This window comes from Rattus norvegicus, chromosome 8, assembly GCF_036323735.1.
Source record: "Rattus norvegicus strain BN/NHsdMcwi chromosome 8, GRCr8, whole genome shotgun sequence".
Classification (NCBI taxonomy): Eukaryota; Metazoa; Chordata; class Mammalia; order Rodentia; family Muridae; genus Rattus; species Rattus norvegicus.
The window spans coordinates 36930938-37075116 of NC_086026.1; the positions used below are offsets into that span (position 1 = coordinate 36930938).

Consider the following 144179-nt stretch of genomic DNA (forward strand, 5'->3'; position numbering starts at 1 on the left):
GCCTCTGTACTGACACCTGGCTCTAGAGCTGGTAAAGGTAAGCCAGCCCTCTGCAGATGAGCCAGATACTGGAGGGGAGGAGTGCTTGGGGATGAATATCAAGGCATAGTCCACAACTGAGTAGCCTTTCCTAAGGACAGCACAGCACTTTCTCACACCAGAACAACATGACAGTAATGGTTTAGGTTCACCTAGAATCCAGGGCTCTTGATTGCTCTGCTCTGATTAGCAGTCCTATCTATGCTTTGCCCAGCGCTTCTTTATCAAATGTCTCCTCACCTTCAGGGTATGTATTTGCTGTGTATAACATCTGTATACTTTATGAATATTTCACTTTGTAGGTAGCTTCCCCCAGGCTTCAAGCAAAATGCCATGTGCCCTGCGGGTCTTCATTTAGATAATAATTAACTAAAAGGGAGAGAATGAGGGACCTGCTGTGAGCCTCAGAGTCCTGCACACACACACACACACACACACACACACATACACACACATGCCCTCCTCTCTCTCTCTCTCTCTCTCTCTCTCTCTCTCTCTCTCTCCCTCTCCCTCCCCCTCCTCCTCTCCCTCTCCTTCTCTCTCTGCTACATATGAAGGAATAGAGGAAAGGAAAGAGGGAGGAAGGGAAGAGAGGGAGAGGGGGAGGGGAGGGGAGGGGGAGGGAGAGGGAGAGAGAGAGGGAGAGGGAGAGTACCAGTCTCTCCAACTGGGGGTGTCAGAGGGATTGGATGTCCATACAACACTGTGAAGCTTACAGCTTCTATTGGGAAACCTACAAGGAGAGGTGATTTCAAGGACCCATGTAAAGGGCTGTGGCAGAGATATTTCCTGAGACTTTAATAACATCAAGAAGGGGTTGTTATAGACCTTTGGGGATCAGGTAAAGTTTAAGCATGGAGGGAAAATATTGTTTGTTTGTTTGTTTGTTTTTCCAGACAAGGAAAAGTCTCTATTCCGTGTTACCATGTAGTAGCAGGGCCTGAAGGGCTGCACATCTGGGTGGGGTAGAAACACCCTCCTGGAGGTGAGGATCCTGGCGAACAGGAGAAGAGTGTTAAAAGGGGTGTGGCCAGATGTCCTAAAGTCTTTGAGGCTTTGACCCTGGTGAGGGCCATGAGCACATGGAGCAGAAGTGTCTGAATCTGAAAACCATAGGGACTTTCACCACCATGCATTGGATAAGAATGGCAGGATTATATAAAATAACAGCCATGGGAGTAAATAAAACATGGTGGGTAGGAAGGTAGACAGAAGTGAAATTGACCAAATGCAGTGGTACAACTGGCTGTACGGGAGAGTGAGATCACCAGATTTTGGCCTGAGCAAAACATATAATAACAGAGAGAGCAAGTTTGGAGCTAAGCACCTGGGTTCCATATTGCACACAGTAGGATTGCCACAGTATAATCCGGTAGAGAGCTACAGAACACAGTTGCATATATGGGTTTAATCTTGAATATACTAGTCCAAAACTAAAACATTAGAACTTACTTCCTTCCTTCCTTCCTTCCTTCCTTCCTTCCTTCCTTCCTTCCAGGTATTGTACCCACATCCCTCCTTGTGCCTTTTGCTGTTGGAGTGACAGGTAGGATGCTGGGAATTAGATTCAGAAGTTATCTGGATTTTAAACCTGGCAGAAGGAGTCCAGAGAGTGTAGAAGAAATTAAAACCTATTCAGAAGAGTTTCTACGGAAAACTCTCCCTTAGCCCTTCAACACGAGGAAGTGGAGAACAAAGAATGCCAAACAGGAGCTTTTCCATAAATCATAATTAGTAGCACACATGGGCTCAGTGTGGGCAGGCAATTAGACAGCTAATTGTATAAAGGCAAAATATCACCCCAAAATGAGAGGTTCCCAGCAACGTCAAAGATGCCTTGAAATAATGAAGGCAACCAATGGGATAAAAACAGACTTCTAATAAATAGGTGTGTGTGTGTGTGTGTGTGTGTGTGTGTGTGTGTGTGTAGGTGTGTGTGTGTGTAGGTGTGTGTGTGTATGTTTGTGTATAGGTATGGGTGTGGGTGTGTATGTATGTGTGTATATGTGTGTGTGTGTAGGTGTGTGTGTGTAGGTGTGTGTGTAGGTGTGTGTGTAGGTATGTGTGTGTAGGTATGTGTGTGTAGGTATGTGTGTAGGTGTGTGTGTATGTTTGTGTATAGGTGTGTGTGTGTAGGTGTGTGTGTAATGTGTGTATGTTTGTGTATAGGTGTGTGTAGGTGTGTGTGTGTGCGTGTGTGTGTGTATGTGTGTATGTAGGTGTGTGTGTATATGTGTGTGTAGGTGTGTGTGTATGTGAGTGTGTGTAGGGGTGTGTGGGAGTGTGTGTGTGTGTGGCACATTTGCAATAGCGGCTGGGCTCTGCCTAACTAGAGGGGAAATGGAGTCTCCTAACAAAGTACCACTCTTTTCATATGCTACCCTCCAGCCCAGAGACCCACAAAGCCCCCGGGGGCTGGATATATGCATTGCACGGGTTCCACCTAGTGGTAGACACTGGGAATACACATAGCGTCTTAGCCTGAAGATCCTGGGGTTCCTAACTCAGTGGTATAAAAACTGAGTACGTCATCATGACAGTTCTATGAAAGAACCATAGAGGTGATTCTTGCTTCTTCGTGTCCTGAAATACTTGTAATTATGAATAACTTTTATTGGAGTTATAAAAATAATTGTGGCATAGGTGATAATTGCTGGGTTGTTTGTTTCATCATCATTCTTTTGCTTTCTTCCTCCTCCTCCTCTCCTCCTCCTTCTCCTCTCCTCCTCCTTCTCCTCTCCTCCTCCTTCTCCTCTCCTCCTCCTTCTCCTCTCCTCCTCCTCCTTCTCCTCCTCCTCCTCTCCTCCTCCTCTCCTCTTCTTCCTCCTCCTCTCCTCCTCCTTCTCCTCTCCTCTCCTCCTCCTCCTTCTCCTCTCCTCCTCTGCTCCTCCTCTCCTCTTCCTCCTCCTCCTCTCTTCCTCTTCCTCCTCCTCCTCCTTCTCCTTCTCCTTCTCCTTCTTCTTCTTCTTCTGTTTAATTAAGTTTGTCTGCAGACCCCTGCCCTGTTTAGGGTTAGCAATTTAGTTTTGATTTCCCTCTCCCTGTTATTCCTTTGTTGTCACAAACATAAGAAACAAAAACTGAGGAAACAAAGGGTTCTTGATTCTATCAGACAGCTCACCTCATATAAGCATTAACCTACATGGACAAAACAATCACTGATGGGAAAACCTTAGAAAGGACAAGCAGAAGGAAGAGAAGCCTGAGATTATTCCAGAAGCTCTCCATCAACCCCCGCCTCAAGGAGATGTTTCATTGTTTTCTCCTTCTGCAGTTTATTTAAACACACCATACCACACACACGTGCACGCACACACACACGCAGACACACACACAGACACACACACACACACACACACCAGTGGCCAAAGACACAAAAAGAGAAAAGACTAGACAGAGGTTAAAGGGTTAATGTGGTCAGTGCTTGGGTAGAAGGAAGAAAGTGAGGGTGAACCGTTTATTGTTTGTGGACAATTCTCCAACATTCTGGGTCTTGGGAAGATGGCAGCTGCTGTGCCATCAGCTCCTCAGCATATCCCTGAGGATCTGCAAAAACCTCACTGTGGGAGAGGATCACAGTCTTCCATGCATTGTGATGCTGCCATGCTAATGTGCAAAACAAGTTGTTCGTTGGCCCTGCCCAAGGTGACTCAAGGATAAAGAAGGGAGTGTGTATAAGCGGACCCTCTCTTGTGGCATGCTCTGTGAAATCAGAAGAATAATGCAGAAAGGAAAGGCAGAGCAGGGCGCATCTCTTTGCCTGGCAGGCAGATTGCCTGCCAAGTCTCCCCATCCTGTCTGCCTGACACAGACCACATCCCTCAAGAATAGAATTCCGCTCAAAATTCAAATGCTCTACCCCCTTTGCAGGCATATGCAGGAAGCGGGGTGTTGGCGACACTTCTAATGGAAAGTGGTAGCCTGGTACAAAGAGACAGCGGGCTGTTTCACCCTAGGAAAAGCTCTATGTGAAATCAGAAATCAAACTGCAAGAGAAGCAAGGAGAGCGCCAGCAAAAACTTTCCCTGGGCATAAAAACGAGTCGAACTGAACAAAATCATAAATGCAAACCATCCACATCACCTTTGCCACAGGGGACGAGGCCCCAGAATAGAATTTAATGCCAAATTAAATGTTCCATCTACCTCTCCCAGCAACATAGCTGTAAAACTGGAAAACAAATCAAGGCCACTGCTACTGTTGCTGAAGGATATTGGCTGATGGAGCATAAATAAGTATATAGTAACCAGTTAATCTGGGTATGGGAGGCTTGGGCCCAGGAGGTTCAGAGAGAATAAGCAGGTAGCCATTGCAAGGGGCAGATTTTAGAGTCAAGGGTATCGACCACAATTCTTTTCCTTCTGGCAACTCACTTTCTAAGAAGAGGCTTAGAAATCCCAAGACTTTAATCAGTATGACTGGAAGACCATAGATTCTAAATGGAGCATCTACATTATAGGACGGGGAGGCTACTGAAATTCATCTTCCGGGAGATGAGTCACTCTTCACTAGTCACTCTTCCTTCCATGACATCTGCTTTGTTGTTGCCTTGCAAAGGAATCTCTTCTGTGTGTGTGTGTGTGTGTGTGTGTGTGTGTGTGTGTGTGCGCGCGCGCACGCGCGCGCACGTGCTAAACATATATAAACATATATATAAAGCATATATAAACATTATATATAAATATATAAACATGTATATATGTTAGTATACATATATACACATATACATCTATACATATATATACTATAAAATATATTTTTAAAGCTAAAACAAAATTTGCCTCTAGTGAAAATGCATCCATTTACCTCATTTTCAAATTCCATTTCTGAAAACCTCGTCCTCGCGAGGGAATTGTGAAGAATCAGATAGCACTTCTTGCTGTAGGAAGATTGCTATAATTGGGAATTGTGTTCCACATCAAGGGCTTGGCATCTGATAAATCACAGACGTCACTAACAACATGATGTAAGAGCAGACACTTAACTATAAACTTCTATAATCATTTAAAATAGTAAAATTGTGCTCCAGCTCACATAAAATGGGCATAAGTGTATTGTACATGTTGATTATACAAGAGACCCCAACGTGCCATAAAATGTAGATAGACTGCATAAAACAGTCTAACATTAGCGGACTATAAATTCAACCTAAAGCCAGCATAGTTGCTGGAACAGATTTAATTAAACATTAAGTGAACAATGATATGCTTCCAATGCTCTTTGTCTCTTTGTAGACGGTCTTGAGGCTGATTTGGCCACTTAGGTTGTCTCATGAACAAGAAAAGACAGCTTCAGCTGCTGTCTTCTTTCTCCTTCTGATGAATCTCATAACAAAACATGGGGGTGGATTGTGTTCGTCCAAAAGTGGGGGCCATCTCAAAGTAAGACAAGAGAGGTCAAGCCCCATGCAGTAGCCTGTGTATTTGATGATAATGTGGTGACATTTTCCCCCAAACAAACATCACTTAAGTGAAAGCTTATCTAATCTAACTCTTTCACCTCTTCTTGTCCCTTCTCATGGTTCAAAAGTTGGACTCTGTGTTGGACCAAATGTAGGACAGCCAATAAGAGAATGGTAAGCTCTAATTAAATCGCTCCACATGACACTGTTGACAGCCATTAGAGACCTTCACACCTTATCAGAAAGCAGAAAACAATTACAAGTCATTAGAATGAACTTTTAAAAGAATTGTAAAACACTCTCAAATATAAGGCAGTAATAGAAATGTTTCTTGACTGCTCGCAGCTTTTGTGGAAAACAATATAAATAATTCCTCGTCTTTTCACAAATGTTACAGTTTAAACTGTTGTGTAATTGGATTATCATAGCTGTCCCATTACAGAAATGTCAGGCACTGTGATTTCTTGTTTTATGATTGAACAAACAAAATATTAGTGGTTTTAAGGTACTTCTCTGGGTTAAAAAAAAAACCTACAGTGAAGTATTAAGAGCTGAGAAATTGTTAGGAAAGTGGTGTGCACTATAGTTCCTGAATGAGCCCATGAATCATAAATAATAATGATGATGATGAAAGGCCAACTAGAGGCAGCACTTCAAATAAGAGGCCTTTTGTATACACAATTCATTTTAAGTCACTCATAGTCTGTGGCTATCCATTCTCTGCAGGACCATTCCTGAGCAGAGTCTAGCACACCAGCCAAGACACTCACACTCTCTCTCTCTCTCTCTCTCTCTCTCTCTCTCTCTCTCTCTCTCTGTATGTGTCTGTGTGTCTATGAGTGTGTCTGTGTGCCTGTGAGTGTGTCCATGTGTCTGTGTGTCTGTGTGTGTGAGTGTGTGTCTGTGTGTCTGTGTGTGTGTGTCTGTGTGTGAGTGTGTGTCTGTGTGTCTGTGTGTGTGTCTGTGTGTGAGTGTTTGTGTGTGTCTGTAAGAGTGTGCGTGTGTGTGTCTGTGTGTGTCTGTGTGTGTGAGTGTGTGTGACTGTCTGTGTCTGTGAGTGTGTGTCTGTGTGTGTGAGTGTGTGTGAGTGTCTGTGTGTGTGAGTGTGTGTGAGTGTCTGTGTATGTGTGTGTGAGTGTGTGTGTGTGTGTGTGTGTGTGTGTGTGTGTGTGTGTGTCTATGAGTGTATGTGCTTGAGATAGTCTCACTGTGTAAGCTAGGTTGGTCTAAACCTCTTGATCCTCTTGCCTTAGCCTTCAAATGCTGAAGTCATGAGTACATACCTCCTACCCAGGTAATCCCCAACCAAAAACTAATCTACCTAGTTCGTTTGAAAACTCTTCCCTCATTTATTCTAATTTGTTTTCTAGGCTATCAAAGGCTATACCAAATCTTACCAGGAGATAGTACAAATATTTGAAGGTAGCTTTCACGTTTCTTGTTCATATGGCATTATCTTTAGACCTTTGTCCTCCTAGTGACCAAGCTATGCCACTTTTCAAATCAAATACCCAAAGTTTAAGAATATCCTGAAAAGTATATAATAGTCTAAAATTTCTATTAGCACAGCTTTCTGTACTCTGGACTAAAGTTATTAATATAACTTAGATAACAGTAATTTTTGGCAGGCATATCATGGTGCTGGCTCTCGTTAGGTTTTCATCAAAATAAAATATCTCCTTTTTTACTAGAATGTGCAATTGAGCCAGTTCCCTCCTATCATAATCATATTAGGTTGTGACATTTGCAAATTTGAAAGGCATATCTTTATGTGTTCAGTGGTTCTCAACAGGACTGCTAATGAAATTTTGGACAGGAAAATTCTTTGTTGTATAGGACTCTCCCACATACTGCAAGATGCAATTAAACATTAGTGACAACATATTATTATCATTGTGACCATCAAAATAGCCCCATATTCTTTCATAAACCTCCTAGGAAAGAGATTCCATGGCAATTGGAAGTCTTGATCAAATTTTCCATCAACCTGTTGCAGCAGAAAGAACACGGCTATGTGTCATATTGGCACAAAGTTCCTTTAATGTAGACATGGGCTAATAATGGTGGCCCCTAAAAGACTACGATTTCATCCAGGTACTCTACCATGTACACAAATATGATTGATAGAACTACAATCTCTTGCTAATAAAGGCAAGATGAGGTACTCTACCATGTACACAAATATGATTGATAGAACTACAATCTCTTGCTAATAAAGGCAAGATGAAATTGTTCCAAAGACACATATGAAAGGAACAGCAGAGACAAACATGACAATAGTTAATTAGATTATATCCTTATTGGGAGCTTATCGTGCAAGGTGGTTCCAATGAATTGTGCTACCCACTACTCAAGACCGTGTAGTGTCCTCTCCTTGGACATGGGTTGACTCTATGGTTGCTTGAATCAATCAGTGCCAGGTAAGTGATCCTTACGAGACAAGGCCAGAAGCCTTGAAGTTTCCACCTCACTTTTGTTGAAACACTCTCTCTTGGAACCTATAATGACCCTAGAAAAAGGAATGTTTCCCTTGGGCCACTGTTCTGGTGAGTGCCCACATAGTCATTCCCAGCTGAGCCTGTTCTTTGAGTTATAGTTAACGAGGTGCCAGTCACAAGTGAAGCCATCTTTAACATGACAGACAAGCCAGGCCACTAGCTGAATTCCACTCAGTGACTCAACCGAGAGCCAGACAGAGCAGACAGGGGACGTTACATTCGCCTCTTCATATTCCTGACCCCCAAAAGAATGACATACAATAAAACTCAGCAGGAGAGCTTTCATTCTTTTACCTTTAAGATTCATATTCTACAGTGAACTATACATGTATTAATCACATGCATTTATTAAATTTCTATCATGATTAGAAATATTGAAATTTGGAATAAAGTGATGGCAAAGTATTCAGACTCTCTTAAGAAGAGCCAACAGAATGTGGGTAGCTCATGAGCCAATAATTACAGTAAAATACAAAGGAGAACAGATGTGGATTTTGAACACCATGTAAGCACAGAGAAAGATCCAGGGGAAAATGATATGAGGTAGGGCCACATACGGCAGAAGAATGCTACCTAGGCAAAACTAAAAAAGAGTAGAGCATTTGGAGGAGGAGGAAATCGTATGTTGTCAAAGTCTCTGAAAGATGCTGTAGACTTGTTGGGCCAGGACTTCCACCACTCAAGAACCTCTCAGTAATCTACTCAAATTCTGAATCTAGCAATGGGTTGAGCCATTCATTAGGTCAGAGACTCCATGATCTACCTGGCTCTGGAAACACCTATACAGACACACCCAGATTAGCAAGCCTGCTTCCTTAATCTCCTAGGCAATTCTTAATTTAATCAAGATGACAAGCAAAATTAGCCACTGCCAAAGGAACCACCATTACTGTAGGGAGAAATTGAAAAGCCCAGTCATGTGAATAACCCTAGGAGCAGATTACCCTGCACTCAGACACTGTACCCCATGCCAGCAGCTTGTATAGAATTTCATGAGTTGTCTTCAACCAGAATCATCCATTCAGGCCACTCCCACATTCCGGAAGCTCAGAAAGCATGTTTGTGTTTAAGCTGCTAAGTGTTCCAGTTTTTTCCACATTCCAGTTTTTGTGTTATGCGGCAGTAGATAGCTAATAGACCATGCTGAGAAGTTTGACCGTTATCCTGAAATTGATGGAAAGCCATTAAAGGATTTAAGTGGGTAGCCGGCAATTTGCACGTTGGAAAAGGTCATTAGATTAACAGTGGGAGAGTAAAGAGAAAAAGAGAAAGGGATACTATAATAATCCAGTCCTGAGCAGATGAAGAGGTGTACTAATACAATGGGGAAAAACAGGAAAAGGAAACTTGAGCTCTAATAATGAGCCGGATTTCTGATTTAGACCGTTGGGGAAATGCAACAAACTCATCGAGAACTAGAGTACAAGAAAGGGCCAAGATTTGGGGTTTTCAGCAGGGGAGGTATATATTTAGAGACCAAGACACCCAAGAGGAGATGAGGAGACAAAGCTATGTGAGCCAGGGGCTAGCATGGCCAGACCATAGTAGTCACTGGCAGGTCAGTGGTGACTGGAGTCCTGGATGACAGCAAGTATCTGTAGGAGACTGTAGAGAGTAGAATCAGAAGGAAACCCAGACCAGTTGTTCCTTATTTTCTGTAATGTGGGAGACCTCAGTCTCTTCCTGTAGACAGGGGTTATGCCAATTGTGCTGGGATATGAGCAGTATACATTTTCCCTCATATACAAGAAGAAAGAAAGAAAGAAAGAAAGAAAGAAAGAAAGAAAGAAAGAAAGAAAGAAAGAAAGAAAGAAAGAAGAGCAAGGAAAACCTTGAGGAGTACAAGATCTGTTCCAACACCCTAAGGGGATGTTTGAACCTAGGGATAGCAGCATACCCCCCCCCCAAGTATACTCTTTTCTGTTTGCTCCCACCATGTATCTTAGAATCCTCACATACAGGTGCTTCATTTTGTTTGTTTTGTTTTGTTTTTTTACTCAAAGAAATCATTTTATGACTATGAGAAAAATACCAAGCTCCTCAGGAGACTCATGCAAAAAGATCATGTTTACAGCACATGGGCAACTTGCTCAGGGTTGAGGATATGGATCAGTGGCAATTAGCAAAAAGAAGAAGAGGGGAGGGGAGGGGAGAAGAGAAGAGGAAAAGGAAGAGGAAGAAGGGGAAGCAGAAGAATTGAAAGAGGAAGAAAGGGAAGGGGGAAGGAGAAGGAGAAGGAGGAAGAGGAAGAACAAGAAAAGAAGAAAGGGAAGGAGAGGGGAGAGGAGGGAAGAATTATGGGATTTCCCTTTCCTGAAGGAAATACACCCAAGTGGAGTAGATGATAGGAAATAATAAAATTCAAGGCTGAAATCAACCAAGTAGAAACAAAAAGAACTTTACAAAGAATCAAAAGACCAGGAGCTGCTTCTTTGAGAAAATCAACAAGATAGATAAACCTTTAACCAGACTAACCAGAGGGCACAGACAGAATATCCAAATTAACAAAATCAGAAATGAAAATGGAGACATCACGACAGAAACTGAGGAAATTAAAAAAAATCATCAAATGCTATTACAAAAGTCTATACTCAACAAAACTGGAAAATCTGGATGAAATGGACAATTTTTTAGACAGATAACAGATACCAAAGTTAAATCAGGATCAGATAAGACATTTAACAGTCCCATAATTCCTAAAGAAATAGAAGCAGTTATTAAAAGTCACCCAACCAAAAAAGTACAGGACAAGATGGGTTTAGTGTAAAATTCTATCAGACCTTCATAGAAGACTTAATACCAATACTGTGCAAACTATTCCACAAAATAGAAACAGAAAGAACATTACCCAATTCGTTCTTTGAAGCCACAGTTATGTTTCTACGTAAACCACACAAAGACCCAACAAAGAAAGCTTCAGACCAATTTCTTCTATGAATATCGATGCAAAAATACTCAATAAAATTCTCACAAACCAAATCCAAGAACACATCAAGATGATCATCCATCATGATCATGATCAAGTAGGCTTCATCCCAGGGATTCAGGGATGGTTCAGTACACAGAAATTCATCAACATAATCCACTATATAAACAAACTCAAAGGGAAAAAACACTTAAATTCTGAAAAAGCATTTGACAAAATTCGACAGCCCTTCATGTTAAAAGTCTTTTAAAAAATCATGAATTTAAGGCCCATACCTAAACATAGTAAAAGCAATATACAGCAAACCCGTAGCCAACATCAAACTAAAGGGAGAGAAACTTGAAGCAATCCCACTAAAATCAGGGACTAGACAAGACTGCCCACTCTCTCTAGACCTATTCAATATAGTACTCGAAGTCCTAGCCAGAGCAATCACACAACAAAAGGAGGTCAAAGGGATACAAATTGGAAGGAAGAAGTCAAAATGTCACTGTTTGCAGATAATATGACAATATACTTAAGTGACAAAAATTTCATCAGAGAACTCCTAAACCTGATAAACAACTTCAGCAAAGTAGCTGGATATGAAATTAACTGAAACAAATCAGTAACCTTCCTCTACTCAAAGGATAAAGAGGCTGAGAAAGAAATTAGGGAAATGACACCCTTCACAATAGTCTCACATAATTTAAAATACCTCGGTGTGACTCAAACAAAGCAAGTGAAAGATCTGTATGACAAGAACTTCAAGTTTCTGAAGAAAGAAATTGAAGATCTCAGAAGATGGAAAGATCTCCCATGCTCATGGACTGGCAGAATTAATATTGTCAAAATTGCCAAAAGCAATTTACAGATTCAATGCAATCCTCATCAATGTTGCAACTCAATTCTTCATAGAGTTAGAAAGAGTAATTTGCGAATTCATCTGGAATAACAAAAAACCCAGGATAGCGAAAACTATCCTCAACAGCAAAAGAACTTCTGGGTGAATCACCATCCCTGACCTCAAGCTGTGTATTACAGAGCAATAGTGATAGAAACTGGATTACAGAGACTGGCAGGTAGATCAATGGAATAGAATTGAAGACCCAGATACTAACCCGAACACCTGTGGTCACTTGATCTTTGACAAAGCAGCTAAAACCATCCACTGGAAAAAGATAGCATTTTCAACAAATGGTGCTGGTTCAACTGGAGATCAGCATGTAGAAGAATGCAAATGGATCCATTCTTATTGTCCTGTACAAAGCTCAAGTCCAAGTGGATCAAGGACCTCCACATAAAACCAGATACACTCAAATTATTAGAAGAAAAAGTAGGGAAGCTCCTCAAACACATGGAGACTGGAGAAAATTTCCTGAACAGAACACCAATGGCCAAGAATTGTCAAATGGGACTTCATAAAATTGCAAAGCTTCTGTAAGGTAAAGGGCATTCTGATTAGGACAAAACAACAACCAACAGATTGGGAAAAGATCTTTACCAATCCTACATCTGATAGAGGACTAAATCCAATATATACAAAGAACTCAAGAAGTTAGACTCCAGAGAATCAAATAACCCTATTAAAAGTGGGGAACAAAACTAAACAAAGAATTCCCAACTGAGAAATATCATGGCTGAGAAGCACCTAAAGGAATGATCATCAGTTAAATGCAAATCAAAACAACACTGAGATTTCACCTCACACCAGTCAGAATGGCTAAGATAAAAAAAAAAAAAACAAAAAACCCTCAGGCGACAACAGATGCAGGTGAGAATGTGGAGAAAGAGGAACACTCCTCCATTGTTGGTGGGATTGCAGACTGGTACAACCACTCTGGAAATCAATCTCGTTGTTCCTCAGAAAACAGGATATAGTGCTATCTGAGGACACAACTATACCATTCCTGGGCATATACCCAAAAGATGCTCCAACATATAACAAGAACACATGCTCCACTATGTTCATAGCAACCTTATTTAGTAATATCCAGAAGCTGGAAAAAACCCAGATGTCCCTCAACAGAGAAATGGATACTGAAAATGTGGTACATCTACACAATGGAGTACAACTCAGCTATTAAAAATAATAACTTCAAGAAATTCGTAGGCAAATGGATGGAACTAGAAAATAACATCCTGAGTGAGGTAACCCAGTCACCAAAAAACACACACTCACTGATAAGTGGATATTAGCTCAAAAGCTCAGATTACCCAAGATACAGTCCACAGACCACATGAAGCTTAAGAAGAAAGATGAACAAAGTATGGATGATTCAGTCCTTCTTAGAAGGGAGAGCAAAAATATTCATAGGAAATACGGAGACAAAGTTTCAAGCAGAGACTGAAGGAACGGCTATTCAGAGCCTGCCCCACCTGGGGATCCAGCCCATATACATACAGCCACCAAACCCAGACAATGTTGCTGAGGCCAAAAGGTGCAAGCTGAAAGAAGCCTGATATAGTTTTCTCCTGAGAGGCTCTGCCAGATCATGACAAATACAGAGGGGTATGCTCGCAGCCAACCATTGAACTGAGAACAGGGTCCCCATTGGAGGAGTTAGAGAAAGGATTAAAGGAGCTAAATTGGTTTGCAACCCCATAAGAACAAAAATACCAACCAACTAGAGCTCCCATGGACTAAACCACCATCCAAGGACTATACATGGACTGACCCATGGCTCCAGCTGCGTATGTATCAGAAGATGGCCTTGTTGGGTACCAATGGGAGGAGAAGCCCTTGGTGCTGCCAAGACTCGATCCCCCAGTGTATGGGAATGTCAGGGCAGGGAGGCGTGAAGGGTGGATGTTTGGGGAAGGGGAACACCCTTATAGAAGAAGGGGCAGGGGGTGGGAGAGGGGGCTTATGGACAGGAAACGGAGAAAGGGATACCATTTGAAATGTAAATAAAAAATATCCAATAAAAAAAGAACCACATCACTACTTTTATGTTTTCATTCTGTTATTAAGTAAACAATATCTGAACACAAGCACTGCTACCATGACAATTGTTGAGGAAGGTGGCTTCTGAGTGACTAGCTGAGAGGCATCAGCACACTGGATGTCCAGACATGGGTTTGGATTCATGTTCCAGGCAGAGCAAAGGAGCAAACTAAGTCCATGAGTAAGGATGGATTACAGAATTTTATGATCATTTTAATTTTGATCAAATAAAAAGAAAAAACCAGATTCGGATTGTCTTTTCAGAAAGTTAAGGCTATTGTTAGAATTTCAAAGCTGGGGATCCATCGTCAAGTACCCAAGGAAATAAAGAACAATGTTACCTTTGGGTTTGGATTCAAAAAAATGTTGCCAGGGAGAGTCTGGTCACAAGCAACTTCCAAAGACTGAAGTGCCTAAAGGCAACAAAAAAACAGAGGAAAGAAGATGAAAGGGAAAGATGGTAGACATGTTTATTGTAAGGGTTCCCAAACAAACAGACACCATGGTATACAGTACTGTAGAGAGAAGCAATCATACTGGCGAATTAGCTCACCCAGTTGTAGAGGATGCGGACCCAAGATCTGTAGGCTGGGCCAGGGTTTGAAGACCTTGGAAGGAACTCAGATTTCATTACAAATCCAAAGACCACCAGCAGAATTCCCAACTCTATTTTAACTCTGCGACCTTGCCCCCTCACTTTTCCCTCTCTCTCCTCTCTCCTCTCTCCTCTCTCCTCTCTCTCCTCTCTACTTCCCCTCTTTCCTCTCCCCTCCCCCTCTCCCTCCCCTCTACCCCCTCTCCCTCTCCCTCTCTCTCTCCTCTCCTCTTCTCTCTCCTCCCCTTCCCCCTCCCTCTTTCTCTGTGTGTATGTGTGTGTCTGTGTGTCTGTGAGTGCGAACTGTGTACTGGTGCATTTGTCAGGGTACATGAGTGGAGATCAGAGAACAGTACTAAGTATTGTTCCTATCTACTTCTGAAACAGTGGTAATTATTGTTCACTGCTAAATGCTAAAGGCCAGCTACTCCAAAAGCTTTCAAGGATTCTCTCACCTGCACCTCTTGTCTCACTGTAGAAGTGCTGAGATTATAGAAACACACTACTTTACATAGTTTAAATGTGCGTTCCAGGGACCCAAACTCAAGTCTTTGTGCTTTCATAAGTCCTTAACTCCTGTGTTATCTCCTGAACCCAGAAGTTACCTGCTTAGTTCTCACAGACTTTCACCTAACTGCGTAAGACTCACTCACAAAACAAAGAGAAATCCAGCTTATTTAAAGACTATCAGCATAAATGTTAATTTCATCCAAAATAACCCTCACAGAAACATCCAGAATGATACCTGATCATATCTGGATATCACAGTAATGAACATGATTACTGAAACTAACCTCTAGAATATTTAGACTTGTCTAATTTCTAAAGGGCCTGTGTTGAATTTACCATTCAATTCTTCTTTGGACCTGTAGAGTGCCCTACACATAGTAGGTATTCAACTAAATGGTTCCTGATGAGATGTGTAGTGTCCAACCAGTCCAATGCCAGCAAATTTGACAAGGAAGACAACAAAATCACAGAAGGGATCCTTTTCCCCTGCTGTGTTTGTCAAGAAGGTCAATAAACAGTGCACACTAACAATTATGTGCTTTTCCGGATGCATTCCTTGCCCTGGGGTTTTCACAGCAGCAGACGGTAAGTTCCAAGCAGTGTCTGTCATCAGTGTCCCTTCCCCCACCTGTAATGACCCATCCTTGGGGGAGTGCTGCCCCAAGTCATATGATTGCTGTCAAAAGTGAGAATAAAATGTCCTGGGAAGAGATGAATTTGTCTGTGTCCAAGAAGATATTCATCATTTTTTTATGTGTGTTTGTTTTGCCTTCCCTTCGGGGGAAAGTGAGGGGAAACTCAATGAGTTTTTCTCACTTACAGGAGATGTGAAATTCAAAATGGGGTAACTGTAGGAGCCACCGAGGCCCTTATGAACAAGTGAAGAAAACACAGTATCTCAATGAGGGCAGGAGCACAGCATGCACTGCAGAAAGACTCCAGGGCCAGGAGGGGTTTCCTCCTCTTTGGCTGGCTTTCATCCAATGTGATTTGTGCCACAGTGGGCCGAATTCAAATAAGGGATTTGGAACTACATAGCTTCTGGTTCTTCCTAAATGCAGGCCGGTTGGGGTTTTGGACAAGGGTGTTGTTGGTTCGTTGGGTTTTTGTGCTTTATTGTTATTATTACAGTTATTATCAGCATTATTATTTACTATTCATTCCATACCCCACCCGGTTAAAAGCTTCTTAATCTGGGGTTCACAACCCAAAAGCAACACAAAAAGTGAATTTAGGGATCTGTGATATCAGGCATCACTACCTTCTAGCTGAAATTGAGCACTTCTCAATAATTTGAGTAGATACAATGATAACAAAGATGTATCTATGCGAGTATCTAAAACTTTCTTTTATGTCCACCTGTCCTTCATTGTGGGTTTTGCCAAAATTGGCTAATTCACATAGGTTAGCATAACCATGTTTCCTAAAATGCATTTGCCAGTAATAAATACTGAACTTTGATCTTTCTACAGATCTGATCCCAAGAGTTCGGAGGCAGATTATACAAGGAATAAATAAATTTTCTCCCCAAATCTTCAAGGATAGAAAAGGATTATCCTTCATCTAGATACCAAATTACAGAAACCCCACTAGATATGAGGGCAAACACCTGTATTCCCAGTACACAGGAGGCTGAGACAGAAGGATCACAAATTCTATGCCAGCCTGAGTCATATACTAAGACCATCTTTTAAAACCAAAGAAAGGGAGGATGAGAGAGGTGGAGGGAAGGAGGGAGAGAGGAAGAGAAGAAAGAAGGGATTGTAGAAACCAGTTATTACATGCAGGTTTTTCTTGCATAGCTGTGGGAAACCTTGTCCCTTCCTCAAGCAAAAGCACTAACGTTATGTGCAAATCCATCTTCATCCATTCTTCCTCAACTTTCCTTCCATTACCTCACATTTCTCAGGTACTTCTCAGTGCTGTGGCAACTGTCACCCGCATCCTTTCTACCAAAGTGCAGACATAAATACCTCCATTTACAACTCCCCAAGCACAGCTAACGTGGAGCTATAATATTTTAATACATAGCAGAATGGCAGTACTGTGGGAGGGAATTTCAACTGTACTCTTCCAGAATTCACTGTCCTGGAAGCTCTGGGTGGCCATTGCTCTTCTCACAGTTTTTGATGTGTGAACTGAGGTCACTATCCACTTAGGACAAGAGAACCCACAATGCGTTTGCCTTCCCTTAGATAAAAATTACTCATTCTAACTATCAGGTTCCAACAAAGGAGTCAATTAAAACCTACTTCCTTCATGGCACTCTCCACAAGCACTTTCCAGAAGACATCCTTAAGTATTGAGTGAGATAGCCAACAGCCAGATCTGAGTTCACATAAATTCTCTCATTTTAAAACTTTTAAGAGTACTGTCTGTTTCTAAGCTACGTAAAAAGACAGCCCCGTCCAGTACAAAGGGTGCTCCACAGGACAAATGGGAGCCTGTGCTATAGAATATTGAACCTGTTTATGATTCAGTAAATGGCGCGTTTGAGCAATTTTAATATCTGTTTTTTCTACCTCGCAAAATACGGAGCATTCAAACGGCATTTGGGAGCAGTTGATTCCTGTCAAGAGAGCCTGAAGAAAGAACTGTGAAGTCTAGGAGTCTCGGGGGAGAGGAGAGAAGGCTCCTTGGAAGAGGTGTCATTCGAGTTAAAATGAGGGATGGGTTTACGTTCTCTGTGGAGGCTGCAGAGCTGCCAGTCTGTTCATCCTGTAGGTGATGAAGAACAGTGAGTACAAGAGTCGGGATGCTCCGCTAGGCCCATCTCACCTCCATTAGTTTTATGAACCTTGAAATGGCTTTTGAAGTTAACAATCACCCCAGAGGATACAAAGCTAGACCCTTTTTTAAAAAAAGACATTAAAGTTTTGTAAGTTTCCAGTTAATCCATCAAATACATTTCAGTCTTAGGTAGCAGTGTGTAAACTCTATCAAGGGCATCTGAAGTTCCCTTGGAAACAACTATAGCCAGACAAACAGATAACACTTAATAGAGATAAAGAGAGTCCAAGGAAAGCTAAGGACTCACCTTCCAGGCAAGGTGTGTTCGTTAAAGGACAAAGTTTTTTTGGTTTTGTCTTGTGTTGTGCTGTGATGTTTCTTCTGAGATCCTATTGGTGATGGGGAAGGAAAGCAGCGAAGAAAAATAGAATAAAGTCTGATAATCCCCAGTGCATTTGCAACTCTCCCCATCCCTGTGCATTTGTCAGCCCCCCATCCCCTTCTGTCCAGTTACAACGTCCCCATCCTAGCCCTGTGCATCTGTGACCTGTGAAAGTGACCCTGTCCATCTCACACATGCAAACTCTCTCAAACACTCAGAAAAGAAGTTTAAACACACACTTCCTCACCTAGCATAATTAAAGAGGCAAAACAAGGACAATCGGAGAGCCAACTGGCTGATTATTTCCTGAATGACAGAGAATGGTACCCAGGGTGCCTACCAAACAAATAGTAAAGAACAAAGTATTGGAAAGTTCTTGTCAATGTCCTGTGTATTTTAGGAGATTTTTTTAAAAATTAGTGATGGCTAATGAATTATTAAGACAACTCCCTTGCTAATTAAAAGAATAAATTGGACTTGCTGAACCTTTTAGCTCCTCTAAAACCCTCTGTTTGCAATGTTTTGTGCTTGGGAAAGTTTTCAACCTCAACTATGCCAAAGGTTTGAGGGAAAGTGTCAGCAAAGATTGATTGCACTGTCTGGGCATCAAGGTGAGATTTCCAAGAATGTCTGCAAACGTGGTATACAATATGCTTTGAATGAATGGTATGTTTTAGGTCTGTGCCTGTTTGTTCACCGTTGTATTACCAAACTTCTGGGAAAGTCTGAAGGAACCAGTTCTGGTATTCTGTCTATCTATCTAGATACCTGTCTATGTCCACTCACCTATCTATCAAGAAACAAATGTGTTTACACATACACATGGTGTCAGGAAGGAGGGATAAGTGAATGAATATATTCTGTTTAGTCTGACTAGGGGTTCTGCCTTTCTATAATCCCAAGAGTGAGTCAACCTAAGTCAATAGCAGGTAGTAATGGAAGTGATCAGTATTAATCTGGCAGACAAGGTCAGGAGAATTTGTTCTGTGCTACAAGGACATATTGACATGCAGCCTGGTCAGCACATTCCTGCTCCGACATTCCTACTGAGAAGACATCTAAAACCTGCCCTTGATTGTGCCCATTTTGGAACAAGGAGCAGCAGCTGGTGAGATGGTCAATGCTTTGTAAGGAGGGCTCAGCATGCTCTACTGGAAGCCATCAGGAAAGCTGTCTCTGTGATCCTGGTGCGTTTGTCTCAGGCTCCTGGTGATCTGGGACAACACATTATCTGATGTTGTCCAGGGCCATACCACTTAGAAAGTTTTGCTTATGTCAACATTATGCACGGCACACATCTTTTTTTTTTTCCTTTTGCTGGGGGCAGCTGAAAGTAAGTGACACTAATTTCTATTCTGCAGTTATCCAAATATTGCAGTCACAACACAATCCATAAACATAATGACTACTCATCAATAAAACAGAGGAATGTCTGAGAAACCATAATTGTCACCCCCAAAATTTAAAAAATAAAAAGAAACAACAAAAAAATGCTGGCAAATGGTAGGTCCCTTATCTTAATTACAGGCTTATTTGCATTTAAATGAAGGTTATTCTATAATTACTACCGAATGTTTTGTGTTGAAGTTGAAAAACCACTCTGCAGGCTGTCAGCCCATTTCCTTTTCATTTTCTCTTGTCATTCTTCTTCTCTGTAATCGTCTGACACAGGCAGGCATGGAGGGGTGCTGGCTCTTAATTCCTTTTCCAAAAACATCACCACCTCGGGGCACCTTGTGAATGGTAGGGCACCAAGCCGCAGGACTGCAAGGCGGTGCCAAGAGGATTAAAGAGACTTCCACACTTGGTAAACAACCCACTAACTGCCAGCTTGAGAGGCATCATCTCAGGCTAGCTCTGAATTAGCTGGAATGAGAAGGATCTGTACACCCTCCTCTATGGGCCCTATACCCCACACCATGTACCGCTCATCCACAATTACAGGTTCTCCTTGCTTGCAAGAGCCATGTTCTCTAAAGTGACCACTCCTAGCAGGAAGTAGAAAGCAGGGTCCGTGCAAGGTTTCTGCACACTGTTTGATGTGCACTTGTGTTTAAACACACTTCATTTAACACAATTTGATTCCTTAACATTTGAGGCATGCCCAGTAACACAGTGCCATTTACCTGCATGAAGCTCCTCTAACAGATTCAAAGCTAGTCCCTGCCTCCTTGCGCATAGGAGAGTATTTAGCTCTGTGCTTTCTTAAACAGCAACACCCCCTCCAAGACAAAACATGGGAACACGAAACCCACAAAACTAAATTCACGCTTCTTATGGAGGAGAAAAAGAACAAGAAGGCAGCAGCGTTCCACCCTCCCTACCGAAGCTAGAGTTAGAGTCATTGGGTACCTACATTTTTTCTTATGCAGCTCTGCCCACATCTATACATCATCGAAAAGGTACTGTCCACCTGAACCAATTTGGGAGACTCGAATAAATATTAATGAGGAGGTGGGTTTTCAAATTCAAATCTGTAAGTAATGCAGATGAACTGTTCTTACCCAGAATGCTTTGTGTCATTTGCAAGCTATGTAGATGCTATGAGAATAGACACATGGGCTGACCATCACTGTCTACTATGCTCAGATAGAGAAGCAAAGCGCAGGGTTCACTGGTAAAACATAAAAAACAAAGGCCAGTCACACACCGCAATAGGGATATGAGGAGTACAAAGGATGTTGAAATTAAAAAAAAAAAGTACTGTGGAATAGAAATAGCTTAGTTTTCAGGAGGCCATTTTTTTCTTAAGCCAGGAGAAGCTCTACAAATGGCTGGGAGAGATCCAGATGGAGGGAAGACATCACAGAAAGAATATAGAGAAGACTCTGCCCTCGGAAGAGGAGCTACACATGTCTCACCAGAGCGGCCAAAGCCTCTGTCAAGGAAGAGGAGGAGAAGGTGTGAAGGGGGGACAAGAGCTTGGTCTGTGAAAGGTTTAGAGAGCTAAGGAAGACCAAACACTACTTAGGTGTCGGGATTTATATCTTGAGGGCAGAGTTGTCTTCTGGTGCCCAAGGAAAGGCCACACGCTTTACTCACAATCAATACCTATTCATTCATTCACTATGGTACCTGCAAAACATGATGGGTGTTCATCCTGCTTGTTCACACCTGAATTTTCTTGCACATACCAGAGAGCCCCACGAGGTAATAACCTAAATGAAACTATTCACTTTCTTCACCCACTGAGAAATTCAGAAGGGGAAGTAGGGTAGCTGCTAGCCCAGTGTCTTAGTCAAGGCTTCTATTTCTGTGCAAAACATCATGACCAAGAAGCAAGTTGGGGAGGAAAAGGCTTATTCGGCTTACACTTCCACATTGCTGTTCATCACCAAAGGAAGTCAGGACTGGAACTCAAACAGGTCAGGAAACAGGAGCTGATGCAGAGGCCATGGAGGGATGTTACTTACTGGCTTGTGTCCCCTGCCTTGCTCAGTTTGCTTTCTTATAAAACCAGGACCATCAGCCTAGGATGGCACCACCCACAATGGGCTGGGTCCTCCCCCCTTGATCACTAGTTGAGAAAATGCCTTACAGCTGGATCTCATAGAGGCATTTCCTCAACTGAGTCTCCTTTCTCTGTGATAATTCCAGCTTGTGTCAAGTTGACACACAAAACCAGCCAGTGCACCCAGATTGACTGGCCCTGAGATGTCAGAGCAAAGCTCTTTGGACTTGGTTGGTCTTTGGATCCTAGTTGAAATTCTGCTTCTCTAGCTCCAGTCACCATACTGCAGTTCCAGGGTCAAGGCAGCACAAAAATACATGTGTCTACTGAATCCGGCCCCTAAATGTTTTACTTTAAAAGTCTTTAAAAACTTCATCCAATAGCTATTACTAATAATAGTGTTACCTATTACCTGGCTTCCTGTGGTTGCAAAGAAGACCAAGAGGTATATTTGTTTGCTTATTTGTTTATTTATTTGTTTATTTATTTGCCAGCCTCAAATCTATCTCTCCCTCTCCCCTCTCCCCTCCCCTCCCCCCTCTCCTTTCCCTTCTCCATTTCTCTCAGTAATCATTTTACTTATTCACATTTAAAATGTTATTCCCCTTCCCAATCTCCCTTCCATGAAGCCCAACCTCATCTCTCTCCCCCTTGCCTCTAAGGGGTGCTCCTCCACTCACCCACCCACCCACCCACTCACCTACTCACATCTCATCCCTCTAGCATTGCCCTTCTCTGCATCAAGCCTCCATAGGACCAAGGAGCCATGGATCAATCCATGTATACTCTTGGTTGACTGTTTAGTCCCTGGGAGCTCTGAAGGATCTGGGGGTTAATTGATACTGTTGTTCTTCCTATGGGGTTGCAATCCCTTTCAGCTCTTTCAGCCTTCCCTAACTATTCCATTGGGGTTCCTGGGAATCAGTCCAATGGTTAGCTGTATCTGCATCTATCTTAGTCAGATGCTGGCAGAGCCTCTCAGGGGATAGCCATACCAAGCTTTAGATGGGTAGATGGTCCCATCCCTCCACTGGGGGTCATGTCTATCTACTGGAGGTGGTCTCTTCAGGTTCTATCTCCCTGATGTAGGGTATTTTGGCTAATGCCACCCCATTGGGTCCTGGAAGCCTCGCACATCCCTGATGTCTGGGACTTTCTAGTGGTTTCCCAAGTTCCCCCTCCCAGCCACTTATTTCTATTCATCAGGAGGTATATTTTTATAGGTAGATGCTTGTGAGGAAGAGTAGGGAATGGAGCTGTCTACTGGAAAGGGTGCTTCAACAGGTTGGGGTGAGGACACGGTCCAGCCAGTACCTTGAAAATGAAATAAGGGTAGAGAGTAACTGTCTCATGGAGACTCACATAATAATGGCATCAGGTTTGGGAGATAAAGAAGGAAATTCTTCCAAGTGTATACATAAGTAGGGGTGGGGGGTGTATAGGTGATGAAACTAGGAAGGAGACTACATGGAGGCAATAGAAGGCAGCATGTGACATTGGTGCGAAAGGTTTGTAAGGGACCCAAGGGGAAGAAGAAGCAGGAAAATTAACAGCAAAGAAGCATTTGATGATGTCATAATGAAGCCTAGAGCTTTGCGTGCTCTCTGGAACTTTTAGAATTGTAAGGTGGAATATTAACATTCTGGTTTTAAAAACCGAACAAATATCACAACAGAATCTATCTTCACCCCTCCCTCTTCCATTAGGTAGGTATTCCTTAGGGATAAAAGACCCTTATGAGTCAGTAACAAATGCCTATGACTTCAAAAAAAAATCAAGCGCTTGCTTTTAGCCTATACATGTCACAGAGCCACTTTGAAATGAATGCCCTCTCCTCCTGAAGATGCAGGAGAGTTGGGAGCCAGTCAGCTGAGCTGAGGATGGGTCTTCTGAAGGAGTGACACAAAGCTATGACCTACAGGATCAATGCGATTCAATTAAATAGCAGGGTGAGGGAGATCAAGAAGAGTCCACTCCCAACATCCTTTGCAAATGTCAACACATGAAAATTAAATCAGGGCAAATGCCGTGCTTAAGTGATAAGGGGAGCAAAGAGACCATCTTGGTTGTCTTTGTTAATTTATCAGAAACTCAAACCTATTGGAAAGCTCAGTGATACCCTTGTTGCTTAGAGCCCTCTCTGGACACATGCCAATGCCGGTGCTCTGAGTTTGCTTGAGGCCCTCTCAGCTCTGCACTTTTGTATCCTTTGCTTTGGGCAGGTAGCAAAGCAGCCTACTGTGCGGCTTGGCTTGGCTGTCTTGAATTTGCATAGAGCAGGTGGCTCTCACCCTGTGTAGGACAGAGAAGCTGCTACCCTTTGCTAACCTCTGCCAATTTTGCTTCTCCCGTGCTCCAGCCTGCTGTGCTTTGTGACTGCCCAGGCACAGGTAATCACCTGGTGCAGCAGATGTCCCCAATGGACATAGTACAGATGTCCCCAGGCATCTCTCCGTATGGGCATCTTCTACATACCCTGATAAGGAGGGCTTTCCAAATACAGATCCATCATGCCCTTCCCTACTGAGGAACCCAGGAAGCTGCCATATAGAATATGGTCCAAACTCTTTAGCATGACATGACGAACCTCCACAATCTATCTTCTCCTCAGTTCACCAGATCTCCCTGTCTCTCAAGCTGCTTGCTGCTTGCCATTTTCTACATGCAACACGTCCTTTTCCAGCTCCTGTGGGTTTGGACAACCTATATTCTCTACATGGCATCCTAACACCCAGATCTTAGGCGGAGTCCTCTGATAGAGCTCACAGTACACAGGGGAAAGGCTTGCCTTTGAAAGTCTTCTGTTGTTAGAGCTAATGTGATTATCAGCGTCATGGGTCTTAGCATCACTTAAAGGCAAAGCTTGTGAGGGAGCTTCTAGACTGAATTGATTGAGATGGGAAGACCCACCCAAAATGTGTGCAGCACCATTCCATAAGCTGGTTCCTGAACAAATATGAAAAGAGAAAGCTAGGAAGGCTTGGCAGCTCTCTGCTTTCTGACTACAGATGCAATGTGGCCAGCTGCCACCATGATTTTCCAAATGATGGACCATACCTGAAACCATGATCTAGAATAACCCTTCCTCCCTTTAGTTGCTTATGTCAGACATAACTTACACATCTATTATAATACAAGTATGTTGGTGCATACATATATGTGTGTATATATATATATACATATATATATACATATATACATCCAACTTCTATACTGGACTGCAAACGTCATAAATCCAGGAGCCAGTTATAACCTCATGTGAACACTCTATCCCTGGGCATAACCTGGCACATTTCAGCTGTCCAATTTGGCTGTTAATAACTGGTGGATAATGAACCTATATGAATTTGTGGCTCATTGTAACCTCTGTCTTTCTTGGAGCAGCCAACTCAGACTCTTTCTTTCCAAAATTCATGGAAACACTACCAGGTGGCTTCCACTTGGGAATACAGATGATACCTGGTTCACTTTGATCATGTGATTCTATCTCAATAGTCCCCTCCTACCATGAATCACCCCCCAATTGAGTTCCCTGTCATTATTCCTTACTAATTTTCTCTGCTTTCCCTTTCCTTTTGTTTAAATTCCCAGGGTATGAGCACCGGCCGAAGAATTAATGGACCCTAAGTAAATGTGCAGACTCCCCAATGCCAACTTCATCTACCACCTTTGTTTTGGTTTTTATTGAAACAGGATCTCACTTTGAATATTCTTGCCTCCATTTCCAGAGTGCTGGGATTCCTGTGCTACACTGGGCCATCGTACCCTAGTTACATGTGCTCGTGAGCCCAGAGGCTGTGAATTATTGCATAGATTAGACATAAGCATCCTTCGTAGCCTCTCCTACCCTCCCCCAGCCTCGGCTAAGAATAGTTCTATGCTGGCCCCAGCTGAAAGCCTGAAGTCTGCTGCCTGCCGTCCCACCCCACTGTCTAAGAAGAGGGCGGCTCTCATCAGCAGCTGAGGCTGTGTTCTTCTGACACTGTCACTCCTCTTTCCCGTCAGTCTTTCTTCCCCTTTCCACACAGGGGCTTCATCTGCTCCTCCTTTGAAAGAGGGCTCTTGCAGCACGTTCTCTCTACCCGACAGGTGTGGGGAATGACCTGGACCCTCCACTGGGGGCCGTTTGCTTTGATGCTGTGGCTTTATAGAGCATCATTTGTATTCAGCCCTTCCCTCCTGCTCTTGCCCAGTGTGTTTTGATGAGCTTCTCTCTGCACTCATATTGTCTCAGTCGTTAACCACCCATTTGCAAGTCTGTAATTTACTTTTGATCATTCATTTTATGAGGCACACAGGGTAAAAAGCCTGTCCTGTACCTCTCTTCCTTCTTTCCCACTTTCTCAGTCTGGTTCCCAGCTAAAGACTCTCCTGCTCACGAACCCCATGACTTTATTAGGTCACAGAGCTCTGAGCCACCTTGACCTTTAGGAGAAGTCTTCTTCGTGATTCTCCCTTCAGAGCTGGTTCATTAGCTCTTCCCGGCCTGCTCTTTGGGGATCAGCTTCTCTGGGAAACAGAGTAGTTGGCGCAGACAGTTCTTTGTGGGTTTATGTATATGATAGTCCCGACAGCAAGAGAAATGTGTAGCAGAGTGGATAGGATTGTTATGCCAAGAGCTAAGCCCCCAGAGAATCTACAGTAATGCCTGAGGCCCAGCAACCCCAGGCCAGCTCACATTCCACAGCCATCTTTTGTATGGCCAGAAACAGCCTCAGCCCAGGATAAGAAGGCAGCTGCCAGCCCTGCAAAGCAGGAGCTCTGAAGACATGGCTGCATGCACTTCCTTTTGGTGGACATCAGCAGTGGATAAAGGTCTTCTTACAGCCCAGGAAGGCCCATTTGAGCTCATCATCTGGGGCTTTGTTCCCAGGCATTAATTCTATGCCTTGTTCTCATTGCAAGCTTTAGCTAAAGGAGAAACGTGCCCTCATACCTACTCTCCATTGCAAACGCCTTCATGGAAACATTTCTGATTGACATAATCACGGGAAGTCTATGGAGCTTGCATTCAGTAATGGGTGTGCCAATCTCAGCCACCCCAGACAGCCATCTTTGGATGTCCAGGCACTACTCTGCCTGTAGGCTTCATTCCTTTCATAGCTCTTATAGCCTCCTAAGCAGAATAATTTCTGTGATCATACACTGCACGCTTTCCTCTGGAAATTCTAAAGTGGGAGCTTTTGAAAGGAGACTGTAAGCATGTGTACACAGGGAAGCAGCCATAAAATTGCTTCAGCTGCCTCTGGTCATCATTTGCCAAGGTCCTACCCCAGGGACTTTTCTCAATTATGGAAAGGTACAGAGTAACTCCCTCTCCCAAGATGGTACTTGCATAAACATAAATGACCTAAATTTAATGTGAGTTTTCATGCAAAAGGTGACCTAAGTGTTGGTTTGATTGCATATGCCATGATACAGCCGGAGGTCAATGTTTCCTTTCAGAACATGTTCTGAATTCACATAAGGATTTTCAACAAGATACCATCTGCTGCTGAGATGCAGCAGTGCTGTTTGTGGTTGATTGGTTGGTTGGTTGTTTAGTTGTTTGGTTGTTTGGTTATTGATTCTTTGGTTCTTTGGTTGGTCAGTTGGTTTCTTGCTTCATTGGTTTTATAGATCCAAAGGTTTGCTCCAATTGTCTTGGATGTGTGCAGATCATTTCTGGACCAATATATCTTTCCATCAATTAAAATTTAAAACCCATTGAGAAGAACACAAAGATAGTTAGGTAAAAGCCTTTCTCCTCAGAGGGATTGGTCATCTAGGCTTCTAAGATGCAGTTTTGAGCAGCTACCAGGTCCAGAATCTTAATTCCCCAACAATTCAAGGCAGGGCCCTTTCAATTTGAGAAAATTAGCAACGAGATATCTCATTGCAACAGGAACACTGAAAACACATCGCCAGGCCCCTGAGGAGAGGTGGGGCTTGCCTCAAAAGATGGTGTCCAGAGTCTTCAAGTAGATCTGGTGCTTCGTCTCCACCCCTTTCTGTGTGGAACCAGACATCCTTCTCATAAAAGAAAAAAAGATATTAGAAGAAATTAGTAAATCTGACATATCTTCATTACTAATTAGTATCCTTGACGGAAAAATAACTTAGAAGAGAAACTTAATGAGCAAATTTCCACACGTGACTACAGCATTGTTAGTTTAGTTGCTGTGAGTCATGGCCTCATGGAAGTGCCAGTCAGTGTGCCTTAAACTTACAATAGCCAAATTGAGAAGGTTCCCTGAGTTTGTCTATAGCTGTCCTATGAGGTCTGGACCTACTGCCCTACTTCTCAAGGCTCTGGCACTATTGCACTGTAGGGCCCTGTTCTCCACAGGCATGCATTCTCTGTTGTGAGCTTGGCTGCCAACCATAAGCCCAGGATTTACTGTTCCCTCAAGTGTCTGAGTGTGCTATTCCCTAATATAAACTCATAACCCATTTTTCCAGACCCACTGTGATCCCTGCTCCCCAACCTGCTGACACCAGCCACATCACATTCTAAAGTCTGACAGTGGTTATAGTCAGTGTCTCCTGGACTCTGCTTTTTCTCAACACATGGTCACTAAGCAACTCTAACTTATATAAAAAGCTTCCCGAGTCCAGAAAGGTATTGGAGACACGCAATGGTAATTTAAAACTAATAACTGATTTCTTCTTCCCCACGCATGATGCCACTGCCAGGTATGTTTTCAGGAACTCAATATATTCTCATTAATGAGATCACTATTCAGTCTCTGAAAAGGTCCTGCATCTAGCATGCTCATAGACTTAACTGTTTAGGATGCACGGAATGCTGCCACATGGAAACACGCTAAATAACAATGCAACACATTCTAAGTGATATTGTTTGACAGCTGGGCCTGGGTGAGAAGTGAAGTCTGTAAACACCAGATGGAAGGCCCAAGCTTCTTGCTGAGGGAACTGCAGAGTGGACATAAGAGAACAGCATACTGTATGTAGCCGCTGAAGTAGATAGTGAAGGCTTGGTAAGAAGCATACAGGAAATTAGCCATGAGGAGCTGCTCTCCTTCCTGCACTGACATCTGGGTATTTGTGAAACACAAGCAATGCTAGACTCCCTCATGTCTAGGCTGCCTGGGAAGGAAGAAAAGAAGAAGGCAAGGCCACGACCCCTTGATGATCCCCTCTGAGCCATGAAGACTCCAAAGCTTGATCCAATGGAAGAAAGGCTACAAAAAAGAAATTGTTGCAGTAAAAATAAAAAATGGCAGAACCAGTTCCAGAGAGTACCCTTGTGGTTGCTCTCTCACTAGTTCGTGCTCCAGCGGACCGTTGGAACTAGTGCTAATTTATCTCAGTGGGTCCACGCTACCCCCAAGTATTCTCTGACCCAGCCAGGTCACCGCCACGACAGTTTCATACAAAGACCACCTATCTCATGGCTCCCTTACTGTGGACTCTGCTTACATTCCCAGCATCTACCCCTGGTCCCAGCTGTGGCTACCCTCTCATAGGTCTCTGCCACTGCTCTGTTTACATTCCCAACATCTGCCCCCTAATAGTTATGGTATAAACTCCCAACAATCCGTTAAAATCAAGACTCAACAAGCTGTAAACCAACAATCAGATTTATATGTTAAATTCTCAATCCATAATACATCCACATAATAAACTTATAGCCAATTGATAAGGATATAAACCCACTTAGATAAGATAAATTTGTCTATAGAAATTCATCCCAACTACCTTGGCAATTCAAGACCACCTGGATCTGGGTCATCCTTCTCTGTCTCCACCTTTATTCTCGTTCCTTCTCCTTCTCTTCTGCCTTACAAATCTTTGTTCCCACCTTAATTTTTACTGTCCAATCATGGCCTTGACCTAACTTGTGCCAGCCCCCACCTGCATATAGACATCATTCTACAAGAAACAAAAGGATGTAGGAGAGACATGGTTGGTTTTTTTCCTGGAGAACTTGAGGAAATCTCATGGAATATTAAATATTGGAATTGGGTTGTAGAGCTCCCTTCCCTCTAGGGTCTTTGGCAAAGGGAGCAGAATCTACAAACAGGGTTTCAGACGGCCGTGAGTACAAGCAGTAACAATGACACACCAAGACCAACTTCAGGGAGTCAGATCAACTTTACTTGGCATGACTCGAGAGTTATATAGTTTTGGATTAAGGGGGTAGGAATAACCAGGGTGGGCAAAGGACATTGACTGAAAGCTAAGGTACTGAGATGCCTCATTAACATGGGTAGGCGTTCCAGGAATCTCAGGTGTCAGCTGAGCAGGTTCTCATGAGGAGAAAGGAAGCTGGACCTGCTATCTTAACCAAGGTTACGTGACTTTCCTCAGGTATAGGATGTGGGGTCTGGGATCCCACCAGTTGAGAAGAGGAAGCCTCATTGATGCCATTTTGCACTGAGGTCCGGGCTTTCCAGTAACATCAGACTTCATATTTAGCAGCAGGGAAACACTGGATCTTGAAGGACAAATATATACTCTCCAGATAGGAAACCAGAATAGGACATCTCAAGTAGACAACAACATATGTGGTAGCTATCTACAGACAGTGAGCTAGAATGCAAGCGGAGACACTAGACTGAAGCCAGTAGTGAGCCAAGGAAGCTGAAGGAAAGCTCAGCTGGAAGTGAGGGCAAAGGAGTAAGAGAAAAAGTACAGGATTTCAAAGAGCCAAAGAGAAGGGGGAAGGGGACAAAATGTTTTCAGGTGGCTGCAGGACCCTGACTGAGCCTCCAGCCTCCATGGAACCTCCTGGCATGTCAGGCTGGGCTCTGTCACACTAGGTGTGTGCCAGTACATAGCTAGCACCACAAAAAACCTCAAGCCCCAACTCTCCTGGGAAGTATAGATTTATGGTCCAAACATTTGGTAAGTCCCTGCTGTATACGAAGCATGCACTACTGCTGGGCTTTCAAAGCCAAGAAGACAGCATAGGTTTCAGTATTATTCAGGCTTAACTCCAGCCCAGACATGAAAAATAAAACCATTTTGTGGGACTTAATGGTAGATCAAGGAAATGATAGTGGTTTAGAGGTAACAATAAAGGAAAGAGTCTCGAGATCTCATGTATTTTTAATTATTATGTTGCTTATTTATTGATATAAGACACTTGAGGCTTAAGAGATGACAGCAAAGAGCACACACTGATCTTGCAGAGGACCCATGTTCCCAGCATCAGCATCGAGTTGCTCACAATAACAGAATCTTAAATAGTAAAATGAAGCACAGTTTATGAAAGCCTTTGGATAAAGAATATGTGTCTCAAGTCTGTATTAGTCCATCTTTTCTACAGTCACAGAACTTGTATATATATACAAGTTCTTATTACTTCCTTATATACATATGTATATATATACAAGTTCATATTACTTCCGTATATACATATGTATATATATACAAGTTCATATTACTTCCTTATATACATATGTATATATATATACAAGTTCATATTACTTCCGTATATACATATGTGTATATATATACAAGTTCATATTACTTCCGTATATACATATGTGTATATATATATATATATACAAGTTCATATTACTTCCGTATATATACGGAAGTAATATGAAAACATATGAAGGGAATTCATTGGGGTGGCTTGTGGTCCAGCTAATCCAACAATGTCTAGCTGTGAATGAAAAGTAAAAGAATATAGTAGTTATTCAATTCCAAAGGCTGGGTCTCTCAGCTAGTCTTCTGTATGCAGGGGAAATAGGTTCCGGTGTCAGTGAAGGAATGGATGTGCTAGCAAGCAGGCAAAGAACTAGAGCTTTCTTTCTTTCGTGTCCTTACATAGGCTTTCAGAAGAAAGTTTGGGACAGATAAAGATCAGGATCAAAGGTGTGTCTTCCTCCCTCAAAGGTCTCAACTAGCAGTAGACTCACACACTTCAAACCAAGCAGAAAATTTCCACAGTTGTGCCCTCCATTTTTGGAATGTAGTTCATTCCATGTATAATTAAGTTGACAACCAAGAATAGTCATCACAAAGCCCAACAGAAAAGTAGCTTAAAGAAAAATATATGTATATATTTCCAAATTCTTATTTACTTATTCAAGTGCGTATGCATATATCTGAAGAAAATTATTAAGTGTTAAAAGTACAGGGTGAAAGTGAATTATTCGGTGACCTTTACCCCAGCTTCCTCTACTCGTGCAGTGACCCAGCAGAGTGGAAGATTGCGTGTCTGTGCATTCAACCAACTATGTGTGGGAAAACATCTTTGAAAATCATGCTGTCTGTGTGCAGTTTTCCTAGTCACCATTCCCAAAACTAAATGGTGTAAGTGTTTGCATGGCATTTATGTGGTTCTGAGCATTATAAGTCGTCTAGAGGAGGTCTACAGCATACAGGAGACATGTCCATGGGTAACGTACAAATGCTACCCTATTTTTTCTAAAGAATTTGAACATGTCCAGATGATTGTACCCATAGTGGTCACAAGTCCCTAATGGGTATCAAGGGACAACTGAACACTTACCTATCAGTGTTGCTTCTCATCCTTGTAGCACAGAGTTTCTTGCTTCAAAGGTAAGATAAAGAAAGAACGGGTTGGGGGAGGGGCTGTGATCTATGACCTGTTTCCTCCCTTGAGCTGATGTCTTCTCTCCTTGATAAGGACTTGATAGTCTCACTTTTACTCTTCACCTAAAGGTCCCAGCAATAAATGCGGTGGCTACCTGATCTTCAGCCTTTCAATCCTACAGAACCTGGGTCACGACAGGCTAACTGTATACTTCAAGATGGACTGGGTTCTTCCCAGACCAGGAGTCCACCTTGTTTCTTTAAGCCAGAAACTCTCAGGGGTCCTTTACAGTCAGGATGCTTGAAGACTTCAAGATAACTAGGGTTATCTGTGTTACACTTGTTAATATCTACCATATAAAAGCTGAAAATACTTGGTTTAAAAAAACTATACAAATATTTTAATTCCTTTTATGAAAACAATAATAAAGTGGCACATGCTAGCACAAATAACATATTTTTGATGCAAAACAACTACATGTTCCAACACAATTTGGTGAGACAAGCAACATCAGTCTGCACTTCTGTAAATCTCTTTAATGCTTGGCTTAATGGAAGACAGCTGGGTTCCCATTGCTGCCTCCCCACTTAATCTGTTGTGGTTTTGTTTTGGTTGAAGTATATGAAGAAAGTATCGCCTTTAATTATGCAGGTATATAATTAAAAAGAGAGAGAGGGGGGTGTTTTCTGTTCAGATAATTGTGGATATTCTTCTTTGATATTTTAAAACTTGACAAGTGGCCATTTAACTTAGTTACGAAGTAGATTCTTAAACTAAGTCAATATACTTTCCATATATGATTTTGCTCCCTTCTAATGATTGATTGTGCTCCTGAATGGATCATTTATTCCTGAGTGACTTTTAATAGCACATCTTGGTCATTCTGAAACTACTGGTTGGTTGAATTATTCAGAGCTTCCCCCTCTGACTGATCTCACTGTATCATACACATGCACGCACACACGGAGGTCCTTGTGGGTCTTGAGAGATGGTTTTTACTGGTTAAGAGCACATGTTCTTGCATAGACTGTGAGCCTTGTTCTAATATCCATGGGAGGTGGCTCACATCCACTGGCAGATTTGTGTCTCTGGCCCCCAGTGGCACTCAAACACAAGTGCACACATCCACACACAGATACATTATGGGCATAATTTAAGGAAAGGTACCGTGTTAACATCACCGAGTTTCATCAGAAAAGATCTTTACATATTTAAAAAGAGTCAAGCTGACACAGTGGTTTTAGAATTCCACCTCCCATTTGAAAGCTCAAATTGTCTCATTGGCAACAATGATTCACCCGCCCTATTCACTCTGAGAAAATGTCTGCCAAATCTCCAAGTCTGAATAACCATCATTTGTCTGTTGTCCTTTCCAGGAACGATGATGTTGTGTGAAAACAGTGAGTCCTTTGGTTTCCAATTAAAATAGTCACCCAAGTGTTTTGCCTCAAGCCAACCAGACAACCATCATGCCTCAGGACACAAAGAAGCATTTTCTGTGCCCACCTCAATTGGACATGCAACATATTAAAATATTTTGGTATTTACTCAAGACATGAAAGCTAATGAAACTCATGCCTTCTATTGCTTTATTTGAGACATTTTTAAGAGGAGCTGGCTTTTTTTTCCTCTGCTGTGAACACAGTGAATGCATCAATACATGGACGCCATTGTTACCACTGATTTGATCTGTGCTAAGGGACTGGCTTTCTACCTACAACTGCTTTTGCACATTATTGGTTTTGTCCTGAAATAAATAGGCAGATCTGGCTTGTGACCAAGCTGTTGAGAAATTCCTTTGAAGGTCTCACTTTACTATATATATATATGTGTATATGTGTGTGTGTGTGTGTGTGTGTGTGTGTGTGTGTGTGTGTGTGTGTGTATTTCCTTTTTGGTTTTAGTCATTGTCCCTGAAGCCTGGAACTTCAATGGGCATCTTGCAACCATCAGAGAAAAAAAACAGGACAGTCACAGAAGCAGATCATGGAACTGGAAAGTAATGTTGAACCAGAAAATTAATCATCCAGAGTCACATGCTATCTCTGAGTTATTTACTCTATCCAACAATAAAGTGTCTTCCAGACATGTTTAGCTGGATTTCATTTGCTGTGAAATAATGAAGTTCTTGGCCTTGTAGTGTCTATAATCAACCTTGGGTTAAATATTAGCATATGAGTTTTTATGTATATCCAATCTTACAAAGTCATAAACTCATTGAGGGAAGAAATACTTAAGGAGAATTACTTTATGTGTGATAAACACAGAGACAGGAGAGGTCATAATGAGTAACCAGCTTGACTCCCACAAACTTCCCTGTAACTTGGTACTTTCTCTTGCTCTATGGGTTTGCTGAGAGAGTACAGATACATTTTTTCCATTCAACTCAGCACAGACTCTTCTCCTTATGGGGCCCATCATTCAGATTGTTTTTGGCAAACTTCCTCCACTTAATTAGTTTCATAAAATATTACTTTCAGTTGGACCTAGCCCCTGCATTCCCAGCCCTGATGCTAAAATAACAAAGAAGTAAGTTCATTAAAGAAAAAACTCTACAACAATAACAAGACAACCATGAAACATAGACAATGGATAATAGAGAAATGGATTCAATTAATATAAGTATGTCTTGGAAGACTCATACCTGCAAACACATTTGAACATTTGGTTTTCTTTTTTGACTAAACTTTTCTAAAGGTAGAAAGTGTGTGTGTGTGTGTGTGTGTGTGTGTGTGTGTGTGTGTGTGTGTGTGTGTATGTCTATGTATCTGTATGTCTGTGTGTATACCATATATTAGACTGGCTTACAGTCTGGGTAATCCAACAATGGTTCTTTCATACTAGAGAGACCAAGAATACTGTAGCTGCTTAGTTCAAAAGGCTGGATGTCTCGGCAGTTCCAATCTGGCATTCTAGAGAATTCTAGAGAATTCTTGGGTTGCTGCTGTCCTACAGTCTATATTGAAACCCACAAGAAGCTGGTTCTAATAACAATGAAGGAAAGCATCCACAGCAGGATAGAGAAACGTGGCATCAAGAATGAAGACAAGCAGGCAAAAAGCAAAGTATTCTTCTTCCAGGCCCTTTTATCTATCTTACTATCGTAGGGTGCCACTTGCATTTGAAGAAAATCGTTGAACTTCAAATAATCTCATCAAACCATACCTCATAAAGTCTAGTGCTCAACTAAAACCTCAGCCCCACTGACTAGCATTCATAATGCTGGATGGTAGTCTACATAACACCAGAGGAGAAAGGTAATCATCATTCTCACCCAGCCTACAACAGTGGCCTGGCCTGGCCAATAGATTAATGCAATAGTGGTACAAATATTTGGGAATAACCAACCACTTTTTGCTTGAAGATAAGTCCTGCTCCATGACATGGAACCCATTCATGATGTTATTCGTGAGACCAAGAATCTGAGACTAAGCAGGCCACAGGTCCTACAGAGCCTTCAACACTTACTCTGTTAAATAAACATAATAATAACATGACATATTGTTCTACTTATAGGTTAGTATATTACTCAAGCCTCAAAAGAAAGGCTTCTTTCTGCAGTAGATGGTAATTAGCACAGACACACACAACTGGAAAGCATGCGGAGAGTGACAAACCTTGGCCCTCTTAGCCTTAATTTGTGATGCCTTCTTCAAACCCCTCTCTCCAAGACTCAGGGATTTGTGTAGAAGAGAAAGTGGAAAGATTACATGATCCAGAGGTGATGGATGACTTCAACAATATCTTATGATACAACAGGACTGATACACATATGAACATGTGACAGCACACACAAGACCTGCATAAATTCAAGCCAGAAAACCTCCAGCATGGAGAAGAGGAAATGAGCACAAAATCACACCCTCTGACCAAGAAGCTGTTTGAGACCGGTAACTTCTTGAAGATGAAAAACCAGTTTTCATCTGATAGTGATATTGGGTTGCTTTTGTTATTGTTGCTTGATTGTCTATGTGTGCATTTTTGGTCATTTGTTTTACTACGTTTTAGGGAGGCATTTAGAGAGAAAGAACATAAAGTTGGGTGAGTAGGGGCAGGGAGGATATGGGGGGTGGTAAGAGGAGGGAAGAGAATATAATCAAATGTTTTTATGAAAGTTTTTAAAAAAGGAAGACAAAAACAAACAAGAAGTGTGGGGAGGGGGCTTTGCTTTACAGGATTTGGAATGATGCTCAACAGTTAGAGCCACTAGTTTCTGTTCCTGAGGACTTGGGACTGATTCCCATTGCTCACAACCACAAACAACCACAGTCTAAGGGGACCTGCTACCCTCTTCTGGCCTCCGAGATCACTGCTGTACATGGTACACACGCAGAGACAGACAAAACACCTACCTACACCCATGAATAAAGTGTAAACGAAGTCTCTTACAAGAGTAACCACTGGTTTACATTTTTTGTTAATTCATGACCCAGTTAAGTTGACAACCAAATTAGCTATGCCAGTGAGTGTCTAAATAGGACCTCCAGATTTTCCTGGCCGTCTCATTGCATACTAGGACTGCTGGGATATGGCCAAGAACTTTGTTTCAACCAATTGTCCAAAATGTAAAATCTGCCTTTTAAAGATATATAGCTTGAGCAACTAAGCCAGGGATTAGCCATTTATAGAATAAGAACAGCAATACCTATTCTATACTGTAGGAACAAAAATTTAATGAATTAATAAATATAGTACACTTCTTCAGAAAATGCCTGGCACCTCTTAAGAGCTCAACAAGAATTAGCTATAATTACTATTTTTATCATCATTAGCCTCATTGTTACTGTGCTTGAACATGCTGATTCTGCACTGTTCTCTAAAGGGCTTGCACTCTCGCATTCCCACCTTCTGGCAGGAATCAGGGCTATTGGCAGTCGCCACTTTCTCCTGGTCTACCCTTGATACACATGTCAATGTAGGGAGCTTATAAAATCTGGGGATGTAGCCTTTTTCTGGTAACCACTATCATATTTCTTTTGTATTGCAGTTCTTTCAGTTAACATCTCTCTCTCTCTCTTCCTCTCTCTCTCTCTCTCTCTCTCTCTCTCTGTACATATATATGTATATGTAATATATATGATATATGCATGTTCATGTATGCACTCAAGTCTGGAGGTGGAATTCCTACCTATATGTGCATGTTTACATCAAGGCCAGTGGCCAGCCAGTCCTAGGGACCCTCTTGCTCCTGCCTCTTCAGCCCAGAGATGACAGGCCTTTTGCATAGATGCTCAGGATCTGAACTCAGATCACCATATTTTCAGGGCAAACATATTACCAACTGAGCCATATCCTGCATCTCATCTTTATAACCCTACATTCCCACCCCATCCCAAATGCATCCTTCATACTGTAGCTTCACTCCATTTACGTTCCAAGAGCATTTAGAGGAAGAACAAATTTATCCTTGTCATTCTTATTGACTTTGCGGTCAGAGTTGGAATCTCAAGCAATTGATTTTTGTTTGCATATAGCTTTGATATACCACAGTTCAGTAATTTTCCAAAAGGACAAAGGGCCTCTGGCAGATGGTGGCCTTCCCCTGTATGATTGACACCAACTCAACTCTTATGTTTGAGAAATTAACAAATCCCACAAGAGCCCTTTGAAAAAGGAGAATAATATATTTCCCCCTCTCTTGGCAGGAGTTCTGTTTGATCCTTCCTTGTCTCTAAAGTCCATAAGACAGACTAAAGGGAAGGGAAGGGGAAGAAAATGTTGGTTCATAAACAACTGCTGTCTAAACCATAACTGGAAATTACAACTCCTTTCTCTCTCAGGGCACCCGCCTCCAAAGGCCCATCCTCTCCTTCCTGATACCTCTGAGGAATGGTCCAAGTTTTACTTTCCTGGACACCGCACTTCTCTCTTTGCATCTCTAGCTCCTACATTTTGCTTTGATTACATATTCTTCTTAATTGACCTGTTTCCTTGATGCATTCATTTTCCAAACTCATCTTTGCTTAAACATAGAAATCATTATTCTTACCCTTCGGATTTGCTCATCCTTGACCCCGCCCACTCTACAAGTTAATAACATCAAGGATTCTACGAGTAGTATAACCAGTATAATCAACCATGCAAACCCAAATTCATCAAAAAGAGAGGGGAGAGATTTTATTAGTAATAATCGACCCAGAATTTTGACTGTAAATTGGGACTGCCCTGGGCAAACCAAAAACACATTGTCAGCCTCTTCTGTGGATTCTGCAATCAGCACCATGTATCTGAACTGACGGTATATAGCTTTCTTGGTTCCATGAGAACTTCAAACTAGTGTTTTGGAAGCTCAGTAAATATGCGGTCTAGGACTCAAAGGACGCTTAAATCTGCATGGTGGTCTAGAGGCCCGTTTTCCAACTCTCTGCTGCCCCCATGTGGTACATGACATTTTCAAGAGCGGACTCCTGCCCATTCTCCATGAGCAAGGCACAATTATTGACTTGTCTGGACTAGAGGATGAGGGAAGGAAAGGAGCTGAGAGCAGTGATCTTGGAAGGCCAAGGTCGATCCCCATTATTAACAAACCTAGCACAGCTCCCGCATGTATTCCTTCCCAAGAGACACAGATGTTCTGTTTTTGCTCCCATTCCCAGCATAAGAATGGAGCAGAGATCAAGCCTATACCAGACACAGAGCTTCACAGACGCATGGCCGACTGGTGGCATCAGCAAACAGGTGATTTCGGGTCAGCGTTTTGAGACCCAAAAAGACTTGTAAGCGTCTCAGGAAAGGTTATGTATGGGAAGGCAGGTGGCTGGGGATGGGAGAGGGTAGGCGTGGACTGGGTGAGATGGAATAGGAAAAAACTGAATAAGAAAAGGGCAAGGCTGAGCAGAATCAGAGCTTAGGCAGAGTACCCCATGATCTGCCAGGCAGAGGATCAGCATATAAGTGGGACAAGACAAAAGGCCACAGAACAAGCACAGATAAGTGTGATTGTACAAGGGATGTGGTAGTTGTCTGTGTCTTTCACTATCACAAGCATTCCTGGGAATTAAAGGACTGGTATTCTCCAGGGGCAAAAGACTGTATGATGAGAAAACACAGTGAACCCAAGCATGCTCTAACCATCTAGGATAGATGTCCATATACTGACATGGTTAAAATACCTTGAAACTAGAGGAACAGCTCCTGCCTAATCGGACTCATTCTTTGGCACTAGTAGCCTAACGCAGCTGGTATGCAAAGAAGGAGAGATCAAAAGAACCCATTCCATCTCTTGCACACTTCCTTTTTTCCTCTAGCAAGCATCAGTTATCTTGCCTACCTTAAGAGCTCCCACCCAGAGGGCAGTATGTATGGACTCTGGGAATCATGGTATTCAGACCTTCTAGAAAATGGCTGACTTGTGAATGGCTGATAATAAACCTGCCAGATTCTGCATATGGCCTAGATCCCTCTCCTGTTCCTCCTTTCAAAGAGCCTTCTTTTGCTTCAAGTACTATCCGGGCTGTCTCTACGGATTAGTGTTTATATGCAGCGAGTGCTACAGTTAGTTAATACTGTCAAGATCGTTGAGCCTCCCTAATGAAAGAGATACACAACATCAACTGTCATTTTAAACAAACATGCAATCAGGATAGCAGTGCTGGAAATATGAGCAGCCTAATTTCATGGAGGTAATGCAAGAGCCGGGCTGCTTCCCGGCGCTGCCACTTGGCAAGCTCCATTTCACAGGATTTCAGGGGAAACGGTGGATTTTTCACAAGAACCGCAAAAATTGTCGGTTCTGTGAAAAAGAAATTGCTTTAGCAGCTGGAATCCAGGAGGACAAATAGGTGCACTGATTATATCTTCATTGTTCACCAGAGCCACGGTGCTCAGCAAGTTGTAATTATGCCGTGAAGAGCTCAGTTCTGATAGTCAAGTCTTTCCCCATGTGCATATAAACAGTATTATTCTATTTGTTATCAAAGGCTTGCAGACAAGCCTGCAGCATGCATATATATATATATATATATATATATATATATATATTCAATATATGCGAGCCTATGGAGTCAGCTGTGGTCTGTTTGGGCCAAGGTAAAGCTATGAATACATACGTGTTCTCTTCAGTCCAGCTTTAACCCAACGTGCTCAGCCTGTTCCACCAACACAGAAAGAATAACAGAAGAGAAATAGGGTAGAAAATAAAAATATGTATATATCCATTAAATTATGCAAAATAGTAGAAAAGCTACAGACAACACAGAGTGGAGACACTACCCACTGAGGTTTGATTAATATTAATTAGTCACCTTTGAACAGCTTCCCAATATGCCACGCAGCAATGGTACCTTCCAGCTGATTCCATTTACCAGTGATACTGGCACAGTTTTTAAATCCCGGCCCATACACGAATCTCTGGCAGTTGCCAAGGTCTTTGTTTCATTGGCATTGTTCATTAACTTCAAGTTTCTCTTTTCCTAGAGTCTGACTCCTTCAGGCATCATCTAGGAAGAAAATCTGGATGTTTCTTTCCCCCTCTGTTTGTAGGTATACAGAACTCCTTTGAGTGCGAATGTTATAAGACTTGACTGAGAGATGCTACTCATCTAGGCTAGGGAATAAGACTTGGGTTGATATTAAACCTAGTGAAATGATAATTTTGCAGAGTTAAGTCTCCAGGGGACTCCTAAAGCAGGATCAGAAATCTTGCAAAGACATTCCCTCCATGAAGGTGGCCTTGGGTGGAACATAAGTCAAGTGTTGTTTCCTGATGTCATGTTTTCACTGTCCTTCTCAATGAAAGACATGACTCCTACCTGAAGGAAATAGGAACCAAGATGGAGCAAGTTATAGATTAGAAGCTTGTAGCCATGCCATTACGTCATATAAATAGCTATCTCTAACGCATCAACAAATTTAAGTGTCATACTTTTCAAATCCTACTATAAAAGAGAATGCCTTCTAGGTAAACAGCATGGCCAGCAAGGGAGAGTCTGTGGTAGAACCCATCACTGGTGCTCCACAAGCAAGAACAACATGCCAACGTGAAGGCGTGGCCAGAAGAGGTGAGAAGAAGTGTGGATGAAAAGGGCTTTTCATTTTCTTTTAAAGATGTTAATCCTTAAGTATTTAGGGATTGTTCAAGAAAGGATTTGGGGACAATTAAGTGTTGCTTATCAATGAAAATGAAATATTGAGAAGAAATAAATGAATTTGAGCTGGTTAGTACACGGAATTCTAACTGCCCATTTACTCCCCCCAAAAATAAGACTGAGTTTAAGAAAAAAATAAAGGAGAAAATGAACTCAAGTCATAAGATTGGGAGTAGTAATGGTGTTTAAAGTCCATTAGCAAAATTGGGGAAGGATGAGATTTATATCCAGGGACCAAGAGAAATTAATAAGTAAAAGCATCCTGAGGTCATGGGCAGCAATAAAAATCATGATTCAGAGAGAGCATCCTGAGATCACAGGTAGTAATATAACAAATGATCCAGAGGGAAGGGAGCTGCTGAGTTTGTAAGAAAGAGCAGTGGATGGCCAATGAGAAAACCAGAGTCCCACCTCTATATATTATCCGGAAAACTACTCCCCACCTTGCTTGTTTTGTGAACAAAGGAGAAAATTGGGTTAAGTTATCCTAACGAAATCTGTTACTAGACTTCATCACACATGTGACATGACCATTTCAGATGACCCGAAATTAAACAAATGCCCAGTGGTACTGAGAAGTGGTGGGATGCTAGAGGCATGCTGACACAGACTAAGGAATTAGAAAGAGATCAAAGGCAGCCTGCTCTTCTGGTTGTAGCAAAGCTGAGTCCACACTGATTGGCTGCTGGGTAACTGAGTGTGTCTGAGACGAAAGTAATCTGATCAGATGGTTATGATCTAACACCTTCCATCATATTCTCTAAATTTCCGTGTTTCCTTTCACACAGATATAGTTTTCATCGAAGGACCAACCTGGCACAAGACTTTTGCACATAACTTCCTTTGGGGATAATGCCTATTTTTTTCTTCATACAGAAAGGATACATTTGAAAGGTGAGGTTAGGGCAAGATGATTAGTCCCTAACAAGTCACCATCCAGAAATATCTGATTCTATTCATGACTCTGTCTCTTCTCTGCCTCCCCACAAAAGTTTCTTCCAGCTAAGCAGAAGCCCCTGAGCCCACGTTGTACTGTAGGTGGATTAGTTACTTCTCTATGCTGTGATAAACACCGTGACCAAGGCAACTTCCAAAAGAAAGCATTTAATTTTGCTTATGGTTCCAGAGGGTTTGGGGGGCCATGATGGCGGAGTGAAAGAACAGCCTTGAGCTCACATCTTTACCCACTAGAACAAGGCAAAACCAGAAAACTGTGAATTCTGTGTGGATGTTTGAAGTCCCAAAGCCCACTCCCAGTGACACACCTTCCCTAATAAGGCCATACTTCCTAATCCTTTCCAAACAGTTCTACCAACTGGGGACCAAGTATTCAAATATATGAGTCATTCTCATTCAAACCACCATGATAGGACATGTGCTAGATAGGACAGAGGCAAGGCTAGGTAAGGTCACAGAAAGGACAAGCATACACACACATACAAATTTGTCACCACTTAGCCTGTTGATCCCATCAGAAGCAGATGCACATGTGAAGGAGCTAATATTTCATTTGTGACTTTGACTTAAGCATTGACCACAATTTCTATTAAATTCTCTGGTCTACCAAACCAGAAGGAAAGACTATTTGCTACTTCTTAGTGCAGTCATCCTAGTATAGATAAGCACAGAAGGAATGGAAAACATAATGACGAAGCCAGGCAGCATCTTGAAAGGTCTTTTTAGTAAGTAGGTAGGTCAGAAGCTCAGGAAGAAAAAATACTATTGTAACAATAATAAATGTCTAATAATAACTTCACAAGGTCCAGTACTCTTCATAGTGTTTATGAACTTGCTTGGGGCTGGCTCTGTGAACATATGCCACGGAGGTGTGGCCTATGTGGCTGCCCACAACTTGACACTCAGGAAGCTCCTGAGTTTGCTTTAACAGTCCACTGTCAATGCCTTGAAATTCTTCCTTATTAAGGCCCTGTGAGTGATGTAGACAAGTCTGACTAGACTCAAGGGTGAGGATGATAAAATTCAGTCTTCAAGACCAAGATCTGACATCCTAAGCCAAGGCTCAGATAGTCCTCTGTTCGTCAGTGTCCTCTAGTTCGTGACCCCTTTGCTTCTCTGCTCATATGCTTCAAAGGTCCCTCTTGGCACCTGAAGCCCTGACCTTCCTGATGGAGATCATTCCTTCCTATCCACCATACAAAATTACATCATTAAGGTTTTTGAGGTAGAAATGCTAGACATTGGACAGACCCACAGAAATATGAAAATACTAATTTAACCAGGTGTATTTCTGGGTCTAAAGTGGCCAGAAAGTGTGACACTTTCCACCCGCAGTGCTGTCAACAACAAAAAGAAAATCAGAGATATTGAGCCCTCTGAAGGGACTACAGTAGGCCTCCTTCAAGGTCTCGTGTATCAGTGGCATCATTTGAATTGTTCAATGAATAGAAAATTGAAGAAATAATTACAATATTGAACAGAAAACCATCTTTCAAAATGCTTTCAAAGGAGTCAGACTAGAAGTATGGTTAAAAGGTAGACTCATGCCAAGCATAATAAGTGGGCTCGATTGTGAGCCTTTTCCTTCTACCAAGGATGGGATTTTGGGCAAGTTCATTAAACTGTTTTAGTTTTCTATCAGGGCATAATACCTTGCTGAGAACCTAGTATCTGCAAGTATGGATTATCTTAGAACATCTGTGTGTGAAGAACAAGCTTGGTTTACCCACAACGTCTGTCTGCACAGGGTCACAGGAGACTGTTAAGGTGTTGGCAGGAATGGTCTTTATCTGGAGGTTTGACGGGAGACAGAATCTAATTCCACCAAAGTGGTCTCACCTGTGGCCCTCTCTGTGTGGGGGGTCACAGTTCTTTGATCCTTCAAGGCTAGCAGAGAGTGCTCTACTTGGTCTTTCAGATTAATCTCCCCCATCCCCCCACTTCCCCCAACCCTCCACCCCCACACAGGGACAGGCAAGATGATTCAGTGGGTAATGGGGTAAAGGTTCTTGTCACCAAGCCTGATGACCTGAGTTCAATCCTCAAGGCCAACATGGTAGGAGAAGAGAACTGTCTCACAAGTTATCCTCTGATCTCCTCCAGTAAACCACAGTCCCTGCCAACTGTCATACATACATACATACATACATACATACATACATACATACATACATACATGTAATTTTTAAAGATGTAAAAAGATCAGCTTACATAAAGTGACAAGAGCATGGGATCAGCAGGAGCAACATCTCACCTTAGCCAAATTCCATCCGCTAAAGCAGGTCAGGGTCTTTAGGAGAATACTCTGGAAGAGAAGGTAATGGACTTAGAGCATAGTCGGGACCTAGGGACTTCAGCCCATCATTTGGAAACTAAATGTAAAGTCAAGAGCTAAAATGGAAGGGCCAAGGGCCAAGTTCAAGTTGTCATTAGCTTATTTTTTGCTGAGCCTGTTTCTGTCCCTGAAAGCTGCGGTCTACTGCTGACTCACTTGTGGTGAATTTCCTTCAGTCATCTGCTTGCGGGTGACAGGTAATGAGCGCTGCACAATAGGAAAGATGATTCACGGGGGGGGGGGGGGGGGGGCACTGCTTCGGCTTGGAAGCTACTCCCAAGACTGGGGCACGAGAGAGAGAGAGAGAGAGAGAGAGAGAGAGAGAGAGAGAGAGAGAGAGAGAGAGAGAGAGAGAGAGAGAGAATGGGATGCTGGGTAAAGAGAGAAAGGAGGAGAGCCACTGGGCCAATCTGAGTGACCTGTTCGCTAAGGAAGCTATAACAACAGCAAAGATGGTGGCTTGCCTTTCTGCCATTCGTCCCACATTGCTTTGCGGCTGATCTCAACCACTTCCGGGGTCCTCTCAGTTTAAATGAACACACTACTGCTACGTATCCCGAGAGCTGGAGAAGTCACTTTATTCTGTGATGCTCTGAGGCCCTCTCCCAGGAATTAGACCCAGATAGAGACACAGGTGTGACAGCTCAGCATTTTCACAAAATATGGCTTGTCAGTTCAAGGATCTTAGCAAGTTTTAAAGAAATGTCTTGAAAGTTCACCTTCTTTGGAGAAGAAATTAATCTTTTAGATTGATGGAGGCCACGGGGGAAAAGGGACAGGAGCGGAGAAGAGATAAGCGGCTCAGCTGAGAAGAAAATAGAAATGATTCCACATTTGCAAAACAATTGGCCGCTAATAAAATGCGTTTCCACATATTGTTCCTTCAGCCTTCACCCAAACAGGTAGAGAGAAGAGAGAAGATATTACCTGCAAACGTTTGCATAAGGAAACGCGGGTCTCAGCAGATGCAGATGCTGCAGGGAAGGGTACTAGCTCCTGCAGGGCTGCCTCATTCGACTTCCTAGTCTTCCCTCTGAATCTGAAGGGGCTCAGAACAGCCTTCCTTAGCGCCCCATGCCTATGGGAAGGTGAAGTCTAAGTTCTGAGTGAACACCCTTTATCCAAAATATAAAATTAATAGCAAATATCAATATCATATTTTAATGCCAAAATACAAATATTACCTCGATTTTCCCAAGTCTGGGATAAAGATAATGTTCACCTAATCGGGCCATTTATATGTTAACTAAGCAATAATTAAATGGTATAGGAAAATGTCTTCACATATGGGTAGACTGAATGTTTACTCTCCATTTGAGCCTCTGCTCCTAGCACCCCCATTTCAAAGCACGTCTTCTGAATGAATGAATGAATGAATGAATGAATGAACAAATCCTAGGGACTGAAAGGAGCCAGGAGGAAACAGAGGAAAGAAAGTAGACACCCAGGGAAAGTAAGGAGTTGGTTTTACCTCTTGATTTCCCAGCGTAGTCTAATAATAACCCAAACCTCAGGTTTAAAGCATCCTACCAGCATAGACCTCAGTTTACTGGATTCCTGGTGAGTTTTCCTTCCCTTCTCAGTATCATCAACTGATCAATGACCACATGGCATAGAGTAATTTAAAGGCAACGAACACCCTTCCAACCTTGGCTTCCCTCTGACTAACTTAGACAAAAGACTGATAAGGCATAACCCCTTGTTTTCTTCACAGCTTTCTAGGTTGCCCTAGTGAGCTCATTGCGCTGTAGGGCAGTCCTCACTTGTTTTGTTTGCTGGGGTTCATGGTGTAAATCTTCCCACCATGGCTGACTTCAAGCTACCTTAGGTTTAACAACCTGCAGGCAGGTTCCTGGAAGCTTAACAATTGGAGCTTATACACAGCAAGCCCCACCCCCTTCTTCCCTCCTCATTTCCATAAGAGGATTTAGTCTCCTCAGCTAGGTCCATTAAGCCTCATTGGGGGTGGGCTCTTAAATCCAGCTCCCCAACCCGATCATCTCTGATCATCTCTGTGTTGTGCTTCCTCCGTACCTGGGGACCTCATTGTGCAGGGCAAGGAATAAGAAGTCTTGGTATTCTAGGAAAGAGAAACAAATAAAGAGAACCTGGGAGTTGTATTCTAAACCACGGCATTAATAAATGGTTTGAAGTGAAGACAAGTCAAGTTCACCTGGTCCTATTTTCTCCATTCATCAGAAGATGTCAACAGGGACCCCAGCCATAGGGGAGGCAGGAAGCATCATTAGCTCATGGTTTGAAAGGCTCGCATACAAAAGCCAGTGTAACGGGAGTGTGAGGCTTCATTATTGGGTAATAACCCTCCTCTGGATGATTCAAATTGCACATCTCTTAGTTTCTAAACTTTTTCCAAATACATTGCTTCTTTTTTTTTCTTCTGGATATTTTTAAAAGTCACTTTGAAGTGTCATAATTACTATTTCAATTTTTTAAAGAACGTACAAAAATGATGAGTTTTAACTAAATAAAGAAAGGGGCTATACATCCTCCTACCTGCCCCCACCGCCCCCCCCCAAATTAAAATTTCATTCCCTGCTTTATAAGCGGTGAAATAAGTGCTTTATTTGGAGGATGTTCATTGAAGGAGAGAATCTTTTTTATGTGAGGATGATCATTGTACACTTGCCAGATAGTTAATTACATTAGGTTATTCTACCCATGACTGCAAGTCAGCTGCATATAGCAGGGACTTGTGGCCAAGATAATAGCAAAGGATAATGCAGTAAAACAACCGTGCAAAGAAAGCAGTGCGAGGCATAGATGCTGAAAATCACTGTTTGTTTGGGAGGGAAGGAGAGAGAGAAAGAGAGAGAGAGAGAGAGAGAGAGAGAGAGAGAGAATGTGTAACGCACACACACGTGTGTATGTATTCACTGCAAGGCATAAATGTTGAAAATCATTGTTTGGATAAGAGAAGGAGAGAGAGAGAGAGAGAGAGAGAGAGAGAGAGAGAGAGAGAGAGAGAGAGAGAGAGAGGAGAATGTGTAACACACATACACATTTGTGTATGTATTCACTGCAAGGCATAAATGTTGAAAATCACTGTTTGGATGAATGTGTGTGTGTGTGTGTGTGTGTGTGTGTGTGTGTGTGTGTGTGTATGTGTGTGTGTGTGTGTGTGTGTGTGATGTGTAATGTGCACACACATGTGTGTATGTATTTTTAGGAGGGCTGTAACATGCTCTTTGCTGTTATCACAAGCATTAAAGTTTAATAGACCAACCGTGAGTTATTTACGGCCCAGAGACACCTGGTCGGCGTGATAACGTGGCAGCTATCTTTCTAGTTTTAAAATTGACATTCAGCCAGTTATATTTCTGGTCTCTCTCATCACTTAGATGGTTGTTGACTTTTCTTAAATGTCAAAGGGGGTTTTTAACTTAATTTCATTCCTCCTTCTAGTTTCTTCCCCTGGGCTCTCCAGAGGCTCTTCTTGTCTCTGGCCTCTAAGTCAGCCCCAAGAAAGGGTAGCTAAAAGGAAACCCTTTCATTTGAAAAAAAGTGAATGCATGTGCAGCCAAGTTTTTTTTCGCACACTGTAAAGAAAAAGAAAATTCATGTAGCTCAGCCATAATTATTCCTTCTCAGTCTATCTTCCTGCTTCTAGTTTGAATGACTTATTAGCCAGGTGCAAGCCCCACCACCTTCAGAGAATCCTGTTGTAATTATGGTCCATATGCCCCTGTGCAAATGGTATCTTCGGAAATGGTCAATCTCAATGCCTGTGTGGTTCCTCCCAATATCGCTTCTGCATGGCTTCCCCCTTCTCCATCCTCTGGCTAGTCTTTGGGCTGTGATAGTCAGTTCCTAGAGGATCAAATAGAATTTGTTCAGCCCTTCTCATTCTCAGTTCAAGTTCTTCATCAGACACCACCCCTAAACAAACAAATAGACTCTGGCTAATATCTCTTGTGGGACAGTTGCTCACGTTGGGTGGGTCAATGGGTATGTCCATGCAAAGATGATTTATACCTGCCCTAGGAGGGAATAGGTGAGCAGTGCCAGTCCATGGGAAATTCAAGGCCCTGTAGACATGATGATTGATCCCAATAGTACATATGCCGGGGGCTAAGGCCATGGGCACAGACATAAGTGGGACTCTTCAGAAAGTGCCAAAGTTCAGGGAAGACGTGAGCCACAAACTGCAAACAATGTATCTTGGCAACTTAGTTCAAATGCTAGCTTGGCCACTTGATGTCTCCATGACCTTGGGCAAACGATTTCATCTCTCTGGGCATAACTACTTCCTATGTAAAAGCTGGTTCTTAGTATTGCCTACCTCGTAATGCACTTGTCAGGATAAACGAGATGGCATATACAAGAGCCCTTGTCTGCCTGTGATAAGTACTTAATGTCTGATTTATTTTATTTACTGTTTGCTTTGTGCTGTCTATGGGGATGCATATGGGTTTACCTCAGTAGCTAGAATTGAAATGACACTCTTCCATCATTTGCCTGTGCAACATTCTTTAATTTTATGTTCTTACATGTGATATAATACAAAATCCAATGATTATCCAACTACGAGCTTCTGCTTGTCTCATCTACCTCCTCCTGAAGAAACTGCTATCCCTGAAGACCCTGAATCATTCTTAGTTTTCTCACATTATGTACGTATGTATGTATGCATGCATGTATGTATGTGTTTGTATGTATGTGTTTGTATGTATGTATGTGTATGTATGTATGTATGTATGTATGTATGTATGTATATGCCTAACAAAATATTATTTGGTTTTCATTGCTTGTAGTTTATTGGAACAACACCGTGAACATGTGGTCCTCTTAAATCTGTTCTTTTCTCCCAACTCATGTGAGTAGACTCACACCTGCCATCAATCAGACAAGGATCCCTTCATTTTGGCCTTGTGATAATATCTATTGTGTCACCAAACTCACCAAATAATGAAGGGCTTGGAATGTTTTGTTTTCCAGCTCAGACTTGGTTCCTACAACCTTGCCTTCCCCACTCCAAGACATTGTGCAGCCTCACTTGACCCTTGACCCTTGATTAGCCCTTTCCTTAGCCCTTTCCTTTATGGGACACCACTTCCAGTCTCTAGCTGCTCCCTTGATTCTCAGAGGACCAAGGTGGGCCACACGTGCTTATTTCCCTTGAGTTCTGAATTCCCGAAATACATCCCTGCATTTCAGTCAGCCAAGTCCCACATGGACAAAAGAGACCCAGACAAGCAACTGATGGGAACAGTAAATTGGTTGTCACCTGTTAATTTTCAGTGAGAATAGAAAGAGCTTATTGACAAGACTTTTATGCAACTGTGAGTCTATTGGTGAGCACTATTGGCATTCCCATTATCTGGAGCGTCTACTGTAGTCTGCTCTCTTTCTCAGTGTCTGCCCCTGCCCACCTGCTTTTAACCTTTCTCTGATTGTTCTAATGAAAACACTGCAGACTCAGTACTATCTGGGGTCCTAAATAGGTAGTAACCCACAGGAAAATGCTACCTATGTAATGTCTGATACACATCAGATGCAGATGTGACAAAGAAATCAGGATTCTTGGTGCCAGCCAAATTCCCTTTCTAGAGAACACTTCGGGTCCAGGAGAAAAATTGTGACTGATCTTTGTGGTCTGGCCAAGCTCCCTATGGGGCAATTATTGCAGTAAAGTTCAGACAGTGAATTCTGGAAGATTAAAGTAAGAAAATGAAGTTACTATGATCCGAAAGCCAGAGAGGCAACCTGCCTTCAATTCCGGCTCTGATCTAAATGAAAAAGGCTTGATGCCAACATCCATGCCAAGTTACCTGTTACATCGCTTCTTTCTTTACACGACATGTTTGACCTTTTCCTACTTCAAGAATATATAACAGTGCTTCTGATTAGAGGCTAGATGCAAGGAGTTATAATTTCATCTTTTTTCCATTCTTCAAATTGAGCACTTTTCTCCAATCTTTTTTTAAAGTTAAGAGACAGGGTCTGGAGAGGGAGAAGAGAAGGGCACAGGAGAACTAAATGTGTTTTTAGAGCATTTGTCTGTAAGGTAATCAGTTGCTGATGTAACAAGCACATTTGAAAAGTTGTCATTCATATATTCCAGAGTATCCTCAATGTCTATATGTTTGAACATGTGTAATCTCTTCCCTGGCCCCCCAAATTGCTCATGTACAAGGGCCTGCAAGCAGGAAGACTCAGAATGGCCGTACACAAGTGTATGCTCAGAGAAGCAGCAGACAGCAACATCTGTGGTAGAGGGAGTAGTCATTTTTCTAAGGTTGATAAGAACCAACTCTACTACATCCACTCAGCCTTCAGCCACAGGGTCTGACTCTGAACCTATCACTATTAACTCTGCTCTATGGTTCCAGGAAAACCTTGAGCAGGAAGATGAATCTCAGATTCATCTAAAGAGTCTTCAAGATACAGAATTGTTCAACATTTTAACCTTTTGCAATGATCATTAACGATCCATCCAGATCCCTTCCAAGCTTCTCAGAGCCTGCAGTCTCCTGTGTCTACCAGTCTTGGTTTAGACAATCCTAATAGACATTGGAATTTAGGGGCTATCTTCACAACTTTGTAAGTTTCTTGGATTAACCTTAGTTTATCTAAGATGCTGTAAGTGTCCTCTCCCCGTAACAGGTAATTATTTGTTAGCTATGACTAATGATCATAGCAGGTGACTATACTTAAAGACCATACTTGATGACCATAACCATGACCATAAAAGTCAAGGAAGTAGTCTGCCTTTTTTGGCAACCAATAAATTCAGCTTGAACCTGCTAAAAGATGATTTTTCAATGCCACCATTTGACAGTAAGGAGGAAGAATGACAAGGGAGGTGACAAGGGAGCCTTGAACAGTGACTAGGACATGGCCAGCTGTGAAGGATAGTGAAGAATATTCCAAGAGTGGAGATGGTTGAAAAAAGCAATCTCGCTCATGGAGCTGCTGGTCCCAGATCACAATGGAGCATTAATCGCATCTAGCTGAGGAAACGCTTTCACTTTCTTGCTCTACCCAACAGGGTCTTGGTAAGCCTCCCCCCACGACCACAGACTTCCGGCCTATGATACTATCATGGAAGTCACACTACTCCAGGTCACACAGAAGCAAATGGGTTCTCTCCCTCACGATAGCTATCTCATTGACTAGGCTTTACCTCTAACACATTACTGGGAAGCTTTCTCCAGTGCCCCTTGACGGGATGCATCCTGAGAGACAATCTAGTTTCCTATGAATCAAATTCCTTCTTGCATCATCCTGTGTTTCACTGAGTCAGATGTAAAGCCATCCTCCTCGTTTTCATCATCCTCTTCATCATCGTCATCTTCATCATCATCGTTGTCATCAGAATCTGAACAAAGGATCTTGGCTGAAATCACCAGAGCATTCGACTCTCACCTCTGGATCCCCACTAAGTCCTTGGTTTTCCCACCTTGCTTTCCTTCCTGCAGGCTGCAATAAAGTTACAATAAGATTCTTCAAGGGAATGTTCTTTGTTGAAGCCCCAGATCGACCTATATGGGGCCAAGTTTTACAGCCTGGGCTCAGACAATATTGGCTCAGTGTATCATTTCCCTCAGGGAGGCAGTATAGGAAATTGGTCTAGATGATATCTTTGACCCCTGGAAGGAGGTCATGACACAAACTACCTCCTTATTGGCACCTTCCCTATAACAATCGTTCTTCCCAAGCCAATCCACCTTCCCTAGGAAGGCAGCTAAGCTACCTGATAGGTAGATTTGGATCCTCTCAAGTCCCAAGGAACCCAGTAATAGAAAGAATCAGGTCTGTGCTACCAAACAGGCTGCAAGCGGTCCTGGCTCTCTATCTTGGACTGTGACTTCAAAGGAACTCCTCAAACTCTCTTAAGTTTACTGCACCGTAAAAGATGAAGCAGAAGTCCCATTATGACAGGGCTTCGGGCTGCTAAGACCCAAGACAATGCAGGGTCTCAGCAAAGGGTCATTGTCATCTCTTACTCACAGCTCTCAGCCATAGGGTCTGATTCCATCCACTCTATTATGAAGACTTGACCTTTACAGCCCTGTCACTCACCCCTGCCAGCAGCGATCTAAGGCAGGTAACCATGGGCTTGCTTTCATAGACGTTCACATGGGTAGCTGAGTACCATTACTGAAAGTTGAAAAGTTGTTTTCAAACCTCTCTGGGTTCCGGGTAATTGCAGAAGTGGGAGGGTGGTGGCTAAGTAGTGCCTTCAAGCATACAGAGTGTAACTCCTCCAGCATAAGTCAGCCTGTCACTCTCTGCACTGCCTATGAAGTCGTTATGGCCTGGAGCATGTAAGTCACCTCCCCTTGGCAGCAATCCCAAAGGCTTCAGCCTTCACAGCTGCCCAGCATTTCCCAGCTTCTCCTGTGAGCAACAATCATCTCCGTTAGCTTGCTGTCGAATGAAAAATATATTACTCCCTTGTCTTCTCAACTGTCATCTCCCTGCATGCTCAGCTAATTTAGTCTGGGAAGTGTGTTTCCCCAGCACAGGGCACACTTCTAGCACGGCTTGCATGCCCCAACATTTCTTGCTACTTGTAGAAATTGGGTCTGCTTTCCAAACCAGGCATTTAAAGAGAAAGGAAGCCAGGCCTGGGAACATAAATGAAGCCGTTTGCCCTGATAACTTTCTTGTCAACTGTAGCTTTGTTGGGTTCTTGGGCCTTTGGTTAAAACTAGATAGAGCTGCCTCCATGGTGAGAAGATGAATATTTCCCAATAAACCTTGAACTGTTGCTGAAACCTCAGATCTGGATGCTTTCCCAAGGTTATGGTCACCGAAGCTGAGGTTTGGAAATGTTGACAAGAATATAAAATTGAAGAATCAGTGGATGCCAGAGTACCCAGGGAGTATCATATAGGGTGACAGCGCCCTCTGCTGGGAACAAACCCAACAGCACCAAAAATGATTTTTGCAGCATTTCCAGTAGCCACCTCACTCTATCGTGGTCATCCTGCAAGCCTCTTCTCCTGTCATCTGGAACCAAGGACAGAATCCTTTGTGCCACACTTTCTTTTGTTACACTTACTTTTAGTTAAACTGGGATACATTTTGAGTACAGGGCCCATTGGAAATTGGATTTTGGATTGTAAGTTGTTAAAAGTAAAAACAAACCCCCCCCCCAAAAAAAACACTTTCAGAAAAACACATAATTCTCAGAATATCTTATATATACATGTAGATTGGTAAATTGTAGTTTTGTCTGGAAAGGTACCTCAAAATACGTAATCCTAGCAGTGGGAAAGGAAAGGCAATATCGGGTATGCAATGAGAACATTTAAAAGGCTGGAGTGAAGTTTGCCATCACTCTTTAGGCAATGTGCCCATTTGTGCCTATTGCTAAAGCTATTTTGAGGAAAGACAGAGAACATCCATACACAGATATGGATTTGATGACAGAAGTCCTAGAAACAGAGAGATCATGTGGCAAATACTGAGTTGCCCCAATGGAGGGGGATTGGGTCGAAAGCCTTGAGATTTCTATCATTTTACACATCTGTAAGCCTTTCTAATTGTTCAAGAAGCAGTCAAGCACAACCTTGCCAGAGAACAAAGAAGTTCTGTGACACACACTGAAAGAGACAAAGAAAATCCTCCCTCTCAGGGGGCAATATAATCAGGCACAGCAGCTCCCTGGGATCCATGGAATCAAAGACTGAATCCAAATGTCACTGAACAGGACAGCAGAAGGCAGACACCAGAGAACCACAGCAACTGAGTGCAAACAAGATAAAGAACTATATGAGTGAGAGCTCTGCCTTCTGCTTCTTCACTCTGATAATCCATGTATGCATATATACACACACACATAAAACCTATCATTTTAGCCATTTTGAGTATAAAATTTAGTGGCATTAAATACATTCACAGTGTTGCAAAACTATCACGCATCCATTCTCAGAACTTATTCATCCTCCCAAACAAACTCTCTCACCCACTCAAAACGGCTCTCATGTTTTATGCAGCCATAAAGAACAAAATTATGTCATTTGCAGCAAAATGGTTGGAACCAAAGATCATGATGTTAAGCAAAATAAGCCATGCTCAGAAAGACAAATATCACATTTTCTCCCATATGCAGTATCTAGAGTTTAAGAAATAAATATGAAAGCATAAAGAGGAATGTTCAAGAAGAGGAAAGGGACTAGAAGAAGAGACGACAAGAGAGGGCCAAATATGATGAAAGTGCACTACGTACATCAAGGACAATGTTATAGGGACATCCATTATATTATATAGCTAACACACCCTAATCAATATATAATAATAAATAAAATAGTCAAATTTTAAAATGATCCCCAATCACTTCAGATGTTATGATCAATGTGATAATTTATATTTTTGTTAAATTAATGTATTTATGTGTATGGGTGCTTCGCCTGCTTGTTCATCTGTGAGCCACATGTGTACCTGATATTCTGGTCATTGGATCTCCTGGAACTGAAGTTATGAACAGTCAGGTGGAAACTGAGAATCAAAGTCAGGTCCTCTGGAAGACCTGAGTCACCTCCCCAGTCCAGGGCGATACCTTCCACCTCTGAATTTAACAAGGAGGTGCCTCGCATAAGTAGAATCATAAAACATACATTCTCTGTCCCCGGCTTATTCTACTTACAGTGTTAGCAGGGTTTATGCATATCGTGACTCAGGTTAGAACGCCACCCGTTTTAAGGTGTCCAACAGTTGACTGCGTGTATGTACCTCCTTTGGTTTATCTTTTCAGGAACTGATGGACATTCAGGTATTTTCCACTTTTGAGTTATTGTGAGCAGTACCGTCAAAAAGCATCCTTTTCCAGTTTCTCCTTCCCATGTCTGTGGGTGTATAAGTAGGAGTGGGGTTTCTGTACGATGGGTAATCCTGTATTTAAGTATGTGAGATATTATGTTTGCACCGAATTATATCCGTGTAGATGACACAGAAGCAGAAAAAAGAAGTAAAAAAAAAAAAAAAAAAAAAAAAAAAAAAAAAAAAAAAAAACCAAGGGACTAAAAGGAAGGTGGAAGAAGCAGAGGTTAGCGAGTTTGGAGAAGATTCTCATCTCGAAATATATATGTGTATGAAAGTGCCCTTATGTAACATGGGATCATGTGCCTTGATTGTGCACAATAAAAAATTTAAAAATAAGCAAGCAACCTTTGAAGGAAGCCACCTACTTTTTTAACGGCTGCTGAATCATTCCCACAGCAAGGCACGGGCTTCTGGTTTATCAGTGGCACTTGCTGTTTCTAGTCCGTTTTTAACATACATGGTAATCACCTCAGAGGGTGAGGAGTGCCTTCTCCTCTACTATGGACTTCCAGTTCTCCACGGAGGGCTGGTGGCAACTGAGCATTTTTTCCAGGTGCTTATTGTTAACTTACGTATTGTCTTTGGGAAAATGTCTGCTTGAGGTAACTGGACCATGCTTAACCTGATGTGCTTGGTTTGCCTGAGGTCCATAGCTTTATTTTATGCTCTTAATATTAATTTCCAGTCATAGGAGTCCTTGCCTGGCTGCTCTTTGGTGCATGAATAACAATGTCAGCGTACTCTCTCTCCTTTCGGCTGTGCAATCAGGGACATATCCAAGACACTAGCAACATGCCAAGTCTGATGTCACAACTGTGGTTTTCTTCTAAAGGTATTACAGCGTATCTCTTTATAGCACAGGCTGCCCTTGAAACCCAAACCTTCTACCTCAGCTCCCTGAATACCAGGATGACAGGCATTTGTCACCAAATCTACCTTTTTTTCAGTCTTCTTTATAAATTCCCTATCATTATAAATGGATATAAGAATCCATTTTGAGTTAACGTTTGTCAGAATACACATTTGGTCTGCAGTCTGTGTATTTTTGTGGCTTCATTGGCACTCACAACAGCGTCTTACAGTCATCTGCTTTTACCGATAAACAACACAGCTTCAGTCACCTGTGAGCAATGCATTCCCATAAAGCTCTGTCTCATCTGCATGATCGAATGTCACAAATTGCATCTTTAAATGTCACGTGCTCAAGAGCATAGATATATAACTTATGGCTCCTTGATAATCATATCAGAAATATGAAGTGAAACAATAGCCAAAACGATAACAAGAGTAGGTTCCTCGTGTGCCGAAGTCAAAACCTTCACCAAGTTCCCTTTCCTTTCGGAATTGTTTGGATATTATCATTTCTTGACCTTTGCTTTCTTTGCAATGCTGGGACTGAAGCCAGGGCCTCGTTGTTGTTATATAGTCACGCACTCTACCACTGAGCCCCTAGTTTAATCAGTTTTGGGATAATATTATGTATATTGAGTTTATATTTTATTTGTTTTTTATTTTATGTGTATGAGTGGTTTCCTGTGCATCGCATGCATGCAGAACCTGTTGATTGCAGAAGAGGGCGCCAGATCCCCTAGGCTTGATGCTTCAGATGGTTGTGAGCTTAGATACTGAGAATTGAAACCAGCTTCTCCAGAAGCAAAACCAGTGCTCCTAACCCCTGAGCCATCGCTCCAGCCTCTGTATATTAATTACTTTTAAAGCTTTCTGGAATTTGATGAGAATTGCAGCAAACGTTTTGTCAATTTGAAGAAGCTGCAGGGTTCTTTTCTGCACTGAGTTTTTTCATGTTTTTAAATAGCTTGTATCTCCAATCTTTAGGGCTGCTCTGATTCCCTTTATCTGTCATAGTTTGTTCATTTCAGTGTCAAATACTCCACTATATTCATAGCAACTTTTTTTTTAAATAATAGCCAGAAGCTGGAAAGAACCCAGTTCTCCTTTAACAGAGGAATGGATACAGAAAATGTGGTACATCTACACAAGGAGTACTACTCAGCTATCAAAAACAATGACTTCATGAAATTCTTAGGCAAATAGATAGAACTAGAAAATATCATCCTGAATGAGGTAACCCAATCTCTCTCTCTCTTTCTCTCTCTCTCTCTCTCTCTCTCTCTCTCTCTCTCTCACACACACACACACACACACACACATACACACACACACACACACACACACACACACACACAAAACCATATGATATGCACTCACTGATAAGTGGATATTAGTCCAAAAGCTCAGATTACCCAACATACAATCCACACATCAAATGAAGCTCAAGAGAAGGAAGACCAAAGTGTGGATGCTTCAGTCCTTCTTAGAAGGTGGAACAAAAATATTCATAGGAAATGTGAAGACAAAGTTTGGAGCAGAGACTGACGGAATGGCCATCCAGAGCCTGCCACACCTGGGGATCCAGCCCATATACATACAGCCACCAAACCCAGACAATATTGCTGATGCCAAGAAGTGCATGCTGTCAGGAGCCTGATACAGCTGTCTCCTGAGAGGTTCTGCCAAAGCATCACATATACAGAGGCGAATGCTCACAGCCAATCATTGAACTGAGAACAGGGTCCCCATTGGAGGAGTTAGAGAAAGGATTGAAGGAGCTGACGGGGTTTGCAACCTCTAAGAACAACAATACCAACCAACTAGAGCTCCCAGGGACTAAACCACCATCCAAAAGAGTACACATGGACAGACCCTTAGCTCCAGCTGCATATGTAGCAGAGAATGACCTTGTTAGGCATCAGTGGGAAGAGAATCCCTTGGTCCTGCCAAGGCTCAAAGCTCCAGTGTAGGGGAATGTCAGGGTGGGGAGACTGAAGGGGTGGGTGAGTGGGTCGGGGAACACCCTCATAGGAGCAGGAGGAGGGGAGATGGGATGGGGGTTTATGGATAGGAAACTGGGAAAGGGTATAAAATTTGAACCATAAATAAAAAATATCCAATAAAAATAAAATAAAATAAAAAAGATGTGGAGATTTGCTGGAGGAAGTATGACGTTGGGTCTGGAACGTGAGAGATCGTAGCTTTCCTCTCTTCTACTTTGATCTTTCTGCTTTCTGTGTGCGCTGCTGAGGTGCGCTTCCTCAGCTTCCTGCTCCAGTCAATGTCTTTCTGGATATTATGGACATTAGCCCTCTACCAAAATAAGCTCTTGCTTTAGTTGCCTTTGGTTATGGTCATTTATCTCAAGAACAAATACAATTGGTCAGTCTCAATATTAAACAACCATGCAGCCAAGAAATAAACCACACTTGACCACAATGTCTTAGAACATTCAGGCTTACTATAACAAAAAAAAAAATCCACAAACTGGGTTCCCAGGTTAACATAAATTTATTGCTAATAGTCCTAGAGGCTGGAAAACCCATGATCAACATGCTGGTAAGTATGGGGCTGATATAAGGCCACTTCCTGGCTCATAGTTTGTATCTGGAGTCTATGTTATAAAGAAGTAAAGATGAATCTCTCTGACAAATGCCCACTTCCTAATATATTAATCTTATTTTGGCAACAATACTTCAACTCTTTACTTTTGTGGTGCACAGATCATAACATATAGTAGCACAAAATTCTTAAATAATGCCAATGTTAATGTGTGGATATTTTATGAAGAGTTTATTTGGGCCTAAATTCATGAGAGATGTTGATGGTTTTCAGTATTGCATCCTATTTTGTGTCAAGACAATATTAGATTCATTATGTGAATTTGTAAGTGTTATTTTCCTCTTTTATTTTCTACACTAGACTTGTAGCCCTTTCAATGAGGTGTTAATTGGCAAAGGTGTTAATTTTTATTTAAATGTGTGGCAGAATTCTTCAGTAAAGCAATTTGAGTCTGGAGATTTCTATTGCCGGCAGTTTTTACGTTATGAACTCAATTTCTCCAACAGTTGCAGGGCTATTCCCTGTAATTACCCATTTCATATTGAGAGCTACAGTAGTCTGTGTTATATCTGTAGCTACAGGGTCGCTTGTGTCAGTTGTTACTTTTCTTTTGCTGTGATAAGATGACCAAAATAGCTTAAGAAAGAAAGGGTTTACTCTGGCTTGTGGTTCCAAAGAGGAGAGAGAACATCATAGCAAGAAGGCATGACACGGCCACAGGGTAGAGAAGAGAGCAGGGGTCGGGGAACAGGAAGTTGGCAAGGCCACCCTCTTTGACCTACTTCTCTAGTAAAGTTCAGTTCCCTAAAAGTTCCATGACTGTAACAGTTACCAACTAGGGAGTCAGCTTACAGGAGACATTTCTCTTTCAACCCACAGTGATATCAACCCCTTATGCCCTTTTGATATCTGTTGAGTCTACAATGATGTCCATTTTATTCCAGAAATTGATCACCTGTCTCTTCTCTGCGTTGTCTGTGTCAGTCTTGTAGTCTTGTTTAGAAAGTAACTTTTGGTTTTTCTTTTTAAGACTCAGTACTTTGTTCCCCTTACTCTCTTATTTCTCGTTTTAGTTTCTTCTACCCTTATTATCTCTTTCTCAGAACTTTGTTAGACACCTTCTTTGTCTGGATTCTTCATCTAGATAAGGTTAGAGTTTATATCATTGATTCCATAACCATTTTCTTAAATGTGTACGAAAGTTCACTACTGTAAATTTTCTCAATGCTAGTTTTGTTCTCAAATTTTCAAGAACAAAAGTCTCGAAATTTTGTGGGGTTTTTTTTGTTTGTTTGTTCAATGACTAAGCTTATTTTTTCCAAGGGTATCTTTAACTTTTAGGTTTTCTTTCTTAGAAATTACCTGTTTGCTTTCCAGATGTCTTTATCTTGTGGGTTTTCTTTCTTAGAAGTATTCTGTTTGGTTTCCAAATGTTTATACATATTCTTGTTGTCTTTGTGGTTTTAGTTTCTACATGGTTTCATCTTTTTTTTCAAACTTGTTTAGTTTTTTGGCCCAAAATATTATCTATTTTTTGTGAACATTAAAACATGCCTATGTACTGTCGTTGCTTGGGGTATTCTGTAAATATTGATTAGATGCTATTGGTTGATGACAGTACTGAGTTCTATCTGCTAATTTTCTGCCTCTGCCTTCTATCAAGTATTTTCCACTATAATGTACACTCATCAATCTCTACTTTTAGCTCTCTCTTTCTCTCTCTCTCTCTCTCTCTCTCTCTCTCTCTCTCTCTCTCTCTCTCTCTCTCTTTCCTACTCCTTTCACACTTGTGTCAGAGCTTGCAGCCATGTCATTCCATGCATATTTTTTGGGTAGTTATTATATAATGTCTCTTATAGATTTTACAACCCAAAGTCTCCTTTAGTAACGTTGTAGCTACTTCTCCCTCCCTTTGGTTGATGTTTGTGCAATTTGTCTCTTCCTATCAATTGACTTTCAACTTGCAGTTAGTGTATATTTATTTAGTATTGCATATAGTATTTATTACAGATAGCACATAATTGAATTATAATTTTCAATTCAGTCTGCCAAACCCTGGGGTTTTTAAAAATTGTTTAGGCCATTTAAATTTAATGTAATTATTATTGATGTGTTAAGGATAAGTCTCCCTTTTTTGTTTCCTGTTGGTTCTCTAATTTTGTTTTTCCAGTTTTTGTTCTTTTTTGTTTGTTTGTTTCTTAAACACTGCTTAGAATCTCCTTTTTATTTAAATGGATCTCTTTGTGCAGATTTCCTAGGGGTTTTGTTTTTGTTGTTTAATGTTTTACTGTAAGTGTTCTAATTACACTCACCATTTTCCAGTTTCAGTAAATAAAAAAAAAAGTTCAATTTTTAAGTTCCTAGACCCTCTCTTATCGAAAATATCTTAAGTGTTTCTCCTCTGGATGTTTGAATAACATTAGTACTGTTATAATTTCTAAGTTATGAAATACAATTTTGAAAGTTCTAAAGGAAATTCAATGTAGTTGCTTGTTTCTCTTTGATTCCCAAAGTTTTTCCTCATAGAAATTATATTGTTAAAAAACAATCAGGAAAGCACATCTTCTTAGACCAAATTGTCCTGGTTTTCCCTTCATCTAAGAATGAGTTCAGGTTCCTTCATCTGAAATATGTTTGCACTCAGAATGGTATGCTGCTGGGGGCCTTCAACTTCGTCACTTGAAAAACTCTGTGTCGCCTTCTGGGCACCCATCCTGGCTTCCCCAACTCACGCCATAGAATGTCTCTCTTTAGTGTCATGTGACAACCTTACCACAACGTTTCCTTTCTATTTGGCTGGAATTGAGCAGTTGCTATCTAAAATTTTCCCTTCTTTCTAGATTCTCTTCTCTTGATCTTTTGCTGGAAAGAACATTTTGTTGAAGATTTTCCTTTGTGTCTATTTCTCTGCTGTCATTTCACACAGCAATAAGCCTAGAATAGATGAGACACAAAGAAAAAGATAAGGAATCATTACTCTGGTGCTTTCCTCCAAACCAAGCCCCTTGTCATTCAACCTATTTTTCCATAACTTTGAGTGTCTTCTGTCTGTATATATATATATATATATATATATATATATATATATATATAGTATATATTAAAGTCAATATGGCTTTATTGACTTTAACAAGAATTAAAAAGTATTGGGTTATTTAAAATATGTTTAAATGTATTTGCTTCCTTGAGGCTAGTTCATATTTCTTCAATTGGCACAAAAGGTATAAAATGTAACTTGAGATTGAGAGTCCACTTCACCAGAAGACACCTCACAGGATTCTTTGGTCCCTGCCACTCTCTGTCTTATCAAAATTGCCATTTTTTCCTCTCCAAGGAACAGAGAGAGTTAGAATCACCTCTATCATTTGTCACCTTTTGTCATTATCCAACAAATAGCACCATCATTCCTAGTGACAGGCTAATAAAGGAGGAAAATGTTACTTATATCAAAATCATATTCCCCTGCACTAACCTTCTTCACATGAACCCTGTCTTCTGTGGTGCTGCTGAGCCCAGAGGGTAGACAAAGAGTTGTGTGGGGCAGACAGAATTGTGCTACCATGGAAGGATAAGCAACTGAACTACCAAGGGCTCCAGGAGGAGTGTGCAGTCCAGTGAACTAAAAAGGAAGAAACAATGCAACACTGTGACATCATCAGTGCAGCCAGCCCACACCCTACCACTTCCTCTGTGATCACCCTGATTGAGTGAAATGGTGTGAGCCCCTTGCTCTAATTCTCCAATCCGTGCTCTCACTCCAGCAATTCTTTTGTCTTAGAGATCACCCTTTCTTTATCCATTGCAAGCTTAGTTCTCCTCTTAAAGATGCTTCGGGCCAAAATAAAGTAGGGGAAAAAAATAAAACCAAAAACCACAAGGCAGGGTAAAGCTGTACTCAGGAGAAAATGTACAATGTAAAATACTGTTAATAAAGAGGTCTAAAAATGAAAGGAAATTATTAGAGCAGTTAGAAAAATAAAATAGAAGCTATTATCTCTGAAGAGAAAGCATGTATTTCATAAACAAGTTAAAAATCTGTAAGTAAAGAGTGAACACTTGGACAATATGGTGCTCTGTATATTTTAAAAATATTCTAGATACATTTTTATATACTTGGCATAGCTAGGATGGCATGAGGTTTATAAAGACTTGATCACTGTGATGAACAAGCATCATTTAATGAATATAAAGAAGACACAGAGTTTTACTTTGGTGTGGTGGCTTGCTGGGTCTTCCTCCATACACTCTTCCCCAGGGGAGTAAATAGTTGTTCATCATGGAACGAAAACTTACAGTGTAAGTTGCCAGAACTTCCCTGTTCTCTTTCTTGTAGAACGAGGCTTTCTGGCAGGGACCATGTAATCTGACATATGTCTATAAAAAACATTTGACTATTGCATTAATTACATAGAAGAAAATGGAAAAACATTATGCTCTAAGAGTAGATGGCTAATTCTGCCTAAATTTGAGGTTTTCTGTCAAGACATTTGCCGGTGGATAGAAACTTCATTCTCCAGACAATACTAAAAGAAAATTCCAGAATCACCTACCAACTTCCTAAAGCTCCCAAAACTTGTATAGAGGGCAATGCATTGGTACTGGTTATCCACAAAACATCCAACAATAATTACACTAGAATTTTTAAAATTCACATGGAGTATTTACTAAAATCCTCAGTATGCTAAACCATTTCATAAGACTCAACAAACTTCAGGAAATTGATAGCAATTAAAAAAAACACTCCTTTCTAAATCAAAAGAAGGTACTCATGGAAATCAAAAGGCAAAAGAAAACAATTGAGATTGCAAAATAAAACACTTCTAAATAACTCAAAGATCAAGAGACAAGATTTAATGGAAACTTGAAAGTGCTTAACTAAAACAAATAAAAGTCCTTCATGTTAAAATGCGTGAGATACAGCAAAGGTAGTACTTGGAATACATTTGCGGCCCTAAGTCCTGGTGGTAGAAACAAAGACTAAAAATTTAAAAATTAGGATCCATCTTAACAAATTAAAAAACAACATCAGAATAAATACAGACTAAATTGAAATGAGGGCATAATAAAAATCAATAGCTAATGGAGTAGGAAGCAAAATGAAATGAAGATTAACAGATTGGAACAGGCACAGAGAGAGGCCATACAATTAAACTCACGGCAGGTGGGAGGGAAAGAGAAAGGAAGGGGACAAAGAGGGGAATGGGCTGGGGGTTGGGGGAACTCTACTATATGACCATCACCAAAAGTAATAAAATTAAATTTAAGAAATGGAAAGTATCAGTACCCATTCATTTTTTTTTTCGATGTGACAAAGTACAGACAAAAGCAGCACATGGACAAAGCTCATGGATGTGCTCATCATGGAGATAGAATCCGAACCGGTAGGACAGCAGAGCAGGTATCTGTACTTGTGAATCAGAAGTGAAAGCAGGTACCCAACTTCCTTTGTCCTTTTTGCTAGGTTCTATCCAGTCTCGAGAATGGTTTTGCCTTTATTTTGGGAGGGCTTTCTTTGGTCTCTTAAACACTTCTGGAAACATCTTGATAGACACACCCAAAGATGTGTTTGTATCCTGATTCTAAATCCCATCAAGTTAACAGTGAAAATAACCATCACAACTCAGCCTTGGTCAACTGGTTCCTCAAACACATCTGGTTAAAGTCTGTCATCTAAAGCAGTGGTTCTCAGCCGTCGTAATGGTGCAACCCTTTAAAACAGTTCCTCATATGCCGAATGGCTGAGAAACACCTAAAGAAATGTTCAACATCTTTAGTCATAAGGGAAATGCAAATCAAAACAACCCTGAGATTTCACCTCACACCAGTGAGAATGGCTAAGATCAAAAACTCAGGTGACAGCAGATGCTGGCGAGGATGCGGAGAAAGAGGAACACTCCTCCATTGTTGGTGGGATTGCAAACTGGTACAACCATTCTGGAAATCAGTCTGGAGGTTCCTCAGAAAATTGGACATTGAACTGCCTGAGGATCCAGCTATACCTCTCTTGGGCATATACCCAAAAGATGCCCCAACATATAAAAAAGACACGTGCTCCACTATGTTCATCGCAGCCTTATTTATAATAGCCAGAAGCTGGAATGAACCCAGATGCCCTTCAACAGAGGAATGGATACAGAAAATGTGGTACATCTACACAATGGAATATTACTCAGCTATCAAAAACAACGGCTTTATGAAATTCGTAGGCAAATGGTTGGAACTGGAAAATATCATCCTGAGTGAGCTAACCCAATCACAGAAAGACATACATGGTATGCACTCACTGATAAGTGGCTATTAGCCCAAATGCTTGAATTACCCTAGATGCCTAGAACAAATGAAACTCAAGACGGATGATCAAAATGTGAATGCTTCACTCCTTCTCTAAAAGGGGAACAAGAATACCCTTGGCAGGGAAGAGAGAGGCAAAGATTAAAACAGAGACTGAAGGAACACCCATTCAGAGCCTGCCCCACATGTGGCCCATACATATACAGCCACCCAATTAGACAAGATGGATGAAGCAAAGAAGTGCAGACCGACAGGAGCCGGATGTAGATCGCTCCTGAGAGACACAGCCAGAATACAGCAAATACAGAGGCGAATGCCAGCAGCAAACCACTGAACTGAGAATAGGACCCCCGTTGAAGGAATCAGAGAAAGAACTGGAAGAGCTTGAAGGGGCTCGAGACCCCATATGTACAACAATGCCAAGCAACCAGAGCTTCCAGGAACTAAGCCACTACCTAAAGACTATACATGGACTGACCCTGGACTCTGACCTCATAGGTAGCAATGAATATCCTAGTAAGAGCACCAGTGGAAGGGGAAGCCCTGGGTCCTGTTAAGACTGAACCCCCAGTGAACTAGACTGTTGGGGGGAGGGCGGCAATGGGGGGAGGGTGGGGAGGGGAACACCCATAAGGAAGGGGAGGGGGGAGGGGGAGAAAAAAAAGAAAAAAAAAACCAGTTCCTCATGTTGTGGTAAGCCACAACCATAAATTTACTTTTGTTGTTGTGGATTGATGTCTATATGCAGTTGAGGGCAGGCACAAGATAAGGCAAGGCCTGTGACTGGACAGTGAAAATGATAGGTAGATTGAGAATTTTAGAGACAGGACAGAGAGGATGGAGAGGAGAGGAGAGGAGAAAGGAAGACAAGGACGACCCACATCCATGTGGCTTTAAATAACAACAGGTAGCTATGGATATCATATAAGAGATAGATAATTATAGGACAATTTGTCTTATCTAGGAGGGGCAGTTATATCAATATCAATTGTCTCGGTTTATTGTGTGGATGTTTTATGGGGTGAGAATTTACTGATATAAATCTGATTGATAAATTACAAGCCTCAAGAGTTTTGATTTTACCAGGTTACAGGATTTGTGACAACTAACCACAAGATGGGTGGTTGTTACCTGGGGCTGGCGTGGCTGCGACCCCCCAAGAGAACTTAATGGGTTGGTGGAGACATTTCAAGAGCTGTGGGTCAGAGAATCTGTCCAGTGAGACCACTGGGGCCAGAGAGTAGCCGGTGCCAGCATGGGATGGAAAATCCCCCTTTATTATTTCCCACTACATGTTGCTACTTCATAACTGTACATTCGCTACTGTAATGAATCATAATGTAAATTTCTTTGGAGATAGCAGTTTCCTAAAGGGATTGAACAGATTGAGAACCAACGCTCTAAAGTTTCATTTTCATCTCATAATGCAAAATACCTTTAGTTCATCTCTAAAAGGCCTCATCGTCTTTAACAATCCCAACACTGTTTAAAAACAAAGTCTTTTTCAGAGGCTCAAGGCAATCTCTTAACTGTGAGCACCTATAAAATAAGCAACAGGATGCAAACTTCTAATACAGAGTACTACAAAGTAAATATTCCCAGATCAAAATGAAGGAAGGAGGACACAGCTGGAAATGACAAGGCCAAAACAAGGCTAAGCACAGAGAGAGAACTCTTAACTTTATGCCTGCCCTCCTTGGTTCATGAAAGAATCATCTTGGATCTAAAGGGCTTGGGTAGTTCCACAAATCCAGGTCTACTGTCTGCAGTAATATCTTCTCTCTTAAGCCAGCTCCACTGCGTGCCTACAGCTTTTCTCAATCAATATCCTATGGTCCTGACATCTCCAACATCCTGGAGTCTCCATTTCAACTTAGATTTCACCTGCAGAGCCAAATAAATGGGCTCTCAGAGTCTCCTTGTGATAAATCATGCCTGACTCCATCCCGGGCTTAAAAGCTATCTTATACCAAAGCCAAACTAGATTCATTTCTGCTTATGATTAAATCTGGTTTTTTAATAGTATAAAATAGAGTTTATCCAGGGCATGGGGAGGGGAGTTGAGAGGGTAGTAGAGGCAGAGAGAGAGAGAGAGAGAGAGAGAGAATAGAAGTAGAGGAGTAGAGGCTGGCCATGAGCACGTGGAGAGAGGGGTGAAAGGGAATGGGGAGAGAGGGGAGAAGGGGCAAGGGGACAGAGCAGGAACAAGAAGGCAAGATCAAGAGTAAGAGTTAAATCCATTTTTAAAAGGATAATCTATGCCCTTCCTATAACCTTGACTACAAATGATTCTGTACTGCCTATATAGCATCCATGCCACTGTTCCCAGAGGTTGCTGTGACCACCTCATGGCCTATGTTTCATGGTATGACCAACTTACTATGCTTATGTTCTGAATCCATAACTCTGCTTATTAGCCTACCAAATCCCATGTTTGGAAAACCCCTACTCTTGAGCTATAAAAACCTTCTTCCACAAGATGGGCAGGACAGGGCCAAATGAAGAAGACATCCTTCCCATTTAAGTTGACCAATAATTTTAAATGTTGTTCAGGGTAACCAATCGCAGTTGTCCAACTCAGGTGACCTCTGAATTCTCTGCCAAAATGTTTATAAAAAGTGTGTGCTTTGTGAGCTTGGGGTCTCCTCTTGCCTGCATGCTGGGGAACTCCAACGTACGTTGGAACAATTAACCTCTTGCAGATTGCAGCGATTCTGGTCTCTGTGGCCTTATTGAGTGGGGGTCTTCCAAAGGACTCTTACATCATGTTTTCATACTGGTTTTAAATTCCATCAACTTGAATGTGAAGACGAAACATCACATATTTAAGTATTAAGTGGCTAGGAAGAAATATAACAGATATTAGAATGTCTATAAATAAGTGTTATGACAACATTCATGCCACTAAGTGATAAAGAATATGTTTAAAAATTACTGGCACTGAAAAAAAGAGAGAAATTTTAAGATCCTGGGCCCCAAGCCTAACAATAATTACTGTCTCAATTAGAACAGCCTGTAAGACACTCGAAAGGTTGGTTTCACAGAAAAGGGTGGGGACAGTCATTAGATCTTCCCTAAGATCTCAGTGCTCACTTCTTGCTGCCTCCATCCTCCCAGATGCACACAATTATACCCCAGATGAACATGTTTGGGGAAATGTGCAAAAGAATAAAAAAGGTGGAAAGTTAGCTGAAGGAATTTCATCTGTGCAGCAACGTGGATATCACCATCCACACAGGGGTGTGTCTTTACATTTATGTGACTGCGTGTGTATGTGTGAGAGGGGGTGGCACTTGTGTTCCTGTTTCCTTCACCCTACTTAGGGTGAAATAAATATTTGTTTACATCTCCTGAAAAAAAGTTAATATAACAGAAATACAAATTGGTAACTATTTTTAAAATTGAAACTGTAGTCAATCTTTGATAAAAGAAATACCTAATCCAGATATACTTATTGGAAAGTTCCACCTAAATTCTACTGAAAGGAAAAAATAGAAACAAACATATCCAGAGTTGTTTTGTTTTAAGAAAAACACACAGCAATTAATTGGTGATGATTTATTGGTGCGTACTTTATTCTAAAGACTTAAAGGGGTTGATATACGAAGGAAAATTTATGAGAGAACTAAAACAACCTGACTCCAGGACAGGGAACTGGGCAAGTCCATGCAAGTCAGTTAATGGAAAAAGTCGCCGGCCTTGGGCAGCCAATCAGAAGCTGACCCACCATCAGAAGCTTCCCCACTACCTGGCCTGAGGCAAGATCAGTGAGTCAACAGTTTCCAGCCCTCCCCCTCCCCCAACAAGCTTTCTGAAATGTCCCCAGTGCCCTAGCCAATCCCAAAGAGCCCCAAACCACTAGAGATCGAGTTAACCAATCAAAATAAAGATCACCTACCCCTCCCTAGAATTCCCTTTAATCTTTAAATTGACTGCAAGCCCACCTGGGCATCTCAATCTTAATAAATAGTAGACCCCTGCATGCTGGACTTCTACAGAATAAACTGCTCTTTGCTTTTGCATATTGTTAAAGTCTGGAGTATCATTCTTTGGTGGATCACAGATCCTTACAGTTATAAATTTTAACTTGAATGCCAATGTTAAAAGTCCTAAGGAAAATAATAGCAAACACAGACAAGTAGCATATTGTATTTTAGAAATAGCCAATTTAGACATTTGAGCAGTATATTATTATTAGCTTAAGCATACGATTTCAAATACAAGAATAGCTTGTCTCTGGTTAACTTGTTAATCCCTCAAGAAGAAGGGTAAGAAGAAGACAGCTACCACAGTTTTGAGCTAAACTTGAAGCAAACATTATTAAATACTGGCTAAGATGATGGATGCTGGCCAGGTCCATACCCAGGAATCCCATAGTAAGGCTCTGAATTACGTTACCTAGGGGCTTATAAAGGCAAAACCCACAAGGCTCTGTACTTCCTGCTTTCATCCAATCAGGGCAAGCACACATCTTAGTGTACTTCCTGCCTATATACCTCCCACATGCATGCAAACAAATACATACTATGCAGTTGGGGCAACCAAGCATGCTTTCAGAAGCAAACACATGTGGTTTGTTATCTTACAGGCCCCAGCATTCCAGAAAGTTATCTGTCTTTGGGAAAATAGTGCTTACAGGTTAGAGGCCTCTTTTGTTTTATAGAACTTGTGAATACAGTAATTTAAACTTACAACGTAACATCATCCCTTACATTTGCCTCTGAGTTGTGTACTGAATCAATTTCTTGACTCTGTGGTAGGTATCTGTTTATATTGAAATCTAATAACTGTCCGCTTAATGGCACCCACATAGAAATTTGTGTATCTAGTTAAGGCATAAATGATGCAATGGCCGACCGTAATTAGCCTAAAGAGAAGGATCAAAGAGTAGTCAATGCTTTATCCATTTAGCAGAACTCCATTGATCAATGTTGAAACTCTGAACTTTTGAAAAGTTGGTATAACAATAGCATAGAAGGGGAAAGAAACCTGAGACATGTTTCAGATGTTATAAACCTTAAATCACAACTCACTTCTACAACAAGACAGATAAGACACAGAACCAGACCAAGAACCACAGGTGGGCCATGCAATGCCTTGTTTTTTTGCCCTGGATGGATGACTATTGGGTCCCATTGAACCCCTCTGCATCCAAGATCAGGATCGCAATAAATACATATATCACAGAAAATTGCTTTGACTTACTGAATGTTTGCTGCTTTTTAAAGCATGGCAGTTCACTCTGACAATCCACAAAACCAAAAGTCTGCCTTAGAACCTTGGAACTTCTCAAGGTGAACACCTCCTGAGGTGGCTCTTTAGCCTCAGAGTCACAGCATAAAGGTCCAGCTTTACAATTTGGTGAATAGTCTGATTTAACTGGGTCTCCAGAAAATGTTAATTTTTGAACCAAATTTGAAGCAAGCTTTATTGAATGTTGGCCAGGGTGATGGATGCTGGCCAGGTCCACACCCCACCTGGGATTTCCAGAAAATAGCACTAAATTACATTGGTCAGAGGCTTATAAAGAAAAGACCCATAGGCTCCATACTAACCACATTTGTCCAATCAGAAGCAAGTAAACATTCTAATATACTTCCTGCCTACATATTTCCTGTCTATGGGTAGTCAAGCACATCCTGTGTAGTTGGGGCAACCAAGTGTGTTTACAGAAGTAAAAACCCATGGGTTATTATCTTATATGAACAGTAGGCTCCAGCATTCTAGATAGTACCTGTCCTTGGGCAAATGGAGATTACAGGTTAGAGGTAATTTTGTTTTATAGATCTCATAATAAGTACAGTAATTTAAACTTAAAACACAATGTTAGCTGCACAAAGTACCATGTAGTTACAGCTATATAGTGTAGAAATTATATATACATACATATATATATAATTGATGGCATAAAGATATACAGAAGCACACAAAAATTAAGATTAAGTTTTTGAAATAATGGAGAAATACTAAGAGAAACAAGTTACATGGTATATCTATCAAGGTTCTTAAGGAAGACAGAACCAACACACACACACACACACACACACACACACACGTATATTCATACTATTATATCTAAATCATATAAAAATAATTTCATGAATGTAACCAAATAGACACACGACATTTTAAAGAGTTGGTCTACATGACTGTAGGATTTTGCAGGCCTGAAAACCCCCAGTCAGGAGCTGTTTGTCTTAAGACAGAACTTCCTGTTATTGGAAACCTCTGTTCTAAAGATTGTTCATCTGATCATATGAGGCTTACCAATAGTACAGAGAATATTCTCACAGATGAGATTAAGTAAAATCGACTGTAGACACTAACCACATGTACAATACTACCTCCACAGCAAACCCTACTAAGTTATTTGATGGAATAATTGGGTAGTAGAGCCAGCCAAGTTAACATATAAATTTGCCATTGTGACTCTACCTTTCTAATACACACACTGAGGTCACATGTTTGCACTATCTAGAACCCAAGCAGAGAATCATAGTCTTTTCAACTTGAAGCACCCAAGGGAGAATCAAAGATTTCTAAAGAAGCTGCAAATTTAAAATAGAAGTTTAGAAGTGGAGAAAAATCAAAGAAATCTCCAAACTTGTGCATGACTTCCTTTCAAGTTCTTGGCTGACTCCCGAATCACACATTCTTGAAAAAGCGCTGAGTCATTCAGAGGAAGGGGTATTCAAGTCCAATGAGAAAGTGATTGGTTACTTCTAACATTCTGAGCCTCTACTGCACCACTGGACTTGGCATTATTATAGTTCACATGGCTCACAGATGGGATGATTGTTAAACACTATTCTTCCCTGTAGCATGAAAAGAATCTCCCAGGACAACAGAAACAAAAAAAAGATAGCCACAGGGATATAGTTTCCAAGTCATAGCAGTTCGAGTTTGCTGTGTCCCATGAGGCAAGAGTGTGGCAGGAGTGAGAATTTACCATCAAGCTCTGGAGGGGGAGCAAGGAAAATGGCAGTAGCCTGCTCATCATAGCTGTAGAGAACCTAGTATACAACTACTGTACTACGTAGACATAGTATTAAGCTCTCTCCTAAGTTCTTACTTTCACGACCATAGGTAAATACATCCCTCATCCCTCATCAAAGAGAGAAGCTTCTTTCTGCATTAGATGATGATTACTACATAAGTCCATCATGTGGATGCAGCAAGTAAGACAGCATGGTGTGTTCGCTCTAAGGGGGAAATATAGACTACATCCAGCCACACCCTCCATACCCCAAGGCTCTGGGATTATCATAGAAGAGGCGACAGAGAGTAAAAGACAGAGGTAGGAGACATCAGCATAGAAATAGTAGTTTGGTGACATAGCAGGACCAGTGTACACACGACTTAAATTGAGTATGACTGCTTGCATAAAACACAGTCAAGCCCATAAAAATCTCAGTGTGGATGTGGAGGTTCATGAAGTCTTACCACTAGCTAAGAAGCTATTTGCAATTGGTGGTTATTGGATGAGGAAACATAAGTTTTCTTCAGAGATGTGGGCCCGACAAGTTACCCGTATTCCAGTAGATGATCCTATTTCCATGCACATACAGCCCTCAGTAGACTGGTGGGTTTCACAAAGGAGAGGGCAGGGGAGGGAAAGAGAGAACACTAGAAGTTGAAGGGGAAGTGGGGAGGGAGTAGGAAAGGAGTTAGAGAGCATGGAATGAAGGATGGATTTGATCAAAACATGGTATATACCTATATGTAATTCTCAATTTAAAAATGTCCTTTGGAAGTAACAGCTAAAATCAAAACCCAAAGATTTCATGGTTGCCCCTCATAAGGGACATCAGATTAAGTAATTTTACATTTAATAAAAATTAAATTAAATGTTTGGACCACACTATATTAGAAGAATTTAGGAACACCTAGGATTGCTATATATGGGGGTTGGGGATTTAGCTCAGTGGTAGAGCGCTTGCCTAGCAAGCGCAAGGCCCTGGGTTCGGTCCCCAGCTCCGAAAAAAAGAAAAAAAATAAAAAGGATTGTTATATATGAAAGTAAAGGGTAACTCTCAGAATAAGTGTACACCAGCACAAGGAACAGATACAAAATACCTTCCAACTAAACAGAAATAATTACTCTGAAGAGAAATATAAAATAATATAGAGTAGTTATAATGTAGCATGCACAGTATTCAAATTCTAAAAAATTCATTAAACATGGGAAAAGACAATAAATGAGGCCCAATGTTATAAAAAAAAAAAAAAGCAAACGGAAATGGAACCAAGATGACTGCATACTACAAGTGGGTAACATGCTCTATTAAAATGTAGGGAAAAAATTAGCATCATAAACAGATAAGAAATTTCATTATAGAAATAGATAATATGAACGACACAAAATGGAAAATCTAGATTTAAGGTGTATGATTTCTGGAGAAATAAGGAGACTCTGTGTTCTTAATATCAAAACAAGAAGAAAAGATCAATTAGTTTAACAACAGAAAGAATAAACACAGTTAATCTAAGGAACAAGAAAAACTGAGAAGAAATTCCCAAATTACCTGTGGGAAAATATTTAGGAATTTAATATTTGAATAAATGAGACAGACCAAAAGGAAAAGCAATAAATGAATAAAGGCTTACTTGAAAAATAATTGCCCAAACATCCCATACATAATTTAAAAAGAATTAACTTATAACTTATGCATGCAGAGCTCAATGGTGAAGAGCTTGGCTTTAACTCCAACAGCCTTACATTTACTTCCCAGTGCCAGACAAACATGAATTCACTGAATACAACCAAAATGGTTAAAGAAATACAAGAAGGGTAAATACAGACACACCCAGACACACAGACACAGACAAACACACACGGGCGCAGACACACACACACACACACACACACACACACACACACACCACTGAAACTTGGCAATTGTTCTGTTTGCTTATGGAGAAGGTTACACATAAATGGGATACTTCACGCTGATATTTGCAGGGACCATGAAGAGGGCTGAAGAGAGAATGCAGGGAGAAAAGGCCCTAAAACGTCTCTACAATAAAAACATGAACATGATCATTTCTTTAAAATAATATGTAACAGCACATAAGGGGAAAGGGAATGCGTGCAGAGACAGCAACCAAAATGTTAACAGTACATGTTTCAGTGTGACCTTTCCTTCCTTCTGAATATTTAATAAACTAATGGAATTTATTACAATACTCATTTATTATTCATCTAATCAGCATTTTTAAGATCTTTTAAAGATATAGAACCAAGCTTCTGTCAGGGGCCTGAGCTCTCACCTGTCCCAGTGATATTCCTTGTACGGCTCTCCCAGTCTTTCCAGGAAAGTGCCTCACACTGACACTTGACCCGGAGCTCACTTGTACAACACAGGAATAGGACACATGGAGATAGCCTGCAGTTTAGGGCTGTGATCAGCTTTGGAATATACATGCAAAAGCTATCTTCATAGGGGTTTAATGAACCCAGTCAGCTTACTTCTGAGAAGGATTACAGCTCACACTCAAATGTTGCAGATCAGACTTACAAAGCCCAGCTTGTGGTTTCTAAACTAACCATCAAAAGGAGTAAATTATTCAGTGTGACCCTGGTCAATCACTGAAAATATATTCAGTGCCCGCATGCCACAAGAGGGCACCAGATCTCATTATAGATGGTTACAAACCACCATGTGGTTGGTGGGAATTGAACTCAGGACCTATGAAAGAACAGCCATCATTCCATCACCTCAAAAATATATCTTCGGTCTGACTTTTCTGGGCACTTTCGAGTAAATGCATAACAAACAAAACAGCCAGGTACTTTTCCCATTTTGAAGGTTATTATCCCACTGAGGAAAACCACATACTGAGTTAATGAAATAAGTAAATCACAACACCATTAGAAGGAGATAAGCCTAAGGAGTAAATTAAGGAGAGATCAAGATAGGGAGAATCAGAAGTGGAAGGCAGAGAAACAGGCCTCAGAGAAAAAATTGTACAGAAAAGAGGTCTGAGAGGGAACTACATGGGTATCCAAGGGTATCCAGGCACTTGAAGTTTATTTACAAAAAAAGTAGATACAAAAGACTTGCAGGAGCACGGTGGTCATGTCTTGGGACCATAGAGGATGACAGTGAAATACTAAGGGTAAAAACATGAGGAGAAGTGGTCTTCTAGGCCATTGTGAGGCTTTGGTCTGAAATGGGAATTTGACTCACGATAATTATAAAAGCATAGTACCCAAAACCAAAGTAGAAGGAATCGAGTATGTTTTATGGGAAAGAAAATAAATGTGATTCTCCAGTCAGCATCACATACAAAGAAAGAATCCACAACTTTTACTTAATGAAAGATAAAACAGAAAAAAAGGAAAACTATCAGAATATGTAACTGTGATCTAGAAACATCCTTTTAAATGCTTTAGAGGAATCAATCTTAAATTATAATGTGTTAAATATGATACCATCAAAAATAACTGTGCCTGATTAATGGATAATACATTAAAGTTAACAGCACTGGCAGGTTGTAAGAAAATATTTGTGATATCTAAAATGATTTACAAGTGCACATGGAACTCTTTTAAGTCAACAAGAGACAGATATCCCAAGAGGGAAATAATCTGGGCAAAGTATAAATAAGCAATTAAAATAGAACAAGCCCCAGGAGCAAACAAGAATTAAGAGACATTCTGTGATTACACACCACAGAAGCAAATGAAAATAATAATATTATCTTCTCCTAGCAAATGCAGTTAAAAGACAGAACTCAGTATTTCCAATTGTGGGGGAAACGTGGGAATAAAAGTCACACATGCCAGCAGTGTACTCTGTTCTGGGAGCTATCAGTGGGCACCCACTCAAGCCAAGGCTGCATGTGCTTTATGACCCAGTAGTTAAGCATAAAGAATTTCTCCCATAAGTCTAGAAGTGTCCTACATGAGACTATCCTTCATAGTCTCATTTATGGTGAATGGATCAGAGCAATTGGAGTGTCCAACACTGACTGGGAAAATGGTAGGGACCCGTAAAGTTTGTGGAGGCCCTAAGGAAGGATGAACTAAATGTGGTGGTAGCACATTGTCCACAGCTTTATTCCCAGCACTCAGGAGGTAGAGACAGGTAGATCTCTATGAGCTTCAGGCTAGCAGGGATGCATGGTGAAACCCTCTCTCCAAACAAGCAAACCAGAAATAATGAACTAGAAGTTCACAGACACCAAGTTTGTGTCAACTTGACACAAACTGTAGTCATCTGAGAGGAGGGAGCCTCAACAGAAAAAAATGACAAGGTAAGATCAGGCTGTGGGCCTCCTGTAGAGATTCTTAATTAGTGATTGATCGAGGAGGCCCCAGTCCATTCTGGGAGGAGTCATTTCTAGGCTGGTGGTCCTAGATTCTATTAAAAAGAAAAAAAGGCAGGCTGAGCAAGCCATGTGGAGCAAGCCAGTAAGCAGCACTCCTCCACGGCCTCTGCATCAGCTCCTGCTTCCAGGTTCCTGCCCTGTTTGAGTTCCTGCCCTGCCCTCCTTCAATATTAGTGGAAGTGTAAGCCAAATAAACCTTTCCTCCCCAACTAGCTCTTTTGATCATGTTGTTTTGTTGCAGCAATAGGAACCCTAACTCAGACAAATAAGCCACAACTATTTCCGTAAATATGAGTATAGAGTAAAATATATTTCAAGGGAACACATGTCAACAAATGGCACAACAAACATAATAGGGGAGCTGTGGAGAGTTAAATGGAATAATTAAAGTGGGAATGGGCATAAAAGGCACATGTAAATAACTAATGGAACTGCTCATTCCTTTTTTTTTAAAGGCCTTGAGGAAAATGCCTCAGACAGAGGTAAGGGACAAGTACACAGGTAGAAAAAAACATATTTGAAAGAACAAAGGAAAAGCTAACAACTTCAGGGGACGAGAGTATGTCAAGAGAACTAAGTTCAGAACATAAACTGGCTATCTGAACTTGGTATGTTTTTATTTCCTTCTATCTAAATATTAGCTGTAAATGTTATTAGTATTTAATCAATGATTTGACACTGGGACTCTGGATCATAATTAAAAAAAAACATGAGTTATGTGGGCTAAAATAAAAAGAATCAAATGGTTGAAGCTCTTTCTCCTAAGTATCTTCTACCAAGTGCAACTAACATCTCTGGGCACTTCCTGTGGCTCTGTGATGTCATTTCCTTTTGTAGCTGCTAGTTCCCTGTAGTATTTGCACTTTACTCAACCTGGGCTTGCCTCATAACAGATGTGATTTCCAGCTGTGTCTATATACCAACCACAGCGTGTTCATTAATAACAATTATTAAGTACTTTATGTTACAAATTGAGCCTGTGGCAACAGAGAAAATTTCATCCAGCCATTTGTTTTATGGCCTCTTGTCAGAGCGAACTATAAATTCACATTATCTCAACATTATCAGCCCTGCAAAATGAATGTAAGCATGAGTCATAAATAAAACTACCAAACAGCTCAATCATTCTGGAAAGAGCAGAGCATAAATTAACATTTGACGATCTAATGTTACGTATGAACTTAAATAATAGCTCAGGCCTTCCTGTCAGCTAATTATGCAAAGTATTATTTTTAAGACTTAGATTTTTTGCTGCTTGGCTGGTGCGTACATTGAGACCTACAATTAGAGCACGATAAATACATAATCTGCACATTGCCCTTCCGGAACCCATGAGAGTTTCGACTCGTGATGTATAAAGAACTATGAAAATAGAGAAAGCCATCAACCGAGAGAATGCCTCTTAGCCTCTTAGGATGACAGGGCAGAGGAGACAACCACACATCCTCAGAATACTACAAATCATGGAAGAAATTGAGGAGGAGTAATGGAAAATAAATAGTGCACTGCACATGTCACAGGCACTTGGATAGAAGTCCGTATGGACATGAAGTCAATACACTTGGCTGTCTCTCTACATACAGTCCAAAGCATTTCATATGAGGAAGGCAGATAAGAGAGAGAAACACAGAGAGCTAAGCTGTAAGAGAAAGACCAATGTGAACATTATTGAGAGTCTACTGGAACTCAAATATATACATTAGTGATTAGACATCATCTTTCATATTTAAAAATGAAATTGTAGTCCCGAGAAGGCAATGAAGTAAGAAATCCAGCTAGTTTCTGGAAAGAATATGGAGTCCAAGCCTTACATGCAATTTGGGAGCACAAACAATAACCCCAAACTTATTACAAATTTATTTTGTAGACAATACTTCCAATAAAAGTTCTCCCAGAACTACTTCAAGTTATAAAATGTTTCTCTAATACACTTACAATAATTAATTATATTATTGCAAAATTTAGACATACATAGATGCTCAAATCTGTGTGCAAGGCTAGGACATGTGCTAAAACACTAAAAGTCTTTTCCAGTAGATGAGACTGCATATTTTCAGCACCTTAATAACCATATTTTCTAAAATTTCTTTTAGTAGGTAAATGTAGTTTACAGAAAAACATGCCTAGTGTAAATTCCTGTTCATGTAATTTCCAAGGCCATTGGCGTCCTGTATACCATGGACTTGCCTAACCTTGTTTCCCACAAAATCCAATATAATACGGATCACATCTATTTCCATGGTGCCCCTGAATCATGCCCTCTTTCTTTCCAAATAAGGTTTTCTCAAAATTTGGTTTTCTATATGTGCTCAAGGTAACAAATCTGTTGAACTATGTCAAAGTTGGCATCCTAATGAATTCAACCTCTGCCTGAAAGCACATAAAAACAAGTGTATTCCATAAACCATTAATTCTCCTCCAAAAAAAACAAAAACAAAAAGAAAAAAAACAAAAAACAGGCTTTGCCAGACATTTCTTAAAGCACATCAGTTGATACATTGAGAGGCCAGAGCATCTCCATGTTAAGCTCACACTGCCCATCTTAGAAACCCTGACCTAAGGTTGAACTCAAGTTAACTAATGAGCCAGCACCTAGCACCAGTTTCCAGGTTACTCCCCAACAAATCTGCGCTTCCGGATTCCAAACCTGCCCCTGGTACTTCACATCCTAACAACCACCAATCAGAAGAAAAGCAGAAGTTAAGTTTATGGTTTGGCTCCCAGCACCAGCCAATTATATTAAAGACCATAATGGCCCCTCAATCAAATGTATACCAGGCTAGATACCCCCACTTCTTGCCTCTATAAGTACTTGCTTAAAATTGAGCTTGGGGTTACACCCTCTGTTCTACTGCATCAGAGACAGCGGTATGGCCCAAGCTCCGGCTTGTAAATAAAGATCCTAGTGTAATTGCATCAGAGTCGGCTCCTTGATGGTCTTTTGGGGTTCACAAGCACTTTCTGGCATAGTCTCATGGCTCAAAGCCCTGTGTTCATCCTCCATAGTCAGTTAGGTTCCAGCAGTCCTACTGTGTCTACTTACTGTTTTCTGCTGTCTACTGAGCTCTCGCCTATCTTTAGATGCATTTTCCTCATTAACTCCTTCTCTTACATCATGCCTTCAGACTATGAGGGTTTCCAGTTCAGTTCTTGCACATGCGAAAAAGGAAAACCAATAAAACAGTCTGACTTTTGATATAAAAAACTGTGAGGTCTCAATAATCAACCACTGTAAAATGCTGTGTTTGTCTTATAACTTCTGCAACCTCCCTGTCCACATTTAGATAACAAGGGTTACCAGTGCTCTGTCAGACGTTTTTTAACAACTGAAAATTATGGTTATTCGTTCTATGTGCTTACCTGAACCCAACATCAATAAATTCTATTTTACTTCCAAAATACACCTTGAGTGATCCGCAGCTGTTTTTCTTCATCAGCCCCCAATTAAGACAAGTGGCTGTGACCTCTCATCTAGACTCCTAAAATAACATCTGACTCTTTCTCCCCATCCACTCAACCCTTCATCCCATTACACACACAAAAGCCAATCATTTTCTCAAAGCAGTCTATCAAAAAATAATTAGCTCTAGGATCCAGAATCTCCAATGGCTTCTTTAATAGACACAGCCAGTTCAGCTAGTTGCACAACACAGAGAAAATGAAGTTCCACTTAAAGCTGTGGACATAGAGAAGAGACGGGGAGCTTGCATGAAGTATATTAATGCCAGAGGACACTGAGTGCCCACACATTTAAGGGGTGGAGGTGAGAGTTTTTACTGGTCAAATTCACATAGCCTCCAATCACAATCTCAATGAAAGATTGTCTAGGATAGGCTGATCTTTAGGCATGTCTGTGGGGGAATTATCTAGGTTATGCCCACTAAGGTGGGAAGACCCACCTATAATGAGAGGCATCTCTCTTTGCACCGAGATCTCAGATTGTATCGGACTGCAACACTTGAGTAGAGCATCTCTGCATTAGCTCCTTGCTGACTGCTTTTGACTGTGCGTGTCATGTTACTAGCCGCTTCAACTTCCTGCTGCCCTTACTTCTTGGCAATGATGGACTACGTAACCTGGAATTCTGAGCCAAATAAACCTCTACTCCCTTAAACTGCTTTTACCAGACTAGTTTGTCACTACCACAGGAAACAAGCTCAAACAGAAGGTTGATGGAGAGCCTCTCTGATTCATAGACCTAGATTTTTCTTCCTAGCTGTTATATTTACAGAAGATGATTATTAAAGCAATGCACTGAACACACTGAAATGAATAATTACCCACTAAACAAGTAAAAGGTATCTGGAGCCATCTAGGTTGCCTCTACGATGATTAGTGATGTTCACAGACCACGTATGCTTGGAGTATGGAGCAAGCATCTCCCGCTTCTTATTTCGTGTACACTAATCTTTCCAATGTTTACTATACGACAGAGCCCCTTCCAATCTCCCTATCACGAATACATGAAAGACCCAGTTTTGTTTGTTTGATTTCTTGAATCTTTCAGCACTTTTCTACATTTATGTCTTATTCATCACCTGAAAAATTTATGCAGAGACCCAGCCATGTTGAAGTGAGTCTGTCAGACTGACAGTAGCGTTTGACAGAAATGAATTTGCATGAGTAGCTGGGGAGTCTCCTGAGAAACTACTCCCTATTAGAGTAGAGAGAATACCAGTTCTGAAATGAACTCAGCCCATTAACATTATTCATTGAAACAAAAAGCTGATTCTGAGAAGAGCTGGGTCTGTCATGAGCGTTTATTCATCCCAATTCCACATGCTGGAAGATCTGTGATTTAGAGGCCACTGGTTACAAAAAAAAAAAAATCAGTAATTGCTTTTTCACTTCAGGGAAAACTGGCTCACGATACAGAGAAAGCTAAGTCAGATCCCCACAGTGTTAAGTACTGTTAGTCACTTATCCAATATCCATTTCCCTCTTCCTCTTGGTTCAGTAAGCTTGGTTTTTTTGTTCTTTGCTTTTTGTTTTGTTTTATTTTGTCTTTGTCTGAAGTGGCCATTGTCAGGCTAAACGCCTGCTTCCCCTCCTCCTTGGGTGCTCAAGGGTATCTATTTAACAGATGCATTCATGGCAAATGACAGATGTACAGCAGTTCCAGAAGAGATTATACATTCTTTAAAAAGGCAATGGCTGTATTTCAGTCTTTTTACTCTTTCTCATAACTTCCCTCTTAATTTAAATACAGACCTGATGCCTAGAACTTCACTCGCTGTCATCTAACCATAAAAATGACAAGATGCAAGAAAGGACAAGAGACTCAAAAATACAGTCCAGACACCAACAAGGCACTGACCAACTACTTCAGATACTTATGCTTGACACAACTTGAGCCTGCTACGGATAATGTATGAGAAAATTCAACATGCTCAAGACACCTGGGGATCTTATATTTACAGAATTTTATTCATCACCAAAGCTAAGAAGTCCTCAAAATTCCACAGTCATGGGGTGGCTAGGGAGACATCTTTTGGGTTAGTATTTCACATATTGTGTGTGAAGTGTATATGAGATACTTTTTTTCCCCATTCCTCCTCCTTTCCAAATAAGCAGCGGTTGAGAGGAAAGCAGCAAGCACACTGTGATGGGACTATAGGATCTGAAATCCTGACAGAAGATAATGAGGAAATGTTTTAGTGTATACTTCTCGGTCTAGGAAAGGTCAAGTCATTCAAGATGATCAGCAGCAATATTAACGTCCCAAAGAACATAAGCACTAGGAAATTTTGTCCGTCAAGCTCTTTGCTGTAAAGGAAAGAAAGCACTTGATTCTTCAAGCACTCATGGAACCATCCTGTAGTTCACTTTTTGAGTCTTAAGGAGCTAAGAAGGATCAACACAGAAGTTGATTGTGCAGTTTTACCAAAACTCAAGAGCTGTTCTGCTCACTGCAGTAGGCACTAGACACAGGAAGCTTTTTACATTCAAATAAGTTACGTAACATGTAAAATTCAGTTAGCTAACTACCCTAGCTACTTGAAACTGTTGGCATCGCAGAACATGGCTACTACTGCAAACAGTTCTATTGGACAGATCACTCTAGAGCAGTGATTTACAATGTGTGGGTCACGCCCCCTTTGGCAAACATCTATCTCCAGAAATGTTTACATTATGATTCATAACAGTAAGAAAAGAAGCAACAAAAATAACTTTATGGTCGAGGGTCACCACAATATGAAGAACTGTATTAAAGGGTCTCAGCTTAGGAAAATTGAAAACCACTGCTCTAGGGAGTAAGAAAAGAAAGGGCTGTGTGGCTTAGACGATCTTTGGTAGATGACCTCTGGGTTCAGAGGCACTAGAAAGCAATTCCACCTGATAGTGATTTTCATCAAGTTCATGAATTTCTGTATTTCTAATGTCCAGTCAGGAAGCGATTGCTCGGAGAAGCCAGTCCCTTACTCAGTTTGATACAACTTGAATTTGTCCTTCCCTTTGACAACTCCATCTGCCTGGGGCACATCTCATTGTAGTCCTATTTCAATTCCAGCCAAGCTCGATGATTTCTATAATCTCCTACACTCATTAAAATCTCTGGCTCATTCAAGAAAGTTCTTACAGTTCCCATGTATTTATGGTTCATGCTAAGACAGCTCCTTTTTCTCTTTATTGCTGGCACTCAGTTTCCTAGCCTAATCTTCCAGTCAGAGCCCAGCCATTGAAAAGATCTGCCCTATCTCGGAGAGAGAGCAGGAGAGAAAGACAAGCCCTAGTTATGTGACTGGCAACATGGACAATGCTGGTGCCCCTCAAACCATACTGCTTCATGTTACCAATACTGGTTACTGACCTCCTAATTGTGACAGTACACTTGGTTTTTTAAAAAAGCAGTTTATGGGATGAAGGGTTTATTTTGGCTCACAGTTGGCAGGGAAGGCTCAGAGGTAGAAGCATGAGGCAGCTGGTCACATAATGTCTGTAGTTGGCAAGCACAGAAAAATACTCAGCTTGCTTTCTCCCTTTTTCCAGTCTGGGACCCCTATAGAGCAGTGCAACCCACATTTCAGATATATCTTCACTGCTCAGTTAAACTTTTCTAGAAATGCCCTGACAGACATACCCAGAAATGAGTTTCCATGGTAACTCTAAATCCTTTAAAGTTGACAACCAAGATTAACTCCCTGCTTTAGTCAATGTTCTCTGGAGAAGCAAAGCAGATAAGATAAATATATATATTAAGAGAGTTTATTAGATAAGCTTATGTTAAAATAGTAACAACTATGTCCCACCCCTGAGAAGTTGAGAATCCAGCAATTCTTCCGCCCTTGAGGCCAGGACGTTTTAGCAACTGGACTATTCTCACAGGGGTTGTCCGAGTATCAGAGCGTCCCACAACCCAATTTTTGTTCAGTTCATGAGACTGAGTGCTGCAAGGCCCTGGGTTCGGTCCCCAGCTCCGAAAAAAAAGAAAGAAAAAAAAAAAGAAAAAAGAGAGACTGAGTGCTCAGTGGTTCCAATCTGGTGCTCCAAGTGTAGAAAGTTCCTGGAGAGCTGCTCCTTAGTTAACTATGGAAACCTGGAAACATTGGTTCTGGTATCTGCAAAGGTGTCCTTGGTAGTATCAACAGGATGAATCAGCTCTGAAGTAAAAGGGAAAGCCAAGCCAGCAAAAGGTGAACCATCTTTCTTCTGCCACCCCCTTTTATATCTGGTCTCCTACCCATATCTGGGGTGTGTCTTTCTACATCATATAAGGGTATCAGGATAACTCTCCAGCTATAGCTTCCTAACCAGACGATTCTAATTTGTAGCAAATTGACATTAAAACCAACCATCACATTATCACAAGTCCACTCCTTGTCACCTTGACGCCTAAATACATGACTTTTAAATTAAAGCATCCCACCTCTGGCCACTTTAGGGCTATAATTATCTTGTAATGCAAAGTGAACTCACTCCAAATTAAAGCATCTCCACAGCCCCATCCTGTTTGAAAGACAAACATTCAAGTCTCTTCTGAGTTTCAAGACAATCATTGAACTCTGAGCTCTTGCAAAATAAAAGGCTACATGATCCTCATACATTAAGGCAATGAATAAACATTCCCATCCCCAAAGGGAGAAATGAAGGCTTAATAAGAAAATACAGGACCAGGGAAAGACTGATGGCCAACAGGTAAAACACCAAATCTTATTGTTTCATGTCTGGCATCTGGGGCTCATGATTGAATCATAGTGGGTCAGTGGGGCTTGGGTAGCCCTACCCCTCCAGCTCTGTTGCTTGAGCTCTAAAAGCCAGTGAACCGAGGCAGTATAGGGCAAGGTCAGATTCTCTGACAAGAGACCATGAGGTACCATTCTGTGAGGGAAGGTGAAGACTACGTTTCAATTGAGATCCAAGAATAGTGGAGATGCCAGGATCTTGGGTCCAGTGCAGTCAGCACTTGTATGGAATGGTGGAATACATGCCATCCCTCTTCAGAAAGACCTTTCTTGAACCACCCTCATGGATATGTACAGAGGTGTTTTTCATGGTAAGTCTAAACAAGTTGACATTCAAGATTAAGTTTCACTTTGCCTCTGGTCTATGCTGTTGAGATTCTCTTATATTATATTACCTTATAATATCCTGGGAGAAAGTTTACCCTCTATGTTCATGACCTGCATCTTGAAAGAGATTCTTTAATATCCTCTCAATTGTACCAGAAAGATAATCATATTGTAAGCCCACATTATCAGTCTAAGCTCCAAACCCTGGAGTGTAGGGGTCACATCACTCAGCCAAACATCCATGAAGCCTCCCGCAACTTCACTACTGTACCCCATCATTCAGATTCTTTTCCATTCTGCTTAAACACATGTATGTCTTCAACTAAGCTTTCTTTTTTTTTTTCAATGTTCAGTTTCTTTTAATGACCCCCATCTCCCTTGAAGGGTAGGTGTAGGCAGCTAGGCGACTGGCAAGACATGTTCATTTGAAGATCTTGCCTTGATTGACGACTTTGCCCACATGCTGGAAGGTCTCCAACGAGGGTCTGGGTCTCCTCGCTACCAGGATCCAGTTTCTGCCATGTATATGACTCATAGTCCACCTGTCAATCTGGACTCAGCGGAAAGGCAAGATCTTGGCCTCGGAAGACCCAAACCCCAGAAATGGAGCTGCTGTTGTTGGTTCCAAACAGGATAATACTAGCAAAGGCATTCTTTCTCAGTTTGTCCAGTCGCTGAAACATTCCAGTGATGAGGTTACAACTCATGAAAGTCTAGGTGAGCTCTTCAGGGAAGTGGTACTCAGCCCACCACAGGGACCAGCCATCTTTATCAAAGTGTTCCCAAAAATATGGCAGCGCCACAGAGAGGGTACAGAGGGTACTCATTGGAGTACTTTCGCTTAAACTCATCCAACACAAAGGTACTCTTGGGCAGGTGAGCGAAAGGGTCCTTGGCCTTGGGCTCAGCAGCCAATGCCTGCTCACAACCATCCATCTCTTCCTCAGGAGCTGGGGCAGCTGCCTTTATTTCCTCTTTTCTCTCAGTCTGTGGCTTTCTGCTTCTCTTCTCGTGAGCCCTTTTCTTTCCTCGGGGTATCCTTTCTTGGCTGGCTCTGTGAACTTCTTAGCATCAAACAGCCATCTTTTCACACAGCTTCACCTCCCCCAAGATGGTCCTGAACTGGGGCTGGTTAATGCAGGTAAGGAACCATCGGTTGGTATTGGGGAAGGCCTGGCAAAAAGAAGGCTCTAAGACCTGTTTATAGAGCCACAACAGGGTACAGACAACTGTGATGTCAGCCAGTGTCACTCTCTCACCAACCAGAAAAGTCCGTGTCTTCAGGTGAGTGTCCAGCAGCCCCAAGATTCGCTTCACCTCCTCTTCGGCATTTTCAGTGGCCTGCTTGTTGTGGTGCATGATGCCTAAGGTGGGAAACATCCAGGTGCTAGCTGGAGGGACAATGTCACTGTCAGCAAAGCTCACCCACTGCACCACCTGAGCTGCTGCCTCTGGCGTACTTCCCCGCAGCTCCACATTGCTTACGTAATAGGCGATGGCATTGCTCTCAAATACGCAGAATCCGTCATCGCCCTCAAAGGCTAGAACCTTGCCGGCAGGAAATCTTCTGAGAAATTCGGGGGTGCTGTTGGTTTGGCCGAAGTGGGAGTGGGGTGGTGCAGAGAGCACAGGGACCTGAGTCCCGCTGTACAGAGCAGCGATGAGGGCCTTGAAGGCCCTCCAGTTTTCAGGGTATATGTACAGGGTCCCAGCCACCAAGGTGATTCTGCAGAGAAAGGGGGTTCAACTAAGCTTTATTATTTCATATGAATAGAGCATAGCAAAAATATTAACCCTCCCATGGTAAATATAAGCTACACTTAGGTCACAAACTATCCTCTTTCTTAGAGACGTTCTCCTATCCCCTCATTTCTTAGATACATAATTAGAAAATACCTTTCATCACTCTGGACTCTTTTTTTCCTCTGTTGGGTCTTTTTTTTTGCCCCATCTTTATTAACTTGGGTATTTCTTATTTACATTTCGATTGTTATCCCCTTTCCCGGTTTCCCGGTCAACATCCCCCTAACCCCTCCCCCTCCCCTTCTATATGGGTGTTCCCCTCCCCATCCTCCCCCCATTACCGCCCTCCCCCCAACAATCATGTTCACTGGGGGTTCAGTCTTGGCAGGACCAAGGGCTTCCCCTTCCACTGGTGCTCTTACTAGGCTATTCATTGCTACCTATGCGGTTGGAGCTCAGGGTCAGTCCATGTATAGTCTTTGGGTAGTGTCTTAGTCCCTGGAAGCTCTGGTTGCTTGGCACTGTTGTTCATATGGGGTCTCGAGCCCCTTCAAGCTCTTTCAGTCCTTTCTCTGATTCCTTCAACGGGGGTTCTGTTCTCAGTTCAGTGGTTTGCTGCTGGCATTCGCCTATGTATTTGCTGTATTCTGGCTGTGTCTCTCAGGAGAGATCTACATCCGGTTCCTGTCGGCCTGCACTTCTTTGCTTCATCCATCTTATCTAGTTTGGTGGCTGTATGGGCCACATGTGGGGCAGGCTCTGAATGGGTGTTCCTTCTGCCTCTGTTCTAAACTTTGCCCCCCTATTCCCTGCCAAGGGTATTCTTGTTCCCCTTTTAAAGAAGGAGTGAAGCATTCACATTTTGGTCATCCTTCTTGAGTTTCATGTGTTCTGTGCATCTAGGGTAATTCAAGCATTTGGGCTAATAGCCACTTATCAATGAGTGCATACCATGTGTGTTTTTCTGTGATTGGGTTACCTCACTCAGGATATTTTCCAGTTCCATCCATTTGCCTATGAATTTCATAAAGTCATTGTTTTTGATAGCTGAGTAATATTCCATTGTGTAGATGTACCACATTTTCTGTATCCATTCCTCTATTGAAGGACATCTGGGTTCTTTCCAGCTTCTGGCTATTGTAAATAAGGCTGCTATGATCATAGGGGAGCATGTGTCTTTGTTATATGTTGGGGCATCTTTTGGGTATATGCCCAAGAGAGGTATAGCTGGGTCCTCAGGTAGTTCAGTGTCCAATTTTCTGAGGAAACTCCAGACTTATTTACTCTGGACTCTTTAAAAGGTACACTTAGAGATTCTTTATCAGCCTCCAGTAAGATGTCATGTTTAATAAGACTCTGTCTTTTTCCTCTTACCTCTTCTGCCTTTGTATAACACATACTAGAGGGACAATGCATTTTGTTCCACCTTATGTTAATCAGCTATCACATTAGTAAATAACTGAAATTAATATGTAAATAAACAAATTAGTATAGAGAGAGTTGATTTTGACTCACAGTTTCAGAGTTTTCTGGTTCCTTTGTGCCTTTGGCAAGACACATCCTCATTGTGGAAACATAAGCGGAACAAAATCATACATAGCACAGCTGAGAAGCGAAGGAGAGGCAATGAAGGGCTGGGGTCCCATATCCCCTTTAATGGCATGCTCCAATGACGCAGGCTTTCCACTCCGCCTCACCTCACCACTGTTTCCAAAACACCCGATAGCACCAGGATGGTGACAAAGCTTTAATGTATGTTAAAGTTTGGGGAGACATTTAAGATCTAAACTATAGTATACTATGTCTTAGAGTGACAAACCCTCACCTGAAGACCATGATGAATGCAGCGGCCCTGGAAGACAAGGCAGATGTTATTAGAACCTCATGAACATGTCTGATTCTGCTCTAAATATAAAAAACTCGTAGAACTGGAAAGAGACTTTTTTGATGGAGGCTGCCATGGTTTCATGTGTTTGTGAATCTTTGTGAGTCTTTGGCTTTTCTCGTATATTTTTTCAATTCATAGTCAGGAGATGGATTCACTCCGTGAACCATTGCCAAGAACACAGTTATGGGAAGAAGAACACCCTTTCCTGGTCGAATCTGTTTCCTTTCACAGAAATTCCCTGAGACACAGGACAGAAAGTAACTGTCTTTTGGGTGCTCAGAGCTTTCATTGAGGGTGTAGAAATGAGTGTCTACCTAATGCAGTGACACCCCAATAATAGCACTTCCATATGCACGGAAGAGGAACGCCTGTAGGATAGACAACTAAGTTGCTCCAAGACCTGCAAGTTATCTGTGTTGGTTAATGATTGCCAACTTGTTAGAGTCTACACAATAAGCTACTGGGTATGTCTGTGAGGACATCTCTAAAAGAAGACAATTGGAATTGGAAGACCCCCATGTTACCATGTGGATGTCATTGCATATGTTAGGGTCCTAGACTGAGCAAAAAGAAGGTGAGCTAAAGCTCCACATTCATATTTCCTGACCATGAATGCAAGATGATCACCCTCCACCCTACCATGGCTGTGCCTTTCATGTCACGAAAGGCTCTGTCCTCTTGCATCATCAATCAGAGTAAAACTTGCATATCTTAGGTTGCTTATGGTTGGGTGTTCGGTCATAGCATCCAGTGTTTTGTCACAGGGTGAACTGGTACAGCATTATACCCTGACCAGACCATCCTTCCTGCTGGTTTGTAACACCTTTTCTTGTGCTGACTTACCATGTAACTACTGACTTTCTACAACTCTATCCTACCCCGTCACTCACTGCTTTGGTCTTAGATTAGTATGATACTATCATTATTTGTTTTTTTAATATCATTAAATGTCTTATTTAGAACATATTGAATCTTCTAATCTTTCAAAACCACCTTAGCAATCTGTGGTTAAGTTTTAGGATCATTTTATCCATTTATAAAAGTAAAAAATACACACAGAATTTGTATATTATTGGGGAAGAAAATCCATCTTTACAATACAAACTTTCTATTGTGTGATCCACCTTTTCCTTTTGATGTTATGTCGCTAGAGATATTTGTAACCACTATATCATCATTCCTCCATTCTGCATGTTCTCTCTCATGAAGTTTTTAACTATATTATACTTTACATTTTATTATTACAGCCAAGCTTCCATTTCATAGTTTCAGACTTATATTTTCCAATCACTATACTGATAGCTAGCTATTTGAATTACTTGTTTGAATTTTGTTTAATAAGAAAAATGCTGCTGGACACATTTTCTATACAATAGTTTAAGACTATGTAGTTGATCAGTGGATGTAACACTTTTACATTTATTAGAATTACTGTTATATTAAGATTTATTCCTGTTTCACATTCTCTTCCTTATTTCTTTTCCTGTCTTATACCAGACAAATGATTTTTACTGGTCAATGGTATAAATTCTGTATTTACCTTCTGGTGAGTGATTATGTTATCAATACTCATATTTTGTGTTTATTTTCTTTTAAAATTATATATATATATATTTTTAAATTACATGTATGTGTATATATATATAATTTTAACAAATGTAACTTCTATATTTAAAAACATTATGTGCATTTTAACACACTCTATTCCTGCCCATCTCTCTCCAGTGCTCCTCCCCTCACTACCCACTCACTGTCACCACCAGGTGCCACTGACCATTCAGATTTGTGCATGGACTGGATTCACTCGCCTATGCTTGAAGGGGAAGTGGCAAGGATACCTGGGAAGATTCAGATACATCTTATATTTTCTAATACCTTTGCATTTCTTATAAACTCATAGATTATGTGGAAAGTGAAAATCAGATCCTTCCCAGGAGTTCATTGACTTTTGCTGCCTGCTGTTGTTGTTACTGTTTGATTGTTTAGCAGGGGTTTCTGAGCTGGCACCCCAAAGTCTGTGTTTGTCATCTCCAGTCGCTGCCATCTGAATTTGGTTAGCTTAGAGTTGAATTAATGGTCAGACAAAGATATCATTAGATGCCAAGAGTCACTAAACCATCCAGCTTTTGCCAACATAGAAGGTCCAATATTGTGTCTTGACAAGCAGGAAAAACTGAAAGGGCCTCTAAGAGGCCAACTTCAGTTTCCTCTCCCTCCCATGCTCCCAGAAATAAGTCTGCTATCAAACAACCATTCTCTTTGTGAGCCTACGTGTAGAGCTTGCTTCCAGAGGGAGGTAGGATTCAGTTCCCTGTGGTAATAACTCAGCTGTTGCTAAAGCAGCCATTCACTAACTCCCACAGAAGCTGTAAATACAAAGTCTGCTTCCACAACTCCTGCTTAATCTGTTCCACACTGTGATCCCCGTAAGACCCTGTGTGGTCTGCCATGTTCTGCTCTCTCAGTCTATGGGTAGATGGCTAAAAATCTACCACCACTCTCAGCTGCACAGTGTCTGGTTCTGTGTTTAGCCATGTGCAGAACTCTAGGGTGAGTCCTTCTATCAGCAACAGCATGGGGAAAAAAAGAGGCAATGACTACAGGATCTGTATGCAAATTGGGACACACATTCACCACTCAGGCAATTACAACTCAGTGTTAGCTTTCTTTTCTGGTTCCTCTATATCTCAAAGCCAGAAAAAGCTTCGAGATTTCTAGGCATGAACAGAGCTCTATGCAAGCATCTAATTTTTAGCATTACCTAAATTATAAAAGTATCCCCAAGTTCCTATGATCATCCAACATGCAGTCCTGAGGGAGAAACGGGTGAGTTCCAGGAAGGAGAGCTAAACAGAAGCCTAACAAGGGAGTTCTGCTTTGTGTTTCTAATATTTTTCTTTTAATCCTTTGCAAACACTCCTGATGCCCACTTAACTTTTCCTTTGTTCCATTAATCATTCCATGAGAGTAAGTGTTTATCTCTTATTAATCATTATTTAACTCAAGATATCCGTTTGTATGTATTTGGGGGGGTTCATATTTTCCTGACAGTATCAGTTCCCTATAGTACTAAGAACAGGAGTCTAGACTCAACGTATAATGTGGAACACACACACACACACACACACACACACACACACACACATGCAAACACACTCAGTCAAGCACATACATTCATATATTCATGTGCATGATCATGGGAATGTTTGGTGTCGTTAAAGAAAAAAATACACGGAGACAAGAGGAGCTTAGAGGAATTCTCATATTTAAATGTTGACCTTTTCCACACATCCTCACCACCATTTGCAATCATTTGCTTTCTTGGTGATGACCATTCTGACTAGAGTAAGGTGAGAACTCACAATAGTTTTAATTCCCATTGCCTTGATGGCTAAAGATATTGAATATTTAAAGTACTTATTAGACATTTGTATTTCTTCTTTTGAGAAATCTGTTCAATTCCATGGTTTTTTTTTAAGTCAGAGAGTTTGTTTTCTTGATGCTTAGATATGATTAACTCTTTGTATAGTCTAGAAATGAACCACCTGTCAGATGTAAAGCTAGGGAAGATTTTTCTCAGTCCTTAGGCTGCCTCTTCACTCACTTTGCAGTTTCCTTTGAAGTACAGAAACTTTTGATTTCATGAGATCCCACTTGAAGACTATTTCCTGAGTGGCGGGAGTCGTACTTGGAAAGTCCTTACCTATGTCTACATGTACTTTATATTCTCTGCTTTATATTCCGACAGTTTAAGAGTTTCAACACTAGCATTGAGACCTGAGAGCCATCGAATTTATTTCTGTGCATGGAGAGAGGAAAGGACCAACTTTCGTTCCTTTTCTTTATGTAGATATCCAGTTTTCCCAACAGCACTTGTTAAAAAGGTTACTTTTTTGCTTATTTATTTTTCTCTCCAATGGGTATTTTATGTTTCTTTGTCAATAATCATGTTGCTATAGTTGTGAGGACATCTATCTGGCTCCTTTTTATATCTCCTTCCCACTGATATGTGTGTCTATTTTTGTGTAAACATCATGCTGTTTTTATTATTATGGCTCCGTGGTATAACCTGAAATCAAGTACAGTGAAATCTGCAGCAGAGTTCTTATTGCTCAAGGTCTTTTCTGATCCCTTATAAAATTTAAGGTGTTTTTTTTAAATTACACACACACACACACAGACCACCACCACCACCACCACCACCACCACCATAAAGATTTCTGTCTGAAGTTTTACTAGAATCACATTGAATTTGTAAGTGGCTGCTGCTGGGTGACCATTTTCATAACATTAATCCTGGTAACCCATCAGCTTGCACAGTTTCTCATCTTCTACAGTCTGCTTCAATTTCCTCAACGTTTCCAAGTTTCGTTGTAGAGGTCTTTTGCTTCTTTGGTTAGGTTCGCACCAATGTTTTGGTTTGTTTGTTTTGACTATTGTGAATGAGACTGTTTCTTAGATTTCTCTCTTAGTATTCTTGTCATTAGTATTGAAGAAAGCTGGTATATTTGGAATGTTAATTATGTAGCCTGCCACTTTGCTGAAGTGTTTATCAGCTCCAGGAGTTTCGTGGTGCACACTTTAGGATCTCTCATGTGTAGAATCATCTCATCTGCAGATAAGAACACTTCCACCTCTTCCTTTTCTATTTATATCCCTTTATTTGCTTTAATTTTTATTAGCTTACTTCTTCACTTCGCATCCCAATATCAGCCCCCTGGCTTCCCAGTCCCCCTCATATAGCTCCTGCCCCCATCCCCATACTTCTCTAAGAAGGGAGATCTCCCTGGCTTACCCCCATTTGCTTCTCGTCTTAGCTCCTGGACTAAGACATGAAGCACTATATTGGATAGGAGCTGGGGTAATGAGTGCCATTTGCTTGCTCCTGATCTTAGTGGGGATGCTTCACATTCGTCACTGTTTAGCATTATGGTACTAATGTGTTTGTCATATGTAGCCTTTATTAAGTAAAGGAGTGTTCCCTCTGCTCCTAGGCCCCCTGGGCTTTTATTATGAAGAGTTGTTGTATTTTGTCGATGAGCTTTTCTGGATCTATTGAGATGACCATGTAACTTCTGTTCTTGAGGCCATTATGTGATCAATTACACTTATTATTTCTTGTACATCTGGAATGAGGTCAATTTGATTATGGTCAATTACTTTGATATGTTCTTGAATTTAGTTTGCAAATATTTTATTGAAAATTTTTGTGTCTAGGTTCATCGGGGAAGTTGGTGTTGGTCTGTAATTTTGTGAGTCTTTGTCTGATTTTTGAATCAAAATAGTATTCTCTGCCTAAAAAGTTTAGAAAATTTCCTTTTCACTCCCTACTTTATATAAGAATTTGAAAAGTATTGATGTTAGCTATTCTTTAAAGGGCTGATAGAACTTTGCATTGACTCCATATAGACCCTTATTTATTTTTGTTGAGAGACTTGGAAATTATGGCTTCAATTGTATTGATTGTTTTTAGATATTTTTAATGTTTTTCACATTGGTTTAACTCTGGTAGATCATTCACTTCTAAAAATTCATTCATTTCTCTAAGATTTTACAGTTTAGTAAAATATACATTTCAATGTATGCCTTGTTTTTTTGTTTTTTTTTTTGGATTTCATTGGATATATGCTACAATGTTTCTGTGTTCATCATTAATTTTACTAATCTGGGGCTTTTCTTCTATTCTTCTGAGTAATTTAACTAAATGTTTGTTAAATGGGTTTTTCTTTTGAAAGAAAAGCTGTTTCATTTTTAGTATATTTTTTTCATTTCTATTTCATTATTACCCTTCTGATCTTATTTTTCCTTGTCTACCAATTTGGGACTGAGTTTGTTCTTGTTTATCCAGTGGCCTAAAGAGCATTATTAGGTTTCTTATTTGAGATTGCTATGGTTTTCGTTTTTTGTTGTTTTGTTTTTTTTCTTGTAGAAACTTCCCCTCAGGATTGCCTTCATTATACCAACTAGAGGCAGCACATCTTTGTTAGTTTGAGGCTCTCAGGGTTACATAGTGATTTCTGTCTCAAAACTTTGTTCAGTTTTATTCTTGAGTTTCTCTTCAGTGTTGGAGACACTCCTTTCACACTGATGACATTTTCTCCAACTCTGTGGCTAGTTTTTCTATCCAGAGTGTTAGACTTATTTCACTATTTCTTTTCATCTGTGACTTCCTTTGGGTCATCGATCATTTTTCACTAGTAAACTTCTGAAATCCTCAGCAACATTTTGCTCTTAGAACAAATCCTTTTAATTTGCCAGGCACTGGTGACACATGCCATTAATCCAAGTACTGGGGAGGTAGAGGCAGACAGATCTCTGTGAGTTTGGAGCCAGCCTGTCTACAGAGTGAGTTCCATGACAGCAGGGCTACACAGGGAAACCCTGTCTGGAAACAACACCGATGACAACAAAGCAGCAAACAAAAAAATACCGTTTAATTGAGTAGCTGAGATGAGGTAATCCTTCAGCAAAGTCACATGACCTTGTTTTCTCATTTCCTGTGTTCCTATATTGCAATATGTGTATCTGTTGGTTTGGGATGTTCTCCAGTTCTATTTGAAGATGTTCATGATCAGTCAACTACTGAGGATCAATTCCCAGTCCTCAGCAAACTGTACAGCATATGGAGGCACACTTACAATTAGACAGCATTTGTGTATCATTGATTTTTACGAAAATAGAAAAAGAACTAACATGGCATATATTATAATATTAAACTTATTTAGGGTGAATTTGGAAATGGTAACTGAATAAGGTAAAGGAAGATTGGTGAATGAGAAGAAGATGGAGAACAGCAAGGTTAAATGAACAGAGGGGAATAAGAAGAGAGCTAGAGAAGCATGTAATGAAAGGAAAAGGAACAGTATACTCAAAGATACAGAGCCTGAGGAAAAGAAGGTCCTGCGACAGGCCCAAAGTGGGATCCAGATCAAGGGGAGGCCCCAAGACCTAACACCACTACTGAGGCTATGGAGCGCTCACAGAAAGGGACCTATCATGACTGCCCTCCAAAGACCCAACAAGCAGCTGAAAGAGTCAGATGCAGATATGTGCACCCAACCAACAAACTGCTGCTGACCCCTGTACAGGGTTGAATTAGGGAAAAGCTGGAGGAAGCTGAGGAGGAGGGCAAACCTATAGGAGATCCAGCAGTCTCAACTAACCTAGACCCTGAGATCTCTCAGACACCAGACCACCAACCAGGCACCAGCTGTTATGAGGCCCCCAACAAATATACAACAGAGGACTTCCAGGACTAGGTTCGGTCAAAAAAAGATACACCTAACCCTGAAGAGACTGAAGACCCCAGGGAATTTAGAGGTCTGCTGAGGTGGGGGTTGGGGTTGGGGGTTGGGAACATCCTCGTGGAGCTGGGGGGATATTGAGAGGGAGGATGTGGAACAGTCACAGGGTGGACCAGAGGGAGATAAAATCTGAACTGTAAAAAAAGACTAAATAAAATTTTTTAAAAAGGAAAACAACAAAGGATTCCTTAATAATGAAAAAGTCCCCAAAACAAAATTAATGTAAGAAGATTCAAAAATGAGAGGGGGAAAAAGCTTTTTAAAAATTAAGATAAAGTCAAAATACTCTTAAGAATATAGTAGAAATAAAAAACAAAAAGAGTAACCATATAAGTACCAAAATGGGGTGAGGGGGGACATTGCTTGATAGTGAAAAATGCATTAAAATTTAAATAAATATAGAAGAAGGGATTTAAAAAAACAGGGACCTATAAAGCATCGTAAAAAGAAAGAAGTCAAGTGTGGAAGTGCCAATATCATGAAAACCTAAGGAGTTAGAGCGCCTGCTTCCTGGGATCTTCAAAACTACAGACAGCCAGGAGCAGGCAGCTGGGCTTGAGGACCCTTGTCTTCCCTGTGACATATGCGGCAGCAAACCTGCACCAGACAGGCGTCCAGTATTTGTAAAAACCATCGTGACTTCAGTAGCTTCCTTTCTTTGAGTCACAGAGCCTCTGCAAGCCACATTGATCTTTGCATTCTATGAGCTGGGCCGCTTTTCCCACCCCTCTGGGGCACTCTGGTTTGTAGCCCCAGGCGTGCCTACCATTCTAGCTGGGGACTGTCTCCTAAGCACTCTGGGAGTGGCTAAGTAGCTACAGGACTAAGATCAGCACAGGCAGACCTTTCCCTAGACCTTCTAACTCCCCTGAGCACAAGTCACTGTGCCAGAGCAATGCTGTTGTATATGTCAAGTGCTTCATCGAGCCTCAGAGTTCTGTGAATCTCCAGCAGTGGCTGAACCGCCTGCTAACTTCAGTGTTAGTCCCTCCCACCCATTTTTTAAAATTGGTTATTTTATTTATTTACACTTCAAATGTTGTCCCCTTTCCCATTCTCCCCTCTGCAAACAACTCATCCCATCTCTCCTCCTCTTTGCTTCTAAGAGAGAGATCTTCCACCTACCCACCCACTCCCCCTCACCATTACAGCATTCTCCCTATGCTGGGGTATCAAGCCTCCACAGGACCAAGGGCCTCCCTTCCCACTGATGCCAGATAAGGCAATCCTCTGCTATGTATGTAGCTGGAGCCATGGGCCCATCCATGTATACTCTGTTTAGTGGTTTAGTCCCTGGGAGCTCTGTGGGGTCCAATTAGTTGATATTGTTGTTCTTTTCATAGTGTTACAATCTCCTTCAGTTCCTTCAATCCTTCCCTTAATTCTTCCATTGGGGTCCCCAGGCTCAGTCCTAGAGTTGGTTGTATTTGCATCTATATCAGGCAGGCCCTGGCAGAGTCTCTCAGGGGACAGAAATATCAGGTTCCTGTTAGAAAAGCTCTTCTTGGCATCAGCAATAGTGTCTGGGTTTGGTATCTGTAGATGGGATGGATCCGTAGGATAGGGTGGTGTCTGCATGGCCTTTCTTTCAGTCTCTGGTCCATTTTTTGTCCCTGTCTTTCCTTTAGACAGGAACAGTTCTGGGTTAACATTTTTGGGATGGGTGGGTTCCGCCATCCCTCAGCTGGGGGCTATGCCTACCTACTGGAAGTGAACTCTACAGAGTCTACTTTCCCTTTGTTGGGTATTTCAGTTAATGTCATCCCTAGTGGGTCCTGGGAACCTCTCCTTCTCTGGTGTCTGGGACTTTCTAGAGGCTCCCCCCACCCCGGTTACCCACCTCCTACTGCTACATATTTCTATTCATTTTCCTGTCCCTCCAAATTTCTCTCTTATCTCTTCCCATACCTGATCCTGCCCCTCCTCCCTCCCCCTCCCTCCCTTCCAGGTCCCTCCTTTCCTCTACCTCCCGTGATGATTTTGTTCCCCCTTCTAAGTAGAATTGAAGTATCCACAGTTTGGTCTTCCTTCTGGAGCTGGTCTATGAGTTGTATTGTGGGTGTTCTGTCCTTTTCTGTCTGGGTTACCTCACTCAAGATGATATTTTAGACCACTCTCAGACACTTAGGGTAAGGATACCATTCCCAATAGACTTTGCTGTCTGGGCTAAGCTTCCAAATATTAGCACTGTTTGCCTTGTCGGCATCTGTCTCTTCTGATCTCCACAGCTGTCTCTCACAGACCTCCCAGTTCAGGTGCTGGAGGTTTGAATCATCACGGCCATTACTGAGCCTCTCAAGCTGTTCTCAGTGTCAGTCCCACTTCCACTGTGCTCAGCACTCCATGTAGATTAGAAAGAAGTTGATGGGGATACAGGAGAAGATCAGAAGGGCCTCCATATGTCACTACTCCAAACACCCAGAATTGATAGAGTGTCGTGGGAACAAACTCAACTTGTATCCTAGTGATGTTTCAGCTACTCCATTAAAAGGTATTTTGTTTGTTTCTGTTTTTGTTTTTGTTTCCAGACAGGGTTTCTCTGTGTAGCTCTGGCTGTCTTGGAACTCACTTTGTAAACCAGGCTGACTTCAAACTCATAGAGATCTGCCTACCTCTGCCTCCCCAGAGACTTCTGATGGCTACTGACCCATTTCTTACTTTCAAAGCTTCCTTTCTTCTCTTTTCCTCGGGGGTCCCTGTCCTGGCTCACCCCTTCTTTTATATCTAAAACTATTTCCATATTTATATAATATGTCAGTGATGGGTTGGAGAGATTGTTCAGTGGTATGGACCATTCTCTAGAGGACCTGGGTTCTATTCATACCACCCACGAGACAGCTGATAACCATCTATAACTCCAGTCCCGTGGGAACACAATATGCTCTTCTGGCCTACTCAGGCACCAGGTGTACCAGCAGAATACAGAAAAACCTGCAGACAAAACACTTGTACACATAAAATAGGAATAATATAATCACCGGGGTGCAGTGTTTTCATCCCCATGGTTATCTATACTTGAAATAATCGTTGAGAGAAGCATCATAATGCTTGGGTTTTTAAGACGCTGAAATTTTGTGCAAGAAGGTTAAGCTTGTGTGGGAGGGGCTTTGCTTGTGAAAAAGGCCTAGGATAGTATGTAACGGCTCTTAACATTCTTGGAGGCTTGGAGGAAGCACGACACCCTGAGTCAGCGTTATGTAAAAGGTAGCCAAACAGGCTCTGCAAACGGTACACTTGTCATAGCATCAAAAGCTTAGATTTGGATTCCATCTGTTTCCTAGTTACAGATCTCTGAATTGAGATGTGTCTTTCATGGGCTGCTGTGATAACTGCTGGCTGGGGACCTTCAGGAAGAAGGCATGTCTCTAGAAGTACACTGGCATGATTTGGGAGGTTGGATTTTAGTCCTCTTCCTCATCCTCCAGGGAAGAGGAGAGGGCAGGGTGGGGCACACAGAGAGACATAGAATTCCCTTGGCCATCCAACATCCCTACCTTGCCTTAAGTATTTCTTCCCGCTAGCTTCTTCTCTCCTACCTTTAAAACATCATTTAGAAGAAGCAAGCAGGCACACATATTGTGTTCCTTTAAGTTCTGTCAGCTAATCTAGAAAGCTAGTGAAATTCAAAGAGGGGGTGGGGACAGAGGTTCTAGACATGTGACTTGTTTCTCACGTCTGAAGTTAAACCGCAGTCTTGTGGCTCAACTACAGGAGCTGACCCCCATCTCCAAAGAATAAGATTAGGTTAAACTGAAGTATGGGACGCCCACATGGTCCACTGCAGGCCAGGCTGGGCTGGTGAGAAAGACCCATCTTTTATATACAAAGGTAAGAGGAGCTATATTGATTGACTGAAAGAAAAACAGTAGAAAAAAAACACTAAACCATATCAGATAAAATCACTGACTTATAGAAGAAGCAGGTTCATTAAATAAAATTGGAATAGTAAAAATACGACATTTTATTTCCCTCCTTAAACTAATGTTGATTGAATTAGTAATTACTGAGCACCCTCTGTATATTAAATAGTATACTAAATGCTTAACGGTGACCTTCCGGAATGACAATTTTTAGGAGGTGGATACCTGGGCTTGCCTGGGCACCTCTGTGAATTTAATGCCCTGTGTGTCTCCTTTGTGTCTCCCTTACCACAGCAACTCTAGCATGCAAGAAACACTATGAGCAAAAGCACATTTTCCTCTCACCCCTATTCTGCGTGCTTGTCAGTTGGGTACACCAGAGTGACAGAGACAGTGGAGTGCACAGTGGCTGTCCTCCGATTGTTGCTAGGGCTGGTAGGTACACAGGCAAATCCCTGATAATGTGAGGGGTGAGGGGTGCAGCACTCTGCTGTGATCCTCCAGGGGTCAGTTTCCAGACTCCTGAGATTCACAAGGCATTGGGGTAAGGACAGGGCTTCTAGCTCAAGCTCCCTAGGCTACAACTCTAGTATTATGCCCCAAAATTTGAAACTGACCATCTCTCCCTTCCTGTGGGAATGCCAGTCGTTCTGAAGCACCCTGCTTTCTATAACAAGGTCTTTCCTACTGAAGATCTAGAGAATGTTTGTTGACTCATCCTCTGAGGTGTGACAGTAATAATGAAGTGGTGCCTGGCATTTAGGGGTTGGCTATGTTTTAACACACACATCAAATCTCAAACCAAGACAGTCTAGCCTTTCCCATCTGGAATCACTGCGTTATTATGAGCTGAAATAACTCTGCACTGAGGTGCCCAGTGAGACCCATCCCAGGCCACAGAAGCTGACACCCACTTCTATTTTCATTTAAAAGCAGATATGAAGCGAGATGTGCCCTATTAATCTAGGTCAGATAGCCCTAGAAACTATTCTCTCTGCCCTTGTCACAATCTGGGCTGGGTCCCAGTCTTTGGTTCTTTCTGTCATGCCTCCCAGGGTCAGCTCTCAGCTTGGCCTCCTGCACAATCTGTGCTGCACTTGACCCTGACTGTCCTCCATGATTCGAGCTCTCGGAAGCACATAAATTCTTGTCCAGTCACTGTTCCTGTCATGCCCCCCTCTGCACACCCCAGTCATTATCCTGCCAGCCATCATATTGAAGCAGTAATGCTGCCTCTTGCTTACTCTGGTTTGGGAAGGAAAATGACAAGGTGTGCAGAAGGAGTGCTGAACAGTGATGTTTCTGACAGCACTTTGGCATTCCTCAGCAGGGCATTGCTTGCCCCGCAGCACAGCTTAATCATAGCTGTGGGGATGGCTTCCTACTGCAGTGGATGGCATGTCTCCATCCCCAGCGCCAGGAACTGTACGTGGAGTCGCAGGCACCCAAGGGCTTCGGTGTGTTTGAATTGTCATGCTCAGCTCCTAGCAAGCTGTTAATAGTCTCTAAGGTAATTTGACCACAATTAAGTTAAACTGTCATCAGGTGGACATTGGCGCCTTGGTTAAACCATTTACATTTCTGCAGCAAGACTCCCTACAGGCATGATAAAATACAGAATGCAGCTTGAGCCTTCCTTAATTGAGTTTTTAAAAATAAAAAGGACAGAGAGTAGTAGCTTAGTTTACTGCTCGGACATAATTAAAGCAATGTTATAGACAACTTATTCCTGTTTTAACCAACATTCATTGAATGCTCTAGTATGTGAAAAGAATGTTATAGAATTAGGAATGGGACATAAAACTTGGCAAACAAATGTTCTGGGAACAGTGCTTTTCTATGGATATAAGCATAAATAGCTAACTTGACACTGACGATTTAGCTAAACAACAGTAGTGCATTTGCGCCCAGAGCCCAAGACTTCCCCAGCAATGGAGTATTGACTAGGTATAAAGTGCCAGGGAGAATTCTCTCTTGCTAAGTAAGTGTCAAACCCAAGGAGGGAACAGTTGGTTACTCCCAGAACCCCCATGCCACTATTCTACCAATACATGCATCATCCCTGGAGGTTGTTATCATAATTCATAGAATTCACGGCTGGGAAAGACTATTGGTAGCTTTTCTCCCCCAGCAGCATACCATTGTCTAGCATGTCAAAAGCCAGATAGCAAAAAGTAAGCCTCCAGGCACCTCAAAGTTATCAGTGAGTTGATTTTTTTTAGACCCCCATGACACTAACTCCCTCCCCCTCTCCCATTCTTCCCCCTCCCCCTCTCTCTCTCTTCCTCTCTTATACTTTTTAGTTGACTTACAAAATGATATGTTTCCACATGGCTTCTCTACACACTTTTCATTTTGGTTAACCCCCATCTCCCAATGTCCATAATTTGTAAACTCCTGTCCCTGGTCAAATTTTTCACTTCCAAAATCCTTCCTTTCTGTTTTTATCTCAACCATATTCTGCTAGCTCCCTTCCCTTAAGACCAACCCCACCCAACAACTCCTTTCTGGCTTTCTTACTTCTATTGGTACTTTATCATTATCTCTGAACATACATATGGGAATGCTGGGACTAGAAATTGATGTAGGGGAAAGCATCCTCTTCCAAACACCAAAAAAGAAACAATACAAGAGGATGAGATAATGGTTTTAATGACATTAGACTTCAAAAATCAACCATGACTGCTGAAAAAGTAAGGACAGATAATAATGTTAGCTCTATCAGTGCTCCATCCTACTATGTGGGGAAAGTTTTAGTTTGTATCATAAATAAGCAGGAGGGCTTCCCAGAAAAGTGTATCTACTAGACTGCAGAGTGGAAATTCAGCTGGGACTTCATAGAAATCAAGAAAGCTAGAATATATGCAGAGTATGGAAAAGAAGGGACCTATGTGGAAGAATAAAGGGTGCCTTAACAGGTGTGTCTACCATTTGACATTGCAAAGTTGTGATTCAAAGTACCAGAGAACTCAGGAATATTTTTGCCTACAGAGGAATGGGGATGGGGTTGGGGCTGGGGGAATCAGCCTCAGATGAAATGCTTTCTAGTCTGCCTCAACTTGTGTGACTTGGATCCAGGAACCCTGTCAGCAATAAAGAAAGAACAGACACACATACAATGAAGCAAGTTCCTCTGTGTGTTTTTTAGGCAAAGCACAGGGATAGGGAATAGCTCGTCTCAGTAGGATGTCTCTAGGCCAGCATTCTCTCACCCCGGCAAATACCCGGCAGGAGGAAGCACCCACCATTGCCAGTCTTTGTATATGCTCACGCATCAATAGACACTCATACATGGACTCCTAAGGAAAGCTTTGCCACCTGTCGGAGTCTGGTGTGAGCCTGGCTTGTGAATTTACCATAAGCCAATTGGTCTCTGAGTCCTCAACAGGTTGTGCCACACATTGGCTCAGGACTTCAGTCACTGGTCTCTACATTAGTCATCTTAGAAAAGGTTCAAACAGTCTGGAGGAGATGTTTCTTAGCAACATAAATGCATCACAGAGCAAAACTCAATAACATTGTTAAGAATTTGAAAGCATCAAGCACCCTGATAAAATGAAATTATAAAACATGTTTAATGCAGAGGAAGAAAAAAATTAATAGGGGAACAAAGTGGTGCAGTAGCCAATTAACCTCTCCTCAAATCGACCCAATAGCAGCTGCGGTGTGTTCCTTGCTAGCTGCCCCAGTGTTCTGAATTCCAAGATGAAAGACACACACACACACACACACACACACACACACACACACGCACGCACACACACACACATGCACACACACACAGCCTTATATTTTAGTATGCCTTAAACAGCTCTTAGTTGGGCCCCTCCGAAACCTCCACTTGGCTAACACCTCTCCTTCACTATTCCTGAGTTATTACTTATTAAAATCTATATTCCATCATTATTTCCCTAGACCTAGTGGGAATGAGGGGGCATCTGGGGCTGCTCTTCCCCAGAACAAAACCACTACAACAAAGAACAAGCAGATTAAATGGCAAAATGATAAATTTAAATACAGCCATCAATGACTATTGTTAACGTCTCTGGCATAAATAAATCAACTAAAAGATAAAGGCTCTCATGTTAGAATCTAAAGAGAGAAAGAAAAAAAAGGAAGAAAGTAAGGAAAAAGCATACTATATAAGAAATGTATCTAAAATATAAACACAAAGATAGGTTGAAATTGTTGGGAAAGATATAACTTCACAGTACACTCCCGATGCAGACCTCCTCCATTAAGGCTGAAAGAACCCAAGCTGACACAGGACACACCAAGACCAAGTCCTCAGCACAAAGGAGATTTATTTTCCCCAGAGGGACAAAGAGCAGGGAGGAGACAAAGATAGGAGATAGAGGACAAAACAGGAGAAGGAAAAAGAACAAGAGAGAGGGGTAAAGAGATATTTGTCCCCAAAGGACAAAAGATTGCCTTTGGATACAGGGAAAAAAAGTGACCCATACATAAGCAAATAGAAGTTTATAAAAGGAAAAAGGGAGCCCTGGTGTTAGGATGAGTTGGCTCCTTTTGATTGGGCATGTTAATTAGGGTAGGGAAGTTTGCTAGACTTCCAAACTTTGACAGCCTGACGTGATGGTCAGCCTTAAGAGAAGGAAGTAGCCAAATAACGAAATAGACCTTGGTGACGAGCTTTAGAAATGTAATCTACCAGTTTAGCAAGGCCTGCCAGAACCATGTGTGTTATGCTCAAGCCTACTAGAGCACTTCAAAGGCCATACCTCCTAATCCTTTCCAAGAAGTTCCACCAACTGGGGACCAAACATTCAAGCCTATGAGACTACACGAGTCATTCTAATTCAAACTACCATAAGTGGTATAAAGGGAAAATATGAAAGTCTACGATTATACCTAGAGACCTATTGCTATTCTTGGTAATTGGTAACAGCCAGACAGAAGGCAGTAATGATATAAAAGACATGAACATTTAACAATCAGTTAACCATGGTGACATGTAGAGAACATCATACTCAATGGTGGCAGAGTACATACTCTGCAAGGTCACTCGGAGTGCAAAATAAGGTTTCCCACATCATAGGACATATTTTAATAGGTTTTAAAGTATTCATGTCGAGGAAACAGACCGGATAAACAGTTCTCTGCACCCAAATCCCGTGAGATCCCACACCCGAGGATCCCGGCCCGCAGCAGCTCTCTGCTCCCAGACCCCGTGAGAGAGAGACCCAACCGCCTGGTCAGGTGGGCACTCCTGAGGCTGCAGAGCGGAAGAGACCACCAACACTGCTCACCCCTGCCCACATCCCTGGCCCAAGAGGAAACTGTATAAGGCCTCTGGGCTCCCGTGGGGGAGGGCCCAGGAGCGGCAGGACCCCTGCCTGAGACACCACCGGAACCTGAAGGAAACAGACCGGATAAACAGTTCTCTGCACCCAAATCCCGTGGGAGGGAGAGCTAAACCTTCAGAGAGGCAGACAAGCCAGGGAAACCAGAAGAGACTGCTCTCTGCACACACATCTCGGACGCCAGAGGAAAAAGCCAAAGACCATCTGGAACCCTGGTGCACTGAAGCTCCCGGAAACGGCGGCACAGGTCTTCCTGGTTGCTGCCCCTGCAGAGAGCCCATGGGCAGCACCCCACGAGCGAACTTGAGCCTCGGGACCACAGGTAAGACCAACTTTTCTGCTGCAAGAAAGCTGCCTGGTGAACTCAAGACACAGGCCCACAGGAACAGCTGAAGAACTGTAGAGAGGAAAAACTACACGCCCGAAAGTCCCCATAACTGTCCCCATAACTGACTGAAAGAGAGGAAAACAGGTCTACAGCACTCCTGACACACAGGCTTATAGGACAGTCTAGCCACTGTCAGAAATAGCAGAACAAAGTAACACTAGAGATAATCTGATGGCGAGAGGCAAGCGCAGGAACCCAAGCAACAGAAACCAAGACTACATGCCATCATCGGAGCCCAATTCTCCCACCAAAACAAACATGGAATATCCAAACACACCAGAAAAGCAAGATCTAGTTTCAAAATCATATTTGATCATGATGCTGGAGGACTTCAAGAAAGACATGAACACACTTAGGGAAACACAGGAAAACATTAATAAACAAGTAGAAGCCTACAGAGAGGAATCGCAAAAATCCCTGAAAGAATTCCAGGAAAACATAAATAAACAAGTAGAAGCCCATAGAGAGGAGACACAAAAATCCCTGAAAGAATTCCAGGAAAACATAAATAATCAAGTAGAAGCCCATAGAGAGGAGACACAAAAATCCCTGAAAGAATTCCAGGAAAACACAATCAAACAGTTGAAGGAATTAAAAATGGAAATAGAAGCAATCAAGAAAGAACACATGGAAACAACCCTGGATATAGAAAACCAAAAGAAGAGACAAGGAGCTGTAGATAGAAGCTTCACCAACAGAGTACAAGAGATGGAAGAGAGAATCTCAGGAGCAGAAGATTCCATAGAAATCATTGACTCAACTGTCAAAGATGATGTAAAGCGGAAAAAGCTACTGGTCCAAAACATACAGGAAATCCAGGACTCAATGAGAAGATCAAACCTAAGGATAATAGGTATAGAAGAGAGTGAAGACTCCCAGCTCAAAGGACCAGTAAATATCTTCAACAAAATCATAGAAGAAAACTTCCCTAACCTAAAAAAAGAGATACCCATAGACATACAAGAAGCCTACAGAACTCCAAATAGATTGGACCAGAAAAGAAACACCTCCCGTCACATAATAGTCAAAACACCAAACGCACAAAATAAAGAAAGAATATTAAAAGCAGTAAGGGAAAAAGGTCAAGTAACATATAAAGGCAGACCTATCAGAATCACACCAGACTTCTCGCCAGAAACTATGAAGGCCAGAAGATCCTGGACTGATGTCATACAGACCCTAAGAGAACACAAATGCCAGCCCAGGTCACTGTATCCAGCAAAACTATCAATTAACATAGATGGAGAAACCAAGATATTCCATGACAAAACCAAATTTACACAATATCTTTCTACAAATCCAGCACTACAAAGGATAATAAGTGGTAAAGCCCAACATAAGGAGGCAAGCTATACCCTAGAAGAAGCAAGAAACTAATCGTCTTGGCAACAAAACAAAGAGAATGAAAGCACACAAACATAACCTCACATCCAAATATGAATATAACGGGAAGCAATAATCACTATTCCTTAATATCTCTCAACATCAATGGCCTCAACTCCCCAATAAAAAGACATAGATTAACAAACTGGATACGCAACGAGGACCCTGCATTCTGCTGCCTACAGGAAACACACCTCAGAGACAAAGACAGACACTACCTCAGAATGAAAGGCTGGAAAACAACTTTCCAAGCAAATGGTCAGAAGAAGCAAGCTGGAGTAGCCATTCTAATATCAAATAAAATCAATTTCCAACTAAAAGTCATCAAAAAAGATAAGGAAGGACACTTCATATTCATCAAAGGAAAAATCCACCAAGATGAACTCTCAATCCTAAATATCTATGCCCCAAATACAAGGGCACTACATATGTAAAAGAAACCTTACTAAAGCTCAAAACACACATTGCACCTCACACAATAATAGTGGGAGATTTCAACACCCCACTCTCATCAATGGACAGATCATGGAAACAGAAATTAAACAGTGATGTCGACAGACTAAGAGAAGTCATGAGCCAAATGGACTTAACGGATATTTATAGAACATTCTATCCTAAAGCAAAAGGATATACCTTCTTCTCAGCTATCATGGTACTTTCTCCAAAATTGACCATATAATTGGTCAAAAAACAGGCCTCAACCGGTACAGAAAGATAGAAATAATCCCATGCGTGCTATCAGACCACCACAGCCTAAAACTGGTCTTCAATAACAATAAGGGAAGAATGCCCACATATACGTGGAAATTGAACAATGCTCTACTCAATGATAACCTGGTCAAGGAAGAAATAAAGAAAGAAATTAAAAACTTTTTAGAATTTAATGAAAATGAAGGTACAACATACCCAAACTTATGGGACACAATGAAAGCTGTGCTAAGAGGAAAACTCATAGCGCTGAGTGCCTGCAGAAAGAAACAGGAAAGAGCATATGTCAGCAGCTTGACAGCACACCTAAAAGCTCTAGAACAAAAAGAAGCAAATACACCCAGGAGGAGTAGAAGGCAGGAAATAATCAAACTCAGAGCTGAAATCAACCAAGTAGAAACAAAAAGGACCATAGAAAGAATCAACAGAACCAAAAGTTGGTTCTTTGAGAAAATCAACAAGATAGATAAACCCTTAGCCAGACTAACGAGAGGACACAGAGAGTGCGTCCAAATTAACAAAATCAGAAATGAAAAGGGAGACATAACTACAGATTCGGAGGAAATTCAAAAAATCATCAGATCTTACTATAAAAACCTATATTCAACAAAATTTGAAAATCTTCAGGAAATGGACAATTTCCTAGACAGATACCAGGTATCGAAGTTAAATCAGGAACAGATAAACCAGTTAAACAACCCCATAACTCCTAAGGAAATAGAAGCAGTCATTAAAGGTCTCCCAACCAAAAAGAGCCCAGGTCCAGACGGGTTTAGTGCAGAATTCTATTAAACCTTCATAGAAGACCTCATACCAATATTATCCAAACTATTCCACAAAATTGAAACAGATGGAGCCCTACCGAATTCCTTCTACGAAGCCACAATTACTCTTATACCTAAACCACACAAAGACACAACAAAGAAAGAGAACTTCAGACCAATTTCCCTTATGAATATCGACGCAAAAATACTCAATAAAATTCTGGCAAACCGAATTCAAGAGCACATCAAAACAATCATCCACCATGATCAAGTAGGCTTCATCCCAGGCATGCAGGGATGGTTTAATATACGGAAAACCATCAACGTGATCCATTATATAAACAAACTGAAAGAACAGAACCACATGATCATTTCATTAGATGCTGAGAAAGCATTTGACAAAATTCAACACCCCTTCATGATAAAAGTCCTGGAAAGAATAGGAATTCAAGGCCCATACCTAAACATAGTAAAAGCCATATACAGCAAACCAGTTGCTAACATTAAACTAAATGGAGAGAAACTTGAAGCAATCCCACTAAAATCAGGGACTAGACAAGGCTGCCCACTCTCTCCCTACTTATTCAATATAGTTCTTGAAGTTCTAGCCAGAGCAATCAGACAACAAAAGGAGATCAAGGGGATACAGATCGGAAAAGAAGAGGTCAAAATATCACTATTTGCAGATGACATGATAGTATATTTAAGTGATCCCAAAAGTTCCACCAGAGAACTACTAAAGCTGATAAACAACTTCAGCAAAGTGGCTGGGTATAAAATTAACTCAAATAAATCAGTTGCCTTCCTCTATACAAAAGAGAAACAAGCCGAGAAAGAAATTAGGGAAACGACACCCTTCATAATAGACCCAAATAATATAAAGTACCTCAGTGTGACTTTGACCAAGCAAGTAAAAGATCTGTACAATAAGAACTTCAAGACACTGAGGAAAGAAATTGAAGAAGACCTCAGAAGATGGAAAGATCTCCCATGCTCATGGATTGGCAGGATTAATATAGTAAAAATGGCCATTTTACCAAAAGCAATCTACAGATTCAATGCAATCCCCATCAAAATTCCAATCCAATTCTTCAAAGAGTTAGACAGAACAATTTGCAAATTCATCTGGAATAACAAAAAACCCAGGATAGCTAAAGCTATCCTCAACAATAAAAGGACTTCAGGGGGAATCACTATCCCTGAACTCAAGCATTATTACAGAGCAATAGTGATAAAAACTGCATGGTATTGGTACAGAGACAGACAGATAGACCAATGGAATAGAATTGAAGACCCAGAAATGAACCCACACACCTATGGTCACTTGATTTTTGACAAAGGAGCCAAAACCATCCAATGGAAAAAAGATAGCATTTCCAGCAAATGGTGCTGGTTCAACTGGAGGGCAACATGTAGAAGAATGCAGATCGATCCATCCTTATCACCCAGTACAAAGCTTAAGTCCAAGTGGATCAAGGACCTCCACATCAAACCAGACACACTCAAACTAATAGAAGAAAAACTAGGGAAGCATCTGGAACACATGGGCACTGGAAAACATTTCCTGAACAAAACACCAATGGCTTATGCTCTAAGATCAAGAATCGACAAATGGGATCTCATAAAACTGCAAAGCTTCTGTAAGGCAAAGGACACTGTGGTTAGGACAAAACGGCAACCAACAGATTGGGAAAAGATCTTTACCAATCCTACAACAGATAGAGGCCTTATATCCAAAATATACAAAGAACTCAAGAAGTTAGACCGCAGGGAAACAAATAACCCTATTAAAAAATGGGGTTCAGAGCTAAACAAAGAATTCACAGCTGAGGAATGCCGAATGGCTGAGAAACACCTAAAGAAATGTTCAACATCTTTAGTCATAAGGGAAATGCAAATCAAAACAACCCTGAGATTTCACCTCACACCAGTGAGAATGGCTAAGATCAAAAACTCAGGTGACAGCAGATGCTGGCGAGGATGTGGAGAAAGAGGAACACTCCTCCATTGTTGGTGGGATTGCAGACTGGTAAAACCATTTTGGAAATCAGTCTGGAGGTTCCTCAGAAAATTGGACATTGAACTGCCTGAGGATCCAGCTATACCTCTCTTGGGCATATACCCAAAAGATGCCTCAACATATAAAAGAGACACGTGCTCCACTATGTTCATCACAGCCTTATTTATAATAGCCAGAAACTGGAAAGAACCCAGATGCCCTTCAACAGAGGAATGGATACAGAAAATGTGGTACATCTACACAATGGAATATTACTCAGCTATCAAAAACAATGACTTTATGAAATTCATAGGCAAATGGTTGGAACTGGAAAATATCATCCTGAGTGAGCTAACCCAATCACAGAAAGACATACATGGTATGCACTCATTGATAAGTGGCTATTAGCCCAAATGCTTGAATTACCCTAGATCCCTAGAACAAACGAAACTCAAGACGGATGATCAAAATGTGAATGCTTCACTCTTCTTTAAATGAGGAAAAAGAATACCCTTGGCAGGGAAGGGAGAGGCAAAGATTAAAACAGAGACTGAAGGAACACCCATTCAGAGCCTGCCCCACATGTGGCCCATACATATACAGCCACCCAATTAGACAAGATGGATGAAGCAAAGAAGTGCAGACCGACAGGAGCTGGATGTAGATCGCTCCTGAGAGACACAGCCAGAATATAGCAAATACAGAGGCGAATGCCAGCAGCAAACCACTGAACTGAGAATAGGTCCCCCGTTGAAGGAATCAGAGAAAGAACTGGAAGAGCTTGAAGGGGCTCGAGACCCCAAAAGTACAACAATGTCAAGCAACCAGAGCTTCCAGGGACTAAGCCACTACCTAAAGACTATACATGGACTGACCCTGGACTCTGACCCCATAGGTAGCAATGAATATCCTAGTAAGAGCACCAGTGGAAGGGGAAGCCCTGGGTCCTGCTAAGACTGAACCCCCAGTGAACTAGACTATGGGGGGAGGGCGGCAATGGGGGGAGGGTTGGGAGGGGAACAACCATAAGGAAGGGGAGGGGGGAGGGTGATGTTTGCCCGGAAACCGGGAAAGGGAATAACACTTGAAATGTATATAAGAAATACTCAAATTAATAAAAAAAAAGGGTAAAAATAAAAAAAAAACAAAAAAAATAAAGTATTCATGTCTAACAAAATGGGTCTTACAAAGATGTGGGGAAATTTCCATCTGCATATCAATCAAAAATCAATAGTAAAATATATATTAAAATACATATTAATACATATATATTGCATAGGTTTGATGATATAGCACATGTGAAAGACATATCATGAAAGATTAAGATGCCATAATATGTGGGGTGTGTATAATACCATAGTAAGAAAGAAATTTACAGCATTAAATTCCAAACTTAGAGAAGAAGAAAGCTCTCAACTTCAATGATCTCAGCTTTTAGCATAAGAAAACAGAACAAATAAAATTCCTTAAACCAGAAGATGAAAAAAAATGATAGAAGTCAGAAGAGATGTCAATGAAACAGAAAATAAAAAGGCAATGAAGAAAATCAATCAAATTAAAAGTCTGTTCATTAAAAATTTCAGATGGACATTAAAAATATAGTAAGGCAGCATTTTTAAGAATTATTTCAATAATATAGAAGAAATTTAAATTTCTCTAAAGATAGAAACTATCAAAGCCTACTTAAGTAAAACCAGTATGACACACCCAACTATCTATTAAAGAACTAAATCTTTAACCTCAAACCTTCACCTAAATATCCTACTTCAGACCTGGGTGACTCCATGGGAGACTTCTGATAAACATTTAAGAAGGAGCAAAAGCATAAATTTTAAAAATTCTTCCAAGAAAACTGAAAAGTGGCACATACTTCCTGAGTCCAGTTTTACTTTGGAACTAAACCAATCTGGGGCCACAAGAAAGCAAACTCACAAATCAATTTCACTGTGAATTCTTAACATTTTACTGAACTGTCAATGTTACTTCAGACAGCTGACCCCAACATCCTATAAAGAAGCACAATAAGTCACAGCTATGTTAGATATTTTTTAAAAGAATCAATCAATGAATCAGATCAGCAGAATAAAAATATTATACTAAAGAAAGGTTGAAAAAATACCCAAGAAAATGCAGTTCCTTATGTGCAAATTTTTTCAGCCTACCACAGATAGAAACTCTTAACCTGATAAATGTCATTCAAAACAAAAAGAAAGCTAGCACTGTATTTGATGGAGGAGATCAGAAACAAGATAAAGACCTTTAACATTTACATTTCGCGTCAAACTGGGTCTACCAGAAATTGCAATGAATCAAGAAAAAGAACAAAAAGTCACACACATTCAACATGAAACAACAAAGTCGTACTTGTCAATAGACAATCTGACGACTGTCTATAGTAGAGCCAAAAGAGTGAGGACAGGCAATAACTGAGTAGAGAGGTCTGTGAGATGGCTTCCTTTTTACAGTCTTTATCAATTATATCCTGACGAAACAGTCTTTCAAAGCAATCGCAATGCAGTCATTTGAGGCTATGTGACAGGTCAGCTTTCATTTCCATTGGAAGTGGATTGGTCCTAATGCTAGTGCTCAAAGCCCCAAACGACTATAAAAGCATGGGTCTGTCTCCTTTTACTTCTGCTCTGCCCTGGTTTCTCTTATTATGATAAACACTATGTCCAAAAGCAACATGGGAGGAAAATGTTTATAAGTCACAGTCCATCTTTGAGGGGAGTCAGGCAGAAAGTCACAGCAGGAACCTGGAAGAGACAACTGAAGAAAAGATCCTAGAGGCCCAACTGCTCTCTGACTTGTGCTCAGTCACCCTTCTTACCTTATTCTGGCCTGGTTGTGTAGGACACCCAGAGTAGTCTGGCCCTGCTACATCCATTAGTGATCAAGAACATTCCCTCACAGGCCAATGTGATGAAGTCAATTTGTCAGTTTGAGGGTCTTTCTTTCCAGGTATGTCAAGTTAATAATCAAGACTAGCCATCGCAAATTCCATATACCCACTTTTCTTCGAAGGACCCAGAAGGAGAAGTGGGGATTAGGAAGGGGATTAGGAGTCTGTGAAGTATACATCTGAGTGGCAGCCACTGCAGTGAACTCAGGGCCATTAGCGTGTCCTCTAACACGGGTTGGCTGGTGGGCCTCGATCCCCTTTCCTGTGGGTGAGCGCCAGCATGGGGAGTCGCTCTCTGCTCTACCATGCAGATTTTTTATTAGTTTGCCAAATATCAAATGTCTTGTCTGAACTTAGAAAAAGACTTCTACCCTATTTAAAGGGAAATGCAATTAAAGTGAAGATTTTAAAAAATAGAAATAATTACCCACTTAATTTATCAATCATTGCTTAATCTACCTCACGTTTTCCCTGCAGACATGAGGCTGAATGATGTCTTCAATTCAGCTCAACCTGCAAACCTCAGTTAAAAGCCCCCCTGTGGGTAAATGCACAAGAGTTTTCATGGATTTTTCTCTGTAGGCTTCTTTCCGGGGAGCCTTCAATTCCCTCAGAAAGAGTGTATAACATTAAAGGGTTTTTGTTAAACATCTTCCCTAGGCACACTGAGGCCAAAACTGTAGAAGGGTAGGGAAGGATCCTGATGGAGGATAACCATGGCGCTTTGGGGGTAAAGGGGAGAGGACAGGTGGGCAAGAAGCCAGGCCCACATGAGGATCTTCTAGTGCTTTCCTTCCAAAGTCTAGACAAAATGAATAAATATGTACTCCCCACTGGAAATCTCTCTTGCCTCAAAAAATCCAGCCTATATGGGGCAGAAAGAGAATCTGCTTTCTCTGCTACACTTGAGGCAGGGATTGGAGATTCTTTATCCTAGTCTGTATATTTTTTCTTATAAAGCCTGCTTTTGTCTTTCATAAAATTTTGATTAGATGCAAATATCAGTAGTGTTAATTCCTTAACATTTTATAGAATTAACTGTGCAATTCCAGCAAACACCTGGGGTCAAATGAAGAGTTCTGGCTCAACCTGTCAATCATTCATTTAGACCATAGACCCCCTTTATCCTAAATCTCTCATCCAAATCTACTGGTGCCTTGATATGGAAAAGTGAGATTCTCCCCCAGGTTAACTCTGTCTCCTCTGTCAGCCTTATTTCTGTTCTTTCCTTGGTTGCCCCATCTGCCCTCATCACACACACATACACACACACACACACACACACACACACACACACACACACACACACACACCCTCCTATGCAGGCTGCTTTCTTTCCTCTGTTCACCCTCAAAATACCTCCAGCAGCTTTGCCAATCCGTCAGCCAGGAGCTTCACAGCCAAGACTTCAAAAGGATCAAAGGGGGAACCATGGCAGTCTCTTCACATTCATGCTCCTTTGGATGGTAAAGTGGTACCCACCGGCCCTGTCCAACAAGCCCTCGCATACTCCCACAGGCCTCATCAAGAAGGGGACTTTCAACATTCAACTTTATGTCTTACACATTAATTCTGTTTCCATGTCAGGACTTAACTGTTTGGAAAGTTATGTGTCTTTCCTAATTATAACTGCAAGTTTTTGTGACCTTAAAACAGAGTCACAGTGAACACAAGTTTGATTTTAAATTCGTACAAATCTGGGGAGGAGGAGCAAAGCTCAGAACTGTATTTTGTTTGCATGAGACAGACTCATACTCTTTTGCTCAGCCTGGACCATTTACTCTCAAACCTCTTGCTCCACCCTCCCGAGAGCTAGGACTATAGACTCACACCACAGTGCCTGCCCTCAGAAGTATTTGTTATCACAAAGCTCTGTGTTCCATCCCCCAGAACTACAAAACAAAAACAAAAACAAAACAAAAAAGCCATCATTGATAAATATCAAAGTAACCTACTGCCTGCAAATCTAAGGAAGGAGGGCTGAGTGTGGCCTGAGAAGGAAGTGCTAGCACTTGTTAGGCCAATGTCACTCGTTGAGAAATCAATCTGGCGGTTCCTCAGAAAATTGGAAATAGTTCTTCCTGAAAACCTAGCTATACCACTCCTAGGCATATACCCAAAAGAAGCCCTACCATACCTCAAGGATATGTGCTCCACTATGTTCATAGCAGCCTTACTTATAATAGTCAGAAGCCAGAAACAACCCAGATGTCCCTCAGCCAAAGAGTGGATACAGATAATGTGGTTCATTTACACAACGAATACTATTCAGTTGAATAGTATTGACTTTATGAAATTCATAGGCAAATGTATGGAACTAGAAAATATCATCCCGAGGGAGGTAACCCAGACCCAAAAGGACATACATGGTATATACCTGGGTGGAGAGGGGAGGGGGAGGGTAAAAGGGGAACAGGATCAGGTATGGTGGTAGAGGGATGGGGGAAATGGAAAAGCCCAGAGGGCCAGGAGGATGAATGGAAATATATAGCCTCTTGGAGTGGCAAGTGGGGAGACCCTCTAGAAAGTACCAGAGATCTTGGAGGTGAGAGACTCTCAAGATTCAGTGGGGGTGACCTTAGCCAAAATGCCCAACACTGGGGAGAGAAAACTGGAAGAATACACCTCTAGTAGATAGATAAAGCCTCAAATGGAAGGATAGGGTTACCAAGCCACAATCAAAATTTATGATCCAGAATTGCTCCTGTCTAAAAGAAATGCAAGGTCAAAAATGGAGAAGAGACTGAAGGAAAGGTGGTCCAGTGACTGGTCCATGGTGGGGAGGCACCAAGGCCTGACACTATTATTGATGCTATGATGTGCTTAAGACAGGAGCCTAGCTAGCACAGCTGTCCTCTGAGAAAACCTACAAGCAGCTGACTGAGACAGACACAGACACTTATACCCAACCATTGCCTGAAGTTGGGGACCCCCTAGAGTTGAATTAGAGAAAGGATTGAAGAAGCTGGAGGAGAGGGCTACCCCATAGGAAGACCAGCTATCTCAACTAACCAGGACCCCCTAGGAGCTCCCAGAGACTGAGCCACCAACCAGGCAGCATACACAGGCTACTCCAAGATCACCCCCGTCCCCCAAACATATGTAACAAAGGACTGCCTAGTCTGGCCTCAGTGAGAAAAGATGCACGTAATCCTCAAGGGATGTGAGGCCCCAGGGAAGGGATAGACTTGGTGGATGGAGCACCCTCTCAGAAGGTGGGAGGAGGAATGGAATGAGGAACTGTGGGAGGGGGGACTGAGAGGGGCAATGGCTAGAATGTAAATAAATAAAATAATTTTAAAAAGAAAACCAGAGAGAGAGGGGGGGGGAGAAAGAAAGATAGGAAGAGAAAGAGAAATGTCCGACTGCTAACAGTTAATCCAATCATTAAAGTGCAAAATTATTGATGCCTGGGTATTCTGGGCCTTATAAGATAAGCATCATTGTGAACTTGTCTAGCCACATAATGATCCTAGAGGTGAAACTCTAGCCTCAATACTCTTAGTGTTAGCCAATAAAATTCCCCGTGGGTGTGAATGTTCAAAACCTTTCAAAACCTTCTTATTCAAGCCCCAGAGCCTACATTACATTTTTTATTAACATCAAATGGACACACACTTCAGAGTGTCTCTGAACCCAGTACCACCTCTGAACTTGAGCCTGTTTGAAATGTATTGTCATAATTGATAGGTCAACTTTTTCAATCTCCGCGTAGCCAGCTAGAGACAACTTGCCTGTAAACTTGACTTCCTTATACAATATTTGGATTAAAATGTTTACATTCAGGAGCAGCTCTCTGCTCCCAGACCCGGTGAGAGAGAGACCCAACCACCTGGTCAGGTGGGCACTCCTGAGGCTGCAGAGCGGAAGAGACCACCAACACTGCTCACCCCTGCCCACATCCCTGGCCCAAGAGGAAACTGTATAAGGCCTCTGGGCTCCCGTGGGGGAGGGCCCAGGAGCGGCAGGACACCTGCCTGAGACACCCACCGCCGGAACCTGAAAGAAACAGACCGGATAAACAGTTCTCTGCACCCAAATCCCGTGGGAGGGAGAGCTAAACCTTCAGAGAGGCAGACAAGCCTGGGAAACCAGAAGAGACTGCTCCCTGCACACACATCTCAGACACCAGAGGAAAAAGCCAAAGACCATCTGGAACCCTGGTGCACTGAAGCTCCCGGAAACGGCGGCACAGGTCTTCCTGGTTGCTGCCCCTGCAGAGAGCCCATGGGCAGCACCCCACGAGCGAACTTGAGCCTCAGGACCACAGGTAAGACCAAATTTTCTGCTGCAAGAAAGCTGCCTGGTGAACTCAAGACACAGGCCCACAGGAACAGCTGAAGACCTGTAGAGAGGAAAAACTACACGCCCGAAAGTCCCCATAACTGTCCCCCTAACTGACTGAAAGAGAGGAAAACAGGTCTACAGCACTCCTGACACACAGGCTTATAGGAGAGTCTAGCCACTGTCAGAAATAGCAGAACAAAGTAACACTAGAGATAATCTGATGGCGAGAGGCAAGCACAGGAACCCAAGCAACAGAAACCAAGACTACATGCCATCATCGGAGCCCAATTCTCCCACCAAAACAAACATGGAATATCCAAACACACCAGAAAAGCAAGATCTAGTTTCAAAATCATATTTGATCATGATGCTGGAGGACTTCAAGAAAGACATGAACACACTTAGGGAAACACAGGAAAACATTAATAAACAAGTAGAAGCCTACAGAGAGGAATCGCAAAAATCCCTGAAAGAATTCCAGGAAAACATAAATAAACAAGTAGAAGCCCATAGAGGGGAGACACAAAAATCCCTGAAAGAATTCCAGGAAAACACAATCAAACAGTTGAAGGAAATAAAAATGGAAATAGAAGCAATCAAGAAAGAACACATGAAAACAACCCTGGATATAGAAAACCAAAAGAAGAGACAAGGAGCTGTAGATACAAGCTTCACCAACAGAATACAAGAGATGGAAGAGAGAATCTCAGGAGCAGAAGATTCCATAGAAATCATTGACTCAACTGTCAAAGATGATGTAAAGCGGAAAAAGCTACTGGTCCAAAACATACAGGAAATCCAGGACTCAATGAGAAGATCAAACCTAAGGATAATAGGTATAGAAGAGAGTGAAGACTCCCAGCTCAAAGGACCAGTAAATATCTTCAACAAAATCATAGAAGAAAACTTCCCTAACCTAAAAAAAGAGATACCCATAGACATACAAGAAGCCTACAGAACTCCAAATAGATTGGACCAGAAAAGAAACACCTCCCGTCACATAATAGTCAAAACACCAAACGCACAAAATAAAGAAAGAATATTAAAAGCAGTAAGGGAAAAAGGTCAAGTAACATATAAAGGCAGACCTATCAGAATCACACCAGACTTCTCGCCAGAAACTATGAAGGCCAGAAGATCCTGGACTGATGTCATACAGACCCTAAGAGAACACAAATGCCAGCCCAGGTCACTGTATCCAGCAAAACTATCAATTAACATAGATGGAGAAACCAAGATATTCCATGACAAAACCAAATTTACACAATATCTTTCTACAAATCCAGCACTACAAAGGATAATAAGTGGTAAAGCCCAACATAAGGAGGCAAGCTATACCCTAGAAGAAGCAAGAAACTAATCGTCTTGGCAACAAAACAAAGAGAATGAAAGCACACAAACATAACCTCACATCCAAATATGAATATAACGGGAAGCAATAATCACTATTCCTTAATATCTCTCAATATCAATGGCCTCAACTCCCCAATAAAAAGACATAGATTAACAAACTGGATACGCAACGAGGACCCTGCATTCTGCTGCCTACAGGAAACACACCTCAGAGACAAAGACAGACACTACCTCAGAATGAAAGGCTGGAAAACAACTCTCCAAGCAAATGGTCAGAAGAAGCAAGCTGGAGTAGCCATTCTAATATCAAATAAAATCAATTTCCAACTAAAAGTCATCAAAAAAGATAAGGAAGGACACTTCATATTCATCAAAGGAAAAATCCACCAAGATGAACTCTCAATCCTAAATATCTATGCCCCAAATACAAGGGCACCTACATACGTAAAAGAAACCTTGCTGAAGCTCAAAACACACATTGCACCTCACACAATAATAGTGGGAGATTTCAACACCCCACTCTCATCAATGGACAGATCAAGGAAACAGAAATTAAACAGTGATGTCGACAGACTAAGAGAAGTCATGAGCCAAATGGACTTAACGGATATTTATAGAACATTCTATCCTAAAGCAAAAGGATATACCTTCTTCTCAGCTCCTCATGGTACTTTCTCCAAAATTGACCATATAATTGGTCAAAAACTGGCCTCAACAGGTACAGAAAGATAGAAATAATCCCATGCGTGCTATCGGACCACCACGGCCTAAAACTGGTCTTCAATAACAATAAGGGAAGAATGCCCACATATACGTGGAAATTGAACAATGCTCTACTCAATGATAACCTGGTCAAGGAAGAAATAAAGAAAGAAATTAAAAACTTTTTAGAATTTAATGAAAATGAAGGTACAACATACCCAAACTTATGGGACACAATGAAAGCTGTGCTAAGAGGAAAACTCGTAGCTCTGAGTGCCTGCAGAAAGAAACAGGAAAGAGCATATGTTACCAGCTTGACAGCACACCTAAAAGCTCTAGAACAAAAAGAAGCAAATACACCCAGGAGGAGTAGAAGGCAGGAAATAATCAAACTCAGAGCTGAAATCAACCAAGTAGAAACAAAAAGGACCATAGAAAGAATCAACAGAACCAAAAGTTGGTTCTTTGAGAAAATCAACAAGATAGATAAACCCTTAGCCAGACTAACGAGAGGACACAGAGAGTGCGTCCAAATTAACAAAATCAGAAATGAAAAGGGAGACATAACTACAGATTCAGAGGAAATTCAAAAAATCATCAGATCTTACTATAAAAACCTATATTCAACAAAACTTGAAAATCTTCAGGAAATGGACAATTTCCTAGACAGATACCAGGTATCGAAGTTAAATCAGGAACAGATAAACCAGTTAAACAACCCCATAACTCCTAAGGAAATAGAAGCAGTCATTAAAGGTCTCCCAACCAAAAAGAGCCCAGGTCCAGACGGGTTTAGTGCAGAATTCTATCAAACCTTCATAGAAGACCTCATACCAATATTATCCAAACTATTCCACAAAATTGAAACAGATGGAGCACTACCGAATTCCTTCTACGAAGCCACAATTACTCTTATACCTAAACCACACAAAGACACAACAAAGAAAGAGAACTTCAGACCAATTTCCCTTATGAATATCGACGCAAAAATACTCAATAAAATTCTGGCAAACCGAATTCAAGAGCACATCAAAACAATCATCCACCATGATCAAGTAGGCTTCATCCCAGGCATGCAGGGATGGTTTAATATACGGAAAACCATCAACATGATCCATTATATAAACAAACTGAAAGAACAGAACCACATGATCATTTCATTAGATGCTGAGAAAGCATTTGACAAAATTCAACACCCCTTCATGATAAAAGTCCTGGAAAGAATAGGAATTCAAGGCCCATACCTAAACATAGTAAAAGCCATATACAGCAAACCAGTTGCTAACATTAAACTAAATGGAGAGAAACTTGAAGCAATCCCACTAAAATCAGGGACTAGACAAGGCTGCCCACTCTCTCCCTACTTATTCAATATAGTTCTTGAAGTTCTAGCCAGAGCAATCAGACAACAAAAGGAGATCAAAGGGATACAGATCGGAAAAGAAGAGGTCAAAATATCACTATTTGCAGATGACATGATAGTATATTTAAGTGATCCCAAAAGTTCCACCAGAGAACTACTAAAGCTGATAAACAACTTCAGCAAAGTGGCTGGGTATAAAATTAACTCAAATAAATCAGTTGCCTTCCTCTATACAAAAGAGAAACAAGCCGAGAAAGAAATTAGGGAAACGACACCCTTCATAATAGACCCAAATAATATAAAGTACCTCGGTGTGACTTTAGCCAAGCAAGTAAAAGATCTGTACAATAAGAACTTCAAGACACTGAGGAAAGAAATTGAAGAAGACCTCAGAAGATGGAAAGATCTCCCATGCTCATGGATTGGCAGGATTAATATAGTAAAAATGGCCATTTTACCAAAAGCAATCTACAGATTCAATGCAATCCCCATCAAAATACCAATCCAATTCTTCAAAGAGTTAGACAGAACAATTTGCAAATTCATCTGGAATAACAAAAAACCCAGGATAGCTAAAGCTATCCTCAACAATAAAAGGACTTCAGGGGGAATCACTATCCCTGAACTCAAGCAGTATTACAGAGCAATAGTGATAAAAACTGCATGGTATTGGTACAGAGACAGACAGATAGACCAATGGAATAGAATTGAAGACCCAGAAATGAACCCACACACCTATGGTCACTTGATTTTTGACAAAGGAGCCAAAACCATCCAATGGAAAAAAGATAGCATTTCCAGCAAATGGTGCTGGTTCAACTGGAGGGCAACATGTAGAAGAATGCAGATCGATCCATGCTTATCACCCTGTACAAAGCTTAAGTCCAAGTGGGTCAAGGACCTCCACATCAAACCAGACACACTCAAACTAATAGAAGAAAAACTAGGGAAGCATCTGGAACACATGGGCACTGGAAAACATTTCCTGAACAAAACACCAATGGCTTATGCTCTAAGATCAAGAATCGACAAATGGGATCTCATAAAACTGCAAAGCTTCTGTAAGGCAAAGGACACTGTGGTTAGGACAAAACGGCAACCAACAGATTGGGAAAAGATCTTTACCAATCCTACAACAGATAGAGGCCTTATATCCAAAATATACAAAGAACTCAAGAAGTTAGACCGCAGGGAAACAAATAACCCTATTAAAAAATGGGGTTCAGAGCTAAACAAAGAATTCACAGCTGAGGAATGCCGAATGGCTGAGAAACACCTAAAGAAATGTTCAACATCTTTAGTCATAAGGGAAATGCAAATCAAAACAACCCTGAGATTTCACCTCACACCAGTGCGATTGGCTAAGATCAAAAACTCAGGTGACAGCAGATGCTGGCGAGGATGTGGAGAAAGAGGAACACTCCTCCATTGTTGGTGGGATTGCAGACTGGTAAAACCATTCTGGAAATCAGTCTGGAGGTTCCTCAGAAAATTGGACATTGAACTGCCTGAGGATCCAGCTATACCTCTCTTGGGCATATACCCAAAAGATGCCTCAACATATAAAAGAGACATGTGCTCCCCGATGTTCATCGCAGCCTTATTTATAATAGCCAGAAACTGGAAAGAACCCAGATGCCCTTCAACAGAGGAATGGATACAGAAAATGTGGTACATCTACACAATGGAATATTACTCAGCTATCAAAAACAACGAGTTTATGAAATTCGCAGGCAAATGGTTGGAACTGGAAAATATCATCCTGAGTGAGCTAACCCAATCACAGAAAGACATACATGGTATGCACTCATTGATAAGTGGCTATTAGCCCAAATGCTTGAATTACCCTAGATCCCTAGAACAAACGAAACTCAAGACGGATGATCAAAATGTGAATGCTTCACTCCTTCTTTAAATGAGGAAAAAGAATACCCTTGGCAGGGAAGGGAGAGGCAAAGATTAAAACAGAGACTGAAGGAACACCCATTCAGAGCCTGCCCCACATGTGGCCCATACATATACAGCCACCCAATTAGACAAGGTGGATGAAGCAAAGAAGTGCAGACCGACAGGAGCCGGATGTAGATCGCTCCTGAGAGACACAGCCAGAATACAGCAAATACAGAGGCGAATGCCAGCAGCAAACATCTGAACTGAGAATAGGTCCCCTATTGAAGGAATCAGAGAAAGAACTGGAAGAGTTTGAAGGGGCTCGAGACCCCAAAAGTACAACAATGTCAAGCAACCAGAGCTTCCAGGGACTAAGCCACTACCTAAAGACTATACATGGACTAACCCTGGACTCTGACCCAATAGGTAGCAATGAATATCCTAGTAAGAGCACCAGTGGAAGGGGAAGCCCTGGGTCCTGCTAAGACCGAACCCCCAGTGAACTAGTCTATGGGGGGAGGGCGGCAATGTGGGGAGGGTTGGGAGGGGAACACCCATAAGGATGGGGAGGGGGGAGGGGGATGTTTGCCCGGAAACCGGGAAAGGGAATAACACTCGAAATGTATATAAGAAATACTCAAGTTAATAATAAAAAAAAAATGTTTACATTCAGAATGTTAAACACATAATCTTTCTTACATCCAGTTAGTTTATCGCTCCATAAGTAGTGAAACGGCCAGATATGTGCCACGCCATGGCTTGACTGGTTATAATGAAGAACGCAGATGCATTTAGCTAGATTGGGAAAAGTTGAAGGGTAATTCCCACCTGAGAAGTGAAAACTGCTTCATTACCTCTGAACATCAGCAACACTTTAATGGAATTTTATGTAGAAACTTACTTCAATTAGTGCCTTAGCATCTGACACAACACATTCATCATTGATGTTAGACAGGCTGCACATGCTCCCTTAGGCCTCAGAGATCTATGAGTCTCCATAATGCATGTCACCTGATCTCAGGCAGTCCTGAAGAACGGTGATAGCAATTAGGCAAAACAATCCAATCTGTCTTTCTGTAAAGTTTGCACTGGAGAGTACCGAGAGATTTAGCTATAATCCTGAGTCCAAAAGATAAGACAGTGCCTTGACGAATGCATTGTGGCCTTCACCCACAATGAAGAGAATAATCAGCCTTGGAAGCTCCTCTCAATCCTCATGGTTTTGCAGAGACCATCCCCTAACACTTTTAACAATGCATTGTTTTTCTTACAGTAGCCCAGATGAGCTTTTTTTTTAAATACAGACACTAAGGACATACTGATCATATAATTACAGTAATTTGTGGTTATTAAAAGTTTGCTATATGCCAAACACAAACCTAAGTTTGTTATAACACTGTATTGTCACCAACCCTCTCTGTGACAAGCACTTTTATTTATTCTTATTTTTAATAAATGTTTTGTGTAGATTAGGAATTGGAGGTACAAAGAAGCTAATGGGCTTTCCCATGGTCATAGAACAAATGAATGGATGAGTGGGTATTGTCACACAGGTGCTTTCATGCTGGAAATATTCGGTACTTTTTGAGCCTGTCCTATGTACCAGTAATTAAATCAAACACATTACTGTTCTGTGCTACTTAGTTCTCACTTGGTTTAAAATTTCTCCTCACTCCAATCAAATGAGTAGACCAGATGAATTCACTCTCTGATAACTGAGTTTTCCTGACAAGCACATAAGATGGTTCCAGGGCAAAAGTCCAAAGGCTAGGTCAAGACATTGAGAAGGCAAGAAAGAGGTCTAAGAGGTCTATCAGTTCATCAATACATTGGAGGCATAAACTATCTTTTCTGATAAAGTGGAGAAAGTTTGAGATAACATAAATTCTCTGCTGAAGCCTGCTGGCCTCAGCTTTTACAGCATTCTAATATAGTTGTTTGCACTGTTCTTATTACCAGTGGGCTGTGAGCACGATGAGGCTGTACCTACGGGAAATTAGGTATTTCCAGGGCATGGTGGAGTAGGGAGAGAAGACAAGTTAAGATGAAATTCCTTTAGAATGATGAACAAGGTCAACTCTAACCCCCCCCCCGAGTGAATCCTGCAATACAATTTTATGGCTCTGCTTCTGTCCTGGGGATATCACTTATATATTCTTTAATTTAATTTTTTGTGCATTTTTTTCTGAATTATTTTGGTCCTTCACATATAATTTCTAATTTCTTTTGTGAGGTTTGCAAATCCTTTCTAATATAGAAAGGCTTCAATGCCATCTCAGACTTCGTTCGTTTTATTCTTGTCTTTGATCAGACCTCTCTCTCTCTCTTCTACTTGCTCTCTCTTTCTGTTCTCTGCTCTCCTCTCTCCTCTTTCTCTTTCACTTGCTCAGTCCCCCTCCCTTCCACTTGCTCACTCTCTCCTCTCTCTCTCCCCTCCTTTGATTTTTCTTTATATCATTAAAAATACCATCACTTTACCATAGTTCGGCATTGGAGAGTAAGCCTGAAAGCTTGAGAATTTTCATCAATTAAATCACGTGATGATTTAGTCTGGATGACTGAATAGAGGCATCCTATTCAAGTTCACATGTTCAGATCTCAACCCCCAAGGCGAATGAGATGGAGTCTTTTGGATGTGATTAGTTCATGGGATGGAAACTATGACGAGATTAATGCCCTTATAACAAACCTCAGAAGTTCCCTCATCCCTCTGCCGTCTGACGAGACAGTGAGAATATAGTGGTTAAAAACCAGCAGACAATAAATCTTTCAACACCAATTTTGAACTTCTCAACCTCCAGAAATGTGCTAAATACTTCTCTTCCGCTGATAGGTCAACTGAAATTTTGCAGTTTGTCATAGTAGCCTAAATGAACTAAGGCATTCAGGAAGCTCATTTAATATCATCACATGAGCGACATTTCATATCTTAAAAAAAATAAACTGACATTCTTAAAAAGTAATATTTTGGTTATTTGGTTTTTAAAGCATAATTTTCATACTATGGAAATGCAATTTTTAACCTTCTAGAACCTTTCTGATGCACACACCCAGGATAACACTAATGAGAGCTGCTTCTGCAGCCCCTCCCCCAAAGCTATACTTTTGTGCAATGGAGTATCTAGCACAGATAAGAAGCTGTAAAAAGTCCATTTGGTCTCTAGACTTGGATAATCCTGTCTTTTCTGTCTATTATTTCTTTGTCCTTCAGATTCCTAGTTCTCTTCTAATAAGAGTACTGTGATACATACACATTTTCAGGTTGTCTCCAAAAAGTTCATAGGTTAGAATCTTGGTCTACAATATGACAATAATTAGAAGTGGTAGAACTTTGGGAAAGAAAAAACTGAAGAAGGGGAGGGGAAGGTAAATGAAATAGTAGGGCATGGGTGGTCAGATAGGAAAAAGGAACAAGGGTGGCTCTTCAAGAAGGATGAGTAAATACTTTATAATATGATATAATATAATATAATATAAATATAGGATCTAATCTAACATAAACTATTTACTCTCTCAATTGGAAAGAATTCACTGCAGAAGTGGTAGAATGCTTAAAAGGCAAATGATCCCCCACAAACAGTACACTTCCCTGTCTCTTTCTTTCCCTTTTCTCCTCATGTAAACTCTTCTCTTGCACATGCTCCCTCTGTGGTATCACCCATGATCAGATAATGCAATCATGGATGCCCTCATCATAGCTTTTGGTATATATGCTATATGGCCTTCCAGCATCCAAAATTGTAAGCTAAAAAATGTGTTTTGAATACATCTTTTAATATATGAAGCCTCAGCTATTTCACTGTCGTAGTAGAAAACAGAAAAAAATAAAGAAATTATAACCAAAACCATTAAGTTTAGAATAAGGTGAAAACATCCCAAAGAAAAAGAAAGAAAATAATAATAATTTCTCCAAGGAGTGATAGGACGAGCATGGATGGGAGGGAGGCAGATTGAGCACAAGCACAGCCATTGCTCAGGTACGTGTTACGTAATGCGGCAGCTGTTTCATAAGCTCAACACAGGGCAAACTGGCAAAGCCTTTGCCTAGAGGGCAAAGCATTCTTCAGGAGTCTGAGTGTGACTGTTCATGAATGACTGTTCACTGTGTCCAAAAACCAGCAACTGTAGCTTCCTCCTTCTTGATATTTACAAAGATATGGTTGAATACAAACAAATTGAAGAGAGAGAAATATTGAAGAAAACTCAAGCTGTAATAAAGGTGGAATTGAAAAACTTGACAACAATAAAATCAATTGGAAGACTTGGGGGAGACTTGCCAGTGGAATGGGTCAGTACCAGATAGACTATTAGGACTTGAAGATAACATAGAGGACATGAACCACTCAACCAAAGAATTTACTGTATATGAAAAAACTTTGAGATGCCATTTAAAGACCAAATCTGCACATTACAGAGACAGAAGAAGGAGAGTCCCAGGCTGGTGGAATAGACTAAATTTTGAACTGTATTACAAAAGAAAACTCCACAAAAAGACATACTCAGGAAGATACTAGAAGTATCTAAAACACAAATATGTCATCCTATGCTCATGGATTGGTATTATTAATTTAGTTGAAGTGGTCATCCTGCCAAAAGCAATTTCCAGATTCAGTGTAATCCCAGCCCAAATCCTCATGACATTCTTCATAACAATGAGGAGGGGGAGGGAGAGAAGTAAAATCCACATGGAGGCACAAAAGGCCTCAGAAACCCAAGGTAAACACAAGCAAAAAGAGTAATGCAGGAGGGATTACTATGCCAGGTTTGAAGTTACATTACACGGCTATAGCTATACAAACAATATGACACTGGCAAAAAAACAAGGAAACAAAATCAAAACAGGCATGTAGATCAATGGAGCACAGTAAAAGATCCAAATACAAGTAAACATAATTGGAGCCATCTCATATATTAAAAGATGTCAAAAATGTGCACTTTATCAAATGGTGCTTGGGAAACTGGATGCCCACCTGTAGAAGAATGAAATTGGATCCATACCTGTCACTTTGCTCCAAAATCAACTGCAAATGCATCAAAGACCTCCATATGGAACCACCCCTGAAACTTTTGAAGACAGCACAGGTAGTACCCAACATGAACTAGGTATAGGAAAAGACTTTCTGAATAGGACTCCAGTTACTCAGCAATTTAGGCTGACAACTGACAAATGAGACCTCATCAAACTAAAACCTTCTGTAGCGCAAAGAAAACAATCAATCCAGGAGAGAGGAACCCCATAGAGTGGGAGAGAACTTTGCTAGCTACACATCTGACAGGAGATGAATGTCTAGAACATACAAGGAACTCAAAAAACTGAGTCAAGAAAAAAGCCCAAGTTTTAAAAACAGGCTATAGATTTGAAAAGAGGTTTTAAAGTATGAACTAAAGAGGGCTAAGAAATGTCTTTTAAAGTACTCAACATCCATAGTAGTTAGGGACACACAAATTAAAACTACTTTTACATATCTTCTCATTGCAGTCAGAATGGCTAAGATCAAGAAACAATTCATAACAAATGCTGATGAGACTGTGGAGAAAGGAGAACCTTATTCACTCTCAGTGACATTGCAAACTGATCCAGCCACTCTGGAGATCAGAATGGAGAACTCTTAGAAAGCAAATGGTATATCCACTGTATGACACAACTATACCACTACTTGGCATGTGCCTAAGGAACTTGCCATCCTAGCCCACAAATATGTTCTCAATCATGTTAATTGACACTCTGTTCACAATGGCTAGTAAATGTAAACCACCTAAATGCCTTTCAACTGATGTATGGGTAATGAAAATGTAGTTCATAAACACAATAGAATTCTATTCCGCTGTAAGGAAAAAATGAAGTCATGAAGTTTTCAGACAAATGATCAAAACTAAAATATTACACTTAAAGAAGTAACCCAGACTCAGAGAGATAAACACTGAATTTTCATTCTTTGTAAATAGTTCTAAATGTTTACACTTGAATATATAACCTGAGGTAACTTAGAAGCCAAGAAAATAGACAGGGACCATGGGAGTCAGGAGGAGCTGTAGAAGGGGCATAATTGAATAAAAGTTCTATAAAGGGAGAACTCTGCGAGAACTGGGGAGGAAAGAGGGAGCCTAATACAGAGAAGAGGAAAATAACATTAAGGATGTTGAGAAAGTTGTGAGAATATATAATGTTTTATATGCATATTTTAAATATATACTTATTTATGTGCACACACATACATACTATAGAGGTGATAGTGCCCCTCCCCTCTGCTTAAGAGATAGAATATCTAATAAACAAACCCCACTGCCAGGCATAAGAAACCACCAGTCAATTATTGTCAGGAATCCAAGATGCTCTCAAGCAAGGCACTTCTGCCATTGCCCTTGGCTCCCAGGATATGAAGGCAAGACCTTACTGCTAAAGACACCACATACTTCAGATACAGAACTTAGAGAAATTAAGCTGGAACTACTATAGAAGTCTCCTTTCTCGGGACTAGCTCTTGAAGTCTCAGAAGGTGCCATGTGGGCTGCCAAAGGATAGAAGCAGTCAAAAATCACCAAACCTGTGAGCCACAAGGACAACCCCAGCAAAATTTTCCCAATGGTCCAATTCCCCAATGGTTCAATTCCCCAATGGCCCAATAGCTGTGCTTACATTTGGAAGTAATCAATAGCAGTTTAATTGGACATAAGGCCTGATCAGTAGCAATTCATGCTTGAGATCTTAGTCCACTGCCCATTGCTAGAGAAGTGACAGGGAACAGAAGATAACCTGCTATGTTTCCTAAACTAATTCAGTATTTATCCAAAATGCATATCCTTATACCTGCAAATGAGTGTAGCACTTATCAGTCATCAAAGAGGCTTGGTTTTTGCAACAGATGGAGGCCATTGCAGAGACCCATAACTGGTCAGAGTGCAGAGAACAGTAGACCACTGGATGTACAGTCTCAACTGATAACATCTACAATTCAATCCCTACACTCAAGACTCAGGGAACATCACAGAAGAGCAGAAAGATTGGGGAAAAAAAGCAGAGGACTACAATTCCTGCTGCTAAATAACATTTTTTGATAAGCCAGGGAAGGTGCACTAATGAAATCCCAACAATATGGTTTTCTAAACAAGACCCAAATAATGCAACAGTGGTTGACATGCCAACATGGACCATGGATGAGGGGAATTCCCCCAAATCCCACTCCCAGATGAAGAGCTACAGGAAATCAATAGCCATGGAGAGGATGATCAGTTTTTCTCTAGAGATGCAAACTCCCTGATAGGCTACCCAGCCCCAAGTGGTCATCCATATCAGCAACACTCTGTGTGTGTGTGTGTGTGTGTGTGTGTTTGTGCACGCATGCGCGCACACACGCACGCCCACGTGTGTTAATGCTGTTAAAAGAAGGGTCACGAATTTGAAGGAGAGTAAAAGGGAGCACAATAAGAGATGAAGGGATAGAGGAAGAACAGAAGTTATATAAATACAGTATCCATATCTAAAATAGCCAGAAACATTTAAATTAAAAAACATAAAATGAGAAAAATAGAATTGATGAGACAAAGGGATTTTCACTTACTTTCACTGGCTACAATTCGTCGTTGGCTTATTTTCTGCAATGTAGTTATTGCTTTCATTATAAACAATAAGAATTCCCCCCTCCCCAATTCTTGCTCTTCTCCCTAACTTCAAGGGCAGCTCTTACCATGTTCGCAATCATCTACAGCTGTCTAACATACTGGCCACGGTACTCTTGGCATAGCAGATTCCTGCCAGAGATCTAGGGAATGAAAGGCAACAAAACTGAAGTCTGTGACGGTCAAATGAACAATGCCAGGACTCAGAATGCCTCATTGGGAGTTTGTAAATTCCTCATCAGCTTTGAAGCCCAGAGGGTTAGTAGAGAGGAGTGTGACCAATCACAACTCAGCAAGTCTCTTAGATGTCCATGACTCCAAGGAGCAGAAGAAGACTAGGGAAGAAGATGGGTGATTAAGGACCTGTTCCCCCAAACAGGAAAGGACAGTATTCAGTGGATGAGCAGAAGTGTCCCGTTTCTCCTGAGGACATTGTCCTGAGGAACGGTTTTCTGTGGTAAGAGTACCCAGGTACATCCAGCACAGCAGCCCATGAGCCTGCTGCAGTTTGTTGCGTTCGTGGCTTCTTTGGGTGCTATGTTCAATGCAAGGCTCCTTGCCATGACTTCTGTGACAGGAAGCTGAGAAGCACCCAGGGTTGAGGATATGTCATCTGAGAACCTGTAATTTTCACACAAACACTTTTGCAGGGATCTGGAGAAAGTACTTTCTAAATCCAGAAGGGAATGTGGTAAGCAGAAATGTGGGACATACTCGTCTTTGGGGACACCTGATCCCTGGGGGTAATGGTGCAGGCTAGAAAAGCTCCACGTTAGCTAATCTGGTTGCCCCCTTCTCATATCACCTCTACATCCTACACCTCTGATCTACCTGGGATTTCCCACTCTGGCTGTCTCAGCTGTCCCAGTAGGGTTGATACTGGCTAATCTGTCTTAATTGGCTTTATATCCAGTCAAATGTGGAGAGTGAGACAAGAGATGGATCCCAGGAGGATTTCAGAAAATCATGTCATTATATCTAGAAGAGTTAGGGAAAATAAAATGCAGATACCCCCTCTCCCTGGAACCCACCTGTGTCTCAGAATAATAAGCTTTCCATTTCAGTAGGGAATGAAGCTATTTGTCAGTTTCAATGTCAAGAATGAATGCAATTCGAATTCTCCAGCCATTTATTTCGGCAATTCTCTATTCTTCAGCTGAAATAACTTAACATAGGAAATCGCTGTTCACTCAATGTAAAACTTGCAAACCTGGTTCCAAGAGACTTATTTCCTTAAAAAAATATGAACCATGGCAGGGGCTGTTAGATAAGATGCTCCATCCACCTTGGTACAATGGCAATGCCCAAGCCCGCTGGACCACTTATCTGTACCATCCTAGGCTCAGGGGAAGCATCCCAATAGAACCATCTCTCCACTTCATTCTTCATTACCATCATTATAATTGCTGCCATTTCCTCATAAACATTCATGATTCATCATCTTTCCTGTTTGAACCTGATGGATTTATGACACCCAAATGGCCTGGATGTAAAACCTTCAATGACTGAGGCATTGAGAAAAAATTAGAAATAATGATAATTTTTTTTCATCTCACTGCAGGCAAGTTCCTGTTATAGACAGATGAAGAGGATAAAACTGAGCAGCGGTCTCCAGCGGGAACCTGGTTCTGCATGGACGATGGAGAAGAATGTGGATTCCTGGGGAACCACTAATGTCAGCTGGAGTCTTCTTGTTCAGTGTCTGTCTTTGAGCCGAACACCAAGCCTTGAAATTTGCAAGTGTTTTTACTTCACAAAGCTTCCTTCATCCTCTTTGCCTTCCACTCACTACCCTACTAAAGGAAGATGAAAGACAGAGTGCCGAAGCTCTGAAAAACGTCTAGTGTAAAGCCAAATGCTTTTCCTTGAAAACAGCATGTATCCGTGCATGATATCGCATTCGCTATCTGCCAGAGGTGTCTGCCGTGCTGACAAATATATGGACTTCATGTATGGTAACTCATTTAGCCCTCATAGTCTTAGAAGGTAAATACATCAGTACCCCCACATGCGAAGCCACAGAAAGGTCAGCTGCTCTGTCTCATGACACCTGGTTTTGTAAATCATGCTTCTAAAAATTGATTCACAGACATCTTTAGCAAAGCCCCTGCTCTCAACCAGCACACTAGGTATCCTCTCTCAAACTGCATGTTGCTGACATTTCTAGACAACATTTAAAAACTGAGTGTTCTGAGCAACGGTTGCTTTGGACTTCTGCCTAAGGATAGAAGAAACAAATTAATAATACTTCCCAAGCTTTGGCATGCCCGTTCATATTTTCCAAATACTGCAAAAGAAGAAAATATGTAAGCTTGTTTTTTAGGCGTGCTTGTTACTTGAATTTCCTTTGGGTGAAAGTAGGGATTATCAAGAGGGATAAAAAAGGATAATGGCTGATGAGGAGAAAGGTCACAAAGGATGGCATACTGCATGTGCAAAGACATTGAGCGAGGTCTCTGCAGGAAAGGATTGGTGCAGGGGAGCCAAAGAGGATGTGGGTAAGAGGAAAGACAAGCTAAGTCAAGACTTGAACTTCATAATAAAGAGTCCAAAGGCCAGGTGTGTATGACCAGTGGAGTAGTCAGGGGAGTGGGCAACACGCACATGGCTTACATTCTGCCATTTTCCCCTCATGTTGGGAGACTGTCATCCTTGGGTCCCTTTAATCTATTGACAGAGACCTTACCATTTCATTTTCCCAGAGCAACCCAGCAGCCTAGTCTCCAGGCTCCCCTCTCATACCACACAGTTCCTTCAGGAAACTCCCACAGCTGTTTGTCAGAGTGTAGCCAAGGCACAACCCCAGTGTGATGTTCCCAGCCTACTACTTGTCTGTTGCCTAAGACTCCCGTCATCCTAGCTAAGAATTCACCTCTGCAGGTCACATCTCACCTCCCAAATGGTGAGTCTTCATATGAGGTCTGTTTGGTTTTTTTCTTTTACTGAAAATACACTTTTTTTTCATATAGTATATTCTGATCACAGTTTCCCTTATCCCAATCCTTCCCTATCTCCTCTAGCATCCATATCTACCCCTGTTTGGTCTCTCATTAGAAAACAAGCAGTCGTCTAAAGAATAGTAATAAAATAAAATAAATCAATAACAAATCAGAATAAGACAAAACAAACAAACAAGTAAACAAGCTACAATGATGATGAAGATCCAAAAAAAAAAACCACAATAATACATATACGTTATACGTGTGTGTGTGTGTGTGTGTGTGTGTGTGTGTGTGTGTGTGTGTGTGTGTGTGTGTTTGGACACGCAGGAATCTCTCCTAAAGCAATAAAACCAGAATCCATGCTATGTACATAAAAGATGAAGATTATGTTAGGTTCTCATCTACTAGTACAGCAGAATATCATTAAGATTTATTTTTGTCAGTTGTGTTTGGATCTATCCTAGGTCTCTGGGCTATCTAGCCCACATAGATGAGAATAAAGAATTTTTTTATTTCATTACCTCCCTCCAAAAGAGGATGAATAAGGCTTTTAAAAACAATGCCCTGAAACGCAAATCAAAACAACCCTGAGATTTCACCTCACACCAGTGAGAATGGCTAAGATCAAAAACTCAGGAGACAGCAAATGCTGGCGAGGATGTGGAGAAAGAGGAACACTCTTCCATTGTTGGTGGGATTGCAGACTGGTACAACCATTCTGGAAATCAGTCTGGAGGTTCCTCAGAAAATTGGACATTGAACTACCTGAGGACCCAGCTATACCTCTCTTGGGCACATACCCAAAAGATGCCCCAACATACAACAAAGACACATGCTCCACTATGTTCATCGCAGCCTTATTTATAATAGCCAGAAGCTGGAAAGAACCCAGATGCCCTTCAACAGAGGAATGGATACAGAAAATGTGGTACATCTACACAATGGAATATTACTCAGCTATCAAAAACAATGACTTTATGAAATTCATAGGCAAATGGATGGAACTGGAAAATATCCTGAGTGAGGTAACCCAATCACAGAAAAACACACATGGTATGCACTCATTGATAAGTGGCTATTAGCCCAAATGCTTGAATTACCCTAGATGCACAGAACACATGAAACTCAAGAGGGATGACCAAAATGTGAATGCTTCACTCCTTCTTTGAAAGGGGAACAAGAATACCCTTGGCAGGGAATAGGAAGGCAAAGTATAGAACAGAGGCAAAAGGAACACCCATTCAGAGCCTGCCTCACATGTGGCCCATATATATACAGCCACCCAATTAGATAAGATGGATGAAGCAAAGAAGTGCAGGCTGACAGGAGCCGGATGTAGATCGCTCCTGAGAGACACAGCCAGAATACAGCAAATACATAGGCGAATGCCAGCAGCAAACCACTGAACTGAGAACGGGACCCCCGTTGAAGGAATCTTAGAAAGAACTGGGAGAGCTTGAAGGGGCTCGAGACCCCATATGAACAACAATGCCAAGCAACCAGAGCTTCCAGGGACTAAGCCACTACCCAAAGACTATACATGGACTGACCCTGGGCTCCAACCTCATAGGTAGCAATGAATAGCCTAGTAAGATCACCAGTGGAAGGGGAAGCCCTTGGTCCTGCCAAGACTGAACCCCCAGTGAACATGATTGTTGTGGGGAGGGCGGTAATTGGGGGAGGATGGGGAGGGGAACACCTATATAGAAGGGGAGGGGGAGGGGTTAGGGGGATGTTGGCCCGGAAACCAGGAAAGGGAATAACAATCGAAATGTAAATAAGAAATGCTCAATTTAATAAAGATTAAAAAAAAAAACAATGTCCTGAATTCATGTTATGAAACACAGAACCTTAAAAGAGGTCATTGGGCATGGGGCCTACCCTTAAGAGTGAGACTTCCCTTGAAATAAAAACCTAAATTTTAATTTGCAAGTGCCTATCAATTGGATATAGCTTTTTGGTTAGGATAGGGCCTTCTGTCTACTTTCAGCGGTAGGGCCCAATATGCTCCAAACCCTTGTATGCCCTGTACATGCTGCCACATCTGAGTTTATATGTGTGCCAGTCCTGTTGTGTCTATATGGCCTTGGTTCTTTTGGTATCCTTCGTCCCCTATAGCTCTTACACTCTTCCTGCCTCCACTTCCACAGAGTTCCCTGAGACCCAAGGATTTGATGAAGACATTTCTTTTTATGGCTGAGTGTTTCATGGTCCCTCAGCTTTGCATATGACCTAACAGTGGTTCTCTGTATTTGTTCCCACCTGCTGTGGGAGGAAGCTTCTCTGATGATGGCTGACCTAGGCACAGATCTATGACTATAGCAGAACGTCACTGGGAGTCATTTTATTACTTTAGGCGAACAGTAGTATTTGGTTTACCCTAGGTCCCTGGCCTATCTAGTCTTGGGTTCTGGGCTATCCAAGAAGCACTGGGATGGGTTTCATCTCATAGGCTGGGCCTTAAATCAAATCAGATATTGGTTGGTTACCCTCCCAAGATGTGTGCCACTATTACATCAGCATGTCTTATAAGTAGGTCGTTCTTGTAGATGTCGTTCTTTGTAGCTGGGTCAGTGTTTACCTTTTTTCTTTGGTAGTTTGCAGAGTACTTTCTAGTACCATGAATACTACTAGACCATGGAGTGAAGGCTCTGGACAGGCACCAGCACAACTTCTCTGTGTCCAATGTAGGTGTTGTCTTCAGCAATGGGAATTTACCATCAGTTTGTGGAGAACCACAATAGCCTTGGCAATAGTTCTTTGGAGGTTCCCTTTAGACAACAACTCAATTAGATATAGCCCATTCCTGGTCCTGGAAGCTTCATTTAGTTACAAGAGATGTGCCGTTGGACCTCTGTCTCCTCCATTATTTGGTGATTTCACATAGATTACCTTTATGTATGCATATATTATAGGAAGTATCTACTGTATTAGGTTTACGTAGGACCTTAAATCTGCCTTAGTTTTAGTCTTCCCTCTGGTCTCTTTTCCCTCACCCCTGTGTTTCCTTGCTATCCCTGTTTGATTTTCCCATTCTAGTACCAAACACTTGCCCATCTATAAATATCTATTCTTTTTCCATTTTCAAGGGAGATTCATTCCTGCTACCTAGTCCCTTACTCTCTACCTAACTCTGTGGTTATACAGATTACAGTTCACTAAACAATGAATAAACTAACATCCACATAGAAGTGAATATATACCATATACAAATATGTACCATATTTGTCTTTCTGAGTCTTACCTTAACCATGAGATGGTTAAGGAAATTTTCTTCTATGATTTTGTTGAAAGTATTTTCTGTGCCTTTGACATGGGTTTTTTCTCCTAGTCCTATTATTCTTTCATAATAGTTCATTGTTTCATAAAGTTTATAATATATTCTTTCAAATCATTTGTTTTCATAGTGTCCCAAATTTCCTAAATGTTTTGTACTTGCAGTTTTCTTTAACATTTAACATTTTCTTTGAGGTATCCATTTCTTCTATCTTGTCTCCAATGACCAAGATTCTCTCTTACATCTCTTATTCTGTTGGAGAGACTTGTCTCTGAGTTTTCTGTTTGAGTGCCTAAATTTTTCATTTTTTTTTTGTATTCTCTGTTTGGGTTTTCTTTATTGGTTCTATTTCTACTTGTAAATCTTGAGCAGTTTTCTTCATTTCATTCTCCTGTTTGTATTTTCCTAAGAGGAAATACAATTAGATTTCTTTAAGGGCTATATTAATTTCATCTTTAATGACCTCGATCCTATTCATAAAGGCTGCTTTGAAGTCCTTATTTTGTGCTTCAGCTATGTTGCATAGTTCACAGCCATACTACAATGGAGTCCCTGGGCTTTATAGAGACATATTTATCTGACTGTCATTGATGCCTATATCTTAGGCATTTGGGTATGGAATGATTGTAATTTTAGTTGTTGGTGTCTAGCCGTGTCTTTTTTGACTGGGTGTTCAATTCCTTGATTTCTGTTACCTTTTCTGGTTTTCAGGTGTGGTGTGGTGACTTGGGTTGTCGGGTAGGAAATGCTTCTGAGATTCAGGAATGGCCACTGGGGCTTACCATTGGAATGTGGTTTTTGGTATTGGGTGCTAACATTTAGTGGTGTAGATGGGATAAAGGGGGTTCACAGAAGAGAGGAAAGCAGGGTGTGCCACCAAGATCTGATTAGTCCCCTGAAAATGGAGGCATAGTGGAAGGAAAGACCAAAGCAGGAAGTCTGCTACAGAGTTGGGGGATGATACTGGGAGACTGGATTTGGATAAGAGGAGGGAGTGAATATCTGGAGCTCACGTACACAATTCCCTGGCCTATCTTGTTCCCTGACCAACATGACCAGAGGGTTCCCAAGGAATGCTTGCAGGAGACAAAAGCTGAGATAAAAAATGGGGTGGTGGAAAAGCCCATATGGGACTATCTGTGTGATACTCTGGAGATGGGTCTGAGAGGAAGGGGAGGCTTACCAAGTGGTCTGCTACAGAGCTGAGGATGGGGTAGTGGGGAATTGGATTTTGGAGGAGGTAAGGGAGGAAGGAGAGTAATAGTTTGAAGATCACCAATAGGAACTGTTTGACTTTTGATCTTTCTTTATATTTCTCTTTTAATTCCCCCCAAGAACTCCCACATCTAATTCATATACCAGAGAAGATTCACATTCAGGGGATGATTTTTCAGAGACCATGAAAAGGCATATGGAGTTCAACTTCTCTCTTCTGTGAATTCTGTGAATTTGGTCTTTATTTCTATATCTGAATATACCTTATTCACTTTCCAGTGATTCCCAATTACTGTGGGATTATAGAGGTCTGTGGGTATGAGGAACTAGCCTGGAGGGAGAAAATATACACTGAAGAAAAGACAGAATCTTCAACAAATAGTACTGGACAAACCAGATAGATACCTGTAGGATAATGAAACACAACTGAACTGCGAATAGTTCAGTGAGTGACCTCAACAGAAGACCCGATAGCCTGAAGCTGTTAAAGGAGAAAACAGAAAATATGCTTAAAGTTATTAGAACACATAAAGACTTCCTGACTAAGACCCCATTGCCATTCTTATTCTCCCTGGATATTGTCTATTGGTGGTTTGCCATTAGGTGAGGGAGGAAGCCAGCATCAAATGGGACAACCCTGAGGACATGACAATAGTTTTCACCCACACTTAAGAAATAGGGGGAACTAGGCATGATTGCTTGTCAAAGTCAAACATATAATACCATCGATCTACAAGAACAATACTAAGGAAAATCCTTAATTAACTTGATGTTTGCCTTTGATCCACTTTTGACATAAAGAGACAAATAATCAAATTTCAGATTTAATAGCTGATGTTGAAAACAATTGCATCAAGATAATGAAAAGGCAAAATGTCAGTCTGGGAGAAAATGTCTGCAAAAGACAAAACTGATTTAAGACATTTTAAGACATGTCCAAAATACACAAAGAACTCTTTAAGATTCCATGAAGAAAATTAACTACTTAATTTTAAAAAATGAAAAAATAACCTGAACAAACTCCTCATCAAAGGAGATATGCACATAACCAACGGGCATATGAGAAATGTTATAAGTCATATTGCAGAGGGGTCATGCAAAGTCAAATATCAGCCAGGCACCACTGTGCACTTCTCAGAGTGGCTATAGCTAGTGACCAGTGTTAAGTGTACCTTCATGAAAATCCTAATCCATTGCTCATGGTAATTCAAAATGGCACAATGACTTTGGGAGAGTCTTAGTAGTTTCTTACCAAAGAAAATATGCTCTTATTATAGCATTAAGAACTCAGGCTTCTTTTTGGTTGGTTGGTGTATGTATGTTTGTTTTGAAGACAGAGTCTTACTTTGTAGCCTTGGTTGGCCTGGATCTCACTATGTAGACCAGGCTGCCCTCAGACATGGAGGTCTGCCTGCTTGTGCTTGGATTAAGGGTGTATTCCATTACACTTGGCTTAAACTTCTTGGTATTTATCTCAAAGCATTTAAATATTTACACCCACCAAAAAGGCTGCACACTGATATTTGTCAAAGTTTTATTCACATAACTCAAACTTGGGAGCAACCAAGATTTTTTTTCAGAGAGTGAATGATATGTTAAGGTTAGAGTATCAGACAATGGAGTATCATTCCACACTAAAAAGATTTTGCACATCAAGTAACAATTCTGCTGCCCACCAAAGCAGATACCAGGTAAACAACAGTGACCATGATACATATTCTGAGGTCAGGAAGATTACAGTTTAAAAGCCTTTATTTTAATTACTGAAGAACATGCTACTTAGAGCTAAAACAGGACCCTTGCAAAGGCATCCGTTTAATGAGAAAATGAGCAATTTTGTATGCTCACCCTACATACTATTTGACATTCGGAGGGACATCGTGTGTGCTCTGACACAGTGGTTCTCAAGCACAGATGAACATTAGCACAGCATGGTAACCTTTTAGTAAACAACGGTACCAGACTTTAACCCAGACCAATTAAATTAGAATAGCTAAGGACTGGAAGTTGGCAGTGACATTGGAAAAAAACCCTCTCTGGGAGATTCTGGTGCTAATGAAGATTGAAAATTCATACCCATTCAGTTTTGTCTTTTTCCAAATTATGAAACACAAGATTACAGATTTAGTTCATTAATAAAGTAAAACCTATAACCCATCCTACAACTTACAAACCACATCACCAATATCTTCCTACTACCTGATATGGGCTCCCTTAAATCATATTCCCCCAGTATAATAATTATCTGAATTTTTATGACAGTCACTCTTATCCATTTATCCCCTATGTACATATAAGACATATGTACAACACTACCCAAATAAGCTTGTTTTTGAATTTCATTGAGAAGTTACCATCAAGCTAGGGGTATATTTAAGTAGAGAGCTTGCCTAGCATATACAATGTCCTGGATTTGATTCCCAGAAATGTGCGTGCACGTGCGCATGCGCGCGCGCGCACACGCACACACACACACACACACACACACACAGCATTAGGACTCTGCTATTCAAAATGTTACCTATTGGGTTCTTAGAAATGCAGAATCCCAGGTACCAGTATCTACTAACATGAACCTTTATTGTAATCAAATCCCGCATACTAAGGACTGAGGAACATTATTCTAAAGACGTGATGCTGAGGTTTATCCAAATTGTGGCATGTAGGTACAGTTCCACAATGACTGCATAGGCGTGTCTATTTTTTATATAGAGAGATAATGATATGGTATGGCCTTACTCGAATAACCTTACATGTCGTCTTGTATTCAAGGAATAGATTTAAGGGCTGAAGCTGGAGTTGATTTCACAGAATGCCTGCCTGAAGTGCAATAAAGACTAGGGTTTGATTTCCAGTGCCAAATACATCAGACATAGTAACACACAAGTAATCCCAGCACTTGGAAGAACCAAAGGTTAAAGGTCATCCTTGACTACATACAAAGTTTGAGGTCAGCCTGAGCTACATGGGAATCCATCTTAAAGAAAAAGTCATAAGTAGGATAATGGAAAATAAGTTATATAAACACTAAATTTTACAACACCGAAATAGTTTTAGAATACTTTAAGTTTCATATACCCACCAGAGTCCTTACTACATCATAACTTTCCTAACATCAAGTATCGTCAAACTTCTTAATTGTTTTACCTGCTTAATGGAGAATAACCAAGATCTTAATTTATATTTCCCAGACTTACTAATAGGTTTGAATATTTTAACTAATTACATACATTTATATTTTCTATCCCATGGAATGCCTATTCATTTATTTACCCAATGTCTAAGCTGAGCTATTTAGACTGTTTTCTAAACAGGGTACGGTCTTTTATATTTATAGATATGTATATTTCAATTACATACTTTTTAAATTATGTCTGCTAATCTATCGCTTGTCTCTCTTCATTTTCATCACAGTGATGAATGATCAAGAGAAATTCTAACCTCTCCTGCCATAAATTGTCATTCCTATTTTAGTTAGTGATTTTTATCCTTTTCAAGAGAGATTTCTTTGCCCTGAGGTCTAAAATATATTCTCCCACATTTTCTCCTAGTGATGTTAAAGTTCTGCTTTCTTGTTAAAGTCCTTAATCCATCTGGAATTGATTTTGTGCTCTTTGTGCAGGAGGGATCTAATGTCATTTCTTTTGTGTGGAGAATCAATTGTCCCAGAACTATTACTGAATAGTCCCCCATCGCTTCCGGTTGATCTCAAAGCCTCTTGGGTCATGTATATTCATCAGTTTGTTCCTGGCTCTCTGTCTTGTTTCATTGGACAAATTGTCTCTCCTAGAACCAATGCCACAGAGTTTTAATCACTACAACTTTATAATAAATCTTCATGTCTGGTAGGGCAAGGCTTCTGATTTTTTTTTCTCTTTCAGTGGTCTGCCTATTTGGACCTTTAAACTTCCCTATAAATTATAAAATCAATGTGTCATGTTACACTCAAAATACTCTTTGGATTTTTATTAGAATTGCATTAAAAATCAATTTGGGGAGAGTTGATATATTTCTCATACTGAGCCTTTTTTTCTTATGAACACTGAACATTAATGACTTTCAAAAAATTTTATAACTTCCTCCACAAAGTTCTTGCACGTGTTTGCATATACTGACACCTACGTGTATTTTCTTTGGCAACTAAAGTTTTAATTTCTAATTTTTGTATATGATGTACAGAAACTTAAATGAGTTTCCTGGCCCATCACTTAGATAAACCTTCTTGTTACTTCTAATATTTTAAAGAAATTATAGGCAAGTCATTTTATCTAAAGTTTGCTTCTAGTTTCCAATCCATACTCGTTAGAGGATTCTAACTGCACTCAATGCAAATCATATCATATAATATTATATCATTTGTTTCTCGCTTTTAGGAAGAGAACAGCATGATTTTAGCTCATGCATTAGTGACTTTTCTCACTGCTGTGATAAAATATTTGACTGTATTTCATGCTGAATCCTTGACAGACAGGTAGACATAAAAAAGAAAGCTGGATGGGTAGTGGAGCGCTCAGGTAGAGAAACCTCAGTACCCCAGAAGCTCACCGTTCACTACATGGTGGTTAACAGGGAGGTGGGGATTTTGCACACAGACAAATAGGAGGCAGAATTACTGCATACAGCTAAACAAGGAAGCCAGATTTATGGTATACAGTTGGGTCAAGGAGACAAATGTAGCTAATCTTGGTAGGAGTGCTCTCTGTAGGGGAGCAGTCTTCAGGCAGTGAACATCTGGGTGTGGGGGAAAGCAAACATTTTCCACACACACTATCAACACCAACACAGGCTAGAAGGGAAAGTTTTCTACATCTTTTTGGATCTGAGGCAACAATAATTGACATGGCTGAGCCCATTTCATCAACGTACGTATAAAACTCAGACTGTAAGAATCAGCGTCTATAATTTCAACACTCTATGGAGAAGGAATGAGAGGCTGAGGCAGGCAAATCTCTGGAAGGTGATGAGCTCAATATTCTAATAGATACAGCAGGATACCCAGTGTCCTGATAGATACAGCAAGACACCGCAAAGAGACCTCATCTCAAGAAGGAAGGAAAGGACTGACACCTGAAATATAGGCTCCCTACTTACACAAGATCACACACACACACACACACACACACACACACACACACACACACACACACACACACACCATACAGACACAGAGAGGGGAGGGAAGGGGAGGGAGACGGAGAGGGAGAAGAAGAGGAAGAGGAAGAGAGAGAGAGATAGGGAGAGGGAGAGGGAGAGGGAGAGGGAGAGGGAGAGGGAGAGGGAGAGGGAGAGGGAGAGGGAGAGGGAGAGGGAGAGGGAGAGGGAGAGGGAGAGGGAGAGGGAGAGGGAGAGGGAGAGAAGATTGGTTTCACTGAGTTGATTACTAAAACTCCCAAGTCCAAGAAACTCGATAAAGCCCAAGAAAAAGAAACTTGTAGAAGACCTAGAGAAATCTGTAAATCAGTGAAACTATGTGAAATATTTTTTATAGAGGAGGGGAAGTTAATGATGATAGTAGATTCTTAGAAAAAAATAAAAGCAAAGAGACAGTAAAACACTACCTTTAAAGTGCAAAAATCTAAAAACAGACAAAAAACATCAATCCATCCTGTAATTCCAAACACAAAACTACATTTCCCCAAAGCCAACTATACCAGGTGTTCTCATTAGTTTTGCCATTGCTGTAATAAAGACCATGACCGAAGCTTCCTGATAAGGAAAGATTTCTTTGTTCTTACAACTCCCAGACACAGCCCATTGTTGAGAGAAGCCAAAGCAGGAACTGAAGGCAGAAGCCTAGAAGCAGGCACTGAAGTGGAATCACGGGGTGGGCTATTTGCTATTTGCTTGTCCAGCTTTCACACATGACCCAGGGACCTGCCTGTGTGGTCATCAACAATCATTCATCTAGAGAACGCTCCACAGACCTGCCCATGGCTTAATTTGATAGAAATAGATGGACAACTGTGGCTCTCTCCTCCCAGATTACTCTAGCTTCTGGCAAGTTGAGAAATAGACTCATCAGCACACAAGACATAAAAAATACTATTTCTACCGGAACTACTGTACAAAACATGCTAAGTCCCCCAGACAGGAAGAAAACAATACTGGAAGAAGAGAGGTCATACAAAGGTTTGAAGTACCACCAGCATCAGTAACTGTGCTCAGAAACGTAATGTGTGTCTTCATTACTTCAATCTCTTTAAAGCAAAGTAATGTGATATAGTCTAAGGATTTTAAAATGAGTTGAAGTCGGAATGTATAACAAAAAGAATATATTAGCCAGAAATAAAGAAGTGAAAATCCATTGTTGCAATATTCTTAAAGTATGTGTAAATTTTGTTGTGTTATTTGATGGGAGACCACATGAAATTGATTGATACTATAAACTCTCTCTCTCTCTCTCTACATATATATATATATATATATATATATATGTGTGTGTGTGTGTGTGTGTGTATGAATGTATACATATATGTATATGTGTATATATGGTATTAAATACCTTAATAATTAAATACCTTATCTAAAACACAGAGATTGACAAACGGGAGGAGGGGGTCAATGGACTATCTTCAAGAAACTCT

General features: G+C 41.2%; 4 long non-coding RNA genes and 1 pseudogene across 5 annotated transcripts; 1 reads left to right on the forward strand and 4 right to left on the reverse strand.

The window, feature by feature from the left end:
• Positions 1 to 22966: 22966 nt before the first annotated feature.
• LOC134480006 (uncharacterized) lies at positions 22967 to 33752 on the forward strand. The gene is made up of 2 exons (XR_010054107.1): positions 22967 to 23164; positions 33348 to 33752. It is a non-coding gene; the product is annotated as an uncharacterized LOC134480006 (long non-coding RNA).
• LOC108351666 (uncharacterized) lies at positions 25115 to 46825 on the reverse strand. Of its 2 annotated transcripts, none has more exons than XR_005488024.2 (4): positions 45277 to 46825; positions 44269 to 44319; positions 40020 to 40058; positions 25115 to 27467 (listed from the first exon to the last, which is right to left on the reverse strand). It is a non-coding gene; the product is annotated as an uncharacterized LOC108351666 (long non-coding RNA). The 2 variants fall into 2 exon arrangements; XR_001839281.3 differs by lacking the exon at positions 45277 to 46825 and adding an exon at positions 44506 to 45251.
• Positions 46826 to 47944: 1119 nt separating this feature from the next.
• On the reverse strand, positions 47945 to 55260 carry LOC134480007 (uncharacterized). The gene is made up of 2 exons (XR_010054108.1): positions 50139 to 55260; positions 47945 to 48177 (listed from the first exon to the last, which is right to left on the reverse strand). It is a non-coding gene; the product is annotated as an uncharacterized LOC134480007 (long non-coding RNA).
• A 5403-nt stretch (positions 55261 to 60663) lies between these two features.
• Positions 60664 to 62239, reverse strand: LOC134480008 (uncharacterized). The gene is made up of 2 exons (XR_010054109.1): positions 62027 to 62239; positions 60664 to 61488 (listed from the first exon to the last, which is right to left on the reverse strand). It is a non-coding gene; the product is annotated as an uncharacterized LOC134480008 (long non-coding RNA).
• Positions 62240 to 85095: 22856 nt separating this feature from the next.
• Positions 85096 to 86426, reverse strand: Eef1g-ps12 (eukaryotic translation elongation factor 1 gamma, pseudogene 12; annotated as a pseudogene).
• Between the last annotated feature and the right edge of the window lie 57753 nt (positions 86427 to 144179).